The sequence below is a fragment of the Daucus carota genome, chromosome 6 (genome assembly GCF_001625215.2).
Source record: "Daucus carota subsp. sativus chromosome 6, DH1 v3.0, whole genome shotgun sequence".
NCBI classification, from domain to species: domain Eukaryota; kingdom Viridiplantae; phylum Streptophyta; class Magnoliopsida; order Apiales; family Apiaceae; genus Daucus; species Daucus carota.
In genome coordinates this window covers 4,903,733-5,031,183 of record NC_030386.2, presented here as the reverse complement: position 1 = coordinate 5,031,183, position 127,451 = coordinate 4,903,733, and the positions used below count along the sequence as shown (strand labels likewise).

The 127,451-nt window shown below is 34.2% G+C and overlaps 12 protein-coding genes, 3 long non-coding RNA genes and 1 other non-coding gene across 32 annotated transcripts; 6 read left to right on the top strand and 10 right to left on the bottom strand.

The window, feature by feature from the left end:
* Nucleotides 1–3,568: 3,568 nt before the first annotated feature.
* On the bottom strand, nucleotides 3,569–5,733 carry LOC135146995 (uncharacterized). Its single transcript, XR_010284235.1, has 3 exons — nucleotides 5,595–5,733; nucleotides 5,418–5,500; nucleotides 3,569–3,826 (listed from the first exon to the last, which is right to left on the bottom strand). It is a non-coding gene; the product is annotated as an uncharacterized LOC135146995 (long non-coding RNA).
* A 1,170-nt stretch (nucleotides 5,734–6,903) lies between these two features.
* On the bottom strand, nucleotides 6,904–9,647 carry LOC108199055 (uncharacterized). 8 transcript variants are annotated; one of them, XR_010284166.1, is made up of 8 exons: nucleotides 9,306–9,647; nucleotides 8,871–8,957; nucleotides 8,667–8,763; nucleotides 7,974–8,047; nucleotides 7,730–7,871; nucleotides 7,491–7,585; nucleotides 7,222–7,350; nucleotides 6,906–7,082 (listed from the first exon to the last, which is right to left on the bottom strand). XR_010284166.1 is itself a non-coding variant. In XM_064079012.1 (5 exons), the coding sequence occupies exons 1-4, from the start codon at nucleotides 8,265–8,267 to the stop codon at nucleotides 7,537–7,539; spliced, it is 342 nt and encodes a 113-aa protein (XP_063935082.1). In that variant the 5' UTR covers nucleotides 8,268–8,659; the 3' UTR covers nucleotides 7,172–7,350; nucleotides 7,491–7,536. The 8 variants fall into 8 exon arrangements, 1 of the variants encoding a protein (XP_063935082.1); XR_010284165.1 differs by having other exon boundaries at nucleotides 6,907–7,082; nucleotides 8,667–8,718; XR_010284167.1 differs by lacking the exon at nucleotides 8,667–8,763 and having other exon boundaries at nucleotides 6,908–7,082.
* Nucleotides 9,648–10,122: 475 nt separating this feature from the next.
* On the top strand, nucleotides 10,123–12,620 carry LOC108226516 (cytochrome c-type biogenesis CcmH-like mitochondrial protein). Its single transcript, XM_017401484.2, has 4 exons — nucleotides 10,123–10,237; nucleotides 10,486–10,631; nucleotides 11,869–12,000; nucleotides 12,112–12,620. The coding sequence occupies exons 2-4, from the start codon at nucleotides 10,488–10,490 to the stop codon at nucleotides 12,316–12,318; spliced, it is 483 nt and encodes a 160-aa protein (XP_017256973.1). The 5' UTR covers nucleotides 10,123–10,237; nucleotides 10,486–10,487; the 3' UTR covers nucleotides 12,319–12,620.
* Nucleotides 12,621–12,950: 330 nt separating this feature from the next.
* On the top strand, nucleotides 12,951–13,024 carry TRNAT-AGU (transfer RNA threonine (anticodon AGU)). The gene has a single exon. It is a non-coding gene; the product is annotated as a tRNA-Thr (tRNA).
* Nucleotides 13,025–15,443: 2,419 nt separating this feature from the next.
* On the top strand, nucleotides 15,444–18,764 carry LOC108226648 (protein NRT1/ PTR FAMILY 1.1). Its single transcript, XM_017401639.2, has 4 exons — nucleotides 15,444–15,760; nucleotides 16,432–16,649; nucleotides 16,989–17,524; nucleotides 17,615–18,764. The coding sequence occupies exons 1-4, from the start codon at nucleotides 15,673–15,675 to the stop codon at nucleotides 18,555–18,557; spliced, it is 1,785 nt and encodes a 594-aa protein (XP_017257128.1). The 5' UTR covers nucleotides 15,444–15,672; the 3' UTR covers nucleotides 18,558–18,764.
* A 763-nt stretch (nucleotides 18,765–19,527) lies between these two features.
* On the bottom strand, nucleotides 19,528–22,913 carry LOC108192965 (protein NRT1/ PTR FAMILY 1.2). The gene is made up of 4 exons (XM_064079885.1): nucleotides 22,557–22,913; nucleotides 22,228–22,445; nucleotides 20,866–21,416; nucleotides 19,528–20,751 (listed from the first exon to the last, which is right to left on the bottom strand). The coding sequence occupies exons 1-4, from the start codon at nucleotides 22,645–22,647 to the stop codon at nucleotides 19,851–19,853; spliced, it is 1,761 nt and encodes a 586-aa protein (XP_063935955.1). The 5' UTR covers nucleotides 22,648–22,913; the 3' UTR covers nucleotides 19,528–19,850.
* Nucleotides 22,914–29,941: 7,028 nt separating this feature from the next.
* Nucleotides 29,942–33,468, bottom strand: LOC108225606 (transcription factor bHLH68). Its single transcript, XM_017400524.2, has 7 exons — nucleotides 33,163–33,468; nucleotides 32,305–32,680; nucleotides 31,929–32,009; nucleotides 31,756–31,821; nucleotides 31,328–31,393; nucleotides 31,098–31,163; nucleotides 29,942–30,221 (listed from the first exon to the last, which is right to left on the bottom strand). The coding sequence occupies exons 1-7, from the start codon at nucleotides 33,270–33,272 to the stop codon at nucleotides 30,075–30,077; spliced, it is 912 nt and encodes a 303-aa protein (XP_017256013.1). The 5' UTR covers nucleotides 33,273–33,468; the 3' UTR covers nucleotides 29,942–30,074.
* A 2,329-nt stretch (nucleotides 33,469–35,797) lies between these two features.
* LOC108226504 (uncharacterized) lies at nucleotides 35,798–38,322 on the bottom strand. 3 transcript variants are annotated; one of them, XR_001807675.2, is made up of 4 exons: nucleotides 38,027–38,322; nucleotides 37,295–37,432; nucleotides 37,035–37,117; nucleotides 35,798–36,440 (listed from the first exon to the last, which is right to left on the bottom strand). It is a non-coding gene; the product is annotated as an uncharacterized LOC108226504 (long non-coding RNA). The 3 variants fall into 3 exon arrangements; XR_001807674.2 differs by having other exon boundaries at nucleotides 37,295–37,411; XR_001807673.2 differs by having other exon boundaries at nucleotides 37,295–38,322.
* A 12,772-nt stretch (nucleotides 38,323–51,094) lies between these two features.
* Nucleotides 51,095–53,923, top strand: LOC108227728 (auxin-responsive protein IAA27). The gene is made up of 5 exons (XM_017403036.2): nucleotides 51,095–51,728; nucleotides 52,633–52,859; nucleotides 53,070–53,211; nucleotides 53,461–53,522; nucleotides 53,637–53,923. Exons 1-5 carry the CDS (start codon nucleotides 51,310–51,312, stop codon nucleotides 53,672–53,674), a joined length of 888 nt encoding a protein of 295 aa, XP_017258525.1. The 5' UTR covers nucleotides 51,095–51,309; the 3' UTR covers nucleotides 53,675–53,923.
* A 402-nt stretch (nucleotides 53,924–54,325) lies between these two features.
* LOC108227726 (uncharacterized) lies at nucleotides 54,326–57,952 on the bottom strand. The gene is made up of 4 exons (XM_017403035.2): nucleotides 57,556–57,952; nucleotides 55,663–56,107; nucleotides 55,432–55,547; nucleotides 54,326–55,091 (listed from the first exon to the last, which is right to left on the bottom strand). Exons 1-4 carry the CDS (start codon nucleotides 57,905–57,907, stop codon nucleotides 54,676–54,678), a joined length of 1,329 nt encoding a protein of 442 aa, XP_017258524.1. The 5' UTR covers nucleotides 57,908–57,952; the 3' UTR covers nucleotides 54,326–54,675.
* Nucleotides 57,953–62,034: 4,082 nt separating this feature from the next.
* On the bottom strand, nucleotides 62,035–64,776 carry LOC108226954 (uncharacterized). Of its 3 annotated transcripts, none has more exons than XR_010284183.1 (5): nucleotides 64,448–64,776; nucleotides 63,619–63,691; nucleotides 63,406–63,453; nucleotides 63,017–63,124; nucleotides 62,035–62,579 (listed from the first exon to the last, which is right to left on the bottom strand). It is a non-coding gene; the product is annotated as an uncharacterized LOC108226954 (long non-coding RNA). The 3 variants fall into 3 exon arrangements; XR_010284185.1 differs by having other exon boundaries at nucleotides 62,035–62,575; XR_010284184.1 differs by lacking the exon at nucleotides 64,448–64,776 and having other exon boundaries at nucleotides 63,017–63,115; nucleotides 63,619–64,424.
* Nucleotides 64,777–66,594: 1,818 nt separating this feature from the next.
* LOC108225663 (ethylene-responsive transcription factor ERF039) lies at nucleotides 66,595–67,032 on the bottom strand. Its single transcript, XM_017400589.1, has one exon. The coding sequence runs from the start codon at nucleotides 67,030–67,032 to the stop codon at nucleotides 66,595–66,597; it is 438 nt and encodes a 145-aa protein (XP_017256078.1).
* Nucleotides 67,033–70,117: 3,085 nt separating this feature from the next.
* On the bottom strand, nucleotides 70,118–72,404 carry LOC108224965 (very-long-chain aldehyde decarbonylase GL1-6). 6 transcript variants are annotated; one of them, XR_010284950.1, is made up of 4 exons: nucleotides 71,875–72,404; nucleotides 70,916–71,116; nucleotides 70,655–70,812; nucleotides 70,118–70,444 (listed from the first exon to the last, which is right to left on the bottom strand). XR_010284950.1 is itself a non-coding variant. In XM_017399738.2 (4 exons), the coding sequence occupies exons 1-4, from the start codon at nucleotides 72,009–72,011 to the stop codon at nucleotides 70,251–70,253; spliced, it is 570 nt and encodes a 189-aa protein (XP_017255227.1). In that variant the 5' UTR covers nucleotides 72,012–72,403; the 3' UTR covers nucleotides 70,118–70,250. The 6 variants fall into 6 exon arrangements, 3 of the variants coding, with proteins under 3 accessions (XP_017255227.1, XP_017255229.1, XP_017255228.1); XR_010284948.1 differs by having other exon boundaries at nucleotides 70,680–70,812; XM_017399738.2 differs by having other exon boundaries at nucleotides 70,655–70,778; nucleotides 71,961–72,403.
* Nucleotides 72,405–98,546: 26,142 nt separating this feature from the next.
* LOC108227795 (homeobox-leucine zipper protein ATHB-15) lies at nucleotides 98,547–105,850 on the top strand. Its single transcript, XM_017403138.2, has 18 exons — nucleotides 98,547–99,280; nucleotides 99,368–99,527; nucleotides 99,616–99,716; nucleotides 99,810–99,900; nucleotides 100,502–100,597; nucleotides 100,675–100,788; nucleotides 100,878–100,961; nucleotides 101,080–101,235; nucleotides 101,332–101,406; nucleotides 101,495–101,601; nucleotides 101,673–101,865; nucleotides 102,293–102,478; nucleotides 102,570–102,650; nucleotides 103,792–103,926; nucleotides 104,045–104,370; nucleotides 104,712–104,820; nucleotides 105,065–105,214; nucleotides 105,543–105,850. The coding sequence occupies exons 1-18, from the start codon at nucleotides 99,072–99,074 to the stop codon at nucleotides 105,687–105,689; spliced, it is 2,520 nt and encodes an 839-aa protein (XP_017258627.1). The 5' UTR covers nucleotides 98,547–99,071; the 3' UTR covers nucleotides 105,690–105,850.
* A 1,765-nt stretch (nucleotides 105,851–107,615) lies between these two features.
* Nucleotides 107,616–108,161, bottom strand: LOC108227057 (uncharacterized). Its single transcript, XM_017402056.2, has one exon. The coding sequence runs from the start codon at nucleotides 108,159–108,161 to the stop codon at nucleotides 107,616–107,618; it is 546 nt and encodes a 181-aa protein (XP_017257545.1).
* Nucleotides 108,162–118,419: 10,258 nt separating this feature from the next.
* Nucleotides 118,420–119,448, top strand: LOC108226478 (uncharacterized). Its single transcript, XM_017401443.2, has one exon. It carries the CDS (start codon nucleotides 118,540–118,542, stop codon nucleotides 119,143–119,145), a length of 606 nt encoding a protein of 201 aa, XP_017256932.1. The 5' UTR covers nucleotides 118,420–118,539; the 3' UTR covers nucleotides 119,146–119,448.
* Nucleotides 119,449–127,451: the final 8,003 nt, after the last annotated feature.

The window sequence follows — 127,451 nt, the reverse complement described above, 5'->3', positions numbered from 1 at the left end:
GCACATAAGATGCACTGACTTTTATTGTCCCTCTATTCGGAGTACGCCATGCATATTTCTTAGTTTATTTTCTCCGAACACTTGATGAGGCCTAATGTGATAATGAGCATTAAGACATGTTTTAATATACACTCCATATTTTCTTAAGATGTTGCACCAAAAGTAAAATATATCAAAATCGTAGTTGTTATTCTGTTTAAAAGAGCAAAAATAATATCGATTACAACATACAAATGATCATAATTAGATTTATGGTGAGACTAGATCATATTTTATTTTATTTTATTTTTATATATTTGATCAAAAACTCAAATCCTAGATGCTACACACTGAAACCCAAAATTAAAATTAGTGATAATATATATTTATCAATGTTGATATAATGAAAGATATACTTTCCAATCGTTTCAATCCTTCGTAATCTTCCACGACCCCGTTAAGAACTTGATTATTGTAAAGACTTCGTCACTTCGCTTATTCACGTCTTCATAGAACTATACGTGTATGTATGGAATTTTTTTCTTTGTAAAGTTTTTGATTATTACACTTCTGTGTTTTTAATTTTAACATCTATTTTTCTAGGTAAGAAGTTTGCTAAGCTTCATCTGACGCCACATGACAAACTTACAGGATACCTACGTTTCCTATTCGTGTTGACCATTTTTTTCCACTTGACTTTAATGGATTGAACAAAATAACAAAATCAATGGGAAATATCCACACATACACCACCGCATATTGAGTATCACCGGTACATCATCTATTACATTTGTCACGGAACATAGACATCAAATTTGAATAAATAAGATTAATCATTCTCTAAAAGGTCGTATTTTTAACAATGAAGGTTATAATTTTTCTTCTCTAATTTTCATCTCTTTTCTTGTTAGTTTAATTATGTCTCTTTATCATACTAGTTGTTTTACTTGTTTAATTAGTATCGAGTACTGTGTTCTAGGACTCAAGGGGAAGCCATGTTTGCACTATGATGGTGGCATGATTTTACAGTGATTTGATTGGTTGTGGTTAATTCTAATTGATATGTTTTGATATTGATTTGTGTAATCAGTCAATATCATGAATTGATTCTATGTGAATAGGAGAATAATCGAGAGACATACTACTAGAGGAACACATACAATTAGCAGTATTGAATTTGAGTGCGAGAGTATCATTGGATTTCTGAGAGCGTTAATACTCGAGAGTGATTAACATTGCTTTAATTACCTAATTAATTAAATTACTAAAAGTGATTATTTGTGTAAGCATGTTTCGAGAGTGTTGATACTTGAGAGAGATTAACAAACTCTAGTTGAATAACCGCTTTAATTGCTTTAGTTTTGAAGCCAATTATTGTGTAAGCATGGTGGACCTGATTGCCCTAAATTTTTAATATATTATTTTAGTGTCTTTTTAATTAGTGTTATTTAGTTAGTTAAAATATTTTCTATAATTGTTTTGATTTGGAAACAATCGAGTATAACTGAATAAAGATTGATAGCATCTGTCTGCTTGAGGATAAGACCCGCATTTGCCAATCTGCACTACAACACTACAACAGACACCGTGCATAGGGCTGTAAATTGATACGGACTATCCGGTGTCTCGGCTCATATCCGGCTTGAATATATGATACATGTCTCATATTCGTTTTGAAAACGATCCAAATCTGGCGGAAAAATTAAGCCCGTATAATATATGATCCCGGATACGAGCACACCTATACCCGCTCAGATTCGGTCTCATATAATTTTTCATAATATGATACTACCCGAATAACCGAATATGATCCACGGTTCATATTCGATTCAAACTCGTATACATATTATATTTTATCACCATCATATTTGCAAGTAAATAGTCATCATTTTATAAAATTGTACTATCTTATTTAAGTTTATATCTTCATAAAATATGATTTATTTAATGTGATAATGTTTATTATCTTCATATATATATTTAATAAATGACATATACCAACACATAACTATAAGTTTTAATTCAAAATTATTATACTTTATAATATTATGTTTACTTAGACTAAATGATAATTATTTGAACAACTGAAATAATAATGATATTTGATGTTAGTGGATCATATCCGGCTCATATTCGATGGATCATAAACTACCCGGTTAAAAAATAGAAAATACGATACTGGATCATATCCGGTTCGAATCCGAATTTCAAATACCCGGGATCGGTTTATACCCGAATAAAACGATCCCGGACCCAAATCTGGACAAGCTAAAAATAATATGATCCGGTACTTGAGCAGAGGGGTACCCGGGATCACCCGGATCATTTTACAGCCCTAACCGTGCACTTGTGGTTAGTTATAAAATAACACATCATATATTTAAAAAGTAAAAATAAAACCAATTAATTTTAAATTATTAAATAAAATATATATGCGCTAGTTACTCATTTAATTCTATACGATATTTTCACTACTCCACATGCATTTGAATATTTTTTAGAAAGTATAATTGTATAACTTACTTCTAAGATTTTCATTTTCAAAACAGAAATTTAGATATCAAATTTATAATAAAAAAATCGCTAAAATAAATTATATAATTCGAGCATTAAATGTGTGTGTCTTCCCGTGTTCAATTAGTATACTTATACAAAGAAAAAGTTAGGGGCATTGAGGTGACGTCTCTTATAGAGCTCCATTATATTTTTTAAATTTTTTGAATTTCTGAATTATAAATGTTTTAAAAAAAAATGGTTCCAAATTTTTTAAAATTGAATCTTCTAAACGGCAGAAAGACAATATTGGAGAATATTAATGTAAGGAAGTTTCTAAATAGGAATAATATAGAAAAATCAAACAAATTTATAACTTCAAGTTTATAGGAAGAAAGTTTCATACGATGACCCCTCTCAAATAACTATTTTCTCTTTTATTATTGAATTTTTAAATTTTAAATATTAAAAATAAAAACTGATGAAATTTGAATGATAATATTGAAATATATTTATTTAAAAAAAATATGAATTGTAGGAATGATAATATAGGATAATTAGAACTGTTTTTTTAAATTTCAAATTTATTCGATAAATTTTTTAATGAATTGATAAGTCAAAAAAAGCCACAGTAAAAATTAATTTTTTTAAAAGTAAATTGAAAATAATATTTGTCATTTTATTTTAAATTTCAAATATAATATATAGTGTACGAGGTTTTTTTTTTTTTAAACAAATATAGTGTACGAGATTAGCTTATTCAAATTTTATTATATTCTCAAATTTCGTATTATATTACATAGGATACAATTATCCACTAAAATATGTGAATACATTAAATTATTTGATTTATTCATGATCAAAATTTGTTAGTATATTATTTTAAACTAGCGTAAAAGCCCATGCAAGGCACGGGCCTATTATATAACTAACATATACTTTCGAGTTTCAAATATCAATATTTTACGATTTAGCACGTGCTTATTAAAAAAATTCAGCAATTTCTTGTCTTTATTTTATAGTATGCCTGTGTCAGAAAGCGCTGCTAACCATCCAAATACATCTCCATGTAAAGACAGAACTTTCTTCGGGGGGTTTTTCAAGTTAAAATCTGACGTAAAAGTGAAGGCAACAACATAATTTCGAATAAGTCCACACATTTTGTGGTTACCCAGATTGAGTTTAAACACAAACTCCTTCCCTTCCTGTAAATGTTCAAGCATAGAATAAGAAGATAGACTCATCCCTTTGAGAGTTTCTTTTGACTGGCGCATTATGTAAACATTCAATATACGAGTTGAACACAAGCAAGTTGAAGGAGACGCCCTTGTCTTGCACATCGAGATCCAAAACCCTGAGACATAATATAGTTTAAAAATTAAATCTGAATGAGTAGAAGTGAAGATCATATATATGGTGAAAAATAACAATCAAGGGGGTCAAACAATGCAAGTGCAAGTCCCAATAGGTCGAAAATTTCACAGACTTGAATGCATATTATTCAAATCAGCCCCGTAGATTTTTTTTAAATGGAAAAATCATGGACATATCGTGCTTATATCGTTTTATAGGTCTTAGTATCAGAAAAATAGGAATACTAATAATTAGGAAAGCATGAGCAATTGTGAGTTATTCGAGTAGAACTCTTATCTTAATTAAACCCTTTAACCACATAAAACTTAAGCTATAACATAACAAAGGAGGTCGTTGAATTTTTTAGGTAAGTAAGATGAAGGCATAGCCATAAACGGCTAAATCATAGTCTAGAGAAGAATCTGCTGAAGTAAAGTTGAAACTTAGGTAAAAGCAATATAAATTTGAAGTAAAAGTTATAAGTAGTCTACAATAAACACTTACAAGTCAGTTAATATTTTGACATTCAATTTTCTACAACCACTTGAGTCTGTTTGAACACAATTTATCCCACAAAATATGTTGGAGCATAAAGCAAAAATGTAGTATTTTTTAGAATTTGTAAGTGGGCAGTCTTGTCCTGTAATACATACCTGACATGATGGTATGGATGTGTATCTTTTTGAAAATATAGTTTTTAGCTCACATAATTCCCCAACTTTTAATCACAGTGTGTAGCAACAACGGAAGTTAGTGGGTCAATAGTTTGATTTTAAATTATGGGAGCAGTTCTGAGCCTCTCATTTCATTATTCATCCCCCATTCTAATCTTTTCTACTTCTATTATACCTAGAGATTAACCATTCTCAATTCCCTGATAGGACTCTTCTCTAAGGACCTTAAACACTGGTATCATATTGACTAATTAACTAATGATTTCTTGCCATGTTCACCTTTGAAATCATGTTATGCATCAAACAATCGGAATAAACCACAAATTCGAGCTGTGTGCCTAAATTTTCTAGTCAAATAGATAACTTTGTCTAACTGCCATTGCATACAATCTCACTTTAAATTTTGGTATCACAGAATAACTGTCATCAAGAGTAAAGAAGGAATTCTTGCAGTTCTAACTATTCTTCTAATTTGAGTCTTTCATTCGATGAGAGATTAAGGTGACATGCTTGATGCATATAGAATATAATAATAATTATTGTATACTTTTATTCACAAAAAAGAGAGTAAAAATAATAATTTCAAACAGACAGTCAATAATGTCCGAAAAACTCAAACGACCTATGAAAAAAACGGGGAGTACCCTGTCTACATTATTTTTCACAGAAGTCTCAAGTTCATTTAAGCTGATCTATGTATAAATTGTTACAGTATAGTAATAAGCTAACCGTTTTTGCTTTGGAGAAGTTAAAACAGAACATTAATGCATCGGAGATATGTTTAAGTGTAAGAACGTTTTTGGCCAAAAGAAGTGAAGGTCAATCTAACAATAACCCAAATGACAAATAAATAATTGCATTCGCAAATGCACATAATAAACAATGACATAAATAGTAATAATTTCTAAAATTATCAACCTGGCCTCAAAAATATGTCGGCATCAGCTTTGACATAGAATTCAGAATCATAAAGTGCATAGGCGGCTTTAAAGAAGGACAACCTAATATAAATGCACAAGCTTTTATGAGTATCAGATTATGTATCCAACTCACCGAGATGAAATTAATGCAAGGACGAATTTATATGGGACTTACTGTACTCCTCTTTGATATCCAAGAGCATGAAGTCATCAAATTTTGCCACCTCCTTCACGAGTTCTGACACTTTTACTTTATCTCCTGTTCTACTGATAATAAATATGATGACCAAGCCAGTGGCTTCTTCCAAGCTGCCAAATCCATTTATAGAAGATGATCATCAAACATACAATAGTGTAAAAAAGAGTGCGCAAAGGAAAAAAATGCTGATTCTTAGTTGCCTTGAGAGTGAGTAAAGAGAAAACTAAGGGATAAAACTCAATATTCTCTGCTTTACTAATCAAATATTTGTAGGACTTATAATGAGCTCGTATTTAATGATGTGATATCACTTAATAATGGAACAAAACATAGTTCACTAACAAATTATCCATTAGATAAAATAAAAAAAGATGCACACAAATGTGAAAATATAGTGCATATTTATAATTGAACTTGCAAGTTTTACATACACATTCGACATTTATAAATTTTTTTCCGCGAAACTTCAGCTCATAATTCACAAAAGAACTCATAAAATCATGTCATCAAAATCTTAAGTTCAAAACTATCCAGCAATAATCAGCTTAACACTCTAATTTTTTTTTTTAAAAAAAAAAACTGCTAGTCATATCCATTGTATCTTCACAGTAATGAACAGACAGACAGAAATTAAGTTGATGAGAATGCCTTTTTATTTTAGCATGAGACAGGCCGTCAAAATGAACACGTAAGTACACGATTTAAGTAGTCCGAAAAGATATTTATATAAATAATCAAATGCTATTGTTTCCAAAATATCCTCGAAGATAGCTGCATTAAAATATAAAGGCTTAGAATGGTTTTAGTCACAACTATGTTGTCTGCCATCATTCTTTTGCATGTAGGCATAAATCACGAGATGGCCTAAAGCAGCATGAAAAAAACCCCAAATCCCCTCTTCTACAAACAGACAATTATAATTTAATAATTAGTGAATTACTAACATGTTTTTTGTTATTTATTACACAAGTGACAAGAAGCCTACTTCGCTCAAATAAAAAAACAGTTTTTCTGTATTTTGCTACACTATGCTCCAAGGAAAATCTTGAAGAAATTAGTGAAATGTGAGCCTCAAAAGTCTGAATTTCGTTTAGTTACGACCACAAAACACTCAATTTACATGACCAAAAGAAATAATATGTTGATAACAGTGACCAACTATATATAATTATTGCTGAAGATTCACCCTTTTCTAAATAGACAAAATAAAGATTTTAAAGATTTGATCTTTGAAACAAAGCTGAGAGCAGATGAGAAACACACCCTTTTGGAATTGGCATAGAGAAGGTCTGGAAAGATGTTGTAGAGATCTTCATCCACAGCCTTGGGTGCCTTTCTTGGTGGAGGAGCATCAGGCACAGGGCTTGGTGACTCTTTCACATCATGCTCATATTCATATTCACACTCACAAACCACCCACCCTTCCTTTTTGCTGTCTTTCACAAGTGGGTAGCCTCCTTTTGCCTGTTCCCCAGATTATTTTTTAACATTGTGTAGATAGGTTTAACCAAAATTTTGAAAGCAAAAGAAAGAAGCATTTATCAAGAAGAATTCACTCTTCTTGGCAAGTACCCACATGCAACAACTCAAGAAATGCACATACCTGTTTAAAATTGCAAAAGAAAAAGTTACTTTCAGGCCGTTGGGACTTGTTCCAGTATGATGGCAATCATAACCTGTCTTCCAATTTTTCCTTCATTTCAGCAGGACACAGCATGCAGCATCCCTGTACCTGTTTTTTATTACTCAAAAATGTATGATTGCTGATAATTATGGAATAAAAAACGCAATTTCTGTTCCAAAGATAAGATATACACTGATATTTTTTTTTTATAATATTTACAAAAAAAGCGACACTATAATATGTCATACCATTGAGTTAGTGCCCAAGATTTTCAGTCTTTGAAAGACTTTTATATTAAACAATATTGTCTGAGGCAGCCCAAGTCATAGGAACTTCTAAATTCCTAAAAGCCAAGATTATAGATGATGATTAGAATGCGACAACTAAATGATAAAAAAAAAAAATAAGATGTTCGCAATTGTATAAAGACATGCACATAATAAGTAGAAATTTGACACCAGTATTTTGTAGGTAGAGCACAAGTCACCAGTGACATAGAGATCACGATCTTCAGAGTAGCTGTAACGCAGGAGTCTAGCTTGTCTTGCTGACTCAAAGCACTGTGTAAACGGAAGATCATCATTGCAATCCCAGCTCCCAAATACTGGAACATGGCTTTTCTTGAATTCCTGCAATTTTTTCTCAATCAAAATCATATACTAACCACAACAAAATCTAAAAAAAAGATATATGTAAAAATATTATGTTATTACAAGGAAAAAGAAGCATACCCAGAGAGTACAAGTTCATGTTCCGTTGGCTCTTTGCTACTTTGGCTATCATATGTAGTCCTTTGTAGGTGTATCTAATGCAAGAATAAGTTGTTAGTTTTGCCCTTCATTTCTCAAGTCTATCACTCTAGTCATTAGAACAAATATACCACTTGATAATATGTTCTCATGGTCTTAATATTATTCTATTGACTTTTATGTTATAGCTATCCAAAACCAGATTCCAATATGTTGGTGATAGATAACCTGTGAACATACCTCTTCCGGAGTGAGTTGCGGATTCTTTTTAAACATAATTGGTTTACCAACCACCACATGTATTGGTTTGCAGAAAGGTAGATGAGATATGAAACAATGATGTAAGAAAGTTAGCAACAGCTACACACAAGAGAACAAGTTGAGGAAAAAGGGAAAAAATTACACTGTGTGATCCTGCGTATATGTATACATAAGGTCTTAAGAATGCACAAATGAGGCCAGCATCAAAGAAAATAATGAACTATTCCCAGTTTAGAATAAGCAACTTAATACTTGATGAATTCTTTTACCAAATGCACTACATCTATCAAATGTGATGATGCCTAGTTATAGTAATATTTAATTTCTGGTGAAAAGGATATGAAAAAAGAGAATACATCACTAAATATAATGCAAATTAAATCTTGCAAAAGTAATGGGATTTTTGAACCATACCAATTCGCAGGAACAAATTGTTATTAGGCTTCCACCATTTATTGACTTCAGTCTATAGCAATTTGCGATCTAGAAATTAGCATCAATGAATGTAGAACTGAATAGGAAGGTGAAGACCATATAACAGATGTCTCTTTGACAATCATGAAGTATTAAAATTTAATAGTGCAGACTGAGATGAGAAGACAGGGCAAAAATGTATACCTAACAAAAGCCGAAAGCTGGCACTGTATCACATCCCTTCTCCATAGCTATGCGAACAAATCCCCGTCTTGACTTGAGAAAAGCAACCTTCAATTGAAAAAAAAAATCGAGTTTCACTGTAAAGAAAAACTATGCCTGCCACGTTGTTTCGAGGAACCGTCCTTTGTGAAAAAGGTGCCCCATAAACCCAATTAATATACAAACAAAAAATGAATCTCTTTCTCTAAAACCCAAACCATGACAAAAACCCAACAAAGGAGAGGCAACCCCGAGTTGGGGGCCCCTTGAGAAATTGATAAACGCTGGACCTAAATATATCTTGACTCCTTCACCCACTCAAACTCAAGATTTGTAATCAAACAAACAATATATTCCTGTTTGTCTCTGATTCAATTCAATTAGCAGTGTGTATATCGATTATCTGAGAAACCATACCTAGTTCCCGGCGAGTAGCATTCCGCAGTCGCTTCAGCGTCCCGCGCTCCTCCGTAACTTCTTGTTCAGGCACAGCTTCGGTTTGCTACGCTTTTTTGGGAAACCATCCAGTGAAAAGCCGTGTGTGCCGCGTACATCCAATTGATATACACAGAGATTCCCTTTTTCCTAGAACCCAATCTAGGAGAGGCAAATCAATACAAAACACAATCGCAGTAAGAAATCTATAACTCAAGCTATAACCTAATAACGAGAGAATACTGGAGCCAAATTAAAGAGAAAACAAACGATAAACATAAAAAAAAACTGGCAGAGCACAGCAAGAAAACGAAGAGTATTCAGTATAACACGCCGAGGGCATTATAGAAAATCTGTGTAAACTAAGGGTATATATGTAATTTCACGGGCATTTTTTTTGCTCTTTTTGCCCCTAGTCCCCTTTTAATATATAGAAGTAGATAATTTATTATATAATATAACATAATCCATTTATGAATTCATTCATTGAGAAAGATATTAAGAGCATCTCCAATAGTCTCTTAAGTCATTCCTCAAATATAATATAAAATATTCACTCTTAACAATTTAATGTATATTCATCTCCAACAACACTCTTTACATCCACTCTTAAACAATATTTTATTATTAAATGAATAGGACTACAATACTAGAGTGGAAAGAGAAAGTGGATGCTTGTATTACTTCATAATAAAATATAACTTAAGAGTGAGTGAGAGACTCTTAAAAGAGAGGAGAGAGAATAGACTCTTAAGGTTTTGAAGAGCCTTTAAGAGTCTATTGGAGCTTCCATTTTGTTAATGCTCTCTATTTTTTCATTTAAGAGCTTGTTTAAAGAGCTTATTGGAGATGCTCTAAACTAGTTATATACTGCTCGGCGGTATCGACTCCCTCTGTCGCCAGCCTATACTCCGGTATCTTCTTCTCCCTATCGTGCTGCTCTTTATTAATCTACGAAAGCATATGCATTTAGCTTCCACAAACGTTATATATATCATTAGTTTGAAATGTAAGGTTTTAATTTACTACATTCAGAGGGCTTTTAAGCTGTTTGATAAAAGGCCTGATTGAGAATGCGAATCGAAGATTAATGAAGTTTGATATTTTTTCTTTAATGGGTTTTGTAGTTGATTAAAAATTTGAAGTTCAAACATGTTTCTAGGGATGGGAAGCGAACAGGATGGTGCCATAAATTCTCAGGTGGTGGATGCTCGAGCAAGAAACATAAGTCATAATGTTCGGTGTACGGAGTGTGGTAGTCAGTCTATCGAAGATTCGCAGGCTGATATTGCTGTTCTGCTTAGAAAGGTATGCTGTGAATATCTTGTTGTAATTTTAGTTAATGTGAGTACAGGTTGATGGAAGAATGTGGACTACTAGCTTAAATGAATTTAATTAAAATCAAATCACCAAAGTTAGGTATTAGGCTTTGCAACTTGTTTTTGTTCAGATTGTGAAGGCGGTTGAGCAAAAAGTTGGCAGATTAGGTGCCACATTGTTTGATGTTTTAGAAGCTTGATGGCCTTTCTGTACATGTTTTTTTTTGGTCATCTCCTGGAGTGCCCCCAGTTTAAGGTGCTTAATGATATATTAACTGAAGAAAGCTTCGTCGAGTTGGTCATGAACTTCCTTTTGGACCTAAGTTACTAGAGTAAACCCTCTTGACCCAAGTTACAATTTGTTGTAATAACTCATGCATTTATTAATAGAATTGTTGATGCTGATTTTTGTACCGGTGAGGACTCCACGTAGTGCTGCAAAATGCTAAATAACTGGAAATTTTGGGCACTGGATTCCCCATGCTGTGATATTAACTAATTTTATGTAATATTGGTTCAAATACAGAGCTAGAACAATTAGACTTTTGTTAGACATGATATCCTCTATCATGTGATAACTATTGCTATTTAGAGTGCTAGTGAATTCATTTTAAAGGGTCCTTTTTTGCTAAATGCATTCTTTCTAGATGCTCTACTTGCCAAATACTCCCTCCGTCCCTTTTTACATGTCCATTTTGCATTTCGAGGAGTCAAATTTACCCATTTTTGACTAAACATTACAAATTATCTAATCATTATTTTTAAAATCTGAAAGTTGCATGTTAAAATACACTAAATATACTTTCTATTGATATAATTTTTATTATTTTTCTCAATTATCTGATACATGTAAAGTTCAGTCAAAATAAAGTCAATTTGACTTGTCAAAAGTCAAAATGGACATGTAAAAGGGGACGGAGGGAGTATGACAGTAACAACTTTACTTAGTCCTGACCTTTTGGGCCCGAAGAAGTGCCCAAATCTATATGGAGAAAGTGGTGAACTCTAAATTTCGACAGTTTTATGTATGTATTAAATAATGTGTGAATATGTGGCAAATACTACGTAGTGTCAGTATGTGTAAAATGAGGTTACCAATCATCAAAATTAGGCTTTGAACTTATACTTTGTTTCCTGCCCAATTTCTTTTTCTCTCAAGAGAAGAACTTTAAACGCCAAATTTCTTTTCCTTTTTTGTGATATGCCCATCTGAATGTTTGCTTCAGTTGATTCGTGATGAAATCAAGGCTGGAAAAAGTGACAAGGATATATACAAAAAGCTTGAGGAGGATTATGGGGAAACAGTACTTTATGCTCCAAAGTTTGATATGCAGACTGCAGCCTTATGGCTATCCCCAGTAAGTTTAAGAAGGCCACTAAGGGTCATATTCCATTTATATATTAAATTCAACATTAAAAATTTAAAGTGATTCCGATGCATGCATTAATAATTTGGTTGTTTGGAACAGCTTATAGTTGCTGGTGCTGCTGGAGGAATTTGGGCTTACAACAAGCACAGACAAAGGACTAATGTGCACATAATGGCCTTAAACCTTGTTAGAGGAGTCTCATTGACCCCAAAAGAGAAGCAAACCATGCTGGAGCTCCTCGCACCTACTGACCTAAATGGAGCTACCCCTTCCTTGCCTTGGTGGAGACGATGGCTTCGCCAATGATGTGAATTCATGGCAGATGCACTTTGCTACAATCACAGCTGCCACAACCTAAGAAAACTAAATTTCTGAATGTGGATATATCTTATACTACTTGCTCCGGAGGACAAGCAGTTATGCATATTCTGTGTAATTTTGCTTAAGAATTTAGTCATGCGCCCTCATAATTGCATAGACTGCTAAAAGAATGAGCTGTAAACTTATTAGCCAACTTAATCCTCTGCATAAATTTCTGTAGAGCGACTACCGGTGTCGAATATCCCACATTACCATTATCCATAATATGACACATGACCATGTATGCTTATTCGTTGTCATTATTCTTGAATGATTTCCTATTATCATAGGAAGGCATTTGATAGTATTAAGAAATATAGAACAAGGATTTTCACATAGGTTTAACATTGGTGCTTTAAACAGCGTTGCCCAGTTGCCCCTCCTCTTAGTCCGGGTTGATACTTAAAGACTTACATCAACTCTTGGTAGTAGGATTTGTAGAAGGCTACTAGATGTTTTGCATTTAATATAAGATATGTTTTTTTTATGGCTCAGGAGCTCTAGCAACTATTACTAGTTACTTCCTCTTTGCAGATGCTCTGAAGTCTATGTATATATAACAGCAAAAATTGAACAATGCTTTCATAGCTCAGTTGGTTAGAGCACCCGTTTAGTAAGCGGGAGGTCTTGAGTTCAACTCTCAATGAAAGCATTTTATTTTTTTATAATTAGTTTAGCTTTTTGGAGGATTTGAGTTAATTCTCTAAGTTTTTTTTATATAACTAGTTCAATTTTGTGGAGGATTTGAGTTAACTCTTAATGAAAGTATTCTATTTTTTTATAGGGATCTTTTTAAAAATACCCATTTGTAAAATTATTTTTTTAAAAATACTACCATCTTTTTCATTGTTTTTAAAAATACCTTTTCATAAATTTTTTTTTTCAAAAATACGATTTGCAACTTTTGCAACCTCATTTGCAACTTTGGGCGGCGCAGCCGTAAAAGTTGCAAATGAGGTTGCAAAAGTTGCAAATGAGGTTGCAAAAGTTGCAAATAAAAATGGAAAGTTGCAACTGTTGCAATTGTTGCAACTGCAATTGCAACTAGTTCAACTGAAAACTGTAAGTTGCAAAAGTTGCAAATGAGGTTGCAAAAGTTGCAAATGAGTTGCAACTGCAGTTGCAACCTCATTTGCAACCTCAGTTGCAACTAAATGCAACTGAAAACTATATATAGTTGTAAATGAGGTTGCAAAAGTTGCAAATGAGGTTGCAACTTTTGCAACCTCAGTTGCAACTAAATGCAACTGAAAACTGTAAGTAACAACAGATGTATGGTGTGCCCCTGGCGGGGCCATTAGATTACAATAGAATCAACTGAATGCAACCATATGCAACTGAATACAACCATATGCAACCATATATGCAATTACAAATCCTGATTTCAAGTTCCAGTTTTCAAATGTCATTTTCGACCTCATTTTCGGAATCGATATATATATATATATAGGGTCCTACTCTAGTACAAACCATCTTAGCGTTCAAACTACAAACTAAAATTAAAAAGTCTCTAAATCAAATCGAAATATGGCACATATGGTATGGAAATTGATCGTTGCGAGATGAACAAAAATACAGTGAAGTCGGATTTCAAAAAAAGTTCACCGATTAACGGGAAAATTCAAATTAAAAACGGAGGGGAATCTGCGGATCATGTGTGACAGGGTGTATATTAACTGGTGTGTGGTTGCCCCTGCGGGGCCATTGGATTAGATTCATCCAAGGGCTCACATTGAGTTTGTAGTTTGTACAATAACTTAGTTTGTATTTGAGCACTTCCCTATATATATATATATATATATATATATATATATATATATATAAATGAGGTTGCAAAAGTTGCAAATGAGGTTGCAACTTTTGCAACCTCAGTTGCAACTAAATGCAACTGAAAACTGTAGGTAACAACAGATGTATGGTGTGCCCCTGGCGGGGCCATTAGATTACAATAGAATCAACTGAATGCAACCATATGCAACTGAATACAACCATATGCAACCATATATGCAATTACAAAACCTGATTTCAAGTTCCAGTTTTCAAATGTCATTGACATTTGAAAACTGGAACTTGAAATCAGGTTGCAACACGGCTGACGCCGCCTGTAGTTGCAAATGAGGTTGCAAAAGTTGCAAACAGTATTTTTGAAATTTTTTTTTATGAAAAGGTATTTTTAAAAATAATTCTGGAAGGTAGTATTTTTGAAAACAATAAAAGAAAAGGTAGGTAGTTTTGTAGATTTCCATTTTTTATAACTAGTTCATTTTTTTGGAGGATTTGAATTAACTCTCAAGTTTTGTAACAAGTGCCAAGTGCAGCTCTCTCGAATAAGATTTCAGTTCAGATGAAAGCATTTTATATTTCTGTCCTTGATACAATCATATATATATATATATATATATATATATATATATATGCTCTTCTTAGGTTTGGGAAAAAAAATTGAGAATATTTTTGGAATACCTAGCATTTTCGTTTCGTTATTTTGCAAGATAAAGTCGGTCAAAACAGAATTAAAGTGCTGCATTTATTATATGGCAACTCATACATCATCTTATAACAAATTTAAAATGAACACAGCCCTATTTAGCAGCTCAGAATGATTTATCAAGATACATGTTCATATACCAACAAAGGTACAACGGTGTTGCGGTGGTTGAGCTCTTGTCTTCTTTGCGGGAGTTTATAGGTTCGACTTCTCCAGATAAATCTCAATTTCATATTTCACAAAAAAACTACTCTTCTCTGCGTCTCATTCAATTCTATACGTTATTCTTTGGCACGTTTTTTAAGTATATTTCTGAATATTTTTTTTAATTTTTTTTCTGAATAAAAATTTGACGTTTAAAATTTTTATTCAAAAAAATAATTTAAAAAATATTATGAAACTATGCTTTATAACAGTCTCGAAATACGTACAACCTACACGACGGGAGGGAGTAGGATCGTTTTATTAGTATTTTTCATGAATAAAAAGGTTGGCCGCAACTAATCAACTATATTATAAAAATCGGACCATATTCGGTGATAAGTAGAGGCGGACAGTGCAATCAATCTAGTACAACAATAACAAAAGACAATGTTCAGCTGCCGAAACCGTAATATTTGAAGAAACAACTAACTACTAGCAAAAGAACAAAGCTTGTAGTTGTCAATGGTAAATATTCTCATTCTTTACGCACAAGTCCAAATCACAGACTACCTAGTTATTTAAGAAGGAGAGATTGGCTCTTACCTTTCCACTGCTACAAGTAAAGATTCAGTTCTGCAGAACAAGGTAAGCAACCATAAAGCTCTGAAATGGACAAGTCGGATCAGATAAATGGGCTCAAGCAAGATGCACCAAAGCGTCAAAAGGGTGGCCTGGTTACCATGCCCTTCATCATAGGTAACTTCTTGCTGCTTACATGGTATACTATGTCGATTTTTCGGTTTAATATAAATTAATTTAGCTAACAACCAACAGACTGGTGAACTGTATCACTTGACGATGATGAGTAGTACTACTTGAGGACGTCGTAACTGGTTTGTTTGTAGAGTTTGTATGTTAAAATTGTTTGGAGCTGAACTTGTCCGTATACACTTGGGCTGTGTTCACTTGGATGGAATGAAATGAGGGGAGAATGGAACGAAAAATTATATAAAAGATTTATGAAGAAAGAAGAAAGTATGAGATAATAGTGACTAGATATGAATGGGTTTACATTTGTTGTGATAAAGATCGTAAGGAAACATGATGTTGAAATGGAACGAGCATCTATTTGAAAACATGTGGGCTAAAATTCTAGTTAGAATAGTAGCAATGGAATGATTCAAGGAATGAAAATTATAGATATTTTCTCTAATCACACCATGTTAGAGTACAAAATTCATTTCATTCTCCATCCGTTCCATTCCATCCAAGTGAACACAATCTTAGTTTCTATTTACAGTTTTACATGTGGAATGAGATTTCCTTTTCAAGCTGCTAGACATGTAATTAACTAATTATCAATGTATTTTTTTTCCTTCTGAAAAAAATAAATTGTGGATGACTGGCTGATGAATTGTAATTAACAGCAAACGAGGCATTTGAGAGACTTGCAAGCTATGGGCTTACACCAAACATGATACAGTATCTTGTTCGAGATTACCATATGAGTCTAACAGAGGGCCAGAACATACTATTATACTGGAATGCAGCTAGTAATATCTTGCCCCTGATTGGAGCATTTGTCGCTGATTCTTATCTGGGTCGGTTTGTCACTATAATCATCGGTTCTGTCTTCAGTCTCCTGGTAAATGTTACTAATGTTCTGGATTCTTTCCTAAAATTTTCCCTTGGAGTTTGGCATGTGTTTATGTTTAAATTATTTAAATGAAAATCTTACATTATACTTTGCCTTGGTATATCCTTTAGAATTATATATGTATCGATAGTAACCCTTCTGAATTACTCATGATATCTGGTGAATACATATCCACCTTTAATGTTTTAAATTAATTTGTACTTATTTTACGCTATGCCATTTATCTGATATAATTCCATAAGCTAGTTATGATGCTTTGTAGTTCAGTTATATTTCTCTAATATAATTCCAAATTGTGGTATTATCTTCCATATTGTGTGATCACAGGGTATGATTGTTATGTGGTTAACTACCATGCTGCCAGCAACAAAGCCCGATACCAACTGCCAGACTTGTAAACCATCAGGGCTACAATACTTGGTCTTACTGTCATCTTTTGTTCTCATGTCAATTGGAGCAGGTGGCATTAGGCCTTGTTCATTAGCTTTCGGTGCTGATCAATTAGACAAGAAAGATAATCCCAAAAATAAGAGCATATTAGAGCGGTTCTTCGGATGGTATTATGCATCTGCAGCTCTTTCAGTGATTATTGCCATGTCAGTTGTGGTATACATTCAAGATCACAAAGGATATAGACTAGGATTTGGGATTCCAGTAATTCTCATGTTCCTTTCTGCTACTCTTTTTTTGCTCGCATCTTCAATGTATGTGAAGCAAACAGTCAAGACAAGTTTGTTCACTAGCTTTGCACAAGTAATTGTGGTTCTCTATAAGAACAGAAATCTCTCTCTACCTCCTCAAGATTCGGATGCATGGTATAGTAAAAAAGACTCAGTTCTCCGCATGCCAAGTAGCAGACTAAGGTACCTTGAACAGTATTAGCACCCGAATATCATGATTCACGTTTCCTAATATTTTATCTTAAGATTTCTATTGGTTTGCGATTGTTATAGGTTCATGAACAAAGCTTGCATCATTAGGAATAAAGAAGACATAGCGCCGGATGGAATGGCTATAAACCCATGGAACATTTGCACTGTAGATCAAGTTGAGGAACTCAAGATAATTGTTAGAGTCTTGCCAATATGGTCTACATCGATAATGATTGCAATAAACTTAAACCAGGGTTCATTTGGATATTATCAAGCACTGTCCATGAATAGGCAGCTCGCTGGAGACTTCAAAATTCCACCAGGCTCCTTTGGTTTGTTCACAGTGGGGGCTTTGTTTATATGGATTACGGTATATGATCGCATCTTACTTCCTTTAGCGTCCAAGTTCAGAGGAAAACCAGTTCATATTGGTGTAAAAGAAAGAATGGGGATGGGGTTGGTTTTATCTTTCTTTGCTATGATAGTTTCAGCAATCGTCGAGCACATTAGGCGAAGAAGAGCAATTGAACAAGGATTATTATCAAATCCAAGTGGTGTAGTCAATATGTCTGCATATTGGCTTGTTCCTCAACATGCATTGAGTGGATTAGCTGAGGCTTTCAATGCAATAGGCCAAATGGAATTTTACTATTCTGAATTCCCCAAGAATATGTCTAGCATTGCATCATGTTTACTCGGTTTGGGAATGGGGGTAGCCAGTTTGCTAGCTAGTTTAATTTTGAGCACTGTAGATGCTGCTACAAGCAAAGGTGGAAAGCAGAGTTGGATTCAAAAGGACATTAACAGAGGCCATTTCGAAAGTTACTATTGGCTACTTGCTGTTCTGGGCTTCATCAACATACTCTACTATATAGTCTGTAGTCGGGTTTATGGACCTTGTGTTGAACAAAAGAATGGAGTTCGTCGCGAGAATGTTGATGATTTTGCTACTCCAGGACAAGAATTATTAAAGAGAAATCCGGCTCAAATTACTGATGAAGGCAATATTGCTAAAGAACCATAAAGAACCAAAGCATTTCCAAAGAACCAAAGCACTCTCACCGGCTTGATGTACTGTATAGTTTGCGGCCTGTTACATATTGCAAAGGTTCTTAGCACTTTTACTTCTTGCTGTATCATATTTCTTGTATTCACCCATGGATAAGTGCAAAATTATGTGCCATCCCAGAATATTAGATCATAATAGTAATAATAAGCATGGTTTATCATATTTTTCGCAACAGGCTGGATAATACATTATCAGAAATTCAGTATGTGGATATTTAAATTGCCTGAGATGAAGCTTCAAGTATTTGTACATAGTAATAATAGAATACAGCCTTCTGTCAGTGCCATAATAGATTGATAGATACTCCTGCAAAAATTATAGTAGAATTCAAAAGAATCAAGCTTTGGACACTCTGGACTTAGAAAATTCTCCACCCTTCTCTGTCTCATGTGTCTCTCGATTACATAAATTTATGAAATCAGGATTTACAGATCTGTCTTGAGATATTTCCTTAATGGGTATTTCTTTATTATCCTTTTCTCGACGTTTACTAATCTGCAACAACTCTTCTTCCAAAGGACTGTATTATTCTCAAATCCCAGCCCATTCTTTTGTTCTACACAATGACCATATGTCAAACTGGCGAGACGAGACAAGTTGTTTTAAGATGTACTCGTGGACGTTCGTCTCATGCTGGCGAGGCAAAACGAGAGGAGACGAGTCGGCCAATATTAAACCCGTGTCTTACTTGCGAGTTTGATGAGTTGGGCGATATTTTGAAGATAATGTATATACAAATACAAGTATCCGCTTTATTCATGCATTCTCGTTGAATTACTGATACCCTCTTCATGCCCTGACACAGCTATCGTTTGAGTAAACAAATAAGTGGGATGGACGGATTTCGTACAGACAGTAAGCCGTTTTGCCAACTCAAAAAAAAAGATCTAGAATATAAAATCGTATTTTCTTTCGAGTACCTCTGTACTTGCAATGCTGTATATTTGTAAATAATATGGTATTTAACTGTATTACAGGGGTGGTATAAGAATAAACAGACATAAAACATTCCCTCTTGTTCACTACTTGTCCATAAATATATAAAACATTTTAATCCCCTAGTATAGTAAACAGAATTGTACCAAGTTCTAACTGAACCATTCTTGCTGTCATACTCTCTGTATCAGAATATTCTTCCCCATATCCGTCATGAGTCACACTATTACACAGATTCAGCTGATCAGACAATGCTGCTGTAAATTCAGATGAATCCTCAATGTTTTCTAATTCATTGTCCTTTCCTGAAGGTTACTTCACTTGTAACAACTCTTCTTCTGAAGAAGCAGAACCTTTCTTATCGTCGAGTCTAAAGCCATTCCTTTGTTCGACACAAGGACCATAAGCCCAACTGCAAACAAGATAGTAGAAGAGGTTTACTGAACTCATGATTGCAAGAAGCCAGTAGTAACTCTCAAAATGTCCCTTGTTGATATTACTTGAAGTCCAGCTCTCTTTTCCTCCTTTACTTGAAACATTGTCTACGGTACTCAGTATAGCACTAGCTAACAAGTTTGCAAATGCCATCCCTAGCCCGAACATGGCTGATGCAATGCTGGACATGCTCTTAGGGAATTCTGAATAGTAAAATTCTGTTTGAGCTATTGAGTTAAAAGCCTCGCCTAATCCACTTAAAACATGTTGGGGTACTAACCAATATGCAGACATGTTAACCACACCGCTGGGATTTTCTCTAAAACCTTGTTCGATTGCTTTGGTTCGTCTTATATGTTCCACGATGGCTGAGACAACCATAGCCATGAATGAACAAAATAAACCCATTCCCATTCTTTCTTTTACACCAAGTTGTACTCGTTTTCCTCTAATCTTTGATGCCAGAGGTAACAATACGCGATCATAGAGTAGAATCCAGATGACTATAGTACCGATTGTAAACATGCTAAATGATCCGGCTGGAATTTCAAAGTTCCCAATTAGGCGCCTATCCATGGACTTGGCTTGAAGCAATCCAAATGAACCTTGACTCATGTTAATTGCCATCATGATTGCTGTGGACCACAATGGAAGTACTCTGATCAATGTTTTTAGCTCTTCAACTTGATCTACGGTGCAAAGGTTCCACGGGTTCAAAGCAACACCATTCAGGCCTATGTCCTCCGGATTTTTTATGATGCAAGCTTTATTCATGAACCTGATTAATACATTATCATGTCAAATAATTGAATATAAGAGCAGTATCAGTATAAGTTGCTTATGTAGATACTTAAATGACCAATGTCGATCACTAAAAAAAATCTTTTGATACCTTAGTTTATCAGTGGGCACATGTCGTTCTGAATCTTTAAGAGTATACCATGTAATAGTAGAATCTGGAGAAGGAAGTGTCATTCTTCTGTTCTTGTAAACAACTGCAATCACTTGCATGAAGCTACTAAACAAGTTTGTCTTGACTTTTGGTTTGATATATAAAGAAGATGCAATCAAGAAAAGAGCAGCTGAAAGGAACATGAGAAGGGCTGGAACTCCAAAACCCACTTTCCACCCCAGATGATCTTGAATATAGACAATGCCGGTGAAAGCAAGCACGACTGCAACAGCTGCAGAAGCGTAATACCATCCGAAGAACCGCTCTAGCATCCTTTTATTCATGGGATTGTCCTTGTCATCTATTTGATCAGCCCCAAATGCTAGTGAACAAGGCCTAACACCACCTGCTCCAATTGACATAAGAACGAAGGATGAGAGCAAAACCAAGTACTGCAGTGTAGAAGTATATTCACAGGTTTGGGTTCGTGGATCACAGGGACCAGGCGTGGCTTGTGGAATCATGGCTGTCAACCATAGAATAGATATCCCCTGCAATTCAAGTATTTCATAATCCAATGAAAGGACTGCTAGAAAAACAAATTCCAGCGATCTTTAATTGCAACCAATATTAACTAACCACAAACTGTTTTCAGCCACAAACAAACTAGTACTTCCAACTCTCAACCAAGTTGATCATACAATTATTACCTAACAAGTTATTACTTGTAATGCTTAGCACGAAAAAAACCCTGAAATTAGGTCTTTTTAATATATAAGCTGGAGCTTCTTCGGATCCCCTCCCCATACCGATAAGGTTGTTCACTGGTCGGAGAAATTAGCCTTCAATCTATTTTAGAATTTAACTCCTATTAAACCAATGCATGAATCTTATAGTCTAAGGTTGTGTTCACTTGGATGGAATGGAATGAGTGGACAATGGAATATGAAAAATTATATAGAAATTTTATGAGAAAGAAGAAAGTATGAAATAATAGTGACTATATATGAATGAGTTCAAATTTCTTGTGATACAGATTGCAAGGAAACATGACGTAGAAATGAAATGACCATTCCTTCCAAAACACGTGGTTTAGAATTCTAGCTAAAATAATAGTAATGGAATGATTGAAGGAACGAAAATTATAGATATTTTCTCTAACCAACACTACATTAGAGTATAAGATCCATTCGGTTCTCCCCTCATTCCATTCCATGAAAGTGAACACAACCTAAGTACATAGTCAATTAAGAAATCATCTCTACTAATGATAAAACTCAAAACCTATTTCCACCTTCATTTAAGATTTGATTAGGTGTAATCATTCAATATTACACAAACAAAAGCAGAGAGTGAAAATACCAGGAAACTGAAGATAGAACCAATAGCAATGGTAAGGTATCGTCCGAGATAAGAATCCGCAACAAGAGCCCCAACAATAGGCAAGAAATTATTAGCAGCATTCCAGAGAAAGAGTATGTTCTGTCCTTGTGTTAATCCCATCCTATAATCCTTAATCAGATACAGTATCATGTTTGACATAAGCCCATAACTTGCAACTTTCTCAAATGCCTCATTTGCTGTTCATTACCAACAAATCAAATATTACATCCAAGTCAAACATATATACAACCATCTAAAAATATTCCATCAAAAAAAAAAAAAACCATCTAAAAATAAAACAAATATACCTATGATGAAAGGCATAGTGATAAGGCCACCCTTTTGCTTCTTGTGCTGTTCTTTCTTGAACCCATTTTCCTGATATGAAGATAACTCCATAGCTCAAACCCTTTTGCTTAATAAAAAAAGTTACTTTTCTTCTATGAATCTGAAACTATGGAATATGAATTTATAGATATGGTGATTGCCGGACAGGTGGAAGTCGGTGAGCTTGGAAGGATTTTCAAGTATAAGATATACTAAAATATTAGTACTATGCATGAGCATGAGTGATATAAGATCTGCAGTCCACTTGCATGAATTTCTATTTTTTCGGTTATATCAAAAAAAATTATTGTATTTTATTCGCACTTCACACATGCATCACTTTACTCGAGCTTCCTCTCTGCTCAGCCTCATATCACAATTTTCAAGTTGCACTCTCGTTTTCATACATCAGAATTCTGAGCCGGCCTAGGAACAGTCAGGACCATTTTCGAAAGTGGGCGAAACTTTTTCAAAAAGTTGATTTATTATTTAAAATAAATAAAAAAAATTCTTTTTATAAAATTATAAAAAAATTATAATGATTAAAAGCGTTTGAATAAATTTAGTCATAATTCAATTGAGGGTTTGGTAATTTAAATTTATAAATTAAAAAAATTCAAATTACTAAAATAGAAGAAATTTTATTAATAAATAAAATTTATTATACATCAAATTTAAAATTTTCATAATAAAATACAAATCACTAAGAAAATGAAAAAAACTAACATTTTTAACTTCTCGCGGCTTAAAACCTCCCAAAAAAAGTATTTGTGCTTTTTTTGAAGTAGTAGTACTTGGAAACAATTTCAAGTGCTAAAAGAAGCGTAGAAGTACTAAAAAAAGCTCCGTCAAACAGCCCGATAATAACTTATTTAATTTGCTTATTTTCTTGATTAATTGAGACTAATTTAACTTTTAAACTTGCTTATTTTCATTGATCTGAATTGTAATCGAGGTAGGCCGATATAAATCTGTAAACTATCGCGCGAATTCTGCAAATCAGAAGTACTAAAGTTTTTTTTTATCATTAACTTGTATTGTATATTTATATATTGGATTTTCATCCATATATTACATTAAAGTACAGTATAGAATAGGGGTGAACATGGGTTGGGTTGGGCGGGTTTTTGAAAAAAAACGACCCAACCCAATTAGTTCGGGTTAATAAAAACTTAACCCGTTAACTGGAAAATTTTTATCTAACCCAACCCTACCCAACCCAATTAATTCGGGTTGGGTCGGATTGGTTTGGGTTAAACTTGCGAAAATTATAATAAATAAAAATTTAGTCATTCATCGCGATAGGAAAAAAAAAACTCACTCGCACACCGGTAGCTAGTAACAGTCGGCATACATATTTATAGTTACTCAGTTTCTATGAATCATTCACCAATATCAGTCGATGCGTAAGTTTTTTATCGAAGAGGGAAGCCTATTACATTGGTGAAACATTTAAACAATGGTGAAATAATAGGAAATTGTTGTATACACACTCAATTATGAACTCTTATTTATAATGTGTATATCAGTTCATTAACAAATCATTAATCATGTTCAAATTCCAAAAGTCATCATTTACATTTTATAGTTATCGAGATACTTAAAATTATTCATATTGATGTTGTAAATGTATAGACACACCCTAGATAAATCAAATTAGGTTAAAGATTGATTGAGATAAACTAAAAAATGTAAAATAGATATGTAAATATTATATATATGTATATATATATATATATATATATACATATATATATATATATATATATATATATATATATAATCGGGTTGGGTTGGGTTAGTTCAGGGTTAAAATCTGTAAAACCCTGACCCAACCCAACTTAATCGGGTTTTTTAAAAATTAACCCATTTATTTTTCGGTTTTGAACGGGTCGGGTTAATCGGCCTAAAAAATGGTCGGTTTGGGTTGGGTTAGCGGGTTGAACGGGTTTATGTTCACCCCTAGTATAGAAGACCAGTGGTCAACAGAGACAGCCATGCTAAATTAATCCTAGAAACGCGACAGTAAATAGTCGTCAGAATAAGATTATCCGATGATGGTTTTCAGTTGAAAAAGGAAAGCGTGTTGGTGAAAGCGATCAAATAGCTTTTGTCCACTCTTGCCTCGGTGTGAACAAAGAGACGTAATATAAACTTCTGTCTTATTTTAATATTTACACTGAAATAATTGCGACAATGAAGTGGGAACGAGTGACCTTGTACTACTCCCTCCATTCCTTTTTAAGTGTCATTTTTTGACTTAGATTTGAATTTCAAATTAAGTGTCGTTTTTACATTTTCAAGACAACTACTTGTATTTTCAATACAAGTATATTTTCTTTTGTCCAATATACCCTCATTAAATATGGTTTGCCATTGAAACCCTCATTACAAGTATACTCCACTCATGGACAAAATTGGAAAACAACAACCACATTAATGATTGTAGAACTTAGTAATTGCACATCTTAATAAGTGTGCCCAGTCAAAAAATGACACTTAAAAAGGAATGGAGGTTTTATGGATGATGTTTCCATTAATGAAAATGATATCGTCACTTCAAATTCTACGTCTTTGTCTTTTTTTCTTCAAGTCATATTAATTAATTTTGATTCCAATTCTTATATAATACTCCCTCCGTCCCTTTTTACTTGTCCCTTTTGAAAAAATAACGCATCTTAAGAAAATGTTAGGTGGATATCTTGTTTTCATACATATCCCTAATAAATGTAATGAATTAGATAGAGTTGTGTATATATATATCCTAGTCAAACATTGGAAGTTGTTACATTTTGAAAAAACATACAAAAAGTTGCTTTGAAAAGAGAAGTGGACAAGTAATTTGGGACAAAAAAAATTTTCAAAAGGGACATGTAAAAGGGGACGGAGAGAGTATATATTTGAAAAAAATAACTTAAGAAATATTAATTGAAAAACTAGAAATATTTTACTTATAACGCATTTTTAGATTCTTGAAAGTAAATAAAAATAATATATAAAATTTAGTCAAAACTGTGATAACTGATCAGAAAAAAACACTAGAAATCCCGGAATCACCAACCAAATTTCTCAACGGAAACAAATCTGTTACTATTTCCCAACATAATACAAACCGTCATCAACCGATTACCAACGGTTTACCGACTATTATTTACCAACGGAATATTGGGAAACGGGGGCGCCAAAATCTCCGGCTAAATTATAGCGACAAAATTATCAACGGATTGCCAACGGAAATCTTAGCATCCGAATATCAATAGACTTGTTACGGATTAGCGACAGAATTTCTGTTGGTAACTTGGTGATGAATTTGTCGCTATTTCCGTTGATAATTCCATTGGTGTTTCACTGCTAATGTCAGTCAAATGAGTGTCTAATGCTGTTGTTCTGGTAAGCTTCAATTTTAGTCTGTTTACGTTGATTTTTTGTTCAGTAATGTACAAGGATCTCAGCCTGCATGTTGTAATGTTTTATGTAATGTTTAGGCCTGTACAAAAGTTTCGATTTTAGAATTTCTACTTTATTATACATTGGTTATATGTGTCTGTTCTTCTCAAAAGCCATAATCTCAAAATTTTATGCTCCATATTTTGTCAACTCTCATACTGTCTTATTAGATTATATCTTAATATTCCCAGTTGTCTCTCTAGTTATCTAGATATCAATTTTCTTTCTAGTTGTAATTGTTTTTCAGTTTTTTTAAGAACTGTAGTTGTCTCTGGCCAAGGGGCTATTTTATGCCTTGTATTTCTTTAAAAGAAATATATTCCCTTACTTATAAAAAAACTAAAGACTCATTTTTCTTTTCCTCTCCGTCAATCTGTCCTCTGTCTTTCTTTCCTTTTAGTTGATATGTTCCATTTTTCTTTTTTAATATTGCAAATTAAAATTTTCACTTCAGGCGAAGACTCAAGGTAAAGATCAAACTCCGGTCGATGTTTATCTTGTTACACATACAATGAAGCATGACAAAAAGACTTTTGTTACCAAGAAAACGGAACAAGTATATGTGAGAAGTATTCTAAATTGTTTCAATTCGTATTGGAATCTATATAATTGTTTTGTCACATTCTTTTCGCTTAAAAGTTTATATTGTGGGATGTATTCTATTTATTTTACAGAAAAGGGTTGAGAAACTACATGAGGAACGCTCGGCACCCATTGAAGGTTCTGATGAACCTCAAATTGTTGATGAAGACCAACTATTTCTTGAGGATGCTGGCAGACTAGACAAAAAAACAGAGTTTATGGTCTCAGTTCACTACAAAATGTTATATATGTAACAGAAACTGGGGGCAGTCATTACAAGTGCTCCAACTTCATCAACGAAGAATATTATAAGCAAATGCAGGTGGAGTTGCTGGACATGAATAACTAGGTGAAGGAGTTACAGGAGATGAGAAACCAGAAATTAGAAGACATGTGAAGACAGATGAAAGAGATCAAGAGCCAACTTGCTATGGTGCTTAATAATCAGAATGAAAGTTAAATATTAGTGTAGAAGACTAGTTGTCTTTTATTTGTGTTTTAAGTTTGTATGACTTACGAATTATAACTTGGATGCTACTTTTGCTTGTTAATCTATGTCAATTTTTTTAATTAAGTAATTTATTTTACTTTTTTTATTAGGTGTATAATATAGGAATCTTGAACAGATTTAATGTGCCAATAAAATTTTTTCAAAATTTTTTTTTTTACAATTTTGCCAACGAATTTTACCAACGAAACAGGTATCTAAATTATTAAAATTTAATCTTTATTTTCAATTTTCCAACGGAAAGTTGAAGAAAAATAGTGGGCATTCTGTTGGTAAAGTTATCAACGGAATGTCATTTTGTTGGCATAATACCAACGGATTTACAAAGTGCCTACGTACCCTAATTATAGGGATCAAGTCCAACCTGATTAGGTGATTATCCTGATGTAGATCAGCCTTTTAAAGAGTCCTACTCCAAGTATGCCACTTGAAACCTTCAAATTTCATGTTAATCCAAACATATGCATGTATTTTGTAGACGTGTGACACTTACATCCGTATCCATGATAATTATCTTAATTGAGTAGATAAAAATCAATAGATACACTCTCATCCTTCTCCAATTAACCGTCCTTCTAAAATATATGGATGGGAGGTCTAGCCTAGTTGCACCTCCTAAAATATAGGAATAAGAGGTCTAGCCTAGTTGCAGTAACCTGTTGGTCGAAGCCTTAGCGGTTATAATCCAGCCTTCACACATTAATGGTAATCCCAGTACTTGAAGGTAACCATGTAACATATTTAGGTGACTATACTCATCCATCCAAAGGTCTTCATTACCAGTCTGAATTCCTTAATAAACAATCTTAGCACTCGTAACTCGGGCTTCGCATAGTGGTAAATTAAATTATGAATAACTCTTATAATACTTCTAGATGATCCTTCACCAAATATTCTAACCCAACCAAAATAAATATATAAAATAAGTCTGGAAGATTTATGGCACAATAAATATATTATCATATTTTAGAATAAAGACGTGTCATATATAGAATTATATGTAAAGGATGATGATAATTAAAAAGAAAGAATTAGGAAAACAGCAAGTTCATGTAAAAATAAAAATAAAAGATAAAGACTACAATCTTTTGTCTTCCCGCAGTGGGCTCATGAAGGATCTTGTCTTAGCTTGTATAATTCGTTCAAAAACAGATTTTCCATGTCCTTACCTAGCCCATGCTCGCGGTGCGATGAATATTTGTCATTTCAGAGAAATGAAAAGAATGAAAGTACGTGGAAGCAGTTAGCTTTAGCTTTATAATAATAATTTATGCATCCCTCCTATCTTTTTTTTTCATTTTTTCCGGATAGTTGACACTTTTTTTAAGAATTGACTTTTCTAAAAAACTTTACAAACATAAATTTAAATATTATTATTTTATTCTAAAAAATGGAATTTAAAATTGTTTTTTGGATGCGTAACAACTAACAACCGTCGTTTCTGGTGTAAAGAACTTGTGACGGACTTATTAAACGATACAAGCAAAGCAGAGGACTTATTTTGCTCTTTTTATATATTAACTTATAATCTAAAAGTGAATTTAATATATTCTTAAAAAAAATTCGAAAAAATAATATAATTCTATATTTTGTGGTGACATGGGTTTGTTTGGAGGCGTGAAAAGTCCATAACGGCTTATTTTCTTTAAAAATACATATTTTTGTAATTTTTTAGATCTAAATGTTTGGAAGGTTTTTCATATATATTCATTCACGTGGCAAAAAAATATAAGTGCTTATTTCAAAAAAAAAAAAAAAGGTTTATGTACTTCTCTATAGAAATAAGCCCTTATTTTGTCGCTATGTATTTTCTATGCAAATAACATACAAAGATTTTTATGTTTCTTAGTCCGGAAAAATAAAGATTTTTATGATCTACATTTTTTAATTATAAAATAAGAACATCCAAATATTAATTAAAAAATACTTTTAGAATTTTCTTTAGCATAAATTAATAACCTTATAACAAGTTCTCTTTCATTAGAAATATATAATTTAATATTAATGAATCAGTTCACAGTTAGGAGTTCATCATGTTTCCAAATTTTTGGATAGAGTAAAGAGAGAAGAAAACTAATAAAAAACCATTAGTATCACTGATCGCCAAAAACTGAAATATAGAAAACAAAAATGTTTTTTTTTTTGAAAGCAGAAAACAAAAATGTTATTTTCATATAAAAGATGTTATATTTATCGGAAATATTCAAAATGTAACTAACTGATCATGTATGTGATCCACATATACCTCCAGAAAAAGCTCAGCGGAATTGCATGAAACTCTCCTTATTTATAGCAAAGGTCAAACAAAAGATAAACAGATGTGTATATCAAGTATAAATGTATATCTAACCAGCTGAGCTGAGATTAATATTGTAACCACCAAAAAATCTTCAAACCCTAAATATTGTATTGAAAATTCCAAGAAAAAGAATGGGGGCAGGGCCAAAAGTGAGGATTAAGGCGGTGGTGTACTCATTATCACCATTGCAACAGGATACATTGCCTGGTATGTTCAGAGATATGCTGGGGAAGCCCTGGATCAAGACCTATGGCCACTGGAACAGCTTGCTTGTCCTTGGCATCGTTGGTGGAACTTACCAATATACCCAGTATTACAAGGAGAAGGAGAAGATGGCTCATAGGTACTGATGAATCTCGAGTTTCATACTCATGAGGTGCATTACATATATTTCATGTTAAATGAGGTTGATGTGGTTTGTTCATTTCAGAGATTCTTTATGTTCCCCATTGTAATGCGCAAATAAAGTGAGCAATTAGATTTCTTGAGGATGAATGTTATATTGAATATTACAACGAGACAACAGAGGATAAACCATGCATTTAGTTACATTTGAAAATAATAATAAAATTATCAACACAAAAATCTTTCATACAAAACTAAGAGTTTTCACAAAGTTCTAAAAATTTTCGATAAAGAATTGTACATGATGAAGGATCTGGATTATAATGATGAAGAAGCCCAGTAATCGGCTCCATTGTTGATATTGTTGTTGTCTATTCCAATAGTATTGTTGATATGAAGGGCATAATCCACAGGAACCAAGCTCAGTCCTATACTCCTCAGGTCTTTCACTGTTGTTAATTCATCCTGCACCATTGCATATATATATCAACATACATTTGTTCTGGTAATACTATTGGAATAGACAACAACAATATCAACAATCATTAAAGGATGATCACAACCTTGTCGATTCAGTAAAGTTACCGATTCTCCTAATTAAAGAACTTGGCAGGACATATAAAAATTTGAAAGGTAAATTAGCTAGCTTGATACATTTGCGCAGTTTGAATGATAATTAATATCAGCATATTTTTAGCTCTGGTAAAACTATTACACAAATAATAATATTCGTGTAATTTATAACGTCTTGTGTTTATATATACAATTAAATCTTACGTCCGGGGACGTTGAAGTTTGAACGCAACTTTGTCAATTGCACAAAGTTCCATATTCTCTTATTTTGTGTTTGGTTGAGGGCAATGGAATGAAATGACAAATATAAATGAAGATAATAGAGGTAAGAAGCAAGTTTTAGAAAAAAATTGAGTAAGTACGAAATTATTGTGATGAAACTAAGGAATGAAATTTATAAACAATTGCTAAAAACATAATTCAGATTTCTTTCTATTCATTCCAAAATTCATTAATCCCAACACAACATTAAAAAACCAGCTGGGATAATATTAATCTTTAAAGGCAATTAAGCTTGATAATCTTTACAGAGTTTGATTGACATGAAGGACAAGGGGTACAAACGCTTTTACAAATAAAGAGAAGCTAGCTAGCTACTAAAATAAAACTAAATTTAATCTTTTGAGGAAGTGATGGATCCAACAGTTTATAAAGCTTGCCAAAGGCTGATCACTGATCAGTAGTGTTGTACTATTAAATATATAACTGCACCATTCCATACTTCTTTAACCTAATAAAATAATTTATAAAAGCAATGGGGATACTTACATTTACAGACTGTGGGATTCTCATGCTTCCTGTTGATGCATTGCCCAAGTAAGCAGAGCTAAGTGCCTGCAGGATCATATTTATACTTTATTCCACCACTCAGACTACATATCAAAGCTGGATTTAGTCATATTTTGCAATAAACCTTGTTTAACACTTTGCTTAGCTAAAGCTGGAAGTACTGTTTCGATCTATAAGCTAGAATTAAATGTGATTTGTCGACTAAGTACCTGGACTTGAGCTTCAAGAAATCTAATGTACCCCATTGCTTCTAACAACACCGAGGCAGTGTCGGTCTGCAAAATTGGAAACTCCATTATTTTTCTTTCTTTTATCTAGGACTGGAGAAATTAGAAGGCAGGAGTAAATAGAATGTATTCACATTCTTGATGAAGTACATCCTCCGTCTCAACCAATTCTTTAAGCTTTCATTTTTCAGATATCATTCTCAATTCTTTACATTATATAACATTCCAAAAATAGTAAGTTTTTATTATATATAAATTAATCTCTCCCACTACTATATACACTTTTTTAACATTTTTCTTAATCTCCGTGCGAGGGACGGAGGGAGTACGTGGTAGTAAGTCCGTAACATAAACTAAATTAATCTTTACTTTATATTCATACTTTTGTGGAGACACACATATATACATACCTTTCCAAATGGGGAAACTAATTGGTGTAGTGCGGTAATTCTATCTCCCAACTTCTCCTTTCTCACCTGTTCGTCATGTGTCAATAACTCAGGCATGATTAGTTATATACTTAAGGTATATCATATAATTTACTCTTATGTTTGTAAATCAGGATTTTAAAGAGAACACTTACCTTTAAAGCTGGTTGTTGGGTTGAAGAGGGTTGAACCCTAGCTTTCTTTGATGTTCCACTCGGCACTACAGTGTCATTACACTAAATAAAAAGGGAACATACACAAGTATTTATATTCCGTTTCAAAAAATACAGATCATAATTAAGTAGAGTAGTTGTTAAATATCTCTTCGGGATTAATTACTGAAGCACTAATCCCTAATTAATCTCCAGAGAGAAGGGCCAAGTAGCCAGTGAACAAAAGCTTCTAATTAAGTCAAAGAAAATATCAAATTATTCAAATTAACTTGTGCCTCATTCAGTAGATCTCACTTATTATTTCGCATGAAATTTATCCTCCTAGCTAGATTCTTTTCAACGAAATACATGTAGGTACCTGCTGGAGAGATGCATACTGATCAAGCACTTGGTGTTGATTCCTTTTTCGATCCCTTGAGAAATCCAAGTAATTAATATGGTTACTTCCTCCGGTAAAACAAGAAGACCAAGGATGATCATGATCTTTGTGATTTGTTTCATCACTAGTACTATACAGTTCTTCTTGTTGGTTGATACTTTGTTCCTTCATCTCTTGCTTTACATGATCATTATCAAAAGCAACCCTGCTACTATAATTACGACCATACGATGATGTTATTTGAGCATCGTCACTGATGCTGCTCTTTTGATCCAGCTGCTTCCTCCTATTATCAAGATCACTATCACAGCTAGTACTACTCAACCTTTCTTCTTGCTCAGTTGCCAGTCTTCCCCTGGTGAAACAAAAACATAAGTAAAATATAATTTAACTTTTTTGTGGCACCGAGTAAATCATTATATTCCATTCACTTGTACAGTAGATATAAAAATATTGCAGAAATCCATATAACCTAAACTGTAACATGTAGTGACTTTGTGGTTACAATATCTGACATATATATGTATATATATACTAAAGGAAATCGAGTGAGTATTAAGAACAGAGAATTTAACAGGAGAAATAAATCATTAGTAGTATATACAGATAACCTCCTGTTAGCCAATCAATTCGAGTAAGCACGGGGAGAGAGAGAGAGAGAGAGAGAGAGAGAGACCGATATAGCCCCCTGTTCGCCAACCAATTCAAGTAAAGCGCACACACACAGAGGGAGGGACGGAGACCGGAAACGAGGGGCCGGGATGGAGAGAGAGGGAGAGGGAGAGGGAGGGAGGGAGAGAGGGGAGGGAGGGAGGGAGAGAGAGAGAGAGCATGTACACAAGCAGTTGGGTCCATGGTACGGGGTAGCCATGGTTATGAAGATGATCATCATCAGCCGCAGAAGAAGATTCATTTAAGCTCCACCAGTTAGGGTTTCCTGCCATCATCTCTCAAGCTATATTTCTCTCTCACACCCATCAACTATCCACATTGATCAACTATCTTTTACTTCCAAGACAAAAAGTAATAGTATATTTATATACAGTGGTGGCATATAACACCAAGTTGCTACTGATTAAGGTAATAATAAAATTGATTACTGCAGAACAACTTGATTATAATATGTATGCACACATTTGTAGACCAAGCTAGCTCCTTCTCTATCTTCTTTGCCTCAATTTTGTATTATTAGTTTAATAATTGCTTCTGTGCATAAAATTAAAATAAGTTAAATTAATCTTCCTACCCCAGTTGTCATAATTTCATATAATATATGATATTCTTTGCTTTTTCTTTATGTGAAGTGGAGCAGAAAAAGCACTGGTGGCGGTGTGTTAATTCGATCAGGCCGTCGTAAACAACCAAATGTGGGCCATGCCTTGATTTAGGTTTAGGGCTTGTTACATACACAAATTTATTAAGTTTGCAGAGTAAGTTATTAATAGTCCTGTATAACATAAATTAAGACATGCGGACCAAAAATATCTGAGGGGTTTGTCAGAAACAACACATGCATCTGGAATCTGGATGTCTGGTAGAACAAAAAAATTAAGAAACTCGAGCACGATTGGATAGCCGTTGATTAAGAGTTTATCTTCTATTGTCATAGGTTCGACTCTGGATCTGAATAATATAAAGGCCTTTCTCTAAAGTACACCTTAATCTCGGATCAGGTGGATTTCCGGTCTGACTACATGCTTCTTTCAAAAAATACACCAGGAATATAATTTTCAATATTTGGCTAATATATACATACACTCAATTCAATTTAATTCACTGTAAATATTAGTGATAGACAGGGAAACAAAAAATTCACCTGAAAATTAAGATGTGCGATTTTTTCAAACGAAAATTGTAAAAGAAGACGGAGAGAGTAGTATTGTATGATATATTTCAACGATCAATATTAAATTCAGTCCCGTCACTGAAAATCAAGTACAGTAGTAATTTTATTTTTGTGGCAAGTGAAGGAAGAACCCTGCGTGAAGAATTTTTCCGAGTTCCACTCTCCCTACGCAATTTAATTTAAGCAGAAATTATAGTTAGGGCCGGCCCCAGAGATTTGAGTGCCCTAGACGACTTTTGAAAATGGTGTCCCTATTTTTCAAGATCGTAAAGAAAAATTTTACATACATTCAAATCAATATACAATGACATTATAAAAACACTGTTTTAAAGTTAACACAGTTAATTAAAATGCACGTAAACATATAAATGCATATATTTATCATTATATACTACAAATGCATAGATGTTTTGGTGCCCTTGCATAATGGTGCCCTACCGCCCTATACGTTCGCCTTGGTCCCCTTACCCGAGGGTCAATCCTGATTATAGTCATACTAGCACCAGAAGATGTAGGACTTGTTTTGACCACAAGTCCACAACAATCCGGTCCGCCAGGAAACAGAGCAGATTTCAGTATTGACTGCTTGGGGGCTTCTCAGCTTGGCCGAATTAGTTTGGTCAAAATGAAGAGACGCCACAGAGTTTGCATAGTGCCTGCATACTTCATTTTCAATTTAGGCACACAACATGGGAGTTGGGATACAAAGCTGAAAATACCATTAAATCATCCATCGTTTTCTCTTTCAATTACACACTAGTAATAAATAAAGACTCCTAGCTATATAAACTTTGACTTGTCTAAAAGCTGAGAAAAGGATCAATTATATAAAAATGGAACAGAAAGCCACAAAAGTTAAATAAAAGCTACCATGGGCGTATAAATTATTGTAAAGAATGAATGCACTTATTGATGCTTTCGGAATATGGAGGAATCTTGATTCATTAATCAAATAGCAAGCCCACCTTCAGGCCCTTATTGTATACCTTTCTCATTGTACTTGCCTTCATTTTGTGCTTCTGAGAGTATGATTTTCTTATGGGAACTATCATTGTTTTTCAGCTCTTATTGACAAAGAGATTGCCAGACTCGGTTCATAACTTTCATGTATCGCATTTCGATCACCAAGAAACACTACACCATATGTGGCCTATTGTAACAGCCAAAAAAGTGTGAATAAAGGCCAGAAAGTGTTGCTGAAAGTGGAAAAAAGGGCTATGGTAACACTTTTTCACAAAACAGGATCGTAACTAAAATCGGTGCTACCATAGGTGTCTAGGGTAACATTTTTTCATTTTTTGGTTACACCTGTAAAAGTGTAACCATACACCTCTATGCCTACACTTTGTTTTGTTTTGGTAACACTAAAAGAACTGTAACTATAGTCCTATGGTAACACCATTTGTGCTACTGTAACACTAAACTTTGAAAAACTAAGTTATCAATGGCAACATCTTGTTAGTTATGGTTACATTTTATATAAACCTTTTCTACCTTTACCTACACTTTTTAAATCTTTGCCAACATTTTTTGATATTTAACAACAGTAAAATATGGACCATTTACAATAATAGCTACATGTACAAGACTCTTTGCCAACACTTTATAGAGAAAAAAAAGGCAATATAGCATTTGAAAATAGCACTTCCCATTGCAAATTTACCAACCAATATCCAACAACATACATAATTGTAATACCAAAAATAGAGGTCCAAGCCTATACCAACCAGCAACCACACAAAAATAAGTACTGAGTGCATAAAACTAAAACTAACTTAGGTACCACATCATTGTTAATAAGAGACATTCCCACTCCACATGCAACAGCCTGTATTCACGAAACAGCCTGCTTGATTTGTACCTCACTCCACATGCATTGCACAGTTTCTTCGGACCTAATGGTCTTGCCCTCCATTGTGGGGTCTTCTGTGATAAGCAATTGGTGCATCTTCTGTCCAACTTGTAAACTGGCTAGTGATTCTTCTGGATTTGTTTCCAATTGGGCCTCTGGTTCTATTGCTTCTTGCCTTGCCTGATATCACAAACTTATGCAGGATAGATGACTTGATATTTCTTTCTGGTTCTGCCAATTGCAATGGCTTCAAATTTGCCTCTTCAGCTATTGCATGAGAAATGATTGTATTTCCACTACTGATTCTAATTTTTTCAATAGTCTGCGGTGTCACTGCACAGGGGGCAAGCAATTCATAGAGTTGGAGAAACAATCTTCGACGTATATTGATAGCCACTATAAATTCATGTCACCTTCCTGCATTATTAGGCAAAATAAGAGACTTTCCTTCACAGGCCAATTTACATTCTGTAAACTCCAATTTATTTTTCAGTTGTTTTATTTCAACTTTACCATATAAAAGAAATCATATAAGAGTACATTTGAAATTTAGCAGTGTATGGACAGTGGCAGAAATGTTCCTAAGATCTCACTGTCAAATTATTTAATCTTCATTTGCACACGCAGTTATATATAGTACGTTAATCCTGCAAGATCATTTCTTCGACTTCTATTTGCCTTGTTAAATTCATGACATAAAGACACCTTGTTGTAAGAAGCTTGAATACTTAGTTATGTTTTATAAGTACAACACAAATAAAATATGACCTGCAAATTAGACTATAAAAATCTTAAGTGGTAAGTGGTGGTACATCAAGCGTGAATCTTAAAAACCACTATGTCAAGTATTACCATTTATAAGAATTCTAAACTGACAAAGTAAGAAGGTGCATCCATAAAGAAGAATATGTCAATCAGGTTCTGGCAAGTTCATTCAAAAGGATAAATTTCAACCAAACTATAACATGGGAGCCAGTGATATGAACCAAAATTACAAGGTGAAACCAGTACCTTCTGAAGATGTCCTGTTTCTACCTAATTTTTGAAGTCAGCTTATCTAATGCCGGATGAGCTTCTTGCTCCAAAGTCCATGCCTAATTTAGGATTACAAAAAGGTTATTATAAATAGACATAAAGGATCCATTATGTTTAAAGACAGGCATCATACCGGAATGTATTTTATATAAAATATTGACATCATCCAATAAACTTCTTGCCTATTAGAAATTAGTTTACATAAAGGTAATAATAAGAATGTTAAAGTGACATACTTCATTATCTAAGCAACTGCAGGCAGCTTCTAGGCAAGCCTCAAATGACTAGAATCCATCTCGGTTTTCAAGATCTTGTTTTCCATCTTGCATACTGCCATCTCATTGTTTGAAAATCTTTCACAAATTTTTGGAGGACTATCAATATACCAAGGAATGGAATTTGGAAACCATAAATAGAGCACCAAAAAGAGATATATGAAAGAGGACCAAGGCTATGCTATTGAAATATTTCTAACTAAAAGGACCAACATTAATTAATTAAGAGGTACTGAAAAAGGTGTCACACAGACTTGTGAAAAATGATTACAGAATTCTAGTCAACTTGTTGGTTTTTTATTTCAAAACTGATGAGAAGAACTCATTCTTCATAGAAAACCAGCTCAAACAGCGGTTTCTAGTTAGCATTCTTTCCCACAATCTAGTTCTAACAAGTATTCTTAGTCGATTCAAGTTGCATATTCTTAAAACAAAAATCATATGCTATAATGGAAAACACTAAAGTGCTTTGTCACTCTTTAAATTGGGAACACAAAAATGGTACAAAGTTCTTTTAGCCAATGTATACAAATATATTTTCACCAAAAAAACAACAATCGTAAATAAATAAAAAACACAAAGGAATAGAGACACATAATAATGTCACAAATCAGAACATACAAAAAAAACACAGAGAGAATATAAAAAAACACTTAAGCACATTCAAGACCTTAACAAAGAGAGAGAAGCAACCTGTAGAAGACCCCGATTGAAAACCCTAATTCAAGAGCTGATTGAAATCCGAATTGAAGACTCCATTCAAGATCCGATCGAGGGTGCAGACTCGATTGTATACCCAATTGAAAATCTGATTGCATACTCGGCTGAGTGTTTAGAGAAATGAGTGGGTGACTGAGTGGTGAATGAGTGAGTGGGTGAGTGTTGAGGGAGTGAGTGGTGAGTGGTGATTTTCAGATAAATGAGAGAGGTGAGTTGGGAGTAAGTTGTGAACCGAGAGAGGTGAGCGAGTGTTTTTAATTTATTTTAGTTTTAGGGCAAGGTAGTTGTGTGTATTATTTCCCCCTTCTGTTTTTAAATAATTCCAACCTCCCGCGCACATGTTTTCATTTCAGCGGTTCAAATAATTCAGTTTTTAGTTACACTTCTTTTAAAATCAACGGTAACATCAAATATAATGTTACCGTAGATGCCTCATTATATCTACGGTTACACCAAATTATACAAATGGTTACACTAAAAAAATGTGTTGGCAAATGTAGGCTAAAATCATTTTAAGGCACTTATGGTAACACTTTATCTTGTAACACTAAAAAAATTTGTTACAATAGGCCATATATGGTGTAGTGAAACGGCCATGGTAGCATAACCGGCGATACCTGCATCATACATTCTTATATATGTACTTGTGTTAATATATCAAAATGGTTTGTCAAATGATGTGAGGGAGTCTAGGTTGAACCCTATAAAAAGTCGTAAAACATAATGCATACTAACCTAGCAATTCAAAGATAATTTGCTTATTTCCCCCAAAAAAAAAGAAGGAAAAAAAAGATGATTTGCTTCATTTCTCATGTTTACGACCTGCAACATCACCAGTGTCCATCAACTTGCAGAAACTGGAGTGCTTCCTTTTAGAAACCTGGGAGTTTAGTATTGATAGGGTGCTACCCGGTCACGCAGAACCCGGGTCTTATGGAGGGGTTCCCACCCCCAATAGCCGCCAGCCCCGAGAGACGCCGTCTAGGCTTGTCGGCCCACACAACCCGGACGAGATTCCTTACCCGGGTACAGTAAAACCCACTACTTGCCCGGGTGCATATGTATCAGCCGACACTTACTGCACAAGGCACAGAACTGACACGATGAAGACAAAACATAACGGTCAACTACTGGCAATAGAGACAAGCCAGGGAACATTCCAAAATACTACTCCGACGCTGACACCTGGACACGTGTAGAGGATCAAACCCCTACACGTGTAGGACCAGGATCCAGGTACGCACCCTTAAACCCTAGTCCTTGGCCTATAAATAGACGAAGGATCAAGAGTTTAAGGGTAACTTCACTCTCTACACTCATTCTCACACACACTAACACTCAGCATATATTCAAACACTCTCAGCCACCAGCCACCAGCAACCACCACACATACACCTTCACCCACCACATATAGATAACACACTTTCTCTAATCTTTACCCTTCCGAAACCTACGCTTACTCTCACGCCGGAGGCGCCGCGGGGTCAAAACCCCCCTCCGGTGTTGTTTTGTAGGCTCCCATCCAGCAGCTACACCGCGGAATCACCAGCCACGGCGGAGGAAGGACCGGGATCGGAGATTGGCGTTATCAAGTATATAATTATATTATGTGCTTGATATAATTTCCGAATTATAGTAATTGAGACCGTTCGTTGTAATAAAGAGTTAAATTCTTGTATCTGGATCTAAGAATTTTTTTCGCGGTAGTACGGTATATAGTGTTGTTATGTGTGCTGGACTGGGTCTGTTCTGTATGAGCTGTTCAACTTGATTTGATATGTGTGTATAAATGTATGTATAAAATATTATTTCAACTAATCAATAAATTTAAATCAGAATTGAAATATTTAAATCTAATTTGTTACGTGTGTTGGAATATTGGACCGGGTCCTCTCCGTAGAAATGATCAACTTCGCTATATATATATATATATATATATATATATATATATATATATATATATATATATATATATATATATATATATGATTTAAAATATAAGAGATGAGCTTGTAGCTCTGAGCCTCTAATGATGATTGAACCTCGAGCCCATGACCCCCTCTTGGGCTTTAGTTATTCGTACCAAAAATGAGGTACTAGCTGTTACTCCCAGAGACGGAGAGGGGGGTGGCCAGAGGTGCCCGGCCCTTCCTGAGTTTTTCAAAAAATAAAAAATTAATTAGAAAATAATATAAACCTAAAATATATTTTAGAAGCCTGGGTCACTCTTTTATCAGAGCATCTCTTGGTTATAATCGTCGGCTAAATTGGACCTGTAAAATATTATGTAAAATTTGTTGAACCTGTAAGACATTGTACTTCAATGGTATTGAATATATTGGTTGGCTATAATTTAAAAATAGTATGTTATTAATATTTAGATTGTTATAAATAGAATATATCATATGATAAAAAATAATATTTAATCAGCGGGGAGGAGGAAAATAAATTGCGGGAGATGACGTGGAATTCACTACAAATCTGTAGTGGTTCGACAAATATAGCGATCCATAAAGGGATGGTTATAATTATACACAAGGGCTTGCTATGGTTGGAGTGATATTTTTTGTGTACATTTGCTATAAATTTTAATTTTAATCGTCCACTTAGATTTTTAACTAAAGCTTCTCGTGGTTGGAGATGTTGTTGGCGATTAGACTCTGTACTCATAAGCCCAATACTCAAAACCAAGAACCCTAGTGTCTCAAATCAAGCCACACCAACATTATAAATTAATTTATTCACAGTTTCGTAAGCTTCGTCTTGTTTACGCTTCCAATTTTTTTAAAAGAAAGTAACTATTTTATCATAAACTTGGGGAAATAATATGATTATAACAAGCAGGTAATGTGCAAAATTAAATTATTAATTTTTAAATATTAATACATATAATATAGAAAAAATAAGTAAAAATTTTAATGAATAATTTATGACTAGAATAAATGAAAATTATATATAAATTATCCACTAAGAATACTTAATAATTCAATACTAAAAGATCAAAGAGTGTTCTTTTAAATAATCAAATTAAATGTCAAACACTAACATAAGAAAATGTAATATTTATGTAATGATAAAAGTAAAAAAAGTTATTACAATCAACATAAATTTTAACAAAAAGTTATAAAAAAATCTATATAAATATTATGTACGTAAAATCTGGGTTCTCAAATTTGGGCCATGCATCTAGAGATTTTTTTTTAAAAAAAACAGAAGATGCACTCAACAAGAAAGATCAAAAAAGGTCCTCCAACATGCCGGAGGAGACGTGAAAACAATATTGAAATTAGATAAACACGGGAATAATGTTTCTTTTTTGAAACTTATCTAGAGATGTTTTGCATGCTATTCACTTGTTAAGAAGTTAAAATTTATGTTTTTTCAAAATTGTATCCGAATTATATTTTTATTTCTGATTTCCCCTGATTCTTAGAAAAAACACGATTTTATACAAATTCCAATTAATTCACTAATTTAGATACATTTTCATTTTAATTTGTTATATCTATTTTCTAATTCTATAATATATTTATATTATTAACAAAAGAAGGATAAGAGAAATGATACGAGCTCGAATTGAATTGCTCATCGACATCGTAAACGACTTTGGAGTTGTAGCTGCCTGTGACCGACTGAGCACTGAGCAGTACAACTCGAATTACAAGTCCAGGAGCATATTTTTTTTAATTTTTTTTCCCTCAGGAGTCTAGGAGCATATTTGTTTGAACTTAAAGTCGGGTGTTAAGTTGTTTTTGACTTTAAAACGGTAAATCATCAGTTTGTTGGAAATAAGTGATAAACCAACTTAAAGCTAAAAATTAGTTTGAAATATTATTTTAGTGACTTAACTTTTTAAAATTTTCTTTTGATGAAATTATTACCCGTATATCATTTTTATTTTTATTATTATATTTTTAATAACCAATAAGCCAATAAATCAAAAGAGACATTTTAACGCTTAAACTTATTGCATAAATCACGTCAAGTCATAAGTTACAACTCATGAACCTTGTCAAATGTTAAAAATCGAAGCTTCTTTGGCAAGCAAGTAGACCTTTCTCGATGCTTCTTGCAAGTCATAAACCGGTCAAACAGGCACTAAATTAAAGTTACGAGTAGAAAAAAGAAAATGCTCAGAATTTTTGCTTAACATTTTATTACGTGAAAAAGAATGAAATTTGCAAGGAAACGAACTTAGAAATAACAAGATTTACATTTCCTGCTTGGAGGCTACAACTACAAGACGTATAGAAATAAGCTGAACATACGAAATACAAAGCCGCCACTAGTGCAATGCACTATGGTCAAAATCCAAATGTAACATCTTCGAAGTGAGCTGCACCTCACTTTCCAACATACATTTTCTGAAAATTATCGACACAAGAATCCATCAAATCAATCTCATATCTGTAACATGTTAGGTGTAGTCATGAAATGAAATGCTGCATGGGCCTCCCCTGTGATCATTACAAGTAATAGCCTTTCAAGATCCCCAAAACTAACATCCCACCCACCCATTCGGCTCATCAGAATGGACTTGGGTGCTTCTTTTGGAGTGGCAACAATTTGAACCCGATTCTTGACTCAATAGTGAGTGATGTTCCGGTCAGTGACGGAACCAGGACAAAAAGTTAGGGGAGCTGAAATATTTTTACATCTATACTTGCATAAATAGCTTACTCAATATATATCATCATATTATCATTCAGTCATGCATCTCCTATCCTATCACGCTAATAAGTCTTGATCGTTTTCATAGCGGAAAAAACTCTCTCAACAATAGCAATGACAACGGATAAAACTAGAGTTACTCAACCAGAAGATAAACTAAGAGATAAGTAGTGTGTCTGTGTGTCTTAACCAAGTGGATGTTGTTTCCTACAGTTTCTTGGTGACTTCTCTTAGTTGATGCATCAAATTTTGAGTATGCACTTTCATCATCTTAATCATAGCATGTAATTATGAAAAGAGAAAGCACGCATCAGAGCCTGCCCACTTATATTGTTTTTTCAACTTTTTATTTGTAGCTGCCGGGGATTCTGTTTTATATTATCACTTCAAGTCCTCCATAAGGATAGCTCAGGTTGCAGCGGAAGCAAGAACCAATGGATATCTTTGATAGCTCTAGACAAATATCCGTTACATTTGTCCATGATGAGAAAGTCTCAACAATTTGATCTTTGATCCATGCATATTATCCCAACTACAAATTGCATACTTAGAACATTTTACATCATATATGCATATATATATGGTCTAATTAGCTTAGATACAAATAACTAAAATACAAATTATATATAAAACCTAAGTAGAATGGAGTGGTTTGGGGGCCGGGATGGATCCGAGAAGGGCCTAGATGGGTCTAGTCGGGACTAGTAGTGTAGGGTAAGACCAAGTCTTGGCTCTTAAGATCGTTTGGAGCCTGTCGGGAGCTTAGAAAGGATTTAATGAATCCCGAATGGATCTATTGTATCCTAGATGAGTGATGTCATGTAATGGTGGATGATAACGTAAGTCTTGGCTCTTAAGATCGTTTGGAGCCTGTCGGGAGCTTAGAAAGGATTTAATGAATCCCAGATGGATTACTGTATCCTAGATGAGTGATGTCATCTAATGGTGGATGATAACATATAAATGGTGCGTGATGTCTTCACTTCATTTGTATATTAGTGATTTGTATTTAAATAATTATTTACATATATATTATTTATCAGAATAAATTTTTTTGATGCGTAATAAAATTATTTATACATATTATTGATATAGACAATCGAAATCATGGTACGTCAATGATTTGGGTTGAATTACAGAGAGGAGACTATTTCGTTTGGCCCTTGTCCAATAAGCAGCACCATCTTCGTTATATTGAGCGTTCAATTATGATCGTATCTATTTGTATCTGCTAATATTCCCGGTAAGAAAATTGATATGATTCTTTAAATAAAGTGAAATTTGATTGAGATGAATCAAAGCAATTTAGAGTCGTAAGAGATGAACATCGATCAACTTGATTTTATCGTTAATTAGCTTATCAAAAGATGGTGGAGGATAACTTTTAAGAAGCACCTAATATGTATCAAAATTCTCGGTGACTCGCATGGACCACGTACATATATGATACATTTAGGAAGTAAGGTTTTGATGATAAATTTGGACCTTCACTGTTTTTTCTGGCAAATAAAAGCCATCTCCAATAATCGACCATAACAATCGGTAAATTGATTAATAAGGTATTATGTAAAATTTGTTGAGTCTGTAATGTATTTTTTTCGGTGATACTATTTAGAGCATCTCCAACGGCGTTGGCTATAATCGTTGGCTAAATTGAACCTGTAAGACATTATGTAAAATTTGCTGAACCTGTAAGACATTGTACTTCAATGGTATTGGCTATATTGGTTGGCTATAATTTAAAAACAGAATGTTATTAATATTTTAGTTTGTTAAAATAGAATATATCAGTTTAATGTGGTAATAAATGATGTGCAATCATACTACAGATTTCTTACAGACCTGTAGAGGTCAGTGCCGGCTCAATCAAATTTGGGGCCCTAAGCAAAACTTAAAAATGAGGCCCATACATATTTATTATAATTTTTTTGATGTAATATAAATTTATTATTATAAAATCCTTACCTCAATATTGGATGTTGAATGATGAAGATGAGAAAAGTATCAAAAAAGATTATAATAGTTTAGTATCTTACATTAGAGCCGTTGAGGAAGAGTTATGAACTGATGCACACAGTATAAGCTGAAAAGACAAATTGAAAGAGTAATTTTTTGTTCTTAATATTTTATCATTTATATAGACAAAAGAAAAAAAAAAGACCTTAGTAACTTTAATATTGATAATTAACATTTATTTTAATAAACTTGATATTACATTTAACTAGCAAAATTATTTATGACACATACTTGTCTTTAGACTTCTTTTACGTCTATTACTATTATTTTTAATATTTGATTCCATACATTTTGTACATGAAATATATTAATAAATGGAATAATATTTTCATCACAATTATTCGTGATATATATTTTAATTTCTTTTGAAAAAAATATTTATATAAATATGATAAAAATTATTTATAGAAACATAATAAAATAATTTATATTTCAAAAATCTTTCAATTAAATGAATTTTTTTTATAATTATTCTAATTTTTAAATAATAAGTCATTTTTTATTATTAATTATATATATTAAAGAAATTAAAATTGTTTGATAAAATTTTGTTTCCAATAAATTTTTTAATAAAACAAATATTAATATTTGTGTATGCATATATATAAAGGGGTTTTAAATTTTTGGGGGCCTTTTTTTGTTTGGGGGCCCTAAGCAACTGCTTAGTTTGCTTTAAGGTAGAGCCGGCTCTGGTAGAGGTTCGACAAATATAGCCATCCATAGGAGGTTGGCTAAAATTATAGACAACAGGTTCACGTGGTTGGAGTACGATTTTTTCAACATGTTGGCTAAATTTTTTATATTTGGAATGCCAACTCATTTTTTAGCTAAGGGGTTTGTATGGTTGGAGATGCTCTTATATTGGTTGGCTATATTGTAAATATAGCATAAAATTATTATTTTAAATTGTTATAAATAAAATGTATTGGTTTAATGTGCTAAGTGATGACGTGGCATTTGATGCATATCAGTAGTGATTTGATAAATATAGTTGTCCATGGGAGCTTAACTAAAATTATAGACAATGAGAGAATATGGTTGTACTGTGATATTTCATGAAATTATCTATTATTTTTAATTTATGATAAAATATATTGGTTTAAAATGCTAAATGATTACGTGACATTTACTACATATCTGTAGTGATTCAACATATATAGCAATCCATGGGAGCTTAACTAAATTATAAGCAGCGAGAGAGTATGGTTGTATTGGAATATTTGAACCAAAAGCCCTCCATGACGCCCGCAAGGGTGGTTCAACTGGTTAAAAGAGAGGACTTGTATCCTCTTGGTCACAGATTCGACTCCCGAATGAAGGAGAATTTGTGATTATGCCTCCTGAGGCAGAGCATGTCGCTTAAGTGCGTTTTATCTTGGTTCACGTGGAAGCTGAATACGCAGCAAAAACACAATACACCTTGAACAATACAAAGTATGTGAATAATGGGCTTGTGTGACTACTCAAGTTAAACCTTTTATCAATTAAAATTTTATTATCACCGCATTCCTATTATACACACGTGTATGTGTGTGTTGGATTGATGATTGGAGCGTGTTTGGTGGTCGAATGAGTCATTACGATGGCGATTGTTGGTGGGAAAAGAAGATAACAGTTGACAGATGGAGAAAGAGGATAAAGAGTTTGGCACAGTTGATTTTCTAATTTGATTCCAGTTGAATTTTTCAAGATATTTTTAATGATATTAATATTGACCTTGCAGGAATACTCATTTTTCGATATTTGTAACCACCTGCAATTTATTATGTAATTAAATGTAACTTTCAATAATTTTTGTCAAAATTACGTTTGTGGTTGCAGATATGGTTGCAGATATGGTTGCCAGCAGTTGTAGAAATAGTGGCAAAAACAACCTCCCTATTTTTATAAAGAGGGGTTTCTGACATAAGTAATTTTGATTATTTTATTTGAAAGATTGCATTTTTCAAAATTTTTAAAAAAACTACAGTATTTTTACAAAAAACTGTGTAGGTTTGTGTATTTGTGAAAAAACACCTAGAATTAGAGATATACAATAATATACGTCGATCATTTAAATAATAATATATTTATAATGTATTTTAATATTGTATTACAATATTTTTATATTTAGAAATAATATAATATGCTTTTATTAAAATCGTATATTGCAACAACGCCGAATCAAATGTTAAAAGATAAATCTCACGAATGGGAAATTAAAGTTGTACACTCTCGAAATTTTATATTCATGCACTTGTAAGTGCGGCAGATCGTCGTACGACTTGGAAAACAACTTTAGTTGACTTTCAAGGCTTTTAACTTCGATTTATAGAATCCTGAACCGGAGCAGGGCTTAATCCATGTTCTCATAAATAACAGGAATCGTACAATTGGCGTATCCAAGAGATGCTCTGTATCATGTCCAAAGTTATTAGTTAGGGTATTTGATGGAAAAAGTTGATCCAACAATGTCCTAATGATATCTTATATCATTTGGACAAACTCATCAAACCCTATTTTTACGTACATCTCTCTTTACCCTATCTTATATTTTATTATAAATTCTCATCAAACGCTCTTTCTCTCTCTATTTTTATATTGTGTTTTAATGATGAAAGAGAACTTTTAATAATAAAATATTAAACATTTTGTGAGAATAGGGCACATTGTAAAGTTTAAATTAATAAAATATGTCTTAAATTGCTAGTACATGATATTTTATATTATATTTAGAACTTGAACTAAAACACTCTTGGACTTGCTCTTAGCAACAGTGATAAAAACTGCGAACACAGCTGAGACTGCTGAGGATCGACGGTCAGGATTAAAGAGTCAAGTAGTGGGGTCCACTCGAATCCAGCTAGCATATAAAATTATTAACGAATTTTCTATGGTGTGCCCATGTGCACATAATACTAGCTTCTGATTGGTGGATAAGTAATAAATATTAGTGGCCCCCCTGCATTCACACTAATTCCACCAATCAAAATAGCTCATTTTCATAAAAGTTTGTGATTATTGTGGGCACACGAATTATTAAAATCGAAACAAGACCAACCCTAGCACTGCTACTGCCTACTAGTTCTGCGTCTGCATGCCTATCGGGAAACATGGGTTAATCTTGTTCTTATTACGCTTAATTAAACATTACTGCTTCTCAACCTAACTTCCACATTTGGTCTCTGCTGTTTCTAATTTACCTGTCATATTTTATTTATATTTCTTTCCAGGTAAACACATAATTGCAAAAAGTCATGCAGGTATTGACGTGAAATTTACTCTTGTTCTGAAGATCTTTTACACAATTATTACAGTCAAGATACGCGTGGTAAACAGGAGTGGGAAGAAAAGCAGGAGTACTGGTATTTCTATTTAACGGCTGTAAAAAGAGAACTTTGCAAAAGGAGCAACAGAAAATTACTTGTCTCAGAAAAGGTTAAAGCAGGTTTCTACCATGCTTGCTCTTCATTATTTTACTTATTTTTAATTTCTTGTCTTTCCGAGGTGAAAAGAAATTGGGATAGCCAGGCTTCTCTTGAAAAAACTTCGAAAATTTATTTGAAAATTAATTTCTAATTTACATGCACAAATAGAATTTTGATATTTATAATTTATCCATGTAAAATTTAATAATAAAACGTTATAAATTATGTTTTGATATGGTTTTCATAAATTAAAATAACTTATTTAACTAGTCAATTTCTCATATTCTTTCTTATTAGTCAATAATTTCATGAAATTGTGGGTGTTTGACCGGTGCTTCTTTGTGTTTATGTGCTTTGTTTGGATGCAGAAACCCACATCACCTCTCTAGTAATATGACTTCTCTAGTAATTTCAATTCAAAATTTAGGAGCTAGAAACATAGAATGATTGGAATTTAGGGCGAAATCAAATCTTATTTCAGTCATGAGATCCAAATTTAAATCATTCATCTTTATTATATTCATACACTTTGATTTTAAATATTTTAAAAATGATTAACTAATTTAATAATTAATTATAATAATAAAATCAACAACTAGACAATGATAAAACATTATAAAATAAATTGAAAAATATAAAAATGGAACATAAAATTGAACTAAAAGCATTAAAAAGATTACATAAAAATACTAATTCTCCAAATTAGTTTTTTTTTCTCACAAAATGCTTAGTTAGTGCATTTCATTCAAAGTTTAAGATTATAAGATCGTATTTTGATTATCTCGGAGGAACAGTAACCGATTTAGCTGACGACTAAATTGATAATTTAGTTTTTATTTATATTATTGTTTAATTATCTATGTTGTATTATATTGTTTCATGTTTATAATTTTCATTTACTTTGAAATTTTATGTATTTTGAAATTTTAATTTATAACCAATCATCACTTTAATTATATTATAATTTTAATTAATCTATCTTTAATAGCATTAACAAGATCATTCAAAAATAAAGTATTAATATTTTAATGTTAAAATGATTTGGACAGTAAATAATAGTGATCGGAATTTGGACATGTACTATTTATTGAACGTAATTTGGATCACTTTTTAGTTTATGATCGTAGTGTTTTGGGACAAAACTCTTTTAATAATATATCGAATTATTAAAAAAACTCTTTTAATAGTATATCGAATTATTAGAAAATTCTTTGGATGTTACCTAATGGAAAAGTGAGTAAATTCTAGTAGTAAAAGATGACATGGAGTTATTATCGAGTACATATACACTGATGATTGTATATCCAAGCATGTGCCGGCAAAGATACGGATCTGACGAAGCTGCCCATGAACAAAATGGCAGAGACCTGCCTCGTTTTATTACTCATTTCTTGTCTCATCGCTTGAGATTTCGAGGAAATCTACTACTCCTATCTATTTCTCACCTAAATGACAATGTTAATGAGACAGACTATTTTGTATGCATGGCTTGTTCAATCACTTTCGGTTAAATATGTCTTTGATTTTTGTTTATCCAGCTTTTATCTCTCCTTTCATTTTCTTTCTTTAATCTCTCCTCTCTCCTTTCACTCTCTCTCTCTCTCTCTCTCCCTGCTTGGCCTGCACTTTCTGCTGTTGTGTCTAGAGCTGTAATTCGAGTCGGGCGGCTCGCGAGCTCGCCCAGCTCGAACTCGTTTAAGTGGGCTCGGCTCGGCTCGGCTCGACTCGTTAAACGAGCCGAGTTCGGGTAAAGGTTTCGGCTCGTTTAATTAAACGAGCCGGCTCGACTCGACTCGTGAAATTAAACGAGCCGAGTTCGGGTAGAGGTTTGGGCTCGATTAAGTGTAAAATTATACGAGCTGGCTCGCTCGGCTCGTTAAAACCGGCTCGTTTAGCTAAACGAGCCGGCTCGACTCGACTCGTGAAATTAACCGAGTCGAGTTCGGGCAAAGATTTAGGCTCGATTAGTTAATCGAGCCGGCTCGGCTCGGCTCGATTAAAGTTGGCTCGAATTAGGCTCGGCTCGAAACTCGCCCAGCTCGGCTCGAATTACAGCCCTAGTTGTGTCCGTGTAACGCAGTCTTAGAGTGCGCATCTTAGTAAATGCTTTCCTTGTGGTGCATGTTAGCTTGATTCATTAAAGTTGAATAATAAAAATGATAAAAGAGGTTGCTGGGCATTCTCAGTGTCCTGTCGCCTGTCGGTAGGTTTCCCTCTTTGTAAAAGTCACAATTTTAGTGTCCTGTAAATCAGAAATCCGGATTAATTAAGTGCTTAATCGAATCGAATATTTTAGAATTATTATTCAGATATTAATTGAATGTATTAAAATAATATTATAATATTTAAATCATTAACTATCGTATCAATTTTGAAAGAAAATATGTTGTTATTAATAAGATTTAAGATATTGAATCGGTAGAACAACTTGTAATGATTAATAGGATGATAATCAATTAGAATACTGATTTTTTAAACTCTACCCACAATATATAAATACGTGTTTGTGTTAATACTTGAATAATCGTAATCTTATTATTTTTTCTTGGCCTTAAATATAACTATTTAGCACAGAAAGGCATCTATGATCATTTTTCACGGAAATGTCAAAAATGTCATTTCGAAACGAAACTTCATGTAGTATTTACAATATAAGCTGAAAAACCAACTTGAAGTCGTGGTTTTCAGCTGAAAACACAATTTCAAATCGTGTTTTACTTAGAAAATTAAAACGCAACATTAAGATAAAATTAAGAAATAAAACAATAAATTAAAAAATAATTTGAAACTACCCAGTTGCTAAAATTATAGTCATTAATATGTAAATATACTTGATTTTCATAAATTTTTAACTTGAAAAGATACTGATTTGTTTATAATTCCGAGCACCAACATGAAACCGGAAAATGTTATTCTTGAAAGTGAGCATGCATAAAAGAATTGTGTGAAAAGAACAGAAATAAAAACAGTGCCTGCTTTTTGCCTCCTCAAAAGAAAGTTCTTTTTTACTGGGTATCTACTATCCAGAATAAAAGACCTTTGCTCCTCTTTCTTGATTCTCTCCTTGCCTTTGTATTTTTAATACTTAAATTTATTCAGCTCAATCTTGGTTCACTAAATCCTCTGTTTGTGGTTTAGCTTCTTTTCTACTCTTGAAGTTCAATGACTACACCACTTGAACATGATTACATAGGCTTATCAGAGACTCCTAAGACAGAGATAAGCCCAGAGAACATGTCTGAGACCAAGAAGAGTCATGTTCTTAACCTTAAGGAGACAGAACTCAGGCTTGGTTTGCCTGGTTCTGTTTCTCCTGAGAGGAAGGCTGGAAATGTTGTGCCTTTGTTTGGGAAAGTGCTAGAAGATGCTAAGGTTGGTTCATTCAAGAACTTTGGGTCTGGAGCTAAGAGGGGTTTTTCTGATGCAATTCATGGCTCTGGGAAATGGGCTCTTGGGGCTTCTGAGGCTGGTTTGGCCAAAGCTTGTGCTAAAGAAGCTAGTGTTTATACTAAGACTTTGAGGCCTGTTGAGGAGAACAAGACTTCTCCTCAGAATGAAAATGCTGCTGCTCCTGCTTCCAAGTGAGTTTATTTTCAGAAACCTTGCTTCTTTAAATATTGTATATTTTTTGTCCATTTATTTTATGTGCTAGGTTTTTTTGGTTGTTAATTACCTATATTTTTCCATGTATCTGATTTTATGAAGTACAAGGGCCATGGCTGAGGTTCAGGGTTCAAGTCCCTTCTTTTGCTTCTAGCTTTGTAATCACTATGAGCAGTTTTGTCGATGGACACTGTAACTTTCTGCTTGGTGAAGTTTATGAACAGATAAATATGATGTGAATCTTAAGTCTTTCTCCCAAGACATGATTTTAAGATGTTGATAGCTTAACATAATATTCATTCAAACTTCAACGCAAAATTGTTTGATGAGGTGCTTTGTATCTATGTACTTCAATTCCCTATTCACTATCTGATCGGTTGCGAATTAGTTTGGAACTTTTGCAATTTAAGGAGATGATGGTATTTTCTCAAATGAACCTACTGTTTAGAAGATTAAATTGATGCCATAAGTTTACTTTTTCTTAGAGCAAATGAGAGCAGGACATTAACCTATTAACTTGCAGCTCTAACCTTGGATGAAAGATATATATTATCATGGTGATTTGTGATGCAGTGACCATGCCGCTTCTCTTTGCTTCTAGAGGTTCTAGTGTCATGGTCCCTTGCTCCCTTTAGTTTGTTGTTCCAGTCTTCCGAAGTCATATTATTGTCTCTAAAGCCTATAAGTTGCAGAGACTAAATTATACGTGAGCCTTGAAATGTATAGTTGCGCAGGGAGAAGTTTCATATTCATAGCCGAGATTTGTTCCCTAATCTTGTTTTTCATGTTTCTTGATTTATTTTTGATACTAATCTCTGCATTTTTGACTCCTACAGTGTGTATTAATTGACCAACTATGTTAAATGTATGTTTCTGTTACAGGGCACAGGTAGTTGGATGGCCTCCTATTAAATCATTCCGAAAAAACACTCTGGCTACCAGTATATCGAAGAATGCTGATGTCGAAGGAATTTCAACTTCAGAGTGCATCTATGTCAAGGTTAGCATGGATGGTGCACCATATTTAAGAAAAGTTGACCTCAAAACCTGCTGCAATTACTCTGAACTCTCATCAGCTCTTGAGAATATGTTCAGCTGCTTTACCATTGGTATGTATGCTGCGTCTCCACTGCATATCAAAATGTGATCTGTATTTGTGTGTAAATCTGTTATATTTTTGTATAACATTGTTTCTATTGATTTCTGAGATTGGCTTGTGACAAGTACTGCTCCAGAGAATCAATAAAAGTTTTTACAATTACTGCATGAGCCCTATATATTGCGTTGTGCTGATTTGTATTTACATGGCTGTGAATCAGGACAATGCACCTCTAAAGGACTTCCGGAACGAGAAGGTCTTAGCGCAAGTCGGTTGATGGATCTTGTTCATGGCTCTGAATATGTGCTAACATATGAAGACAAGGATGGTGACTGGATGCTTGTTGGTGATGTTCCTTGGAAGTAAGCTACACACTTTAAACCGTGTCTTTCGGGTGTATAAAACACTTTCTGTATAATTTAATGTTGGGAACTATATAATTTAATGTTTTTAGTTGGCAAGGATATATATTACAGTTAAATTAGTAGTTACCTGATTGTTATTATCACGATTTGTTCTCATATAAACTATCGTCTGTATTGTTAAGGTACATATCTAATCTTAATCACCTGGAAACTAGATACTAATTTTTCCACTCTCCTTTGATGCAGTATGTTCACAGACTCTTGCAAGAGGTTAAGGATCATGAAAGGCTCCGAGGCGATTGGTCTAGGTATGCTCTAGTAAATTAATTTTAACGTCCTAGAATTTGTTGATACCAATTATCTAACTAGAAGACAGCATGTTATTCACTACAAGGAACTAATAGTTTCTGTGTCATTTTCAGCTCCACGGGCCATGGAAAAATGCCAGAGCCGGCATTAGCAATATACGCCAGTAAAACTCAAGGACAAGAATTTTGTGAATGCGCCCTCTTTAGCATCTTACATATTATTACATATTATATCTCTTATATTTTCAGAAGTTGTAGTGTTTTTGGAATGTTGATATCTTTCTCGCAGGCAGAAGGTAACTTGAGATATCCAGATGTTTGTATGTTTTGATGGAATGAAGCTGTATAACTTTGGTTGCTAAGTGCTAAATTAATTTTTGTGAAATGCATCATATAGACAACTCCATACAATCTGATATGCCCCAACATTAAGAAAAGTGAACGAGTACTTTTCATTTTACAAAGAATACTTATTTGATTGCTTACTTGAGTTCTGGTTCACCTCACACTCATAATACTTAAAATACCTATAATTCTTTACCAATTAAGATCAATCCAGGTGTCTTCAAGTGTTGTTATTAAACTTGTTACTTCAGTACTATAAAAATCTAACCGGTTAATGTTCTTCGACTTGCTATGTACCTGAATAATTGGTTGAAAAGCATCAAGTACACAACCTGCTTGCCCTAGATCTCATAACTTGTTAAAAAACATGGAGTCCACAAGCAAAATGCATACGCTGATTAAGAAGGAAATGTTAGTTGCAGTTCAAAGATTGATAACGGGCGTTGAGGCTTAAAACATGTCATCAAAATATGTTTTATAAACATAATACAATACATCTAGCAAAGAACCAACACAGCTGACCTACACTCTTCTGGTGTCCTGTTACAGTGGAGAATGGAGATATAAGGAAGGCATCAAACATATCCACAGAACATTTCATTCTAGAGCAACATGAATTCATTTGACCGCAGACATTGACGTCCCGGGAGGTGCAGAAATAAAGCTACTGAATCTCTTCATATCTAGCAACCTATATATCCCTTGCTAGCAGACTTTGGAAAGAAGAATAAGAGGAAAGGCTTTTCATTCTTTGGCAACCCTAATTGAGTCCACTATTTAAATACATTCCACAGTGACTTCTTTAAAATCAGCTTTCAGATATTTGAAGATATACCATCTGCGTGTATCCATTAAATACAGAATTGTCCAGGTTCGATAGGCCAAGCCTTCTGAACAAACCAAATCTGCCATCTTCAACAATTGGACTAGTAACACGAGCTGGATCATATCGTGATTGGTGAGTTAGTGAAGGACCAGCTACTGGGGGAAGCTCCCAATAAACATCTAGTACCGATTCTACAAACCTACTGTTCTCAAAGTGTTGTGTGTATGTAATTTTCTTATTACTATGATTGAAATCATCCCGCATCTCCCCTTTCACACCCCACCATGTTTCCCCAGGACCACATAATTCTTCTATATCCACAGCTTTGTCCCAGAATTTCCTTCTTCTTGATCTTAATCTAGCTTCGTCACTATCTTTAAAGCAACTATGCCCACCTCCTGGAAAACAAAAAACAAGTATCAGAAGAACTCCACCAGAAAGGATTACATCAAAAGAACCCCCAAGAGTAATAGCTAATGTACAAGGTTTCATTCCACAAGACAAAATGTCAATACAGATTTGTTCAAAAGGGTAAAGTACATGATAGACTAAATTATTTAATAACTTAAAATCACAGACAGGCTCTTGGCCAACCTAGAACAATTAGTTCCTTGCCTGGCAATCATTGCACATTGAACAATGTTAATTTTATTTTATTTTTTTGTCACAACAATGTTAGAACATTGATTCTGCAGCAAGACTAAGTATGAAAGATTAACAAAAGAAAGTATATAATACCTCTTATATAAAATTGGTCACATATTTGTCTGAAGGAATAGTGGTCTCCAGTCCCGGTATCATAATTGTCCTCAAAAATAAGATGCTTGAAGCCAGCTTTTAATGCTTGCTTTAACCTACCAATTACAGAGTCATTTGGAAAAAATTAAGATTTGATACTTGTTATTAACAAATACAGGAATATGATAGAAACAATGCTATATTGTTCTCTCCAATAATATATAGAACTACCTTTTCAATTCGTTCTGGTGGTCATCAAAGAAGACTAGAACCTTACTTAGATCAGTAATCCCATATTTGCTCATTAATTTGGCCCAGTCAAGGCTGCCAAAATCTACAAAATCTTTCCCAGCAAAGTAAGTGCAATTTCCGTCAACATAAGCAGGCCCCTTTTTAAGGTATTTCTCAGGATGGCGAGGTGAAAGCGATACTATTGGTGTGTCTGGCCTGGCTTGCCTCAGAACCCAAGTCGAATGCCCCTTAAAGGCGCCACTCTCAATCATGAGATCTGGTTGTAGCCATTGCGCCATAAACCAAAGCCCAAAGCTGTGGTCAAAACCCATCCCAAACATGTTGTTTTTTATAGGACGTGTTTCGTATATTGGTATAAAATCTTCAAGACCCTTAAGTAAATCCTTTGACGTCCATTCAACCGTTTTTCCATGTTTCGATCTGCCTTTTAGGGAAGAAAACAATTCAATGAGATTAATTGTGAGAATTAAAAACCGATTCGCTGATAAAAAAGAAAAATAAACACAATTAAAAGTTCAGAAATGTCAATGCATCACCACAATGTAGTTAGATTGAATCTGTTTGGCAGGTATCATATTGGCTGAATCTTGTGGACTAGAAAGAGTGCTAAGAGACATGCCATAATAAGTATGTCAAACCAGCAGAAATCTATTAAATATAATAATACTTTCAAGATATAAAGACCAATTTTTTACACGAAACAGCACATCAAAAGATATTGTACTACATCCATACCCCTAAAATAGACCAGTTTGAGTTTTATTAATGTTCTTATAAAAAAGACGTTCTCATAGACAAGGTTGTCCAAAAGCAGAGCCAAGGACACAGGGTTTGAAATCTTTAAATAAATAAACGTAACAGTTGGGAAAGTAGCAGTTGTATAAATTCTCAACTTAGGTAATCACCAACTGGAAAGTAGCTGTTGTATAAATTTTAAACTTGGGTAATCACCACTCCACACTCCTATAACATTGCGCCAAAGGTTTTTTCCACTAATTAATATTGTGCAAGAATATGTAACTTCAAATGACAGATATCGAATACGAAGATTTAAAGTAATTGATGGTAGCGATAAGCCATGAAAGGTGTCGAATAATATAATGTGCTAAGACTCGCATCCCCAAAACAATTCACATCAAAGCTATGTGGAGTTACAATCAATCCTCTCTTAAGGCAATACGGCAATCAGATTATAGATTGCAAGAATTTCATATTCAACTCTTCTGATGCTATCAATCTATCATGCTACATATAATACTTATAAGCAGATCTTTACACACAAAAGCTGCAAAAAACTTGGACCGAAGCAACTAGTTAAATCACAAACAGATGTACATCTTAAGTAAGCAAGCCATTCTTATAAATAATCCATGTACACAAAGATCAAGCACTAAATTGAAATTGTATGTAAAATACAGACAAAATCTACACCATGACTGTGAACAGTGAACTGTAGATTCCGAAACAAACAAATGTTACTAGGTGCAATCAACCAGATTTATAAACTCATATCTGACAGATTATCTAAGATGACCACATACCAAGTTAATCAGATGCAATTAAGTCTGCACTAAGCGTAATGAAAATAAAAAGAGACCAAATCACACTAGGTGTAGTTAACAGTGACACAAAAAACCTCAGATCCAATTAACAATTAAATCAGAAGCAATTACAGCATTTACAATATAACCGTAAATAGCAAGTGCAGTTATAGTCTTGTAAGGACATGATCATTTATCAAACAACAATAGTGTTTACAAGCTACAATCAATAAGCGGAGAGTGATAGAGAGAGAGAGAGAGAGAGAGAGGGAGAGAGGGAGAGAGAGAGCGAGCGAGAGAGAGAGAGAGAGAGAGAGAGAGAGAGACATACACCAGGGAACACCAAGAGATCCAAAATCAGAATCAAGTCCATCGAGACCGAAAAATCGCAATCTCGAATTAAGATCAAAAGACGAAACAGACGAAACACAAACCAAATCACGAGAATGAATGAAGAGAGAAACAAGCGAGAGAACAACGAGAGTGATGAAGAGAGAAGGCCAGAGGTATCCGACTGTGATTCCGGTTCCGGGTCGGGTAAAGTATTGAGTAGCTCTCATTGCAAGTGAAATGTGCTTTGTTTTGGACTCGTCGGCTTCTTCGTCGCCGTCTTCGTTGATTTGAGCACCTCTGCGCAGAGAGAGCACTCTCTCTAACATCTTCTTCTTCGTTGTTGAACTCATCTCACTCGGATTGTCTGTGCCTTTATTTTGTTTAATGTTCTGTTTATCTTATTGGGCTCGTGTCTTTGGGCTCACAAAATATAGTATTTCCTTTTCTATTTGGATAATCGAGAGCATTGGAGTTCCAGCCAGGGACTTATAATATTTTGAATCCTGAATTTCAAATTACTTGACCAGAACGAAAATTTAATTTTAAAATCTTAAAAAAAATCAACATAAAGCCTTATATCATACCTTACATCCATATTCAGTATATCCCGCTTATAGCAGAGTCTGAGGAGGGTAAAATATACGCAATCCTGGTGTTTCCGTGAAGACAAAATGGTTTAATTTAGTGTACGATAAATGAAATAGTGTGTGATACAATACGATTATAATACCTTAGCCTATACTTTAGCACACGACCTTCTTCGCATGATATTTACCTAAACATTCCTCATTGTCGGTGGCGAAGTCCGGTGGAGGAAACGAATGGAGAAATTAAGGACCATCACTTTCACGGATTGCAAGGTTGAAGGTGCAGGAGAAGAGAGATTGGTGCAAACTAAATTGGAACATAAAACCTTAATATCTTATAACAATCACATACGGAGATGATCCATCTTTCATGTGCTTCGTGTTGAACATACTAGCGTTGGTTGAAAGGAGGGCAACTATCCATGATGCCGCCATAACCCACGATTTAAACCAATAGAAACCAAACACATATACATTAGATCAAATACAGAGAACCCGACACACAGGCATATGTTCCATACTCTCTGACTTTAGTCTGGCTGCAACTGGTGATTAATAATCATGAAATCGCCAGCGAACACGACAGTGGAAAGGAGAGCGGAAGGGCCATGTTGGCGAAGATTTCGGTGTAGTACCCACTAAAATCTCTTCAACTTGAATGGGCCTTCTAAATTTATATATTATTAAAAAAGATGTTAAAATCATAAAAGAGTCACAAATATGGTGTTCCCTTCTTCAGTAACTGTTGCAGAGCATTTTTCCGGAAATAACTTCCCCTCATAAAACAAAATATAAATATTCATAAAAAATATATCATCGTTTATAAAAGTTTCAAAAATATTTATGCACAATAAAAATTTTAGGTTAAATATTTTTAACTTTCATTTTGATTGATTTTATAGAAAAATATTATTGAAAATGTCATTTTCTTACCTTTTCCTTTTACTAATACTCTTTACTAACAAGCGGAACTGAACTAGGTGGAACATCAAAAGAACAAAACATCAAAATACTAAAACTTGATTATCATTATATTTGTTTATTATATAATAATAATTATTATTATTGTTATCATACTGTAAAAATACTTCCATTTGATTTGAATTTGTAATTTAGCGATTATTCCCCCACCAACATAATTACATTATGTTAGCGTTACATATAACATTTAGTTATTAGATGTTTAAAACAATTTCACAAAAAGACTCACTATCGTGCAAACCAGCTTACGTATGTTGCTAGATATTTTTAAGAGAATTTATTATGTATACTATTTTTTTGATCTTATCTACAAATATACTACCCTATCTAAAATATTTCAAATATACTATATTTTGAATTTTATTTTCAAATATACTATCTTCTATAATTTATCTTTTCATTTCTTTATTATTTATCTTCCCCTCCCCCTCATCACTCAACTGCATTGTCCAAACCCCAGCATCCTGGATTTTTCACGCAGAGAAAACAACATGCCAACGATACTTCATAATGTGAAACCATGTCATCTTCATCAAAAAACTACAGTATTGCAAAGGTGAAAAATGAGATGATATATGTAGTTGCATCAGTTTCAGAATTCTATTGCAAATTGTTCCTATTGTACTGTTTTTTTTTATTTAAAGGCAATTACAGAAGGAGAATGTTTTTATTTGTTAGAAATCACAACCTAGACCGGTAAACAAATCACAGGAACAAGCTCCCACAGCAGGACTTAAACGATTTTTTATAAATCTTATACAATTCTAACTCACCCAATTCATACTCACTATCACTATCAGACCTCTTTTCTCCATCTTCCTCGTATGTCATACACATTGCGTTCCTTTTCTTTACTCACACTTGTGGTACCTCCTATCATCCTCAACATCCTTATCTCTATATGAATTTCGAATCGTGTGCGTAAATTTTGAGTTTGATTTCGAGTTGATTTCTAAGTTGTTGCTTTAGTTGCTTTTTAGGTTGTAATGTTTGGCTCGCATGGATTATTTTTTTGTCTTGCAACCGGTTGCAACCTATTATGCAAACAAATATAATTTTTAATTTTTTTTTATCAAATTTGCATTTCTGGTTGCATATGGTTGCTCGCAGTTGCAGATGTGGTTGCATATGCAACCAGCGTATTTTCGAAAATATTTTCAAGAATATAGTATTTTTGTAATTTGTTTTAAAAGGTGGTAGTATTTTCACAAAAATTCTTTTAAACTTGGTTATGTATAAAAAAAGCCCTTTTATTTATCATCTCTTTAAAATTCCTAAAAACATAATACTTTTACTAAAATAAAACATATCATTCTAAATAAATTCATATAATAACATGTATTTGAATATAAATTTATCAGAATAAATCAGAATTTAAATCATGATCAATTGTTATAAACAAATAAAAGTTTGTATCTAAAATACAATAGGTTGAATAAGTATATCAAAAAAGAATATAATGTAATCATAAAAAATATTGTCCGTCTAGTAAATATAAATTCTAGGTTTAAACCATACTATAAAGACAAAAACTTCTTTCTTGTCGATTGAGATTTCAAAAAGATCACTTGGATGAACTTAAAATAAATATTTTTTTTTAAAGCAAAGAAGTGAAGTAGATGTAATTATAAGTGATTAAAATGTCTGGCAAAGAATTTTTTATATATATTTTTGATTTTTTATACAAACGGTACAAATAAGTGTTTTCAACTTATAAATCCAAAACTTTTAACCCCGTCAAACACCCCATAATTATCGGAGGATCGGCCTCCTTGTCCAGTCAAAAAAAGGTTTTTGTAGTTATTTTAATTTTTCGTCTTCATTTTTCTCCTCCGTTGGCCTAACGAATATCACCCCGGACTCGAAGACGTTATATCGTCTCCGAGGTTATTGTATAAGTCGACGAATCGACATGCACGTTTGGAACTCTCTTGAACGCCACAGTTACATTTGATCCTGAGCTAATCTTAAAAAGTGAAGCTAAAACTCTTTTTTTTCCATAGTGGAAGTCGGAAATTATTTGTATTGACAATTTCTGTATACTAATGAACTAGTGAAAAAAACGCGCTCCGCGCGAGTGAAAAAATTAGAATATAAAATATTTTAAAAGATCTTCATGATCTATAATTTATGGATCTTTTGTTTTGTATTTCTTGGTAAAATATAAAATATAAAATAATATAGCTTCTTCTCAAACTCTAACTTTCTTCTCAAACTCTAACTTTATGTGTATTGCAGTCTCATTCAGTCTCATTCTTACATATTTGCTCAGAGATGTCACGTGATCACTAATAATACAACTTTGACTGATAATTAATAATTTTAATTAAATATAAAAATATGTAAAAAATATCGTCGAACATATATCCATCAAATTCATTCCAACTTGATAATTTATTCTAAGAAAAGTTCTCATCCGACTTGAAGGAAAGAATATAATTGTGTGTTTTCAAATGAAATAATAACAGAAAAGTAAATATATTAGATTTCATTTGTATTTTTATGATTTTTACAATGAGTTAAACTTGATGAATAACAAAATTTCTAACACTGATATACTGGGGTGAGGTTTCTTTCTGAAGGAGACCCAGTTCATTTGTGTTGCAGCAGGAGGGGGTCTAATGATGAAACAGCAGATCAGGAGCCCTCACTTTCTTCATCAGAAGGCCAGGATCCATCTCACTCTCGGATCAGTAAACAGAAACAGGATGATTTGTCACTAAACTTATCCTGTACTTTTACTTTATCCTTTAGCACTACTATTACCTTCAGCCAGGGTTGTAGTCCTGTCGAAGGTGAAAGGGGCATGTGTGTGTTCAATTAGGAAGAAGAATAAAATAGTTTCAAATGAATAAAATAGTTTCAAATGCATCACCGTGTAAATTACATGATTCATAAGAGAATATTGATGCTCTGCTAAAATAAAAATGTAAATGCAATGTTTGCAGAAGCCATAAGCAGTTTTTTATCTAACAAAAGAAAGAATGTCCAAAACACCTCAAACAAAAAACCTCTTGTTTACATTAAGATTATTTCAGAAGAGATATGACTAATACTAATAACAGAAATAAGTGTAATTCTTTTAGGAAAAACCCCCACGAGGCCACAACATTGGCGACAAAACCTCTCAGGCTCCCACTGACTCCTTAAAAAATCATACCGCCACGTAGAACTCGACGGGGGAGGCCACACTTACAGAATCATCACAATTCACGAGCGGGGATGATCCTTCTTTATATCACATATATACATGACAGGGCACAGTATTTTAATATTTATAGATGTCTAGGTAGAAACGTGTAAAACATAAGTAAACCTCCGAAAGGTTTATTCCACTGTATTTGATGGATGCATATGAAGTTATAAACAAATATATACCGCAGGGCAAGAGTTCCAGGACGGTATCTGTGGGGCATCTTCATTCTCCAGTGGTTGGTGCAGACTTCCTAGCTGCCTGTAATAACCGACACATATCATCATAGAAGTTCAATATCGAACATACAGCAAAATCACACTATACAAACAGACACCGATCTTGTTAGCCAGATGCTTTCTTAAGGCCTTTCCAAACCAAATTACTCATCAAGTCAATCACTACCAATTAGCAATTCAATGCATAAACATCTATATATACTGTCACATGGAAAGCAAGAAGTGAAGTGAAGAGGAAAATAAAAAGTCTGTAACTGTAATTCATAACAATTAATAAGCTGAAAAGATAAAGAATTAATTAGTTTTAATCAAAATAAAAATACCAAAGCACAAAGATGCTAGAAAAATAGAAAACTTAGATGGAGGCCCTTGAGAGATGCCACGTCATCCTCTTATATGCTTACAAAACAAGAAAGGGAATGAAACGATTAATCAAAAGTCGATACGATTCATTAGTACCTGAGGAAATTTAGTGACAATAGTAGCTTTGGAGAGCGACCAAGCAAGTAGCATTTGAGGTCAGTTGTCAAAATTTGTTTCTTTACATCCTTGTGGCACCTTCACATACTTTAAGTTATAGAATGAGGAGGAGAATTTAAGAGAGAATCTGAAATAGAAGATAAAGCCTAGGAAATAACTAAACAAAATTGATCAAATCATAGCATTGTCATTCAAAAGTTTGAACTATTATCAATCAATAATAACATTCTCCAATGAATGACCAATGATTGACAAAAAGCAGTAGGCATGACAATCAATTTTAATAAAATTATCTTCAATTGAAGAAAAGATAATAAAGTTGTAATATCTTAATTACTATAGCAGAAAAGAATCAAGCAGAACTATACCTCAATAGTCTCCAAGTCGAGAGTAAGAATCTTTGCACTACCCTAAACCTGAGACATAAGTAAATCCGCGATAATATATCTTCATCAACTTAGATCATGGAATAGGCTTTCTTCCATCAGTTCTATCCCTTAATTTCATATTCACATACTCTAACTGAGATAGTCTAAATGTGATGGGAATAAACCAATACAGCTAATATTAAGGACTTGCACCTTGCCAGATAGAGAGTTACTGAAGCAAGCAATCAAGAGAATTTGGTAACTCAATACAATCGAGAACCAGAGTCTGTAAAGAAGGCAAACAGATCAACTATAATTCAGGAATACTTATTCCGCCAAGGCTTAATGAAGGGAGTATCAAGCGTAGAGTTGTTAAAGCAGGCAAATCCCAACAATCCGAGAATCTAAACACCTTACAAAAATCAAGACTCATCTTAAGTTTCTTCATGGAAGTAGAACTAAAGGTGGATAAATCCATAACAAATTCTGGAATATGCACATTTAAGTCTTGAACTTGACGCGAAATTGCATAATTTATAAACTGTGAACCATATTCGAATGTGGAACCAAGCAAAACGAAAGATACAATTTCAATATGCGAGAATGATGGTTTTGGTGGGAAAAAAAACTTGTCAGACAACTTTATCTCAGCAGCAAAGCTATCCGAGATCATCCATTAATTTTATCCAAATTTATCTAATTAGTTAATTTATTATATTAAATTAGAGTGTCAGATTGAATCTTGTTATTAATTTGAAATTACCTAATTCGCTGAGAGCTCCTAACAATCAAATCAATACACGAAAGTTAACAAAAACTATATCAAATTCCTAATCTCCTAACGGCCAAAAGTTCAACCTATCACAAAGCACTTTAATCAATTTGATCATATTAAACAAAACCCTCAAGTATCAAGATCAAGAAAGCTAATTTTCACACAACCCAAATCAAATTACAAAGCACACACAACAAATAATCAAAACCCTAAAAATAATAAACAAAATTGACCAAAACAATCAGTAAAAAAGAATAAGGATTTGACCTTGGAAAAATTGGCACTGACAGGATCGGAGGAATGGATGCCAGTGGACGCCAAACAACCAACCATTTTAGCTAAAGAACCATAATCACATGACAATATAATCAGATTTCATTTTTGAGCAGAGACTTAACAATTTTTGTAATAGGCAACTTGAACTATAGAGGCCAAAATATAACATTGTTATGACATAGACCAGTTCACTATGCACCCATTGATCAGTACAAGCACTCTTGGTTAAACATCAACTATATATCAACAGCATGCGCAGAAGATTACTATCGCAACAACATAGAATGACAAAGGCACAAACCTTTCATGTTAGATTGGCGGAGTCCTACATGATCAAGTGTAAAAGAAGTCTTATCACTGGGGGAGTGTTGCCAATCGCCTCACTCCCGGTTGTAGGAGAGCCCACGCTGCCGCTAGTCGACACCGATTGGCCGGAGACATATGGTGCCCCATGACTTGCTCCTTTATTGCTCCGATTGATCATCAATTACAGTTGAAGATGTCAAAAAATCCAAAAAAAAAAAAATTGGGTTGCCCAGGATTTTATAAAAGATTTGAAATGTGGGAGGGTTGAAGTAGGGTGAGAGTGGTGATCTGATGAGCAACTTGATGGATGTCATTGGCAAGAGTTTTGTTGATCGCCGGCTTCGAAATGTGAACTTTGCATTTAAATTATCAGTTTAGGTCTTTACAGATGCCTAGCTGAAGGAGTAACCGTCGAGATTTCTAAAATTTTCAAAGAATTTATAATAAAAATAGTGAAATTCTAGAAATTGAGAAAGAATAGAACACGGCATATGGGAGACGCCACGTAAGCATGTGAAGAACCTCCTTTATATAAATATATATAAGATGTATAAGTTTTGGTGGCCTATCAAGGACATGCTACATTCGAGTCATTTTCATGTGTACCCGTTCGATCATCTCCAATATGCTTTTCTGATCATCTAATATATTCAACTAGTCTTTTCCCAGGTCTGTTGGTCAATGAACCCTCATTTTTAGTAGCTAGTCTAATTAGCTTAGGTACTACTCCCTCCGTCCCAATCAATTCTATACAGTTTCCTTTTTGGGATGTCCCATCATTTCTATACATTACCAATCAATTCTATACAGTTTCCTTTTTGGGATGTCCCATCATTTCTATACATTCCCAAAATAGCAACTTTTTATAATATAAAACACTACAACACCCACTACATTCTCCCACTATCTCCATTTTATAATAATAAAAACACTATTACACCCACTACCTTCCTCCACTATCTCAAATCTATTATTAAAAAATATATGGGTCCCGCCACTTTACCTACTTCCCCTTTAACTTTACTCATTTCTTACACTTTTTTTTTATCTCCGTGTCCAATCCTAATGTATATAACTCACTGGGACGGAGGGAGTATATATATTCAGGCACATGCAAATTGCATTGGTATACTGTGTGACCTTACAAGTGAAGGTCTTGTCATTAAGGAAAGAAATTGAGCTGCAACATTTTAACCGTATTTTTAAGATCTAGAGTTATAGACTCAGTAGTAAAGAAAAATAAAATAAATATAATTTTCTGAATATCCTAACTACTGTATATGATAAATTTAATTCCGATGGATGGTAGTTAATCAAAGCACCTGGATGTAGAAGCTAGTCAATGTTAAAACGGAATAATTTTTTACAAGGCTAAACCCGACCAATAGGGTTTACCCTAAAACCGGTGGTCTATAAATTATTAACCTTGCTGATGGTTGCAATCTTTTCAAGTACGTGCCCTGGTATGACATCTGCAGACTCAGTTCAATATGCACGACAAGGCGTCGGCAGACGTGCATTAATTACTGAGACGCGAACTTTCACGGGTCTCTTCAACGTAACAAATCAACGATATTATACAATTGATTAGCATGCGTAACGAATAAATATGTCAATACTCAGTATTTTACGCGTTCAGTACTCTCTTTAATGTAACAAATCAATCTCAACAACAATATTATACAATTTCTTAGCGCGCGTAACGAATCTGTTAATACGCGCGTACAACGCGTTTGATACTAATGATTTTCCGAAATCCTGAAAAACCGAGACAAACTAAATTATACAAAGCGGAACTGTAACCAAAATCAAAAATTAAAAATAAAACTGTTTTAGTTTGTGCTCCAAGTCATTATTATATTTATGTCCTCCAAGTCATTAAAAAAATCATCATGATCCACCGACGAGGAAGCCGAGGGTTCCGGCCAGTCCATGGCAGCTGCTTCAGCTGCCGCAGCTCGAATGTCGGCCGGAGAAGTGGAGCCGGGACGAGGCAACGAATCAACTAGGTGTGGGAAATTCAGAATATTCTTGTCACCTTTAATGCATAAAGCAGCAACGTCGTGTGCCCTAGCCGCCATTTCTGGAGTTGAATATGTGCCTAGCCAAATTCGAGATTTTGTGCGAGGCACACGAATTTCGGAGACCCATTTACTGCCATACCGCTTTCGAACACCTCTATAATTTGTGTGCTTGTTTGCACTCCCTTCTGCTCTAACTGGGCGCGCTTCTTTTTCGACAGAGTTTGAACTTGTTGATCTTGTTTCCATTCTTAATGTAATCTGATTTTGTCATATAGAGGATAACCTAGTAGGGATTAATGTATTCTACTGATTTTTAGGCAAAGATCGATCTGTTTATCTCTCTATATATATTTTCAACTTAGTAGTAGGAACTAATATATTTTTCCGTACCCCATCATTTTGAAAAGACACTATTTTAAAGTCGTTATTTTAAGTCAAATGGACCTCAATGTTATTTCCTAAAAAATGACTCCGAATGCCACTTCACAATGCATTTTTGTACTATGTTTTAATTTTCTGAGATCACCATGAAACCATAATTTAAATTTGCGTTCTTGTCTAATATGATAAACACGTACATGACATGAAATTCCATTTTTAAGCGACATTATGATCATTTTTCAGAAAATGACAGTAGAAATTTTAATTAAAGAGTGACATTTGGACCTAACACCCCACAAGTGTTTGTCTCAGTCATCAGGAAACAAAACCTTCCCCGTAATGAACATTATATGATCCCGATATGATTTATACATGGTGATAAGATTAGTGACAAAATGACAATGAACTTTGTGGTGTTTCCTCATCAGAAACAAATGGAATGCTTTTAAAAACAGATTTAGTAATTATATGTAATCAGTTGGCCGACGAGTTCCTATTTCCGAAATTTCGGTAAATACATCTTCTAGAAAGGGTTATTCAAACAAATTATAGCCCAAATTTTTGGAAATTGTCCAGAACAGGTCTTGCAGCAAAGGGTGTTTTTGCTGATCCGAACTTCGGGCTCTTCTAATCGAAATTCGATAAGTAAAGATAAAAAGCAAAATTACATAACTATGCAATGATAAAGAGAAATATGAAACTGACATGAAGGAGTCAGAGAAGGACCACTCGGCATGGAGGAATATTTTTTAGCAGTCACCATGAGCGAAAGTGCAGTTATAGTAGTTAAAAGACATAGCAGCGGCTAAATGACATGAAAAAGCTCAATTTTCTGTCTAACTTTCAGCCTGTTCAGGACAAGATATCGATGATCGATCCCAGTAACATCTGTGACCATTTGTACAGCAAATTCTGGTGAAGTTTTCTGACCTTTCATGTTGAAATATAAAATATAAGATCCATAAAGAGGGGCCTTCTCTAAAACCTTAAGGTTTTAGAGGGAATGGTTCTCTACATGGTATCAGAGCTCTGGTTTGCGGGAGGTCTCGGGTTCGAGTATCTGCCACCCCCTAATATTCTCACAATTTAAAATGGACATGAAGGTAATTTATACCCCAAAAGTATAAGATCCATAAAGAGGCCTCCTCTAAGGTTTTAGAAGGAATGGTTCTCTACATTTCATGCTGTTGTTTTGGCTCTTTTTCTCACCTGCATGAAAGTGTGCAGAGGCTGGGTTTTACAAGGTGTATGAAAGGAGCCTAGTCTATATACATGCTTTGATGGAGCTTCAATGCAACGGTTGAATCAGAAATTGACAAGCTAAAATTAGCTATATGATGTCCTAAGCTAAAATTCTGAGGAATGTGGACAAAAATCCACTCCCGCGGAATCCCTACTTATTCCCTAGGAATCCCTACTTATTCCCTAAATTGTAGGATCTACTTTTCATTCCTCATAAATAGGTAATCTCTAAAGCATTCCTCATTTGTTTTTTAATGATTAAATATTCAACTCTTAATTTTTGGACACTCTTTCCCACAATATTTTTCTTATTATCTTTTTGTTAAAAAAATTTGAATTTAATACTATAATAATAATAGGGAACACAAATAGGAATTATTGTTGGAGTTGTCAATCAATATAGAATCCCTATTTTTTAGAATATGAATTGTTTATTATATATTTAGGGAACCTACCGGAGATGCTCTAAGCCGAGACTTATATTAGAGCATTTCTATTGATTATTCATAATCTCAAACAAGTTTGGAAAATTCATTTGTTCATCTAAAAAGTAAAACTAATCCGAACAATAAGCATTAAGCAATACATTTTCGATTTTGTAAAGACCTTGCAGTTTTTTGTAAAGACCTTACTCGTTGTTCTGTTTTTTGTGTTTGAATAATGAATGTAACTTTTTTTTATGACAACTAAACCAAACAGACTGGCCCTGGCTCAGTCAGTGACCTTGAGATTGAGATATATTTCTGCAATCTGTTGGCTACAACAAGAAAAGATCATTGACAATTATGCTAATATCATTAATCGTAGTTAATAATTTTCAAGGAAACAAAGATACAGAGAAATGAAAACATATAGAGAGCCAGAACTCTAAACGAGGACAGGGGCTTAAAATGGAGCAGATAATGGCTCCTTATGTTTCGGATTATCAGCTGGAGAATCGATGACAGAGCAAGTGAAGGAGCATTGGCAAGCTGTTTCATTCTTTATCATCTCATTGCATTCCTCTATCTTGCTATTGGGAATCATGTTTCCTTTCGACACTGGCTTCAGCCCCTGCATTAACACATTCGGGATTATATAGTTTCAGTTTTGCCTAAACCTGTTACATTATATTAAGCGAATTCATGTGGCATACCTCCACAAATATTTTTGTGGCCTCGTGCATTTCATTGTTTAGAACTATATCAACTGCAACCACTACAAGAAAATCCGAGATTCCCAACGGAATTTTCTGTTGGTAAACATGAAATTCCGTTGTTAAAACGAAGTGCCAACCGAATTACCAACGGAAAAAACGGTTACTAAAAACCTCGTTGGTAAAGTTTTCCCAACGGAATATGTATTCTGATGGTAATGTTACAACGGATTAACAACGGATTAGGAGGCTGTTGACTTTAAAAAGAAAACCAATTTTCCAACGGATTTTCCGTTGTTAAATTCCCAACAGACATGAATCTGTTAGTATTATACCAACAGAACCACATTCCGTTGGTAACTTTACCAACAGAATGCACACATTTTTCCTTCAGCTTTCCGTTGGGAAGTTGTAAATAAGAATTAAAATTTAAATATTTATATTTCAATTCTGTTGGTAAAATCGATTGGGAAAATTAAAAAATAGAATATTTTTTTATTGGTACATTTAAATCTTTTCCGCATCCCTATATTATACACTTATTAAAAAAGTAAAATTAATTACTAAATTAAATACAGGAAAATGGCATATATTAATAAGCAAAAGTAGCATCCGAGTCATAATTCATGAGTCAGGAGTCACACAAACTTAATACATAATATGAAAGGCAGTCAGGCACACTACTGTTCAAATTCCATTCCTATCACTAAACACGATAACAAGTTGGCTCTTCATCTCTTCCATTTGCTTTCTCAGCTCCTGTAATTCCTTTAGTCCTACCTGCATTTGATTGAATTCTTCGTTGTTGAAGTTGGAGCCCATGTAACGACTGCCCCAGCTTCATGTCTTGTAGTTCCACCTGTATTTGCTTGTATTCTTCATGTCTTGAAGTGAATGACACTGAAAGGATTTCAAGCAGTACTATTGTTATTTACAAGTCTATTAAAGGATTGTGTAGTACTGTTAGTAATCATTTAAATTTTACTAATCAAGTATCTATACATCAAATTCCAGTTATTACTCAAATTACTATCTATGTTTAGGATTTCCCTTTTCCTAAAACAGGTAAAGGTCTTTAATCAAAGGAATATCAAGCAGCTTAAAACACACCTTTTGGGAGTAACTTAAAAATCACCTTTTGGGAGTAACTTTCTGAAAGGATTAAATTGTCTTGAATCTCAGAATCACATTTCTCTTTTAGAATTCTGTAAGCATTTTCATTTGAAATAGATACCTAATGAGTTGGAATTCCAAATCGTGTTAGGACACTGCAAACAGAAAATTATACCTCAACTACAGCTACAAATTTGAAAATCTCATATATTTAGCATAATATTAATGTGTGCCTCCACTCTAGTTATTGTTACATACCTGAACGCCTCTGTGACATAATGCAATGGCAACAGAATTGGAAACCTTAGACGATTTTCCTTTAATGGCAACATGGGTTGTTCCCTCTGGAATGCTATTGAGGACAACAGCAGCGGCTAGGCTACTGCCATCAACTAACTTCAATTTTAGCTGGGGATTCCTTTTGATAAATAGCTCACCGTTTTTGTTCATCTCATCTCCCTAAAATGCGTATGTCTCAAGTTTAAGCGCTATCCAAATATTAAAAAACATGACAGGATTTGCTACCAAAAATATATTCAAATATAACATAATATAAAGCAAGCCATCTTTGTGACTCCTAGTATATGTACATTGTCAAAATGAACCGATCAGAATCACTGGATAGAGTATACAGAGTATCAGTACGATAAAGAGCAATTATTTTTTATATTCGGGAGTTTCTCTGGGTGGAGCTATCAGCCAGGTATGTCAGCCATTAAGGCATACTAAAGAAGTTTGTACACAATGGTGCTTCTTCTTTTTCATGCTTAGAGTGCAATCTCAAACTAGTACAAATGTAAAGAATTCATACATAATGTGATACATCAAATAATTTATGCTCAAGCAGATTTGAGTAGCAATTTTTTTACTTTTAATGCAGCAAAGTCTAACTTGCTGCAAAATGAAAACATACAATCAGGATATATTTATTAAAATTGTATAAAAGACCAAATGGCATGCAACTCCATTACCAGGTTATTGAAAGGAGTTGGAGTGAAAACAACAACTCATGTCCAAACAAAAAATTCATATCCTTAATCAACCAGTACCAATAAACAAACTCAAACACCGATATATCCCAATTTCACACACAAGTAGGTTCCGAAAAGAACAATATATAAGAAGCGGAGACATATCAAATAATCCAGAATGGCATACTAATAATAAACTGAATCATCAAATAAATGAAGTTATAATTGGGAGGGTTGTGGGCTTACAGCAGAGTGTCCAAGGAAAGGAGAAATGAAAGTGACATTCGAAATTAATCAAGAACTCTGACTCTTGCATCAGGACTGGCCTATACCTGAATTAAAGAATCGAGGAAGAAAAATATGTAAGAGGCCAGTTGGGTCATCAAATTTCAACCTCTTCGCGGCCCTGATATCGCTCAAGCTTCGTTGTAATTCGTCTTGTCTCACTTTTTCCGGCGTGTCCTCCACAACTTCAAACAAATCCAGGTAATTTTCGATTATATATATAGACAAATCTGTTCCGGGGATCAGTAACGATGAAGACGATATGGTTTCGGAATCAAAACCACAGGTTGGGGCTGATTTGTGATTGCTATTTTCCATTACAATTACATCTATTTGATTGATGATAAGCGGGGGAAGTAAACGGAAAATTTGGGGGCGGAATTAGGGTTCATAATATCAGCGGAGAAGACGAAGACCGAAGACGAAGAAAGAGAGAGTGAAATGGGAAGTGAGAGAGTGAAAAGGGTCAAAAGTGATTATAGTGTAGAACGTGCATAATTAGTTTTAAATTATAAAACATGGTTAATTAAGATATTAACAGGTGATTAAGATAATGGGTATGGGTTGGTATGATAAGAAGAGGATTAAAATAATAGTATAAAGTTACTATTTTTGGTAATGTAAAGAAATGGGTGGGACGGCCCAAAATAGTAACTGTAAAGAACCTGGCGGGACGGAGGGAGTATTATTTTAATGCTTGCCTTGTCCTCCGTGCCCACCAGGGATGTAAACATCCTGGTGGGACGGAGGGAGTATTATTTAATGACACCAAACTTGGGGGCAATAAACAAATGAAAGCTCTTTGGCGGCCCAAAACTAGTACAGTAATCATGAGATCTTGCCATCCGTCGCCTAATAATGCTGGCGAAAGGGAGTCACTAAATAATTTATTAAGTAATATTTAATTATTATATTTATACATTTTGATTAATTTTAAATAAAATATAATGTAGTTTTCAGAAATTATATTTATTTATATCCATATAGTTAAAATTTAAAATTTTATAAATTTAATTTATTATCGGCGGAATCGAACTTTAAACATTTTTATGAAAATTTTTAGACATTATATCTAAAGATTTATATCAATCTGAATTAGAAAATATAAAAAGTAATGAAGATTGGGAATACCATACTAAACTATAAAACTGTATCTATTCTTGATAATCATTATTTCAAATAGATTTCTCTGAACCTGTTTATTGAGTATAAATTTTCTTCCAAGAAGTAGGTTGTTTATTGTAAATATAAAATCACGTGTACCTATCAGGTTTTTAAGAAAAATATTAGAAGCTTAATTAAATTATTTTAAATTCTACTATATTTTTTTATATATATAATCAAATCAGCGATAAGTTATTGTAAATAAGGATCCAGCTGAGGAAGATCACTGAGGTCCAGACAATTTACATTGGTCGTCAACAAACTCGACCTACACATATCTGATTGTCGGCTCACGCTCGTCTCTTTTGTCTGGCTCTTTAACTTTACAAATATGTAGCACTAGTGATTTGCCGCTCTCAAATGATTTGCCCCGTCGATATATATATTTAATTATAATTTCATAAATATTTTATAAAATTTTCATCCTAATATATGTATTCGATCGGGATTTAATGGATAGTTTTTTATCTATAAATTTTAATGATTCTAATGAATTGTATGGGAACTTGATTTTATGCGGATTCTTGATGAAATATCTTAGAATTGATATAGATTCTTTAGGATTTAAGAACAATGCTTCATAATTTCCAGGATTTTGGTGGGATTTCAAATAAATTAAAATACACTGACAAATCTCACAAAATCCATCAAGATTTTAATACCGTTGGATCTTAATGAATTTTAAACAATCTCAATTGAATGCCATCGGATTTTAATGCATAAGTTAAAATAATGATTGAATACCACCAGACTTTGTAACATAATTTAAAATCTCAATTGAATTACCCAAGTTTTTATTTTAATGTTAAGTATTCACTTATCGTCCTTACTAAAAGAAATTATTCACTTATTGTCTTTTTCACACTTTTTTTCATATTCTTTATATCATATTTTATTAACAAATTTTAAATCAATATTAAAATAATAATAAAACAGAAAAACAGATCATTAGAATTGTTAAAATTGTTAGAATCGTCATTCAATATAATATGATTAATTTTTAGAAATTAAATATTGGTGATAGGAAAAAGTTCTATGGAGACCGTTATTTCATCAGAGACCTTAGAGACCATACTTAAAATATTATAAAATATATTATTTTGTGAAGTATGTTCTACAAATATCACTAATTCATTAAAATTATTGAAGATCATTTATTTTTAATAAGTAGAATGTGTATGTTCTGAGCTGAACAAATGTTCTGCAAACTAAACATATCTCGTAGAATAAAATTTTATAATATTCTGCATGCAAAACATATGTGATTTTTAAAATTTTGAATAAAATAATGATCTTTGTATAGTATAATTCGCAAAATTATACGTTCTGCATTGTTTTTATGTAATATTTTACTTACAGAATATAAATGATTTCCACGATCTCCTTAACTCATATATATTTAAGAAATGTAATGATCCGAGATTGGGCTAAAATTTATTATTAGGACGTGCTCCGACCGAAAGCTATTAATTGTGCTAATATCTGGTTTGTGGAAAACAACAGAAATACGTGGACGAGTGCCACGAATCTGCTATACTTACTCCCTTAGTTTCAACTCCAACAATGTGCCTCATTCTCATTATATATGTAATATTTTATTATTAAAAGTTTTCTTTCATCATTAAAGGACAATACAAGAAAGAAAGAGAAAGAGAGTGTTGGCAATATTTTACTATAAAATCTAGAATATGATAAGCAATGATGTGCTTCAAAAATAAGGCTAGAAAAGTTTGTCATAGTGATATAAGGTATCACTAGACATTATTGGATTAAGTTTTTTTACCAAATACCTTAAATAATGACTTAAGACATCATGTAAGACATCTTTTGGACTTGCTCTCACTTCTTACCAAGTCTTCACAATCAAACTCTGTATTCAAATATTAATAATTAAATGGGACGTGAAGTCATGTCCTGCAACAGATATCCGAAGATATGGACGAAGTTTGTTACTCCCTCCGTCCCGGTCATTTCTATACAGTTTCCTCTTTGGGACGTCCCATCATTTCTATACATTCCTAAAATAGCAACTTTTAATAATGTAAAACACTATTACACCAACTACTTTCTTCCACTATCTTCATTTTATAATAATATAAACACTATTACACCCACTACTTTTCTCCACTATCACACATCTATAATTAAATACAAATGGGTCCCGTCACTTTACTCACTTTTCATCTAACTTTATTCATTTTTTACATTTTTTCTTGGTCTCCGTGTCCACATCAAATGTATACTACCTATTGGGACGGAGGGAGTACATACATGTCAGAAGTGAAGCCTTCAAGGTTGTGGCATACATCTGCTGCTGTTATTATGGATATAAAGTGATCATATAATGGTAACCAAAACGATAAGACACTGATTGTGGGCTACTAAGTTTGGGGAAAGGATTGTAGCAACTATCCAACTGAAGAGATGTGCTACGATTCAGGGTATGTGATCAGCAAAATGGGACACGAGGGAGCAGCAGAAGCCAAACGGATTCCAAGAGCATCTTCAAGAAACTCTTAGAGCAAGTCCAAAAAATGTACTATATCATGTCCGAAATTATAATTTAGGATATTTGATGAAAAATGTTTTAGTGATGCCTTATATCACTAGGACAACCTCCTCAAAACATATTTTTGAGGCACATCTCTCCTTACCCTATCCTATATTTTAGTATAAATTCTCATGAACACTATTTTTCTCACTCTAGTTTTATATTATGTTTTAATGATAAAAGAGAGTTTTTAATAATAAAATATTAAACATATTATGAGAATAAGCCACATTGTTGTAGTTCAAGTTAGTAAAAAGATTAATAATCAAGTGAGTCATCAAAGTGGACTCGATATATCAAGTTGGTCACCAAACTCAAAACCGTATTAAATCGGTCACTAAAACCAGTTAAAGATACCTCTAAATATCAGTTCAAAGAGTAAAAATACTCCCTCCATTCCAAAATAACAGCCGCTTTGACTTTTTGCATATACTTTGAGGTGCAAAAAAAAATGTATTTATACATATTATTTTTCAAATTTTCTTTTTTTGAATAAAAATAGAGATGTTAGACTTTTATTCGGAAAAAGGAAATCTCAAAAATAATGTGTAGAAGTATGTTTTATTTACATCTCAAATTACTGTGTACAAAGTCAAAACGACTAGTATTTTGGAACGACTACATACATATTTATAGAGGTTTACACATTATTTCTGAAGGTTACCGTAATTAAGTACAGAATTACGACTTTTAGTATATATGATAATATATTTAGATTTTATCAAGTTTATTTACTATTTGTTTTTAATTAAAACAAAGAACATAACTATATAATACAAAATAAATAGTAAATAAATTTGATAAAATCTAAATATGCTATTATAAATACTAGAAGTCATAACCTTCTAATTAGTTGTGGTAATATTCAAAAATAATGTGTAAACCTATATAAATAATATGTTTACTCCTTGAACTCATATCTAGAGGTACTTATAACTGACTTGAACTGACTTGAGTGACCGATTTAAGACCGTTGTGAGTTTGATGACCAGCTTGATATATTGAGGCCACTTTGGTGACTCACTTGATCATTAACTCGTTAGTAAAATATGTCCTAAATTAGTAGGACATGATATTTTATATTATATTTAGGGCTCGAACTAGTACACTATTGGATTTGCTCTTCACACACTCTTAAGTATATTATAAAATATTGGCTCTTAATAGTGTAAGGTGTGATCATTTCCAACAATGCTCCTCATATTCACTCTTCATTTATTTCTTTATTATTAAAAGTAATTTACATTCACAAAAGTACAAAAGCAAAGTAGTGAGAGAAGAGAAATATATATTATAATATTAGTAAACAGTGTCTAAAAACTCTTTATAAGAGAGTACAAAAAAAAGGACTCTTAGTGCTTTAAAGAGCCATTTAGAGTCTGTTGGAGGAAAAAAAAATTCTCTCCCTTCTCAAATTTCAAGTTGAGACTAAATCAAGAGCCACTTGGAGATGCTCTTAAGACGCCTGTATTATTTTTGATATATTCAACTCGGGGTGAGCAAAACCGAACCGGAACCGAAAAACCGAACCGAATCGTGTAAATTCGGTTCGGTTCGTTCCTAATTTTCTGAAAATTCGGTCCATTCGGTCCGGACCGAATAGACCGAAATAAAATTCGGTCCGGTGCGGTCCGTAAAAAAATATTTCGGTCCAGACCGAATAGTCCAAAATATACATATATATTTTTAATTTATATTTATATTATATATATCTTATTTGTTATAATTATAATATGTAATTTGTTAATTTAATTATATCTATCTTTAATGAATTGGGGGTGATTAATTAATATGAAAATTTTAAAATAAATCATGAAATTTTAGTTTTTTTTATAATATAATTTTTTATTTTTAAAATAATTTCGGTTCTTTTGGTCCGGACCGGACCAAACCGAATTATTTCGGTTCGGTCTGGTTCGGTCCATTATAAAACTTCGGTCCGGTTTGGTCCGAAAAAAAATTCAAATTTTAGTTTTCGGTCTATTCGGTTCGGTCCGGTTTTGGACCGGACCGACCGAATGCTCACTCCTATATCCAACTTGGCAGTCTATCCCACCTGTGTTCCACACTTCCACTCCCCACACGAGAAGCCTACATTTAAAACAAAACCACAACCTACAAAAGAAGAAAACGGATTAAATCTTCCTGTTGTATTGAGAAAGTATCAAACCACAACCTACAAAAAACAGAGTAAATATTCCTGTTGTATCGAGAAAGTGCCAAGTCACAACCTACAAAAGCTTTCTTTCTAATTAACAACATATAAACTACCTCCCCCAAATATATTGAAAACATATAAAATAAAACCACCCCCGGGTAACAACTTATTTAAAATTTTGGATTCATTACGCGGAATATTTTCGCCCTACATTACACAACTTAAAAGGGACCAATATAAATAAATTTAAAGCGATCATCTAAAAAAGACCACCGGTTTGAGTCATTTTTATTCATGTGTAAATGTCTTGAGATATATTTATTTATTTAATAATTTTTATTATATATATCAAATATTTATTTAATATATATTCCTATATAGTTTACTAGTCAGATACTCTACTAGTAGTGAAAAGTAGATAAAATTATTAAATTATGTATAATTATAATAATCTAAATTAAATCACGTATGTGCAATTGTCAGTAAAGATGACGAGGTACAAGATGAAGAGACAAGAAATCATGTTTAGAGCATTGTCAATGTTGTTAGCTAAAAATGATCGGTTAAATTAGATCTATAAATCATCATGTAAAATTTGTAAAATATTCCGTTTCAATAGTAGTGGCTATGTTGATGGGTTATATTGTCAAAGTTGTATGATTTTTAATTTCATGTTGTTATAATTAGGAATATATTATTTTGATATGATAATAGATAATGTGAAATTTTGTTACGGATTTGTAGAGATTGATCAAATATAACCAACGTAAACAGGTTGGGTATACTAGCAGATAAGAGGTTTTTACCCAAGAATGGTGAAATTTATACATATTATTTATAATTTTTATTTTTGACATAACACTTAGATTTTTAACTAAGGGATTTGCATGGTGAGAGATGCTCGTACCCAGACTTTAAGCAAGGCTTAATTGAAAATGAAGGGAATTATTGATTGTGTGATAAAGACCCTTATGCTCACTTCCCAACCCCCGGAGGAATATGCGCATCTAAAAGATCTTTCATACTTTTTCGCCGCCTCGACGCATTCCCTTCTCTCCACAGCATTGTCCCACAAAGAAAGAAAGAGCGCGGAACCCCGACCTGACCTATAGATCCACTAACATAAAGCGAAGAGTTGAGCTTGAACTGGTGAACCGAAGTCACTTTCAGAACCATACTTCCTACAGCTAACACGTGTTTGGTCCGGCGGGAACGCGCGGCGCAAACAAACGTGAGCTGCTATATCGAAACCCTCGCCGGCCATCGGGGACGGTCAAAATTATTTTTAATTTTAAAATTTGAAAGTATTGTGATGTATTTTTAATACTTATTTATTTTAGTGAATATTTTTATAATAAAATATAATGCCCAATGTTGGTTACTTAGATATTTCGAGATTAAATTAATTATTTTTATTTATTTTTTTGTGAATAAAAATTTTGATTATATATTTTAATTCAGAAAAAAATTAAAAAATAATATTTTTAACTACCCGGTCAAAGCACTTAAAAGTATGTGCACAAAGTCAAAACGTCAAATAAAAAAACAGAGAGAGTATATAATTGGATGTGGACACGGAGACCAAGAAAAAATGTAAAAATGAGTAAAGTTGGATGAAAAGTGGATAAAGTGGCGGGACTTATTATATTTAATTATAGATTTGAGATATTGGAGGAAATAGTAGTGTTGGGTGTAATAGTGTTTGTACGGTTTTTTCATGGTGTGCCCATGAGCACATAATAAGTTAAATTTGGAAGTTTTTGATTGGCCTACACTCTCTAATAATGGTTGACCCCCTGCATTTACAACAACCACATTAATCAAAATCATCCAAATTACAATTTAGTGCTTAGTATGTGCCTATGGTCATACACAAGACAAACCCAAACCCGTGTTAATATTATTATAGGATAGAGATAGTGAAATAAAATAGTTGATGTAATAGTATTTAATATTATCAAATATTATTATTATTAGAATGTATGAAAATATTGGGGAGTTAAGTTCTATGTAGTCCACATATTTACTGTAGTACCGTAGACCATGTATGTTCTGTAACTATAGAATAACATAAAAACATTGCAAAATGTATGAAACTTATTATTTTGTGAAATACATTCTATAAATATTACTATTTCATGAAAAATATTGAAAATCATTTATGTTCGACAAGTAGAACATATTCTGTAATATGTAAATATGTTCTGCAAACTTACATATTTTGCAGAATAATGTGTTTTTCACTATTTAACTTGTAGAATGTTTAGGATTGTCAAAATTTTTAACAAAATAATGATGTTTATAGAACATGATTTGCAGAATAACACATTTTATAATGTTTTTATGCCATTTTATAGTTGCAGAACATACGTGGTCTACGGTACTACAGTAAATATGTGGACTACATGGAACTTTGTTCAAATATTGAGACATCTCAAAAAGAAAACCGTATAAAAAGGATGGAGAGAGCATCTTTTAACACGGACAATGACGTAATCGAGTATTCATGTTTTACCAATTATATGTATCTTCTATCGATGACATGCATGCCACTTATACTTTTTATTGAAGATTTTTCTTATCTTTCGAGTTGCTGTAACAATTTCTTCCGATTAATCCTCGATTTTCGATTAATCCCTGAATCGGTAGCTCAGCCGATTAGGTCCAATTTCTAATTTCTGTAACATTGAGTACAGTTAAATATATATACTTATAAGATTTATTATTTTCGGAATGCACTGTATTAAAATGACCGGGTAGGAAGGAATAACAAAGAGGGGACATGGATTTATAATTACGGATGGGCAGTATCAAATCTAGACTTATATACAGTAGAAACAAATCAAATGATAACGCATCACATCATGGAAAATAAAGTCAATTGTGTGCGTCATTATCAATTTTTTTTATGTAAATCTTATGTTAGGTTGTCATGTCGGATCATTTAGCTAGGAGCTACATGTAGCAAATATTCAGCCGCAACATAGATTCAAACTGCTGCTCACAGATATGATGATTATTTAAACAGGCTCACAACCCAGCTGTTTTTATTTTAAATAAAGGTTACTTGTAATATTGGACGTGATGGTTTTAGGAGTGAAACATTACAAATGGTGTCGCGCTTATCTCTTATATTTACATTAAATCCACCAAACTCATAAAATTTTTAGTGTTCATAACACCACCAGAAAGATTTTAGAGGGAAAAAAATGATTTTATGAAAAAAAATAAGAAAAATGAATAAAATAATAGAACCAACTACTCCCTCCGTCCCCCTCAATAGTTTACATTGAGTTTGGGTACGGAGATTAAGAAATATGTATAAAACTAATATTGGTAGGTGTACGAACTACTAATCCACTTTAAATTAGGACTGAGATGAGTGTGAAAATGAGCTGCTCTAAGAAAGAGACACAAAGACACAAGAGCCTTACCTTACACGAGTAAGAATTGTTTATTACCTATAAGTAAAGACTTATAAGTGAGAAAGAAAGTTTTCCTGACATATCCGCGTCAAGGTAAAATGAATAATAAGAAACCAGTAATATTGGGAATAATATGGGAAGACAAATAAATATGACATCAAGATACACATGTAACACTCACAATCTCAATGATTTATATGCAACATATTAAAGGGCTTATGTTACTAGAAAAGTAGCTTTTTGTGTACCCTTACAAGCTGGTTGCAGAGGAGCTTCCATAGTCGTTTCACGAAATTTAAAAAGGTTCTCATTGGTGAGCAAGCTAGCACCATCTCCTCGATTTGCTAATAGGTTCAATTCTTGTTGCGCTATTAAGAGCTCCTCATAATGAAGGATCGACTGTTTCAGGATTTCTAAAGGAAGATAGTTCCGAATGAGAAGTAGTAATCATATGATAAGAAAAGAAGATTTGAGGTTAGGAAAGACAATTTTTTAAGTTAAATTCTTTAATGCAGGCAAGGTATTTGTAGCAGTTCACGAAATGTTCATTTAGACCTAATTTCTTTTGTGCCTTTGATATAGGCATCGTGACATGCCCAAGCGGTCAGATAAAAGCATCGAACTTTCTTGCCGGTACTCTTGAGGACATAATAGAACCCTAGTCCTCTAATAGATAATTAGCAGCTGAAGTAAATATCATATATGGGGTCGGTGCAGAGCGCCATTCTGTAGGAGTTCAGGGTCATTTGTTGAGGTGCAAGTTGATAAAAGTCATGGACTTCGAGGATGAATGGGTGGACAAGGATGTTCAGTCCTAGTTAGAAGTAACTTAAAGGAAAGACATCTCAGGACTTCTTCTTCAGGATCAAAGTTGTTAAATTTATGGAATCCCATCCCAGAGGGAGGTGCCCCCAGTTCACAATTAGTGTGACACCAATGTGGAAGGGCATGAAGTTTAGCAGGGGTTATAAGAGAGTCTACTTCTTCGCTGCTAGGGTGAGACTTCTAGGAGTGAATGCCTCCCTCTCCACTGCCTCTAGGGTTTCACTAGCTGCTTCTATGACTTCATCGATTTTGTGGGGGACAAAGTGTTTAGGTTAGAAGCTAAAAAACTCGTCTCTGAGAATTTCCGAGTGTTCATTTGAGGAAAAAACCTCAATTTTATTGGAAAGCTAAAATTCGAGGACTTACGAAGCAAAATTAATTCTAGGGACAAACTAACTTATTGAAGATTGAGAACAACTACTTTTGAGGGGGTTCTAACCCTTATAGAGGGTTTACTAGATGAGTGGAGGTGACCGGAGAAACTCTTAAGTCATGTATCTCCTCTAGGTGAGGGGGAGAATTTGTTGACAATATGCGAGATGTCATTGAGTCCGACATCTGCAAAACGAAAAAGTGGATGTGCATAACTAATTGGGCTTTTGCCTAGCGGAAAGGTTTGGAGGTTCGAATGTGACTATGACCTAAAAAGAAACTCATGATGGAATCTGACGAAGAATATGATGTCAAGGGAGTTTATACTATTCTACATATAAGGGATGGGATATGTGATGAACACTTATGACATTTCCTCAAACAAATAATAGGTACTACTGATCTACAATAATATTTAGAGTCTATGACATCGTGCTAAATGAACAAAACGATATGCGATCATGATAAGAATAAACATAGTAACATGCATGGCAAACCCACAACAAGAAAGCATGGTGAATGTAGATTCTATTTCACCTATATTGTTATGCGACATGAATTTGTTGCTGCTAGAGTGTGTATATGTCAGTACAGAGATATATATGTGAATAAGCATGCATTGGAGATAAGACTTCAAATAGAAGTTCAAGGAGGATTCTAAAATTTTGTTGGGTAATTGAGCTTCATCTGAATGTACAGAACCTCTTGTTTCTTGCAACGAATACACTCACTTAAGCTTAGAGAGATGTACGTGTCGAAAGAGATGATATGAAGCTCTGAGGTTCAGGTTCCTCAATTTATTTCACGGCAAGGAAAACCGGGGATATTTTTTGTATCCAAATATTGGTATGATAATATTGGAGGCCCATAATCTAATATTGGCCCAATTCACTAAGTAGCTACGAGTTTTGGGTTGATAATGAAGTTGTTCTGTGTTAATTGAATAGGTTCGACAAAGAGGTTCTTGACTGACAAAGAAGTTGTGTGAAGTTCAAGATAATGAGATTATCTAGGAAGCTCCTAGGATGATTATGGAAGCTTATTAGTAGAGCTCTATGAAGACAGCTTAAAAGTACGTGACTTTTGTGAAGCTGCAAGGAGGTTCTTGATGATCCGAGAACCTATTTAGGTTCGACCATGAAGATGACATCTCAGTAAATTTTGTTATGAACAAAAGAGGTTATTTATGGATATCCACGTCACCAAGTTGGAGGTCCACAACTTCTATTGAAAGATATGAGGTTTCATTGCATCTAATGAAATATATAGATGATAGTTGTTACTATTATTGTTGAATTATTTATAAATTTGTTGTGTTGCATTTCTAATTTATGTTATATTGTTCCATACACTTTTAAATAAATTTGAATTTTTCTTAGAAAATACTAAATGATTTTGGAACTTCTATCTTTTAAGTCACGATCCTAATGAATCCACATATGAACTACGATGTAGAAAATCGAATATGATTTGGTTCATATTCAAATTCGATAACATTAGATAGATTTGGACATGTACCTAGATTGATATGATCCGATTTCAGTCCATTGACAGTCAAAAACACATACCAAACTATTTTTTATTTATCATAGTAAACTGTTCAAGTATGTAATAGTGAAAAGTAGATTTTTATCAAGTGGAGAGGACTTTATACAAAAAGTTGATATCGAATTTTATAAACAGACTACCATGGAAACTTTATACCTTTGATAAAGTTTGTATTGCTTTTATATATCAATATTATATTTTTAAATTAAAATTTATAGTCTAAATAAAATTTGTTAATGTAAGAACTTATGAATATAACTTAGAGAGAATTGCTAAAATTTTATCAACTACACATGATGTAGAAAAATGTTACTATGACCGCTCACAAGATCAAATATAATTTCATTTTAAAAATCAAGTGTTGTTGTCAAAAGTAAGCCACCTAAGCATATGAAATTTCCTTTATAAGAAAATTCATGTGATGGAGGGTGGTAATTGTCTTTTAGTTCAGATATTTGAAAATTGAAGGCCCTGCTACTTCTGAGAAGCGTGATTACGGTTGAAACTCGATATCTCCGTGTTATCACCTGATGCATATCATTTAGCACCCTGGAAGTGAGCAACTTGCCTTTTTATCAGATGAAATGCTAAAACATCAAAATACTATTATAAAGCTTCTACAATAATCATTGAGCCCCAAAAAACCTTTTACACGCATCAGTAAATTTCCGAAGGCCTTTTACATGCAGCTATTGTGTTCCGAATTTCCTCAAATATTTATTAAATTATGCAATAAATGACGCTTTTCAAAATAGGCAATGCATGTTTTTCATATATGACTGGGCGTTTCTCACTCTTGAAATCAATTTAATCATTAATTTCATGCGACTTTACGGGCGATGCACAACACCTCTCTTCCTTACTTGCCATTAAAATTATTATTATATTTATCTTTTTATGAAGTTGAATTATAAAATGTCTATTTTCTTTACATAATTTCGATCTTTGTCCTAGCTAACGGGTGAGACACGCAATACACCACATTAGTTATTTGTTATATAGGTATTTGACTATCTTTATTTTTAAGTCTTATTGGGTCATTTTCAGCATAAAATCTTATATATTTATAGGGATATAATATGTTTAATAAACATAACTGAATTATTTTTTTACTCATTTCATATATACCTAATCTTTCTCCATTCTTTGTTAATTAAAAATGTGACATTGTCAATAAGAGGCGAGACTTATTAAGCACGTTAAACTATGTTTATAAACGCTTAATGATATATATATATATATATGTATATATATATATGTATATATATATATCTTTAATATTTTAAAAGAGGTGAAAAAATCAAATATACATGTTGAATGGGTAGAAGTCAAAAAATCTTATACAAGAGAGTTCGCATTACGGATGTTGCGATTCTTTTCTAAAATCACAAATACTATATTATTAAAATTAAACATGCAAAAATTTAGTTATTGATTTATAAGCCGGTATAATGTATTATAACAGTGGGATCATCGAAGTTAAATTTATAAGAATAATTAAATTAAAATTTTTATATTTATGGTACTAGAACAGTTTGAATTACGTAAACAGCATATTAAAATAAATTATCAATTTAACAACATATAAAAAATATTAACTAGCGAAAAATACACGTGCATCGCATGTTATACACTACATAATACTCAATCTATACATGCAATTCAGCAAATTTTCAAATTGCAAATGCACTCCGTAATACAGTGTGGTGTGACTTATATTTTTATAATTTGAAAAAAATATATGTTTTAAAATGAATATATATATATATATATATATATATATATATATATATATATATATTTGTTATAGAACTAAAAACGGGGGTGAGCGATTCGTGCTTTGGACTGGTCTCGATGCGAGATGCCTACGTATCTTCTGTGTGAAGAAGAATCAAGTCCAAAACGTAGTTCTAGTTATGAGGGGTAGAGCCCTTTATATAGGCGCTTCGGAGTCAGAAGTGGGACGGAAGTACGATTCCGTGTATCAGACTTCTTATCGAAGTATGCCTCGAAGCAAGAGATAAGATTGAACTCTTACTCTCTTGTTGTTGACGTTTATCCGAACTTCTGAATATTTATCTGCTAGAATCAGATGTATTATAGAATTTAGACTCGTAACTGGACCTCAGATTGGGCCTCTATTACGAAATTAATGTTTAATAGTCTCAGGCCCTATTTAACTGGGCTTTAGTGTTCTTGGGCTTTGATTATCTAATAATAATCAAATATTATTTCCGCCCCATATCATTTGCCCCCCAACTTTCGACAAGTTTTGTAAAAACTTTTCAAAAGTTGCTGAGTCCTCATCGGCTTTCTGAGCTCCTGATTCATATATCACGCGAGAAAGCTAACCTCTGCAAATTCCCATCATCCAAGGTCTGAAGTTCCATAAATAGCACAAGGATCTCACTGATCCTGACTACTTTGAAACAATCCGAGAGATGACTTGAATTGACTGTAGAGTAAAGATAGCTCTGTTTCGTATCCTTCGGGATCGTACTTCATTTTCGATTGGAGTACCGGAAGACACGAGTCTTTCTTTTGACCTTTCGAGTCGTTTCCACGATACTACGAGTCAACAATTATTTTTCAAAATTACATTTGTAATGGTACTTTCGAGTACTTTCGTATTTTTCCAGGGCTAAATTCAAATTAACTGAAATTTTTATGATTAAATTTCAATCTTCTAGAATTTTTCTAGCCTTTAAAGAATTTTCAAAATAATTTTTGAGAATTAAATCTCAACTTTATTCTATTTTCCAGATTTTTGGAATTAATTCCAATTTTTGGATTTTTCAGAATTTAATTAAAGAATTAAATAATTCTTTAATTGATCAAACCATCTGTGAACCAGATTTGTCTCCTGGGCGTGCCTTGCCACGCCAAGGAGACGTGTTTAACACCACGCCAAGGAGACGTGTCTCCTGGGCGTGGTTGCAGTAAGCCATCCAAGGCTGATGAGTGAGATGCTTCCTTGGCGTGCCTTGCCACGCCAAGGAGACGTATTATCAGCCACGCCTAGGAGACATGTCTCTTAGGCGTGGATAAGATAAGCCTGCCGTGGCTGACATGTATGATGCTTCCTTGGCGTGCCTAGCCACGCCAAGGAGGCATGTTATATATTACGCCTCGGAGACGTGTCTCCTGGGCGGGTTTGGTCGATGCCTGTCTTGGTTCCTCAAGTTAATGCTCTCTTGGCGTGCGTGGGCACGCCAAGGAGACATGTTTACTCAGGGTGCCTCCTGGGCGTTGATAGATAAGGCCTGTCCTGGCTGATTAAGATGATGCTTCCTTGGCGTGCTTTGGCACGCCAAGGAGACGTATTGGCTAACTATCCAGAAGACCTGTCTCCTGGACGTGTGTTATCTTAGCCTATCACAGGTTGAAGAAGTTGTTATTCCATGGGCGTGCTATGCGTCGCCTAGGAGGTATAGTTTTCCATACGAGCCAAGGATACTTAGTCACTTTATGACCTTAGTGAAATTATTATTTATTTATTATTTTTCAAATAAACGATGTTTTTGCTCAACAAGCGAATGTGCCCTAGGCGTTGCATGCCCCGCCTAGGAGACATGGTAGGTGCCAAGCGTAGGCGACATACTTGGGAGGTCTGACGTGTTATAGGCTGTGGGCCTTAGTCTATAAACTTGTCAGGCCTATATTGTGTATTATTCCTTTATTTTTGTGGTCGTCTCCTAGAATTCTCGAGATCCTTCTGGAAGAGGTTCGAATTATTCAAAATCATGGGCTTCCCGCCTGTGATACAGGTTTGTGACCGGCCCAAAGCCCATGTTACCGGTTGTAACCTGTTTATTTTAGGGTTTACCGGCAAGTGAACGGGTTGAGAGTTTCCTATATAATGAGTGACTTGAGATTTCATTTCTCATTTCACACAACAGTTTCCAAATTTTAAGAGCTACAAACCCTTCCAAACACTCTCGAAATCCTCTAGTTTTTCGGCGAATATTTAGGCGTATCTCCGGCAATCTTCAAACCTTTTCCAGTTTTCCGGGCGATCTTCAAAGCATTCTCCAGTTTTCCGGGCGATCTTCAAAGATTTCTCCAGTTTTCCGGGCGATCTTCAAAGATTTCCCAGGTTCCGATTAATCTTCATCAGTTTCTGGGTTTCATACCTTCATCCGAAGAAGATCAATGGCGGATTCTGCATCATCACAGCAATCCCAGCAATCTCAAATTTCTCAGCCTCCGGCCACTAATGCTCGTGTTCGAGGTAAAAAATCCCTCGTCCATGCTAGCGTTGTTTCATTACGTGATTTACTTAGCGAGTTTGGTCAGGCTTTTCCCAACCTTCATCATCTTGAAGCATATAATCATCCATCTAAATACAAACAAAAGGACGTAGATATCATGGCTAAGTTATTCGGGATAGAGCATCCGTATAGGGCCGTGGCTCCAGGCCCAAATGATAGGGCTTGCTACCCTAGGCCTGGGGCCATTAGGGTTTATAAAGAAATGTTTTACGCGGGCTTTAGGCTTCCCCCTCCCATGTTTGTTTATAGGTTGTTGGCCGAAGCCCGGGTGTGTCCAACCCAACTCCAGCCCAATGGCTGGAGGTTTATTTACTGTTTTTTAGTTCAGTGTAAAAAACATAACTTAGAGCCCAGTGTGGCCGTGTTTAGATATCTGTTTAAATTTGTTAACGCACCAAACGATGAGGGCTGGGTCAAGATCCAGTATAGGACTAAGGGCCGCAGCATTTTCATATCGGACTCGGCCCCTGACTCCTTTCCTCGTTGGAAGGGTCAATGGTTTTATTTGTATATGGAGGGGGCCGATTGGGCCCATTATTTTTACTCTCATTTTAGTCGGGCCGAAGATGGGACCATGAGGTCTCTTAAGCTAGGGGTCGAAGAGAGAGCGGCCATAAAGATTTTGACCGAAGATTGCCTCCATCACACTTCACTGCTCATTTCTGAGGCCTCGCTTCAAAGTCATGGGCTTAGTGATTTGGGCCCTGAGGGTAAGCCCGCCCTGATTTTTAATTTTGACTTGTCTTTTTCACGTATTCTTCAAAAACTTATGTCATTTTTCTTACTTGTCTTGCAGCCCAAGCCGCTCTTGGAAGCATTTTCAAGAAGCGGGAAACCGCTGCCTCCAAGACTGTGGCGGCTGAAGTGCCTCGCGAAAAGCGGGCGCGCAAGGAGGGGAAGACCCCTGTCATCGAGAAGGTTCCAACCTTCCTTACTCCACGGACCGTGCCCGTCGATGAGGATCCAAGTCCCTATGTCGTGGAGTGGGGACTTCTCAAAAAGGACACGGTGGTCGGAGATTCCCGGGCGGCTGCTGAGTGGTCCCGGAGTGTGATCACACCCCGGGATCGAGCCCATGTGGTGGAGTCGAGCGAGGACCTCCAGATTGAGCTTTTGGGGGCCCAAGCCGTGGCAACGGTAAGCCCATTTTATGTATTACATTATTTTCGAGTCTCTTCCTTACTTAGACAAATTTTCTAACTGCAACTTTTTTGCAGGTCAATACCTACCTCCAGGCTGCGGTTCACAACCTGAAGGCGGTTAGGGCCGAGAAATCGATCGCGGAACGGGACCGCGATCGCTACTTCGAGGCCTCAACTGCTAACTTCGAGCAGTTTCGGAGGGTGGAGGCGGAGTTGGTGGCCGAACAGGAGAAAGTCCGCACTCTTGAAGCGGAACTGGCGAGGGTCCGCAAGGAAGCGGTGGAGGACTTTAAGAAGTCCAAGGAGTTTGAAGACATCCTGGCGGAGGATTTTAACTCATCCTTTCCCGAGACTTTCAAGTCCTGTTGGGAAAGGATCATAGATGAGCTCGGTTCCCAAATTGAGGGAGTCACCTTGGAACGATTCCCCGTCCCGAAGCTTCCCGGGGAGGAGACCCCCTCTCCGATGGCGGTCGAGGATCTCGGGGATTCGCACCCTGTGGACTCTCAAAGTTTGGAGATTCCAACCGAGACTCTCATGATCCAAGACTCCAACTTGGATGAGATGGATCTCGGGAGGGGTGGGGAGGCCCAAGACGAAGCCCGGGATGAGGCCCAGGTGAAGGAGGCCCCTGAACTCGAAGTCCATGAGGATATTTTCGATGATGGGCTTCCTTAGATAGTTTTTATGCCCTGCGTGGCTCAACCCTTGTAATTATCTAATTATTCGGATATTTATGCCCTTCGGGGTTATAACTTTTATATTTAAATTCTTCATTGCCTTATTCTTTAATCTCGCATATTCAGCATTCTTTGCTTAGAATACTTTTCGTAAGATTAATTTAAATCTCAGAATAATCCTCAGGATTTTCATCTTTAATCAGAGTAATTCTTACTTAGAATTTTCAAACTCCGAAACTGACTGTTTTAAATCCAAACTTAGGAGTTTTATATTCAATGTGTAAGTTCGACCAGAATTTGTGTGCTTTTCAAAACACAAGTACAAGCAAGAATTTCTTGGATAAACAAGCTAGGTAATCCTCAGGACTTTATTATTATAGTAAAAGAAATAACTATCTCTGGAAATCAACTACATGGCAGTGGTCAACATGACCTTATTTTTGCGGTAACTACTAACTTCTGTTATCACAGAGTAGACATTTAAATATAATATATCTTTAAGTTGGTCGCATGCCAACTTCTAGGGACTTCAACTCCTTCCAGGGTTTGAAGTTTGTATGAGCCATGGCCTGTGACGGTCTTAACTTGGTAGGGGCCTTCCCAATTTGGAGCCATCTTGCCTTTGGGACCTACCCCTGAAGCCTCAATTTTTCTAAGTACCAGATCTCCTTCTCTGAAATATCGCTCCTTAACCCGTAGGTTATAGTAATAGGAAGCTCGTTTCTGGTTTTCCACAATCTTGGCATGAGCTTCGTCACGAATCTCATCAATCATATCAAGTGCAAGTCTCATACCTTCTTCATTGGCTTCTGGCTCATACTGCTGGACCCTGGAGGACGTATGGGTGATTTCAAGTGGCACCACTGCCTCGGCTCCATAAGCCAGCTGAAAGGGGGTTGCCCCAGTTGAAACCTTGCAAGTTGTTCGATACGCCCATAGTATAGGAAGTATCTCATCGGCCCATGACCCCTGGGCCTTCTCAACTCTTTTCTTCAGTCCATCGAGGATTATTCTATTGGCCACCTCAGCTTGTCCATTAGCTTGAGGATGAGCAACTGAAGTGAAGCGTAACTCAATTGAGTAATCCTCACAATAACTTTTAAACTCAACGTTATTGAACTGAGTCCCATTGTCCGTAACCATGACTCGAGGTATTCCGTATCTGCAAATAATATTTTCCCACACAAACTGAGCAACCTGCTTGGTGGTTATCTTAGCCAGTGGTTTGGCCTCAATCCATTTAGTAAAATAGTCAATAGCTACCAATAGAAACTTCCTTTGCGCGCTAGCAAGTGGAAAAGGTCCAAGAATATCCATCCCCCACATTGCGAAGGGGATAGGAGTATTGATAGATGTCAGCATCTCAGGTGGCTGTCGTACAACAGGTGCAAACCTTTGACAACGATCACACCTTTTCACATAGTCTTGAGCGTGCTTTAGCATATCTGGCCAATAGAATCCAAGGCGAGTCACTTTATGAGCCAATGCTCTTCCACCAAGGTGTTGGCCACATACCCCTTCATGAACTTCTCTAAGGGCTTCTCGAGCCTCGTCCGGCCTCAAACATCTTAAATAAGGGATCACAAACGATTTTCTATATAAGACCCCCTCAATGAGTACATACTTAAGGGCCCTTACCTGTAACTTTCGTGCTTCATCAGCATTAGGTGGCAGATGACCGCTTTGTAAATATAACTTAATCTCATCCATCCAAGTGGCCCCTGTGTCAATGGGGGCAATTAACTTTGCTTCGATGCTAGGGGTTCTTAAAACCTGATAATAAACGCTTCCTGAGCATACCTCATCATCGGAGGATGCAAATTGCGATAAGGCGTCAGCCTTGGTGTTCTCCTCCCTTGGCACATATTCTACCAAGCATTCTTCGAATAGTGCCATCTGGGTCTTTACAATCCTTAGATATTTTAGCATAGTCTCCTCACGGGCTTCAAACTCACCATTCACTTGGAAGACTACAAGCTTTGAGTCACCACAGACCTTCAAATTCTTTACCCTCAAGGTTCTGGCTAGACCAAGTCCAGCTATCAATGCTTCATACTCTGCTTCATTATTGGTGGTCGGAAAGTCCAGCTTAATAGCATATTCCACAGTAAAGCCATCAGGGCTTTGGAGCACAAGTCCTGCACCACTACCTTTTGTTTTTGAAGCCCCGTCAAAAAATAGTAGCCAGTATTCTTTAGGTTCTTCTACCTTGTCTCCTTGCCCCCCGACTTCCTGGTTGCTAATGGTACATTCAACTAGGAAGTCAGCTAAGGCCTGAGCTTTAATCGCCGTTCGAGGTTTGTATCGGATATCAAATTCTCCAAGCTCAATTGCCCACTTGATCAATCTTCCACTAGCCTTAGGGCTATGTATAACATTTCGGAGAGGTTGGTCTGTCAGGACTTCTATCTTATGAGACTGAAAGTAAGGTCTCAACTTCCTCGAGGCCGTAATCATGGCCAAGGCAAACTTTTCGATCACTGAGTAATTGAGCTCCGCTCCATGCAGAACCTTGCTCACATAGTATACTGGTTTCTGGACTTTGGATTCCTCCCGAACCAAGACGGCACTTAGCGCTTGTTCCGAGACAGCTAAGTATACATACAGGGTTTCGCCCTCTACGGGTTTTGATAAGAGTGGTGGCTCTGCCATATATTTCTTTAGATGTTCGAAGGCCACTTGGCTCTCATCCGTCCATTCAAAGTTCTTAACCTTCTTTAACGCTATGAAGAAAGGCAAGCACTTGTCTCCCGACTTGGATACAAACCTTCCCAAGGCTGCAATTCTTCCTGTCAGTTTCTGAACATCCCTTACATTCTTTGGGGGTTCCATATCTAGGATAGCTTTTATCTTGTCGGGGTTGGCTTCAATACCACGCTTTGAGACCATTAGACCCAGGAACTTCCCAGAACCGACTCCAAAGGCACATTTAGCTGGGTTTAACATCATCTTATGCGTCCTCAGGACTTCAAAGGCCTCTTTAAGGTGTTCGAGGTGATCCGCTTTGTTCAAGCTTTTCACCAACATATCGTCTACGTATACCTCCATAGTCTTTCCAATCAGATGTTTAAACATCTTGTTTGCAAGGCGTTGGTACGTTGCTCCTGCATTCTTAAGTCCAAAGGCCATAACCAAATAACAAAATACACCAAAGTCAGTGATAAATGATACCTTGGGTACATCGTCCTTGTCCATCCGGATCTGATTATATCCGCTGAAGCCATCCATGAAGCTCAGCATCTCATGGCCAGCGGTGGCATCTATTAACGTGTCTATCCTTGGAAGAGGGAAACAATCCTTGGGACAAGCATCATTCAGATCAGTGAAGTCTACACACATCCTCCACTTTCCATTAGCCTTCTTGACCATAACAGGGTTCGCCAACCATTCTGGAAATTGTATCTCTTCGATAAAACCTGCTTCCAACAACTTATCGACCTCCTGTTTAATGGCTTCTTGCCTTTCAGGGGCGAAGTTCCTTTTCTTCTGTTTAATAGGTTTCCTCACGGGGTTTACATTCAACTTATGTGTTATGAATGAGGGGTCGATACCTGGCATATCAGCCGCTGTCCAAGCGAAAACATCACGGTTGTTCCTCAAGAACCTCACAAACTCTTGTTTCAAATCTTCCTGGAGTAATGCTCCAACATAAGTGACCTTTTCAGGTTCTTCTGTATACAATTGGATTGGAACCAAGTCTTCGGCAGGCTTGCCTCTTCTTTCCTCTTCTCCTCGGACATCAAGGTCCTCTATAGGTAATACTTGCCCCCCGGCTCCTCCAGATCTTAATGCCCCAATATAACAGCTTCGGGCCATTTTCTGATCTCCTAATTCTTCCCCAATTCCGTTCCTAGTCGGGAATTTGATCTTCATATGGTAAGTAGATGGGATTGCTTTAAAAGCATGTATTCCAGTCCTCCCAAGGATGGCATTATAGGTTGATGAGGCTTTAACGACCAAGAAATTTACCATGCTCGTGGCTTGTCTGGGTTCGGTACCCATAGTTACCGGAAGTTGGATCATGCCTTCAATTTTGGTTTCCACATTGTTGAAGCCATATATAGGCATGTCTGAGGGTGTTAACTGAGTATCAGAATACCCCATTTTTTCATAAGCATCATAGAACAAGATATCCACCGAGGCTCCATTATCAACAAGCACTCTCTTTACGGACGAGTTTCCAATCACTGGGGTAATTACTAAAGGGTCATCATGAGGAAATTTCACCTTTTCAAGGTCGATATTGTCGAATGCTAGAGCATAATCGATTTTTGCCCGCTTCGGAGGTTCTCCAACTATATTCATCACTTCCCTTGCATAAGCCTTTCTTGAATTGCTTGAAGTGCCTGCAGCCGTAGGTCCTCCGGAGATTACATTAATAACAGGCCCTCGAGGCTGAGTTCTTTTGTCATCGTTGTCTCTTCCACGATTATCACTGTCTCGATGATTCTTGTCTCCATCCTTGGTAAATTTGGATAACTTGCCTCTTCGGATCAAGAATTCAATCTCATCCTTCAACTGCCGGCAATCATCGGTCTTATGTCCCGTGTCTTTGTGGAATCGACAATATAAATCCTTGTTACGTTTCTCCGGATCGGTCCTTATAGGCTTCGGCCATCTAACACTTTCGTCCTTCTCAATTTCCAACAGGATTTGACTCCTCGGGGCGTTAAGCCTGGCATACTCAGTAAACCTCGGCCCCATCTTCTTTTTAGCAGGCGATTTTTCCTCATCTTCCTTCCGGGAGTACTTATTCTCAGCATTATACTCCGTATCATTCCCACGCTTCTTGAAGTTGGTATTTGGTCCCTGATTGTTCTGGGATTTTCTCAAACTTTCCTCCGCCTTTATATACTTTCCGGCTCTCTCTTGTAAATCGTTCATATTGTCCGGAGCCCTCTTGGCTAGGGATCGGCGAAAATTGTCATCAGTGGTGCCTTGTTGGAGGGCAATCATGGCTACCTTCTGATCAAGGTCTGGGACCTTCAAGGCTTCTTTGGTAAAACGATTCATATACTCCCGGAGTGATTCGTTCTTACCTCGATGCAAATTCATTAGGGAGGCCGAGCTCTTAGCATGTGTTTTGCTTCCAACAAATTGCCCTATGAAAGCCCTGCTTAAGTCAGCAAAACAAGAGATAGAATTAGGGGGTAGGCGACTATACCAATGTTGGGCCATCCCACTCAAGGTTTGGGGGAAAGCACGGCACTTGATTGCTTCAGTGACGGGCTGGAGTAACAAAGCGTTCATGAAGGTCCGAACATGATTAGCGGGATCACCCGTGCCATCGTAAGCTTTTATGGTTGGGAGCTTGAATTTTCGGGAAATCCTTGCACCCATGATTTCTTGCGTAAAAGGGGGAACCGGGTTATCAGGATCGCCTGCTGGTAACAAGTGAATTTGATTCATCACGGTTTGACGAGGGTTTTCATCCCTAGATTCCGGGGGTTGCATCCTTGCCTGGTCTCTTTTTAACCGTGCGATTTCCTCTTCATAGGCCCGGATCCTCTCCTCATAAGTTATTGGCCCCCGGGGCTCATTAGCTTCTTGCCTATGGCGGCGTCGACGGTGTCGATCAGCATCTCTCCTCCTTCGAGGGGGTGTATCATGCTCCTGCTCCGATTCGGAAGAGTCGTAGTCAGTTACATGCACATAGTCATCTCTCGTGCCTCCACGGGTGGTTGTAGTGACCGTTGAATAATGTGTGCCGGCGTCGGTGACGGTTGCAATTACTCGGGTCAGAGGGGGCAACGAGCCAAAAGTCAGGGGAGTAGTAGTTTGAGCAATTGTCGTACCGAGCGGGAGGGTGGTAGTTACAGGGGTTGATTCAGTCGAGACCCCGGTGGTGGTTCGACTGCGTGGAACATGGATTTCAGAACGTGGTCCGGTTGGGTTCGTCATGGTTATTGTTGTTTTCCCACAGACGGCGCCAAATGTTATAGAACTAAAAACGGGGGTGAGCGATTCGTGCTTTGGACTGGTCTCGATGCGAGATGCCTACGTATCTTCTGTGTGAAGAAGAATCAAGTCCAAAACGTAGTTCTAGTTATGAGGGGTAGAGCCCTTTATATAGGCGCTTCGGAGTCAGAAGTGGGACGGAAGTACGATTCCGTGTATCAGACTTCTTATCGAAGTATGCCTCGAAGCAAGAGATAAGATTGAACTCTTACTCTCTTGTTGTTGACGTTTATCCGAACTTCTGAATATTTATCTGCTAGAATCAGATGTATTATAGAATTTAGACTCGTAACTGGACCTCAGATTGGGCCTCTATTACGAAATTAATGTTTAATAGTCTCAGACCCTATTTAACTGGGCTTTAGTGTTCTTGGGCTTTGATTATCTAATAATAATCAGATATTATTTCCGCCCCATATCAATATTTATATAAAATTTTCTATCATATAATACGAAAAACATATTTAAATGAGGTTATACAATATTTATAGTTTCACGGCCAAAGAAAATGTAAGTATGATAACAATGAATATACTTAATAATAATTATTTTTCATGAAAGCTAAGTATAAATTTTATGAGAATTTGTAGTATTAACTTTGATATCAAATAATTAAAGAACATTTAAATAATTTGAACATATATAAATAATCGTATAATCAGAATTATTATATACATATATATAAGTAAATAAGTTAGGTGTATAATTTTTCTCAACTACAACTATTATCTATAGTAAAATTATATTTTAGTACAGTACAATACAATTCAAGTTTAAACCACGTTAATTATATATTAAACTATAAATCATATATTTAACCGTAATTGAATCATAATCACATCATAAAAATTAGAAATTTGTTTATGATGTTAGAGCGAATACACATCATGATCGAATGTATTTTCTTGTAATATGAAACTAATCTTAATTTATAACACCAAACTAATAAAAGTAAAGTAACAAATTGAGTATATATATATATATATAATGGTTATAAATAATATATATAATATTACAATTTATATTGCTCTAATTTTCTATCAAAAATATTATATGAAAATTATTTCAGAGAGGTTTAATTAAAATTTATAATCACATCACAAGAATTGAAAATCGTGCACTGTGATCCCGTGTATGTTTTCCTTCACTCACATAAAAAATATGATGCAAAAATCCTCCATGTAGAATATGTTTTTGTCGTTAGCAAAAATAAGAAACAAAAAAGGGAGATTTCATGGTTTGCATTTTGCAACAAAACCCAAACCAAAACTTAGCTATAGTAGTAGTACTCCCTCCGTCCCCTTTTACATGTCCATTATGCATTTCGAGGAGTCAAATTAACCAATTTTTGACTAAATATTATAAATTATCTACTCATTATTTTTAAAATCTGAAAGTTGCGTATTAAAATACACTAAATGTACTTTCTATTGATATAATTTTTATTATTTTTCTCAATTATCTGATACATGTAAAGTTCAGTCAAAATAAAGTCAATTTGACTGGTCAAAAGTCAAAGTGGACATGTAAAAAGGGACGGAGGGAGTAGTAAAATACTAGTACTAGCCCTATAGGAAACTGAAAAGGGCAAGTGAGGGAAGCAGGAGAAAGCAATAATGGGATAGAATCGAGGCAGGCGCATGCATTTTAGTAATCATTATGTCTTGCCTGTGTGTCCCCACGCCTCTCCCCTCCCCATGCCTCTCCCCCTTCCTTTACCCTTTCTCTAACCGATATTTGCCCCTCTCTTTCCTTTTATTTGCAACAATGCCATGCCTTTGACAAAATACATGGATGCCGCATTACAATTCTCATGCATATTACACTAGTATATTACTCTATTTTAGACATTTATAAATGATACACTTAATATTTATTATAAATACAAAAACAAGAAATAATCTTACTTGGAAAATACCAATGTTAATAAATTAATAAATATAAGAATAGTAACATAAAGGGCTTGTTTGGCTGAATTTAACTTATGATTTAAAATGATTAAATATGATAAATTGGGAGCTTAAATGTCTGTTTAGATAAGTTTGAATTATTAGTGATTTAAATTCATAAGTACTTAAATATAAATCAAATTAAATGGTAATTCAAATTAATTTCATAAATATTTTTAATTTATTACACAAAATATATTTTTCAGTTTAAAGTAGAAGTGATTTAAAATCCGAGTTTGAAGCCGAGACAAACATGTAAATCTATTTAAAATGGTGCACTGCACAGTACAGCAGCGCAGCGAACAAATCATAGGTGGTGTTTGGTTGCCCAGTATAAGTCGATTTCTGGGCTTATAAGTTATAAGCACTTATTTGTACCGTTTGTGTAAAAAGTTAAGAAGCACTTAAAAGAAGTTAGGATTGCTAGCTTTTGTTTCAGGACTTCTGCTTATTTCCCAAACAGTTTAATCACTTATAAGTGTAAACTTGCTTCTGACTTCTACTTCACTTTTTTATTTTAAACAAAAAGTACTTATTTTAAGTTTAGCCAAACAGCCCCATAATAACACACCCTGAGGCCTGAGCGGAGCATAGCCCTTATTATTACTCTAGTGCTACCGCCTCATTTACTCTGATTTTGGTTTTGTCTTTCAACATATTTTCTCTCCTCATTTAATAAATTTACATCATTTCACCATGTTTCAAAGATTGGGTACGATTCGGGTCAAATACAAACCAATCACCATGATGTTGCTTGCTTAAAGATCTCATCTTTTCATAGTTTTAGCACTAAAGATCTTTAAAACCACCCAAATATTTCTTGCATCTTCTTGGACTTGTTGAAACTCTAAATTAAAATATAGATTGAAGAGACAGATATAGAGACATTCTCTTTGCTCCCTTTTGTTTATTTAGAGCTTGTTTGATGGTCTGTTCTGGAGGGTGAAGTAGATGGCCTTGTATGTTCTGTTGATATACCTTTTATGTGTTTGATCATTTGTCTCTGAGAGCTGAAAAATTAGTAAGTTAAGTTGGGTTTCGAAAGATTGGATTTTGAGAGTTGGGTTTTGAGAAAGATTGGATTTTGAAGAAGATTGAAGTTGAGTTGAACAAGGATGATGAGTATGTCCTGCAAGGATGGTAAGGGAGTGATGGATAATGGCAAGTATGTCCGTTACACACCTGAGCAGGTTGAAGCTCTTGAGCGTCTCTATCATGAGTGCCCCAAGCCCAGTTCTATAAGGCGTCAGCAACTCATTAGGGAGTGCCCCATTCTCTCAAACATTGAGCCTAAACAGATCAAAGTCTGGTTTCAGAACAGGAGGTACATACATCTATTTAAATTTACATGTGTTTTTATCACTTCCATATTGTTAGTTTTGATATTAATAGCATGCTTATTAATGTACAGATGCAGGGAGAAACAGAGAAAAGAGGCATCAAGACTTCAAGCTGTGAACAGGAAGCTTACTGCTATGAACAAGCTCTTGATGGAAGAGAACGATAGGTTGCAGAAGCAGGTGTCTCATTTGGTGTATGACAATGGCTACTTTCGCCAGCATACTCAAACTGTGAGATTCTTTTTGCAATTATATGATTTATCCTTGACTTCTTCAATTTTTTAATTGAATCTTGAACTTTGATTTATTATATATGCAGAGTGGGCTTCCTACTAAAGATACCAGTTGTGAATCAGTGGTGACTAGTGGTCAACACCACATGACTCCTCAGCATCCCCCCAGGGATGCTAGTCCTGCAGGGTTAGTATTGATATGGCATATGGCTGCTTCAGTCCTTCACCTTGTGAGCTTTGAATCTCATTTTTTTTTTTTTTTTGCATTACATTTTTTCAGGCTTTTGTCCATTGCAGAAGAAACTTTAACAGAGTTTCTTTCAAAGGCTACTGGAACTGCTGTAGAGTGGGTCCAAATGCCTGGAATGAAGGTAGAATACATTGATGATTTAAGTATTAGGCTGGGCATGTTGTAAATATTCTTGTTGCTTTTTATGGGACTCACTGCAAGGGGCATAAATTAAATCTCTTTTTTATCACCTGGCATGTGATTTGTTGCAAGGGTGCAAGTCTTTGGTGTTTTATATCTATTTTTCCTTTGAGCGTACCAATAAATTAGCAAAATATAAGTAGGATGAGAAGCTGACATTCCTTTCTTGTACTCCTATTTCTTTTCTTATGTTCTATATATTTGTTAAGTAATTTTGTAGAGTAGTTAAATGGTCTACATTGTATTTATTCTTCTTTCTAACACAGCACCGAGATTAGACAATGTCTATGGTACTAAGATAATTGCTTGTAATATAAATAAGTTATTAGTATTACCTTTGCCTCGATACAATTAATACACAGAGAAGAAATTTGGTGTGCAATGTTTCTGGATAAAAGGGTTATCCAAGTTTTTTTATAGCAAAAATCCATTATGTCATAGAATTATATAGACTCTAAACAAATTAGAAAGAAAATACAAATTGTTTGCTTCTTTAGAGAAAATAATGTGATTGCTAAGCTTTCTTTTGTTGTTCTACTCAGCCTGGTCCGGATTCCATTGGAATCGTTGCTATATCTCATGGTTGCCCTGGTGTGGCAGCACGTGCCTGTGGCCTGGTGGGTTTAGAGCCCACAAGGGTAAGCCTATAACTCTTGTTTTATGTTTTCAGTTGTGAGCTTTTCAGACTTTTTGGAACTAAAAATACCCCTCACAGGTCGCAGAGATCCTCAAGGATCGGCCATCATGGTTCCGCGATTGCAGAGCTGTTGATGTCCTGAATGTGCTACCCACAGCCAATGGTGGAACCATAGAATTACTATACATGCAGGTACATTGAAAATAAATTGCATTGTTAAATTTGGATAAAGTAAATCTTTCTAACTTCTTAATGGGGTTCTGCGTATGCTATTTTTACAGCTGTATGCGCCAACTACTTTGGCCCCGGCTCGTGACTTTTGGTTGTTGCGCTATACTTCTGTTATGGAGGATGGCAGTCTGGTGGTATGTTTATACAATATTTCATGTTCTAGAGAAGATCGTACTTTATTAGTAATCTTCATAGTAAAGCTACCTATGCATTTAATTTACACAATTGTCTATATTGTAAACTTGTCCCTAGGTCTGTGAGAGATCACTGACGAATACACAAAATGGCCCAAGCATGCCTCCTGTGCAAAATTTTGTGCGAGCTGAAATGCTTCCTAGTGGTTACTTGATTAGACCTTGTGATGGAGGTGGTTCGATTATTCACATTGTTGATCATATGAATTTGGAGGTGACTGAGCTACATCACTTACTTTAATATTTCTTTGTGGGTCTCATTCTTCTCATTAATTATGACAAACATGGCTGTTATTCTATCATTTACTAGGCTTGGAGCGTGCCTGAGGTATTGCGTCCTCTGTATGAATCCTCAACAGTGCTTGCTCAGAAGACGACAATGACGGTGCGATCTTAAACAGTTACTATATATTTCCTGCAGCAGTTTTGATTCACTCTTAGTGGACCGAACTTCTGACTTTCTTTTTGTTCAGGCTTTACGACAACTGAGACAGATAGCACAGGAGGCTTCTCAGTCTTCTGCTGCGAATTGGGGCCAAAGGCCTGTAGCCCTACGTGCTCTGAGCCAAAGGCTGAGCAGGTATTTTGTCTTGCTTCTCTCACAACATGCATGTGTTATGTCTGCTTGCTCTGATTTATTTGTTGTGGCAGAGGTTTTAATGAGGCTCTCAATGGTTTTACTGATGAGGGTTGGTCATTAATGGGAACTGAGGGCATGGACGATGTTACTATCCTGGTCAACTCTTCACCTGATAAGCTAATGGGTTTGAATTTGTCTTTCAATAATGGGTTTACACCGGTCAGCAATGGAGTGTTGTGCGCAAAAGCATCAATGCTGTTACAGGTCAGCTAAATACCAGCTGCATTAAATTTATGCTCCTGAAATTAATTTTGGATAGTTGGACGTTTTGGTAGATTCTGTAAATAGTGATTTAATTTGATATTAGACGTTTTGGTAGATTCCTTGAACAGTAAGGTATTTTGATATTAAAATGAAAAGGGCTTTTAGGCATTTTAATTGTAGAACTTTTTGATGCTTTCTATTTGATCAATTTTACAGAAAGACCACCTTGTTGCTTACAGCTGGCTGAAATAGCTAATTTTAAACAGAATAAGCTTTAGGATCATATTTGCTGTTAACCTTGCCATGCCTCCTCTTTTGTTTATAAATTTACTACGAATATTAGAGTAAAATTTAATTGCTGGTACGCTGCTTACTTGTTAAAGCTTTTGTATAAATCTTTTACTGATTTGCAATTTTTAACCTGCAGAATGTGCCTCCTGCAATACTCCTTAGGTTTCTCCGAGAGCACAGGTCGGAATGGGCAGACACTAATATTGATGCGTACTCTGCTGCAGCTGTCAAAGTTGGTCCTTGTAGTTTACCAGGATCTCGAGTTGGGAATTATGGGGGTCAAGTAATTCTGCCACTAGCTCACACTATTGAGCACGAAGAGGTATAATCATCTGTTACGTGGCTGTTACATTCTTTCTTTCATTAGCCAGCTTATTTAAGTTCACTGAGATGTTCATTTTTGTGCGCTGTAGTTACTGGAGGTTATTAAGTTGGAAGGTGCTGGTCACTGTCCTGAGGAGGCAATAATGGGCAGAGACATGTTTCTCCTACAGGTATGATGTTTTAGGGAGCTTTTTCTTGATGGTTCTTAGTTGGTGGGGTGGTAGTTAAGGTTGCATGCTAGATCATTTGTAAAACCCCTGTTGAAGGTATGGTAAGAAAGTTTGTTTAATCAAGTAGAAGACAATAGCTAAGAGTGATTGTTGTAGAATTAACGTCGGTGTAATTCTTTGGATTATTAAAAGTAACTTCGATTTTTTTTGTCCCCCCCCCCCCGCCCCGGCGCCAAATGGCTTACCAATTGCACAAAGAATTCATTGATGTCTCTTGGGATTGACGTTAGTGGCATAAGTGTTCTTTGTAATTTCAATTGTTACTTGAATTGTTTATAGAGCCACCGTCAAAAGGGCTTACCAAGAGCACAGAGAAACAAGTATTTGTATTCACTGATTTCTCGCCATTGCGTCCTGGTTTTCATGCTCCGGCCTGTATGCGCTGGATCTATTTTCTGGTCAATATATTCTATTTGCAACTGATATACAGATATATTACAATGCTATTTACATGATACCTTTACACCCTGCTCCTGAGTTTTAAATAGGAAGGAAAGCAAGTGAAGAGGAAGTAAAGTTATCTAACTTTCACTCGTACTCATGCTCCCGAGTTCTTTAAAGGGACGAAAGCAAGTGAAAAGTGAGTGCAAATATAGCATAGTTTTACTCCAAAACTTTCACTCCAAAAGTGGGATGAAAGTGAAAGCACACTTTCTTTCACTTACATTCACTTGCTTTCTCTCCTAAAAAAACTTGGGAGCAAGGCCTTAATGTAGGATACCTAGACTTTTCTAATATCAAGCATATATAATATTTTTTGGAAAAGACGTGTAAATCATGTTGAAATAAATAGATAAATAAATACACACACTCACACATGCAACATATATGATGACCACCATATTATCATGGTGTCACCTTACCAGTGCAGTGGCACGATGGTATTGCAACAACTTTGCTTCTTTTCTCGTAGCAGGGAAGGTGTTCTGTTTTTTCCCCAAGATTGTGTAATTTTTACAGTTTCTATATGATCATCTATGCCGTGTCCTCCAGTTAAAGTTTTTGTTTGCGACATGATTAAAGTTTTTGTTTGTAATAAACACTTCTGAGGTGTGGTCTGATGTGCTTCTTTTACATACAGCTGTGCAGTGGGATGGATGAAAATGCTGTTGGAATCTGTGCTGAACTTATATTTGCTCCAATAGATGCATCTTTTGCTGATGATGCACCACTTTTGCCCTCTGGTTTTCGAATCATTCCTCTTGATACTGGAAAGGTTGGTTTTAAAAATGCTGTGTGGGGGCGGGGGTTAACTTATCTTTACCCTCATTTCAATTCATTGTTTTACTCCTCCATATCTACTCAACTTGTGCTAAAATTTCAATATTTTGCAGGAAGCTTCTAGTCCCAACCGCACCCTTGATCTTGCTTCTGCTCTTGAGATTGGTTCAGCTGGAAATAAAGCTTGCAGCAACTACACTGCTACTGGTGGTAGTACAAGATCTGTCATGACTATAGCATTTGAATTTGCATTTGAAAGTCACATGCAAGAAAATGTAGCGTCGATGGCTCGGCAATATGTTCGTAGCATTATATCCTCGGTTCAGAGGGTTGCACTGGCTCTTTCTCCATCCCGCCTTGATGGAAATGGTGGTGTTCGGCCACAACTCGGACCTCCAGAGGCACAGACATTAGCTCGTTGGATCTGCCAAAGTTACAGGTTTGTCGGATATTTTTAGTATATGGTTAAATTGATGTGTTTTAACTTGCCGTTACAGAATTGGAGTGTTTGGATTTTCTTACTCTAGATACAGACAAGTACTTTTTGCTAATATAAGAGTACAATAGACTTGTTAATCTTTACGTCTGAAGTGTACCATTCTGTGAACGCAAAGACATTTTACATATCTGTTGCTGTTGGATGTATCTGATAAATAATGTGGTTGCACATTAATCTATGATGCTTAAACTATGAGACCATCTATGCTGGCTCTTCTGCCAGGTAGGTCTTCAGTGATTTAGGTTCTGCGGATATGTTGATCTTTTTTCACATCTTTGTAGGTGTTACTTGGGTGTGGAGCTACTTAAAGCTGGCGGTGGTGTAGGAAGTGAATCGATTCTCAAGTCTCTATGGCACCACCCAGATGCAGTTATGTGCTGCTCCTTAAAGGCATGACTTCACTATCTCTTAATTATCTTTTTCGACAGGTTTTACCTTGATTTCATCTACATGACTCTGAATTCTCTGCTAGGCTTCAATCCAGGGTGTTCACTTTGCAGTCTTCCCATTTTGTATCTTCTCACAATGATTTGTATCTATTCAAAATTTAAAAAATGTCTGCTTATGTTTTCCTTAGCTTTATTTAAATTGGACTGATTCACTTGTTTGAAATAAATTTGGTAATATTTTGCAGGCTACGCCAGTTTTCACCTTTGCAAACCAGGCTGGTCTTGACATGCTTGAGACAACTTTAGCTGCACTTCAGGATATCACTTTAGAAAAAATATTTGACGATCATGGAAAGAGAAATCTCAGTTCTGAGTTCCCGCAGATAATGCAGCAGGTTAGCTGTTTTATTCTCTTCAGAACAAGCAATTATAGTACTTGTTAAAACTAAACATATATTGTGTAATTATTGAGATCATGAATGACAGGGAAAGGACATATTCTTGAAACAAAAGAAAACATTTACTATCAAGAAGTAATAGTAAAAGCATAATGTGTAGTATGTGATCTATGGTGTTAGATACCATTCTGTAGCTGTCTTTGTTGACATATTCAGTGAACGCAGAACTTGAATTTTATAATCTGTTCTTTGTTGTTCTGGCCTAATAAGCTGAATTTTAGTGTCTGGACTCTGATCTGTCCTCGGTGTTTATCCATTTGTCCAGGGTTTTGCTTGCCTTCAAGGTGGAATATGCTTGTCAAGCATGGGGAGACCTGTTTCTTACGAAAGAGCAGTAGCCTGGAAAGTGCTGAATGAAGATGAAAATGCGCAATGCATCTGTTTTATGTTTATGAATTGGTCGTTTGTTTGACCAGCTGGATTTCTAAGTAGATACTGTTGAAGCTCTAAACTCTTTCCTTTTGTTTGTTGCAAATTGTGCTACCTATGAAACCCTGAAGCACCATCAGCCTATGATGACAATTTGGAAACTTTGTTGCATCTAATAATGCTGTACTCTGATTTTCATCGACAGTCATGTTCTAACCGTGCTAGTGGGAGAAGAAATTCTCTGCTGATCATAACATGAAAGAATCAAATATGAGTAGTTTATGTTTCCATTTGTGCCCTAGGAGATCTCTTGAGGCATTCCCATATTAGTAAGAGTGATGTTGAAGAGGAATTAGTCTTCAAGGGATCTCTAGCTCTGAAATTGTGTTCAAGAGTGAAGTAAATGCGTAAACAGGTTTTTATTGTTAAAATTCCCGGCGAAACACCCTTATAAATCGCAAAAAAACTTAAAAAAAAAAGTAGTAGTTTTGGTAAATTCCTTATTATCTTTGCTCCGCCGAAAGGAGACATTATAGAGGCTTCGTTTGAGGAAGTAGTTTCAGAGATGATGAGAGTCTTGTGTTGTGTTTGGTTGGAGTGAATGGAATGGAATGAGTGAAAACAAAAGGAAATATAGAGTGCAGGAGGGAGGACTTTGAAAAAATATGAGCTAGTGCAAATTTTGTATGATAAGATTTGGATAGAAAATAACTATGACAAGAAATGGTCAATGGAGCAATTCTTCACAAAGTGGAGGGTTTGAGCTCTAGTTAATGGTAATAAAAATGGAATGGTGGAATGAATGAAATTATTAAACATTCAACTAATTTATAGTTCAACTTTCATTCCATTCCCTTCGTTTTCATTCCGATACGGTATCATTTGTAAAAAAGCTAATCAAATCACGGATGGATAATCGTATACCGTATAGACCCTGAGAATGTAATTTGCGGAGGAGATTGAGGCTGTAGAATACCAACAACAAATCATATAATTTCACCAGTAACATGTATGTACGTTATTTGTGGAGGAGGTTAAACAACTGAAAGTCTTCCAATTTCACACTTCAAATCAATCAGCCGATGTACTGTAGTAAGATTTGCACAAAACCCTAACCGGATTAGTCAAGGTGTCAGCGTCACCTAAAACTAAAAGCTCCATTGATCAGTAATTTTAACGATTTGAGAAAATTAATACTCCCTCCGTCCCGTTGAGTAGTATACATATGGGGAGTGACACGGAAGTTAAGAAAAAGTATAATTTAGTGATGAAAAGTAAGAAAAGTGGGTGAAGTGGTGGGACCGATTAATATTTAATGTATAAAATTAGCGTAGTGTGAGTAAAATAGTGAGACCTACTAATATTTAAGATATAAAGTGGGTGTAGTCGAAGAAAATAGTGGGTGTAGTTATGTTTTTATATTATAAAAACTTACTATTTTTGGTATGTATACAATTGATGAGACGTCTTAAAAAGAAAACTGTATACTCCCTCTGTCCCATTTAATTGTATACGTTTCTTTTTAACTGTTCGACACGCATTTCAATGCTCTTGTAAAACATAGTTCCGTAACTTATTTTTGAGATTTTCTTTTTTTGAATAAAAATATAACATCTAAACTTTAATTCAGAAAAATAAAATTTTAAAAATAAATTATACAACTACATTTTAGAGTAGCATTAAAGTCCGTGCCGCATCCCCGTCCCCCAATGTATACTACTCAGGGGGACGGAGGGAGTACAATTTAATGGGACAGAGGAGTAAATCTGCAATCCCGATTATGTTATTGGTTGTTGTCATCTACAAATGATATTGGTTGTCTTAATTTCACAGCAAATACAACACTTTAAGATGACATTTTGATGAATAACATTTAGTATGTAAAACGTTTATATATATGCCCAAAATCACAATTTTTCATTAATTTAGCGGTACAAGATAGGCACAAAATTGCATAATTTGTACATGGTCATTTCGTTACTTTGAGGTCACTCATCTCTCGAGTAATGGCCGGAATACAGCTTGTACTCCTGGCGATACCACCTTTCTTGAGCCCTCCATTGTCCTTGTAGTTCATAGACTTGGCTCTCACGCCTCTTCCTTCAGCCCTCGCCTTCTTCAAGATCTCTCGCATCGCCTGAGCCTGATATAAAACCGGATAAGCTCTCCCGAACTTGTTAAACCTAACACACGCACCCATATGAGTGCTGACCGCTTCTTCTCTTTTTCCTCCGTTTTTACCCATCTCCTCCTTCACCGCCTCCGCGCACAACCCGCAAATCCATTTCCCCACGAACATTTCCCGGATTCGCTCGATGTACTCGGGGGTGCACTCTTCTATCATCCCACAACATTCGCATCTCGCGTCCTCCACTTCGGAGATGGGAGCCAGTGTGTCCGTGTTAATCACCACATCTTTTTTGCATACCTCGGACGAGACGTCGGAGACGCTTCGTTTGAGGGCATTGGTGGAACGTGCGTAGGAGCTGACAAGAGACTCTCCGTGTGGCGCCATTAGTAAACAACTGAATCGTATGAGTTTCACTACAAGAAAAGCGGTTATTTTCTAGTTATTTCTTGTTATGTTGAAGAGTACGTTTGATATGTATTTATAGTGAAGTTTGGGAAGCTGAGTTACGTAGTGGTGGTGCATGAGAACTCACATGTCAGGGTTTACTTTCGAGTGTGGAGATGAATCGTGAATGCGATGGAGGTTTCTTGAAGGGCTCAAAACAAAAGCAGTCTTTTTCATGTTAATAGGTGGATCCTAACTGCCTACGTGATTCTGATCATTCATATTTTTTGGGAGATTGTTGTTGCCACTACTTCAACGGAGGATATTCCATGAATTTGTAAAAAGTTATTATTGAGGAATTGAGGAACATCAGCATGAGTATGAGCATGGTCGACTATACCTGTTAAATAAAAATGAAAGATTTTGAAAAAGTTACTCCCTCTGTCCCTCTCATTTCTTTACGGTTACTATTTTGAGATGTCCCTCTCATTTCTTTACGTTACTATAAATAGTAAGTTTTTTCCATCATTACACCCACTATCTTCCCCCACTATTTCATATTTAACAATAAAAACTACTATTACACCCACTACTTTCCTCCATTATCTCAAATCTATTATTAAATATTGATGGGTCCCACCACTTTATCCACTTTTCATCTAACTTTACTCATTTTTCATACATTGTCTTGGTCTCCGTGTCCCCCTCCAATGTAAACAATTGAGGGGGACGGAGGGAGTATTTTTTTTACCATGAACCTATTTATGAACTTAGCCACTTTAAAATTTACAATTTACAATTTTACTCGAGTGCTCGTGACCTTGATTTTTATATGGATTCCAGATAAGATATCTCATAATTTACCTAAAATCTTTAAAATTTAAGTATAATACCAGTTGTTAAGATAGGATCACACAACACCAACTAATAATTTAATATCTGAGTTGATGGAAATAGTTGTATAGTTTTGTATTATAATAACAACAATATTATTGCAGCGTACCTGTATATAAATGTTGCATGTAGTGTTCTAAAAGTCGGCGATTGATCGGGATTAATCGTCGATTAATTGCTGTTCGGTCGGCCACCGTCTTGATTAAGCGTTAATCGATGAAAAAATCGTTTTTTCTGAAAATCGGTCAAAATCGGGATTAATCGGAAAAAGTCGGTCAAAAATCGGTGAATTTAAAAAATTTAAAATAAAAAGTAAAAAGATTTTGAAATTTTAAATTTAATTTTAAATAAAACAAAAGGCACGGAAATGACAAAACACAGAAATTAAATTTGTTTTTATTACCTTTCACAATTTAAATATTAGCTCCTAAACTCTAATTACATGAATTTGCAATATCTTCCTTCGCCGATTCAATCAAATTTAATTTTATATATGAGATGACCGGACTTGTATATGTATATAAAAGCATGTTTTGTGTTATAAAAAATCATTAATCTTTTGATTTAATATGACTATAAATTTATACTATATATAATTATATCAATATATACATACATATATATATATATATATATATATATATATATATATATATATATATATATATATATATAGAGTCCTACTCCAATATAAACCAAATTAGCCTAAAAACTAAAAACCAGTTTCTGGACAGTTTTTTATCACTATTTTTAACTACAGAAATCACTAATTTGTACATAACATATCACTAATTTATATATAGCATATCTCACGAATATAAATATATATACATACATATATGCAACGTATATGACCATCATCTTCACCCAAATCGTAATAATGGACCTCTTAGCACCATTACCAAACGTTTCCATGACTTGCCACCATTGTCTACCATCACCAATAGTCACATACACTTTCCATCATAACTTACAAAACTAACGACTACTTACTATCATCATCCTACTTCTCTTGCGGCTTCCTACCACCAAGAACCTTCCTACAGATGAAATTAATCATTTATAATCGATTATCAATAATTTAGATAAGTAGATTTTCTTAATTTTAATAATAAAAATCGCTTTTTACATAATGTATAAAAACAGTGATTAGTGCAGTATAAATTAGTGATACCCGTAGTTATAAATAATGGTAGGGAAACTGGTTTCTAGTTTTTATTTTAAGAGTGGTTTCTATTTGATCATGAGCCTATATATATATATAATTTAGAAAATAATATTAAATTGATTGTGATTAATGATCCGATTAATCACTCTGATTAATTTCCGATTATCCGATTAGTTGCTGGACGGTGCCTTTACCGACTAAGTCCAATTCCTGTTTTTTACAACACCGGTTGCATGTTGGGTAATTCGTTAGGTATACATGCTACTACCTTATATCTGAGTATTTATTAGTGTTGATGTGTAAGTTTAAAATACACGTGCACTCGTACCGGTATATAAATGTGTGTGGCGGGAGAGAGGGCTGTAGCCCGAAACTTCTCATTATTTCTGGAAGACAAGCAGCATCATATGTGAAGAAAAGGAAAGGGAAAATAATATGAGGCCCAGATTATGTGATTGGGACGCAAATATAAGGTCGATAAATATATATGGCCGATCGCCAGATTATCTCGTGACTTTCTACAGCGTACTGCTGCTGGCAGCTCACCAGATGATCACTTGAATATATCATCCAGCCTTTTTAACTCCACAAGTTTGCAACTTGTCTTATTATCTGACATGACCCGAAACCCGACATGAACCCGACCCAACCTGAAAGCCGATTTACTGAGACAGAAACCCGAAAGTGACCCGAAAATCATCCGATTGACCTGAAATGACCCGAAATTAGAATTTCATTTCTAATAACTTCAATTTTCAGTTTTATTCAATTTTAAGTGATTTTAGCTTGACTCGAAATTGACCCTATTGCTGACACGAACAAGACCCGTTACCCGAAATTGCCACCCCTAGTCTTATTGGAGTTGGGTACTCGTTGTACACAAGCTTCCTCGTTAACTCGTGGCTAAAATAGCCGAATACAGATATATTCAAACGAAATTAAGATAATTTATGTGTTTGGACAGCAGCAAATACAAAAATATATGGGAGATCTCGAACAAAGTTACCGACGTATGTCTTTGCATGTTGTATGATTCTCGAGGATGCCAGTTTAAATTAAGTTCTGATTACATTTATTTATCTGATTAGATTGCCTATCTGATGCACTTATGTTCATATATACAGAAGATTACTTAACTTTCATATACACAACGAAACTTTCACATATGCACGTTGAAAATAAATAAATTCATTAGAACAATTCCAAACATAAAAAGTCTTCCATTGACATTCAAAAATAAAAAATATAGAATAATTTTTTGAAAATATCACACTCCAGCCTACTCATTACTTCTATACAATTATAGCCAATCTTATTTGTCAGAATCTTTATAGGTCCGTAAAAAAAATTACACTTCATTTATTAACATAGTGAACTGATATACTCAATTTATAATAATCTAAAATATATCATATTTAAATTATGGTCCATCACTAGCTTATAATCAATAAACACAAAATTTTACAAATTCAACAAATTTTATGTAATAAGTTAAAATTTTAATTTCATCAGAAAAATGCGTTACCGGGGTATTTATTATGAACAATTACAATACATAGTCGTCGTAAATCCTTTACATATCAAAGAAGTACAACTGTACAAGCAAGCTTTTAACATATCCAAACCAAAGGCCTTGAGATAGAGAAAGAAGTAACAACCAAAAGAAAGCTAAATCCAGTCAGAAGAGCATGTCCAATAAGAAACGCGCAACTAAAAGTCTAGTGATTTATCAAAATTAAAAATTATAATCAATGTACATAAAAACAATACTCCAATCATACCAAGCCCTTATCTATAATTATAACCAATTCTTATCGATGATTATATATGTCGAACCACTACAGATCTGTAGTGAAGTCCAGGTAATCTCCCGCAGTTTATTTTCTTCCTTCTCGCTGATTACAAATTATTTATTATAATATTAAATTGATATATTCAATTTATAACAATCTAAATATTAATAACATACTATTTTTAAATTATAGCCGACAAATAACCATCCAAGCACAATGTCTTAATTACTAGTTGAGCAAATTTTACATAATGTCTTACACGTCCAATTTAACCCACGATTATAACCAGCCTCATTGGGATGCTCTAAAGACATGAATTAGGAATACGATTACAACTAATCGAATATTTACGGACTAGTAATCACGGATAATATTTTTCACAAGCAATTAGTATAATAATATTATTAATTTTATTGATTAAAAATATAAATCTAAATTTTTTTCATATAAATTCGAGAAGTACATTATCTTAAAAATATAAGAAAAATTATTAGTAATACAACCCTGCTATCAACTTTTATTAATGATATTTATGTAAATTTTTGACTTACAAGTCATGTCATTATATATGACTTGTCATTAAAAATAACATTTCAAAACGTTAAAAATCTTAAGCAAACCATATTATTGTATGAATTATCATAGATAATTTCCCTATATAATTAGTTTCAATTTTTTTCCCCAACAGATAGAAAAACCGTTAACAATATTAACAACAATGATTGCCTTATTTGATACAGGTACTATAAGTACAAAGTATTCACAGCTGATAGCATATTACTGTCGATACATCACAACTTATTATCTCGTGGTTCTACCTAATCCCATTAATTTTCAGAAAAGATATACGATCGGAGGGTGGGATGGATACTTGCCTGCAATTAGCATTCGATACGATTATTAATATATTATTCAAAGAATCAAGGTTGATTTGTGCATGCAGATTAGTACTTCCTCCGTCCCACGTTCTTTACAGTTATCTCTTTTGGACGTCCCATCCATTTCTTTACATTACAAAACTTTCCCAAAATAGTTAATGGGTCCCACCACTTTATCACTTTTCTTTCCTTTTCACACTACTTTTACTCCACTATCTCTCTTTTATATATTAAAAATCGATGGGTCCCACCACTTCACCCACTTTTCTTCCTCTTTTTCACTACTTTATACATATTTCTTAACCTCCGTGCCCAAACCCAATGTAAACAATTGGGTGGGACGGAGGGAGTATTGTTTTTTTAGCAATTCAAGCACGTTATGTAGCTGTACCTTTGTCCTTTTCCCTATTTTACTTGGTGATCAGTGCGTTTCCCTTTTCATTTCTTGACTATATGCATCATTTCCCCTGTTAAACGATCAAAAACAATGCACTAATTTCTGTACTTGGAAAAAAACAAGAAAAGGTAAAATGGCCAGGACGGCTATTTTTTAACATATTTTTAAACATTATCACTGACATCGAATAGCAAGATTCATGAACAAAAAAATATCTTTCCAGAATTTATTTGTTTAGATCTCAGTACATTGCATATATCCTTTATGATATTGTTTTATTAATTATTTGGTTAGAAATTTGCGAGCTGAACTATAACTAAATCTTAAGACTTTGAAAGAGATGATGTAAACTAATATGATAAAAATTATCTAGTCATTTCCTTGAGTTTTAAAAAGAAGAATTGATAATTTAACATAATTTTATTCCTTAAAACATGTAATAGTTGTCGTCTTCATGTATTTAGTTTTTATTGGGCGAAACGATAGAGCAAGAGCCTGTTTGTCCCCGGTTTAAGCCGGGATTTAAAGCTGTATCAAACTTAAACTGAAAAATGTCTGTTTGTGTAATAAGTTAGAATTCGGCTTAAAGTCATAAATATGCCAGAAACTGACTTAAAATGAGAAGTTAGTTTGAGGTATTTTTTTCAGCAACTTAATTTTTTTGAACTTTTTTTTTGATAAAAGTTATCCCTAAGTCATAAGTTACCGATAAATCAATTTTATTTTTATTTTTATATTTTTAATAACTTTTAAATCATTAATAAGTTAAAATTATACAAACAAACATTTTAAACTTCGAGCTTATCAGATAAGTTACGTTAATTCATAACTGACGTTAAGTCATAATTTATAAACTCAGCCAAACGGGCTCTAAGTTGGTCTTAATAGATCAGTGAGAATTCGTATATATAAGATATTATTCCCTTTGTCCCTTAATACTTTTCTTGAATGCTTTTATCACGTTTTCCAACACAGAATTTTGATGATTAATATTTTTAATTTCATATAATATTAAATATAAAAATTTCACCGTATTAATGTAGTCATAAATACGAAACCAACAAGACTATATTTAGTCTTATATATTAGACGTAAATTAGTAATTTGTCTCATGTTATGAATAATCTCGACATGTCAAATGAGAAAAATATAGAGACGGATGGAGTATTATAATTTCGACTAGTTTATATCGACTATATAAATGCGGTCGAAAATAAGACCGATAATTATTTTCAACCAGAAATGGTTGAAAATAAGTATTTACAATCAGATTTATACGGTTGAAAATAGTCATTTTCTTGTAGTGCATGTAGTCAATTATCAAAAAAGAAAGACTTCTATAATCGAAATATAAATAATAATAACTAAATTATCGATACAAATAACTGCATATAATATAATTATCTAATAGTATGTCTTAACATCTTTCTCGAACTCACGTCATCCGTCTAATATAGTATGTGTCAACATCTTTCTCGAACTCACATCGCCCCGTCATCATCATATTAGGCCACTATCATACCATTAAAAGTTGAATGGGCATAAAATGAATAATGTGTCGCTGTTAAAAAAAACCGTGTAATTCGTTGAGTTTTCATGATCATCGAACCGACCGACAGAGTCCCAATCGATCTTTTATCTAATAAATGTACTCCTTTCAAAAATTTAGTTTTGTTACATGTATTAGCTCCAGAATTACAACAGTTATCTGAGTAGCAAATAATATCAAACAAATAATAATTGATTTAATGAGCTATTTGTAGTTTTACGGTTTGAATTACATCATACTTACACATCCATGACTTTATCTTTGAGACATGAATATGACTACGGATAGGATCAATCATGTGATATTTTTTCTGATCGAAGACTAAACATGAGCAAAAGATACACTACCATCATTTACTCAACAACAAGGATCAACAGGCTTCCATAAAAAAAATCTATCTCAGAAAAATATATATGACCACGTCCATGATCAACAACCGGTTTCATAATTAAGATTTCTCTCATCACATAGACTTCCGGCACTAAAAGGATTCAGAAAAAAATGAAAGGGCGGTTACAAACTCACGATGTTGAATCAAGAGTTTGCTGATTAATAAGAATGAAATGATAAATTCAAACAAATTTAAAGCTTCCAAACGAATCTAAAGCAAAATTAGAATCGATAAAAAATCAAAACAACAAGAGAAAAACAATCATCAATGTTATACACAATAACTATCTAACAAGTGTCATCCATCACCCCGAACTCACTTTCGATGGAAAAGATGATCCGACGTCTTATTATATGCAGTTCAACATGTAGATCATATATATCAAATTCCCGTTGTCACTCGTTGCAAGCTCTTTGCTAAGCTTCTTCTACGAACATATCCAGTTTTAATTTTTTGTTATTAACCACTTTATTCCGCTACCAATATATAATAATATTATATAGAATATATTATTAGTGTAGGTTAACCGATCACAAATTCACAATTACTCCAAAAAGATCTAAAATATATCAAAATCAACTGAAATGAAGTGTCAAATCATGTTTCAATTTGGACTTCAATAAGATACATAACATATTTTAAAATTGTTAATCTATTTAGTGTTGTTTGTGAGCCGGACAGGGGTTATGGAACATATGAATACAATACTGTGTACTCTAACTATGTACTTCTCATACAGCTGTAGAAAGCAAGATCCACAATATTTGCAATATACTTTGTGCCTTTTGCTTTAAAGGCTGTACTCTATTGAGGGAAAAAAAGCATTATAAATTACAAGGCATATGTTTATACTCCTATTCACCAACCATATCCACTGCAAGCTTATTAATTATAATTATTGCATTTATTACTACTAAACAGGTTATTTATGAACAACCCATTTGGTGCTACCTCAATTATAAAGTTTTGGAAGAATTAGCAAAAGAAAAAAGCGTTGATATCTATGTGACCGTTGTTCTTGTATTAAAAAATATCTTATTCTTTTTTAAACCTAATTTTAGATGGAGTACTATCTTTTGGTAACCGATCTAACTAGCATTACTAAAAAAAAAGGGTTAGGGCAATGTTGTAGAATTATAGAATTTAATGTGGAAAATTAAGGAGTATGCGAAGCTGATGTTAGTTTCGTCCTATTTTATTTGCTTCGTAACAAATGTAAATGCATTTCTTCCCAAAGTCTTTTTGTGATGGTCACCCGAACAACAATTATTTATTAATAATAAATAAATTTTTTGGTTAATATTCCGCTCACAACGGTAATCGTTGTTTGGGTTAATGCTCTCAAAAAGACTTTGGGTATGTTTCATAGTGTTATTCAAAATTTTTATATTTTTGGATTAAATTTTTTTTATATTATTACAAAATGTCGGCAAGAAATATTGTTATGAAAATAATATAATTGTTTAATAACGATATAGATCTAAGTTATAATATAAATAATAACTATTTAATAAAATTTGACGGTGAAACTTATATCACAAAAATGAAAAATATTCTTTTCCGAAATATATGGGGACATGTTTATTTCAAACAAATTTTTTTTATCATAAGCTATTTTGAAAAAGCTAACTTTAAATTTAACAAATAATATTTAATCCGTTGTTTAACAAAAAGTTGTTGTTGAATAAGCCGAGCTTTAAAGTATTGAAAGACAACAAAATAGGAAAGCTTGCGGCGATTATCGAGAAAATTACTATTTTAAAGAGGTCTTTAAAGAGGCTCCCATCCTAAGAAGATTTTTATTTTCTCACACATATATATGAATAAAAATATTAAGATTAATATATAAAAATGTGTATATATAAATAAAAATAGTAGCATTTACATAAAAATTGTATATAAAAATAAAACTAATATTTTTATATAAAAATGAAAATTGTATTAATTTTTATTGGATTAAAATGATTTTATTATTACTTTTAAACAATAAATAATAGAAACATATTATAGAAATATGTTTTTTTATACACATATTTCTTGTTGGGGTAGGTAGAGAGGTAAGCGATCCAAAAATTATCTATTTTTCCAGGAGTGAATTTTGATTAACCTAAAATCGATCAGATGTATAATTTATACTATACATTTGTGTCGAGTCCTGGATCGGTTAACCCATAATCGGTTAACCCGTAATTTGGATCATTTTGAAGATTCTTCTACTGTATAACCTAGTTAGGTGGAAAGTTAAAAACTTTTAAAAAGGCAAACGGACCCAGAGCCCAATCAGCAACCATAACCGGCCGGGTTTGTTTGGGGACGGAACGGAGATCGATTAATTTCCGTTTATTTTCGACGGCAAAAGTGACAGATGTCACCAAGGTAACCTAACCGGTTAAGAAAAGATTTTTGTTAACGTTAACTTCCTTTTAGGGATATACCGGATGCAGCTGAAATACTACTGACATCTGTATTCACCACATATTGACTCTTCAATCACTTACACACTAAGTTATGGTGCAGTCGTGTATATAGTTAGTTTTGTTTTGTTTTCCTAGCTCTTCTTTTTTATTTTGACACAGACAACTTGATTATCATGCTAAAAACATGTCAAATTAAAATTAATAATTTTAATATTTTCTTTTATACATAGTATTATATATACCCTTAACTTAAATGACCTTAGTTTTTATAATTGGTTGATATAATATTTGTAAAATGTAAGTTGTTAATTTGAATTCTTTCCATCCTTAAACTTTATAAGAATCATTTTAATTAAACACTACTTATATATATATTAATTTAAATTATTCAGAAGAACAATTCTTAGTACAAACATTTACACAAAGTCTTTGTTGATATTTTTTGTCCAAGTAATATAGATATTTTGATTATGAAACCGCGGGAAAAAACAACATTTCTTTAAAATAAAATATAAAATAATAATATATTAAAACCACACGTAACAGAGGAGTGAGGCATTGATGAAGGAAATGTTGATATGTGTTCGAAATTGTCCCAACTCGACCAATAAATAATGGAGAGAAATAAAGTAGGTAGCATGATTGTAATAAAAAAAGAGTCAATATATTGATGCACCAAAGTTTCCATCAACTTTAATATTACTTTTAAAGTGCATGCAAATTATGACTCCCCTTCCTCTATTTTCCCCTTTAAATACCTTGCCCTCCTTCCACATTTCATTCGTTCAATTCAATTTCTTCCTTCTTTCATATCCTCTATAACAAAAACCCTACCCCCTCCTCTTCTCTGCAAATTATTTGAAGATCTTTTAAATTAATCGACAAGATAAAATGGAACCGAATCTTGCTATAGCTGCGAAAAAAATGTGGAGCCTAGTGCGTGTGTTATATTTCATGGTAAGGAAAGGCATAGCCAAGAGGAAGTTCATGGTTGATCTCAACATGATGATGAAACGTGGCAAGATTGCCGGAAAAGCCCTCCACAATCTCATGTTCCACCACCACCACAACTGGGCTGCCGCCGCGAGTAGTCGCCGTTCATTCGTGGCTCCACGGCCAGGAGACTATGAGTTCAGTTGCAGCAACAGCCCTGCCTATCCGATCTCTCTTTTTCTCAATAAGCACCGCAAGAATCACACGATCGATCACTCGCATTTCTTCTCGTGCAACCAGTCTCCCGCGATGGATGATGATGTGGCGGCGGTGAATGCCGTGGTCAAGGCCTTGGAGATGCTGCAGCACAGTGAGGCTGCGTCCCCGGCTTTGCCGGGGTTCGGGAGGAGTCCTCTTGTTAGGCAGCTCAGGATAACGGACTCCCCCTATCCGTTATCCAATGACGTGGCTGATGACAGCCACGTCGATGAAGCTGCCGAGGAATTCATAATGAAGTTCTACAAAGATCTTAAGAAGCAGAATTTAATGTCGTCGTTTGGTTGAATCACTGCAACAATTCTGGGTATTTACGACGTATATATAATACTGTTCGTCATCAAAAGCCGAGACCATGCATATTGAGATATGAATACGACGACGTTCCGATTGTTAATGCTTGGTGGGTTGGCCTTTATAAGTTGGGGTTACTTTGTAAAAAGTTGAAACCTGTTAATAGGCACTTATGCATTCTGCAGATTATCGTGCATGTATGCTTTTGTTTTGTATCTGGAGAAAATTATTAAACATATATGAATAAATTGTACTTCTTTTCTATTTTTAATAATAGAATGTAAAGAAAATTTTCAATTCGGCGCTGTAAAGCAAGCTTTGATATTTTAAATTTGCACGTAGGGTTTAATGTAAAGTATGCATATAACTCCTTGTTGGTACTTAGCAGGACGGTAGGTCAAGGTACAACAGTACTGAAAGTTTGAAAATGCTTTAAGCCGAAGCTGCGTTCTTTCGTTAGAAAAGCTTGTCTTCTTGATTAAGCTATCAAAGTACACCTTCCTCTTGTTGTCTATCAGATCTCCGAATTGATGGGGGCCAAAATTATAATCACAGAGGACAGAAATTCGTCGCGAGTCAGAAAATTCAACCACACAAAGTTTCTCTAATTTTTGCAGTGACCTTTATCAACATGTCATAACCATTTTAAGAAATTTAAGAATATAAATTAAAGAAAAACTTGGATTAAATTTTTAATCCGAATCGATCCTGGAATAATTTACCAAGTCTGGGGATGAGGACACATAGATGGGGTTTATCATGTCAGGGCTGAGCTTGTGCTTAGGATCCGAAAGGTTTGGCTGAGTTTAAAGTTATGACTTATAACTTAACTTGACGTAATCTGATAAATTGGGAACTTGAAATGTTTTTTTTAGATATTTTTGATTTTTTAATGATTTATGAGTTATTATAAGTGTAATAATAAAAACAAAAGTGATTGTCACTCATCACTTATGAGCAATTTTTATAGAAGAAAAAACAAATTTTAAAAATTAAGTCACTGGAAAAAAATCTCAAACTAACTTCTGCTTTTAAGTCGGTTTGTGACTTATTCTTCACTTTAAGTCAATTTCTGAATTATTATATAAACAAGCATTTTTCAGTTAAAATTTGTAAACAGTTTTAAAACCTGTTTAAAGCCGGAGACAAACAGCCACTTATCAAGGGAGGGAGAAAAAACTGTAATCGTAAATTTGTACGGTTCATATATATATAGAAATTCGTACATAAATTACATTTCAGCATGCCTCTGATGATATATAAATGCTCCTCTTTTGGATTACAAACTTTACGGCATGCAGAGACCGATTCTAGGACGGGTAGAGTTAAAAAATGAGGACCAAGTGAAAGACTTCCTATGTTTTGACAATGTCATGGTCGATCAAAAGTTGACAGACCTGTCTCTGCCCCTTATTATGCCATTGCCATACCTGCTGAAAATGTATTAATCGAATTTTTGATTTAGTTCGAATCCTCAACTGATCTCCTTAACTTCTTTTGTTTATAACGTTAAAATCATAATAAAATCTTGGTTTTGGTGCACTCGTATATTTGCTGGACTAGAGTAGGATCGGCCAGCCTGTGCAGTAACATATTGATTCTTAATCAAAAGGGAAGAAGCTGATAAGTCTTTAACTTCAAACTGATTAAGTTAATAGGATATTGTAAACAAAATAAAGAAATTACAATAAATAAAGCAGACTGACATGATTCCACCATGTTAAAAGACTTGCAAAGTGAATCTGCAGAAGGTCCACAGGGCTCTTATAATCAAGGATTCTCTTTTTAAAAATTGGCCTGTGCTCTTTTACTTTTCACAGCGCATTTTCCTCCCTTTGTGCTGGTGGAAACCTAGTTAACTTCAATTCCGCATTCGATACACAATTATAGTAGTAATTTATATAATATATATACTTGCAGCTAGCCTGCATGCTTCTTCATTGCAAATTACAAACTATTTCTTATGATACCATTCATTTCTTTACACTTTCGAATTCTTTGGAATTGGCATGTGTGCTTCTCCCATACTCCGTTCCGACCATCTGCATACGTTCTCTATCTGTTTGCACATATTTCAAACGTATTTCGAAACTTCTATAAAGTATAGTTTCATAATGTTTTTCTAATTTCTTTTAAATAAAAGTTTAAATATCAAATTTTTATTCAGAAAAAAAAGAATTTATAAAATTTTTGTAAAGCTATACTTTAAAGGAGTCTTAAAGAGCATGTCAAAAAGTAACGTAGACAATTGAATGGGACGGAGGGAATACCATTTATTTACACTTTCCAATTCTGTACATCTAAAAGTTAATCAAAAATAACAAAATTTTATAATATAAAAACTAACTACATTCACTATTTTCATGTACTATTCTCACTTTATAAATTAAATATCAATCAGTCTCATCATTCTACCCATTCTTTTTTATCTTTCTCATCGCCTTGTACATAATTCTCAATCTCCGTGTGCTAAAACCTATTTGGGAGGAACAGATAAAGTAGTTATTTACTACATATATGACTCTTTGTGAATATAGTATATTATCTTAATAACCTTCAATTTTTAATGACCTATAAAAATACAACACTCGACCTAGCCATTCGATACATTTTATTGTACGTGCATGCGTATATTATTATTATTGTGCGTGTTTTTTGCGCCCACTGAATACAACTATCCTTGTTTTGGTGAAAAACTCATTATACTTTCGCGATTCGTTGGGAAATAACCGAAAAAGCTACTTGGCTATTTTTCGTCGTGTGTGGGTGCGATTATAAACTATGCTATATATATACATAAATCACCCGACATTAATTAATCATAATACTCGTAGCATGTCCGATTTGTATGAGCCGATTTGTATGAGCAGATTGGTATTATTAACATAAATCCTAAAATACTCGTAGTGTGTCCGATATGCGTGAATTGTTCTTTATTAAAATCAACTATTTATATTTTTCACAAAATATAAATTGTTATACTAACCATTGGCATACTGTTGTTATAACCATTGAATCATTATATCTAATTGTGGTTATATTAGATTAGTATTTCGGATCAAAATTTTTTGTAAAACATAGGATATTTCGTAGATATTGTATATTAACTTTTGTAATGCGATAAAATGAAGTAAGGTTATATTCTTTATAAAACCCTAATCCTAGACATTGTAAGGAGGAAAAAAGACTCAAGACCTAATATCCATGATCTTAAAAGATTTAGAAGTACAAACACTACAAAAAAATTTCTTTCCATTTTCTTTATTCCTACCCGATAGGATATCAAAACCATAAGGCTTGTTTCCAGCCATGAGTTACCATATGACATAAGCGCTCTTGGGCGGGCTGGGCTATTCCATCAACATCGACTTTGAGGTAGTAAGGAGATTTACGTTTCGATACAAGCTTTATAAGTTTTTACATTTATAATGAAGAAGTAGAGTGGAGTTACGCTCTAAAATTTTTATTTAATTTTAGAATTATAAAGAGTACGTTCTTCTTACGATAAAAAAATCATCTAGCCTGGGGAGGAGTTCAGAGACTAGATTAGGGATGAACGGATTTGCGGGGTTTCACCATCACAAACAAAGTAAACATCTCTCGCGTGTTGTTTCTATTTTTTTGATTATTAATCTATATTAATAACGTTATTACTCTCGATACAAGATATTAAAAAGGGGATAAACTTTTAAAACACCATAAATATTTTTAATCGGTAATTAAACTATTTATCCCCCCAACTTCTAGCTTAATTAACTCTTCTACAGGGACTTAACAAAATATACTTTTATACAGATAAAGTAATGGGGAGTTGCGTTCCAAGAATTATATTTGTGGAGTTGTAAAGGCTTCTCTGCCTGCTATAAGGAGTACGTTCTTCTTATAGTGAAAATCTCGAGTTTGAGAAGGAGTTCGGAGACTAGATTAGAGGTGAGCGGATCGTTAAGAGTTTCGTCATCATAAATTAAGATAAAAATTTCTCTAACTGATATTTCTTTTTCTTTGCTTTTCACTTCGCATTAAAAACTGCTATTACTCTCGATACAATATTTTAATAAAATGTCATAAATATTTTTAATTGACAATTAAATTATTCAACCTTTTATCTTAATTAACCAATCTATTGGGACCTAACCGTATTTAATTTATCCCCCCTTCTACTATACATCAAGGTCTAAAATCGTAGGTATATTGTAAATACGATCGATGAATGCTAATTAAATATTACTCAATAAGTTAATTAAACGATTTAAATTAATTAAACTGATGCTTAAGAATGTATGAATAATATTTTGTAATATCTTAAAACAGATTAAATTATGATAAATTTTGTGCAATAAGTTCGCAACATAAGATATGCATGAGAGCCAACGAGAAAGCGAATTATATATCCTCGCTAAACATATATCACGAGAAGACGTACGGCAATGGCATGTAATTCTCTTCAATTAACCAAAATAATTATCAGTTTTACCTTTTTCTATTTTTCTTAAATTATGTATTGTTATTCTAGATGTCAAAGTTGTTGAGACCAGCTGGTGTCTATGTATTTATGTATGGAACTTTTATAAAAAAAATTAAATTTTTCGCTCGCAGAAGTATACCAGAAGAAACCCTACAACTAAAATCTAGTTCTTCTACTGAATTAAGGAGTGCCGGAACGAAGAACCCCATCATTATCAACATATATATGACTTGCACACATCCTCTATACATGTTTTAACCTGATCATCAATAATACACACGAACGGGGTACGTGACACCTGTACACAAATATCTAGTTTTATGCTTGCTAGCGTAGAATTAATTAAAGTAATTAAAAAGAAAGAAATTTCCGAACACAAGGATAAATATGGAGTACACAATAATTGAACACTATCCATCTCTTTCTTTCTTAGACCATTTCAACCACTCTTTAATCATTTAAAAGAGTTGCACTCTTTTTCTTCTTTTTCTTATGTTGTACTCCCTCAGTCCCCCTGAGCAGATCGGGGGACGGGGACGCGGCACGGACTTTAATGCTCCTGTAAAGTGTAGTGGTGTAATTTCTTTTTAAAATTTTCTTTTTCTGAATTAAAGTTTGAATGTTATATTTTTATTCAGAAAAAAAAATCTCAAAAATAAATTATGGAACTATATTTTATCAGAGCATTGAAATGCGTGTCGAGCAGTTGAAAAGAAACGTATACAATTAAATGGGACAGAGAAAGTATATTTAGATCAGGTCTTTTGTTTGCATTGTATTTTTATATTGAAAACCTAATTTGCTAGTATGAATTTGTAGCCCATTATGCATACACCTGTATAACTTGGACACAAATACATAACCATGCAGCTGAATTGATGGAAAGAGACGTGTCACGTGAGACACTGCAAAGCTCTCTTGTGCGTCTGTCTGCCTCTAATGTCTACAGGTGACTCGAATCTACTTTAAAATTTCCTGTACCTTCTTCATAAATAATTTTAATATTTTTATGAATAATATTTTAATTTTAATATTTATACAAAAATGGAAAAGTTTTAAAAATAAGAAATTATATTATATTTTATGCATTCTTATACGTGTGTCAAACAATGAAAAAAAAATCGGAAACATTTTAAAGAGACGACGGAGAAATTTTTAGTTGGTGCCGCAAGCTGTATCTGAAAAATTGCAAGGAACATGAAATTTTGAAAGAGTTAGAAGGTTTCCCGGTTTTTTACAAAATACGAAAAATTGATGTTGTTTCCTATTTATCAGGAATCCAATTAACATCGTTTCGGTATTTATCAAGAATTCATTATTTATATTTTCAGTTAAGAATATAGAACATAAATTCTACAATACAGAAGTTACACTTTACCGATCGAGAAATAACTATTGGTATATCTTATATTAAAATTATAAATTTTATATATGAGGTGTATTCAATTAAGATTTTAATTTTTTTTTTAATTCATGAAATTTAAGTTTATACTTACAAATTTGATGATATTCCAGTTGTATTATTTAATATCTGATGGCTTTCAAATGTTTGAGAACTTTTCTTGATTTCATAAAATAATAATTTTTATGATATTGTTTAATGTATTTCATATATTTGAAATACCACCATAATTCATGAGACTTTTAAATATTATACGGTTAAAATCTAAAAACTCTGCATGAACTTTACGACAATTTATCAACCATCCATATACAACCAATATAAGAGATAAGAGATAATACGTTAAAATCTAGAAATTATTAATAATCTATTAACACCTGTGTTGAATACACCCTTGTAATTTCTTATCCTCGTAATTTAAATATGAAATATGTTAATGTGATCCTTTCAAGTCTCAACCTCATAGTTAATCTGATCCTGATCGAGATGCGATCAGTTGGACTTGAAGCTGATATCCAGGGGGACGCCGAACTCTACAGGATCTTCTCACTGAGTTGAAGTTGCGTAGCTCGGGCCGTTTGGATTAGCTTAAAAAAAGTGACTTCTTACTTAAATTAAAGAAGTGGAGTATAAGTGAGAAGTAAATAAGTGAATAAAGTGTTTGGAAAATAAGCAGAAGCTCTGAGAGAGAAGCTAGCATTCTCAGCTTCTTAAAAGTGCTTCTACTTCTTTACACACACAAACGGGTCAAGAAAAACAGAAGCTGGAAGCAGCTTCTGCTTCCCCAATCCAAACAGACCCATTGTATGTTTCTAGATGACTTGTTTAGATCACAAAAATCTGCTGAGTCAGAAATTCAAAAGGGTAGCACTCGATGTATATATAGTCCAAATAGAGCACTAGCTATGTGTTGCTAATGGGAGTTGGAGAAAAGATAGGCAGCAAACAGAACTATATACCTAACCGAAAGTAATGCCACCATAACGTAGCTAATAGTCTAATTTACCTGAACCAGCACTCATTATTCATATATGTTTCCTTCTAATCAAATATATTCCGGTATTTATTCAGTAGTATTCAGTTCCCACATTTTAAGTTTTAAATTCCATTAACTTCCATTAAAATACTCCTCCGGTCTCAATTTACATGTCCCTTTTGCTTTTCGAGGAGTCAAATTGACTAATTTTTGACCAACTATTAGAAAATATTGATTTATTATTTTAGGAAATAGAAAGTTACATATTAAAATAGACTAGATTTACTTTTTGATGATATTTTTTTTAAATTTTTGTTTAATTAAGCTATCCCCAAGTCAAAATGATTTTACATATCAAATTTTTTTTTTTATAAAAATGTATATATTTATAATAAATATCACATAATATTTATTTTTTATATTTAAAATAAATGTATATATTAAGTATTTAATACACATATCACTAAAAATTTAAAATCATTTGATATTTAAAATCATTTTGATTTGGGGATAGCTTAATCAAACAAAAAATTAAAAAAATATCATCAAAAAGTAAATCTAGTCTATTTTAATATGTAACTTTTGATTTCCCAAAATAATAAATAAATATTTTCTAATAGTTGGTCAAAAATTAGTCAATTTGACTAGTCGAAAAGCAAAAGGGACATGTAAATTGAGACGGAGGGATTATTTTAACGGAAGTCAACGGAATTTAACAAAGGAGGGTGCGTATCATTCTTGAAATGTAAAGATAGAAAGTGCGAGTTGAGTTTCTCAAAGAGAAGGTACAATATTATTTTTGAACGATAGTTAGGGGGTGCGATATGCAATTACCTCTTTTAACTATAATATTGTCTACTCTAACTAAGACAAACTTTTTCCATGTAATGGACATATATGAAATATGATATAAAATTAATCAAAAATACATTTCACGTTTTAGCATTAGAAAAACATTCACATATATATTATAAATATATTCGTTATTTATACTTACAATATTAAAAAATCTCGTAGAATGCTAAATTTTCAAAAGAGAATATAATCACTCGGTCAAAATATCTTAATGAAATTTGAATTCATCATTACTAAAATACTAATAAAATGATTTTAAAATTTAAATTACAAATAACAAATTAAAAACTATACAATGACCCGTGTAGGATTAGTATTATTATAATATCGTAAAAGACTATGTGACGTTGATGTCCAGGGTTTCTGCAAATATACCTTTCATTATCGACAAGATTTTTGTACATTTGTGAAACTTTTTACATATGATTTGCAAAATTAATTTTGAACGTGCCTTATAATTTTATAACTCTAAATTTCAGAATCCCAGATGTTCTCTCCATGCATGATTTTATTAGAATGTTAAAGTCCAAAACCGTATGATCGGAGATGCGCTCGCTATGTATAATTTCGGAACCAATTGAGGTATGGAGTTTATGTTAAAA

Bases quoted from the DNA above. Each gene is read 5' to 3' on its own strand.
- LOC108227795 (XM_017403138.2), top strand. From the start codon at position 99,072: ATGATGAGTATGTCCTGCAAGGATGGTAAGGGAGTGATGGATAATGGC. The intron at 101,602-101,672 runs GTATTTTGTCTT...TTGTTGTGGCAG, and splicing joins CTGAGCCAAAGGCTGAGCAG to AGGTTTTAATGAGGCTCTCA. The intron at 105,215-105,542 runs GTTAGCTGTTTT...CCATTTGTCCAG, and splicing joins TCCCGCAGATAATGCAGCAG to GGTTTTGCTTGCCTTCAAGG.
- LOC108225663 (XM_017400589.1), bottom strand. From the start codon at position 67,032: ATGGAAACAAGATCAACAAGTTCAAACTCTGTCGAAAAAGAAGCGCGC.
- LOC108227726 (XM_017403035.2), bottom strand. From the start codon at position 57,907: ATGAGTTCAACAACGAAGAAGAAGATGTTAGAGAGAGTGCTCTCTCTG. The intron at 56,108-57,555 runs GTATGTCTCTCT...CTTCCCTAAAAG, and splicing joins ATCTCTTGGTGTTCCCTGGT to GCAGATCGAAACATGGAAAA. The intron at 55,092-55,431 runs GTATTATATACT...TTTGTTTTCCAG, and splicing joins TGACCAATTTTATATAAGAG to GAGGTGGGCATAGTTGCTTT.
- LOC108226478 (XM_017401443.2), top strand. From the start codon at position 118,540: ATGGAACCGAATCTTGCTATAGCTGCGAAAAAAATGTGGAGCCTAGTG.
- LOC108226648 (XM_017401639.2), top strand. From the start codon at position 15,673: ATGGACAAGTCGGATCAGATAAATGGGCTCAAGCAAGATGCACCAAAG. The intron at 15,761-16,431 runs GTAACTTCTTGC...TGTAATTAACAG, and splicing joins TACCATGCCCTTCATCATAG to CAAACGAGGCATTTGAGAGA. The intron at 17,525-17,614 runs GTACCTTGAACA...CGATTGTTATAG, and splicing joins ATGCCAAGTAGCAGACTAAG to GTTCATGAACAAAGCTTGCA.
- LOC108227728 (XM_017403036.2), top strand. From the start codon at position 51,310: ATGACTACACCACTTGAACATGATTACATAGGCTTATCAGAGACTCCT. The intron at 52,860-53,069 runs GTATGTATGCTG...GCTGTGAATCAG, and splicing joins GTTCAGCTGCTTTACCATTG to GACAATGCACCTCTAAAGGA. The intron at 53,212-53,460 runs GTAAGCTACACA...CCTTTGATGCAG, and splicing joins GTTGGTGATGTTCCTTGGAA to TATGTTCACAGACTCTTGCA.
- LOC108199055 (XM_064079012.1), bottom strand. From the start codon at position 8,267: ATGTTTAAAAAGAATCCGCAACTCACTCCGGAAGAGGTATGTTCACAG. The intron at 7,872-7,973 runs GTATGCTTCTTT...AAAAAATTGCAG, and splicing joins CATGAACTTGTACTCTCTGG to GAATTCAAGAAAAGCCATGT. The intron at 7,586-7,700 runs GTGTCAAATTTC...CTTGGCTTTTAG, and splicing joins GCTCTACCTACAAAATACTG to GAATTTAGAAGTTCCTATGA.
- LOC108225606 (XM_017400524.2), bottom strand. From the start codon at position 33,272: ATGATGGCAGGAAACCCTAACTGGTGGAGCTTAAATGAATCTTCTTCT. The intron at 32,681-33,162 runs GTACATGCTCTC...TTGTTTCACCAG, and splicing joins CCATGGACCCAACTGCTTGT to GGGAAGACTGGCAACTGAGC. The intron at 31,822-31,928 runs GTAAGTGTTCTC...CATGACGAACAG, and splicing joins CCCAACAACCAGCTTTAAAG to GTGAGAAAGGAGAAGTTGGG.
- LOC108192965 (XM_064079885.1), bottom strand. From the start codon at position 22,647: ATGGAGTTATCTTCATATCAGGAAAATGGGTTCAAGAAAGAACAGCAC. The intron at 22,446-22,556 runs GTATATTTGTTT...GGTAATGAACAG, and splicing joins CACTATGCCTTTCATCATAG to CAAATGAGGCATTTGAGAAA. The intron at 20,752-20,865 runs GTATCAAAAGAT...TGTATTAATCAG, and splicing joins GTGCCCACTGATAAACTAAG to GTTCATGAATAAAGCTTGCA.
- LOC108226516 (XM_017401484.2), top strand. From the start codon at position 10,488: ATGGGAAGCGAACAGGATGGTGCCATAAATTCTCAGGTGGTGGATGCT. The intron at 10,632-11,868 runs GTATGCTGTGAA...TGTTTGCTTCAG, and splicing joins TTGCTGTTCTGCTTAGAAAG to TTGATTCGTGATGAAATCAA. The intron at 12,001-12,111 runs GTAAGTTTAAGA...TGTTTGGAACAG, and splicing joins CAGCCTTATGGCTATCCCCA to CTTATAGTTGCTGGTGCTGC.
- LOC108227057 (XM_017402056.2), bottom strand. From the start codon at position 108,161: ATGGCGCCACACGGAGAGTCTCTTGTCAGCTCCTACGCACGTTCCACC.
- LOC108224965 (XM_017399738.2), bottom strand. From the start codon at position 72,011: ATGACCCAACTGGCCTCTTACATATTTTTCTTCCTCGATTCTTTAATT. The intron at 70,779-70,915 runs GTATGTAACAAT...CCAACTCATTAG, and splicing joins TATGTCACAGAGGCGTTCAG to GTATCTATTTCAAATGAAAA. The intron at 70,445-70,654 runs GTGTGTTTTAAG...AAATCCTTTCAG, and splicing joins TTTTAAGTTACTCCCAAAAG to TGTCATTCACTTCAAGACAT.